Source organism: Petromyzon marinus, unplaced genomic scaffold, assembly GCF_048934315.1.
Source record: "Petromyzon marinus isolate PM22_M1 ecotype Great Lakes invasive population unplaced genomic scaffold, UKy_Petmar_22M1.pri1.0 PM_G_Scaffold_43, whole genome shotgun sequence".
In the NCBI taxonomy this organism is placed as follows: domain Eukaryota; kingdom Metazoa; phylum Chordata; class Hyperoartia; order Petromyzontiformes; family Petromyzontidae; genus Petromyzon; species Petromyzon marinus.
The window spans coordinates 332,998-477,176 of NW_027422995.1; positions in this window are offsets into that span (position 1 = coordinate 332,998).

Here is a 144,179-nt window from a genome sequence, read left to right on the forward strand (position 1 = left end):
TAGACTTATTAAATAGGTCTATTAAATAGGCTTATTAAATAGACTGATTAAATAGGCTCATTAAATACTTATTAAATAGGCTTATTAAATAGGCTTATTAAATAGGCTTATTAAATAGGCTTATTAAATAGGCTTATTAAATAGACTTATTAAATAGGCATATTAAATAGGCTTAATAAATAGGCTTATTAAATAGGCTCAATAAATAGGCTTAATAAATAGGCTCATTGAATACTCTTTAAATAGGCTTATTAAATAGACGTATTAAATAGACTTATTAAATAGGCTTATTAAATAGGCTTATTAAATAAGCTTATTAAATAGACTTATTAAATAGCCTCATTAAATTTTAGCAACTTAGGCTTATTAAATAGGCTTATTTCAGCAACTTAGACTTATTAAATAGGCTCATTTCAGCAACTTAGACTTATTAAATTAGTTTATTCAGCAACTTAGGCTTATTAAATAGGCTTATTTCAGCAACTTAGACTTATTAAATAGGCCTATTATATAGGCTTATTAAATAGACTTATTAAATAGGCTTATTAAAAAGGCTTATTAAATAGACTTAATAAATAGGCTCATTAAATACTTATTAAATAGGTTTATTAAATAGGCGTATTAAATAGGCTTATTAAATAGGCGTATTAAATAGGCTTATTAAATAGGCTTATTAAATGGACATTAAATAGCCTCATTAAATAGGCTTATTTTAGCAACTTAGGCTTATTAAATAGGTTTATTTCAGCAACTTAGACTTATTAAATAGCCTTATTAAATAGGCTTATTTCAGCAACCTAGGCTTATTAAATAGGCTTATTTCAGCAACTTACGCTTATTAAATAGCCTTATTAATCAGGTTTATTTCAGCAACTTGGGCGTATTAAATAGCATTTTTAAATAGGTTTATTTCAGCAACTTAGACTTATTAAATAGACCTTTTTAAATAGGCTTAGTTCAGAAACTTAGGCTTATTAAATCGGCTTATTTCAGCAACTTAGGCTCATTAAATAGCCTCATTAAATAGGCTTATTTCAGCAACTTAGGCTTATTAAATAGCCTTATTAAATAGGCTTATTTTTGCAACTTTGACTTATTAAATTGACTTATTAAATAGACATTTCAGCAACTTAGGCTCATTAAATAGGCTTATGAAATATGCTTATTTCTGCAACTTAGACTTATTAGATAGGCCTATTAAATAGGCTTATTTCAGCAACTTAGGCGTATTAAATAGGCTTATTTCAGCAACTTAGGCTTATTAAATAGGCTTATTTCAGCAACTTAGACTTATTAAATAGCCTTATTTCAGCAACTTACGCTTATTAAATAGGCTTCTTTCAGCAACTTAGGCTCATTAAATAGCCTTATTAAATAGGCTTATTTCAGCAACTTGGGCTTATTAAATAGGCTTATTTCAGCAACTTACGCTGATTAAATAGGCTTATTTCAGCAACTTACGCTTATTAAATAGCCTTATTAATCAGGTTTATTTCAGCAACTTGGGCGTATTAAATAGCATTTTTAAATAGGTTTATTTCAGCAACTTAGACTTATTAAATACACCTTTTTAAATACGCTTAGTTCAGAAACTTAGGCTTATTAAATCGGCTTATTTCAGCAACTTAGGCTCATTAAATAGCCTCCTTAAATAGGCTTATTTCAGCAACTTAGGCTTATTAAATAGCCTTATTAATTAGGCTTATTTTAGCAACTTTGACTTATTAAATCGACTTATTAAATAGACATTTCAGCAACTTAGGCTCATTAAATAGGCTTATGAAATATGCTTATTTCTGCAACTTAGACTTATTAGATAGGCCTATTAAATAGGCTTATTTCAGCAACTTAGGCTTATTAAATAGGCTTATTTCAGCAACTTAGGCTTATTAAATAGGCTTATTTCAGCAACTTAGACTTATTAAATAGCCTTATTTCAGCAACTTACGCTTATTAAATAGGCTTCTTTCAGCAACTTACGCTTATTAAATAGCCTTATTAAATAGGCTTATTTCAGCAACTTGGGCTTATTAAATAGGCTTATTTCAGCAACTTACGCTGATTAAATAGGCTTATTTCAGCAACTTACGCTTATTAAATAGCCTTATTAATCAGGTTTATTTCAGCAACTTGGGCGTATTAAATAGCATTTTTAAATAGGTTTATTTCAGCAACTTAGACTTATTAAATAGACCTTTTTAAATAGGCTTAGTTCAGAAACTTAGGCTTATTAAATCGGCTTATTTCAGCAACTTAGGCTCATTAAATAGCCTCATTAAATAGGCTTATTTCAGAAACTTAGGCTTATTAAATAGCCTTATTAAATAGGCTTATTTTAGCAACTTTGACTTATTAAATCGACTTATTAAATAGACATTTCAGCAACTTAGGCTCATTAAATAGGCTTATGAAATATGCTTATTTCTGCAACTTAGACTTATTAGATAGGCCTATTAAATAGGCTTATTTCAGCAACTTAGGCTTATTAAATAGGCTTATTTCAGCAACTTAGGCTTATTAAATAGGCTTATTTCAGCAACTTAGACTTATTAAATAGCCTTATTTCAGCAACTTACGCTTATTAAATAGGCTTCTTTCAGCAACTTAGGCTTATTAAATAACCTTATTAAATAGGCTTATTTCAGCAACTTGGGCTTATTAAATAGGCTTATTTCAGCAACTTACGCTGATTAAATAGGCTTATTTCAGCAACTTACGCTTATTAAATAGGCTTATTTCAGCAACTTAGACTTATTAAATAGGCTTAGTTCAGAAACTTAGGCTTATTAAATCGGCTTATTTCAGCAACTTAGACTCATTAAATAGCCTCCTTAAATACGCTTATTTCAGCAACTTAGGCTTATTAAATAGCCTTATTAAATAGGCTTATTTTAGCAACGTTGACTTATTAAATCTACTTATTAAATAGACATTTCAGCAACTTAGGCTCATTAAATAGGCTTATGAAATATGCTTATTTCTGCAACTTAGACTTATTAAATAGGCCTATTAAATAGGCTTATTTCAGCAACTTATGCTTATTAAATAGGCTTATTTCAGCAACTTACGCTGATTAAATAGGCTTATTTCAGCAATTTAGACTTATTAAATAGCCTTATTTCAGCAACTTACGCTTATTAAATAGGCTTCTTTCAGCAACTTAGGCTTATTAAATAGCCTTATTAAATAGGCTTATTTCAGCAACTTGGGCTTATTAAATAGGCTTATTTCAGCAACTTACGCTGATTAAATAGGCTTATTTCAGCAACTTAGACTTATTAAATAGGCTTATTTCAGCAACTTAGACTTATTAAATAGCCTTATTTCAGCAACTTAGGCTTATTAAATAGGCTTATTTCAGCAACTTGGGCTTATTAAATAGCCTTATTTCAGCAACTTAGACTTATTAAATAGGCTTATTTCAGCAACTTAGGCTTATTAAATAGGCTTATTCAGCAACTTAGGCTTATTAAATAGGCTTATTAAATAGGCTTATTCAGCAACTTAGGCTTATTAAATAGGCTCATTAAATACTTATTAAATAGGCTTATTAAATAGGCGTATTAAATAGGCTTATAAAATAGACTCATTACATAGGCTTATTAAATAGGATAATTAAATAGGCTTATTAAATAGGTTTATTAAATAGACTTATTAAATAGCCTCATTAAATAGGCTTATTTTAGCAACTTAGGTTAATTAAATAGGCTTATTTCAGCAACTTATACTCATTGAATAGCCTTATTTCAGCAACTTAGGCTTATTAAATAGGCTCATTTCAGCAATTTAGGCTTATTAAATAGCCTTATTTCAGCAACTTAGACTTATTAAATTGGTTTATTCAGCAACTTAGGCTTATTAAATAGGCTTATTTAAGCAACTTAGACTTATTAAATAGGCCTATTAAATAGGCTTATTAAATAGACTTATTAAATAGGCTTATTAAAAAGGCTTATTAAATAGACTTAATAAATAGGCTCATTAAATACTTATTAAATAGGTTTATTAAATAGGCGTATTAAATACGCTTATTAAATAGGCGTATTAAATAGGCTTATTAAATAGGCTTATTTCAGCAACTTGGGCTTATTAAATAGGCTTATTAAATAGGCTTATTTCAGCAACTTGGGCTTATTAAATAGGCTTATTTAAGCAACTTACGCTGATTAAATAGGCTTATTTCAGCAACTTATATTTATTAAATAGCCTTATTTCAGCAACTTAGACTTATTAAATAGGCTTATTTCAGCAACTTAGACTTATTAAATAGCCTTATTTCAGCAACTTAGGCTTATTAAATAGGCTTATTTCAGCAACTTAGGCTTATTAAATAGCCTTATTTCAGCAACTTAGACTTATTAAATAGGCTTATTTCAGCAACTTAGGCTTATTAAATAGGCTTATTCAGCAACTTAGGCTTATTAAATAGGCTTATTAAATAGGCTTATTTCAGCAACTTAGGCTTATTAAATAGGCTTATTCAGCAACTTGGGCTTATTAAATAGGCTCATTAAATACTTATTAAATAGGCTTATTAAACAGGCTTATTAAATAGACTTATTAAATAGGTTCAATAAATAGGCTTATTAAATAGGCTCATTAAATAGGCTTAATTAATAGGCTTATTAAATAGGCTTATTAAATAGGCTTATTAAATAGGCTCAATAAATAGGCTTATTAAATAGGCTCGTTAAATACTTATTAAATAGGCGTATTAAATAGACTTATTAAATAGACTTATTAAATAGGCTTTTTAAATAGGCTCATTAAATAGGCTTATTAAGTAGGCTTATTAAATAGACTTATTAAACAGCCTCATTAAATAGGCTTATTTTATCAACTTAGGCTTATTAAATAGGCTTATTTCAGCAACTTAGACTTATTAAAAAGGCTTGTTTCAGCAACTTAGGCCTATGAAATAGGCTTTTCAGCAACTTAGGCGTATTAAATAGGCTTATTTCAGCAACTTAGACTCATTAAATACGCCTATTAAAAAGGCTTATTAAATAGACTGATTAAATAGCCTCATTAAATACTTATTAAATAGGCTTATTAAATAGGCTTATTAAATAGACTTATTAAATAGGCTCAATAAATAGGCTTATTAAATAGGCTTATTAAATAGGCTTATTAAATAGGCTTATTAAATAGGCGTATTAAATAGGCTTAATAAATAGGCTTATTAAATAGGCTCAATAAATAGGCTTAATAAATAGGCTTATTAAATAGGCTTAATAAATAGGCTCATTGAATACTCTTTAAATAGGCTTATTAAATAGACTTATTAAATAGACTTATTAAATAGGCTTATTAAATAGGCTTATGAAATATGCTTATTTCTGCAACTTAGACTTATTAAATAGGCCTATTAAATAGGCTTATTTCAGCAACTTATGCTCATTAAATAGGCTTATTTCAGAAACTTAGGCTTATTAAATAGGCTTATTTCAGCAACTTAGACTTATTAAATAGCCTTATTTCAGCAACTTACGCTTATTAAATAGGCTTCTTTCAGCAACTTAGGCTTATTAAATAGCCTTATTAAATAGGCTTATTTCAGCAACTTGGGCTTATTAAATAGGCTTATTTCAGCAACTTGCGCTGATTAAATAGGCTTATTTCAGCAACTTAGACTTATTAAATAGCCTTATTTCAGCAACTTAGACTTATTAAATAGGCTTATTTCAGAAACTTAGGCTTATTAAATAGCCTTATTAAATAGGCTTATTTTAGCAACTTTGACTTATTAAATCGACTTATTAAATAGACATTTCAGCAACTTAGGCTCATTAAATAGGCTTATGAAATATGCTTATTTCTGCAACTTAGACTTATTAGATAGGCCTATTAAATAGGCTTATTTCAGCAACTTAGGCTTATTAAATAGGCTTATTTCAGCAACTTAGGCTTATTAAATAGGCTTATTTCAGCAACTTAGACTTATTAAATAGCCTTATTTCAGCAACTTACGCTTATTAAATAGGCTTCTTTCAGCAACTTAGGCTTATTAAATAACCTTATTAAATAGGCTTATTTCAGCAACTTAGGCTTATTAAATAGCCTTATTTCAGCAACTTAGACTTATAAAATAGGCTTATTTCAGCAACTTAGGCTTATTAAATAGGCTTATTCAGCAACTTAGGCTTATTAAATAGGCTTATTAAATAGGCTTATTTCAGCAACTTAGGCTTATTAAATAGGCTTATTCAGCAACTTAGGCTTATTAAATAGGCTCATTAAATACTTATTAAATAGGCTTATTAAATAGGCGTATTAAATAGGCTTATAAAATAGACTCATTACATAGGCTTATTAAATAGGATAATTAAATAGGCTTATTAAATAGGTTTATTAAATAGACTTATTAAATAGCCTCATTAAATAGGCTTATTTTAGCAACTTAGGTTAATTAAATAGGCTTATTTCAGCAACTTATACTTATTGAATAGCCTTATTTCAGCAACTTAGGCTTATTAAATAGGCTCATTTCAGCAATTTAGGCTTATTAAATAGCCTTATTTCAGCAACTTAGACTTATTAAATTGGTTTATTCAGCAACTTAGGCTTATTAAATAGGCTTATTTAAGCAACTTAGACTTATTAAATAGGCCTATTAAATAGGCTTATTAAATAGACTTATTAAATAGGCTTATTAAAAAGGCTTATTAAATAGACTTAATAAATAGGCTCATTAAATACTTATTAAATAGGTTTATTAAATAGGCGTATTAAATACGCTTATTAAATAGGCGTATTAAATAGGCTTATTAAATAGGCTTATTAAATGGACTTATTAAATAGCCTCATTAAATAGGCTTATTTTAGCAACTTAGGCTTATTAAATAGGTTTATTTCAGCAACTTAGACTTATTAAATAGCCTTATTAAATAGGCTTATTTCAGCAACTTAGGCTTATTAAATAGGCTTATTTCAGCAACTTACGCTTATTAAATAGCCTTATTAATCAGGTTTATTTCAGCAACTTGGGCGTATTAAATAGCATTTTTAAATAGGTTTATTTCAGCAACTTAGACTTATTAAATAGACCTTTTAAATAGGCTTAGTTCAGAAACTTAGGCTTATTAAATCGGCTTATTTCAGCAACTTAGGCTCATTAAATAGCCTCATTAAATAGGCTTATTTCATCAACTTAGGTTTATTAAATAGCCTTATTAAATAGGCTGATTTTAGCAACTTAGGCTTATTAAATAGGCTTATTTCAGCAACTTAGACTTATTAAATAGCCTTATTTCAGCAACTTACGCTTATTTAATAGGCTTCTTTCAGCAACTTAGGCTTATTAAATAGCCTTATTAAATAGGCTTATTTCAGCAACTTGGGCTTATTAAATAGGCTTATTTAAGCAACTTACGCTGATTAAATAGGCTTATTTCAGCAACTTATATTTATTAAATAGCCTTATTTCAGCAACTTAGGCTTATTAAATAGGCTTATTTCAGCAACTTAGGCTTATTAAATAGGCTTATTTCAGCAACTTAGACTTATTAAATAGCCTTATTTCAGCAACTTACGCTTATTTAATAGGCTTCTTTCAGCAACTTAGGCTTATTAAATAGCCTTATTAAATAGGCTTATTTCAGCAACTTGGGCTTATTAAATAGGCTTATTTAAGCAACTTACGCTGATTAAATAGGCTTATTTCAGCAACTTATATTTATTAAATAGCCTTATTTCAGCAACTTAGACTTATTAAATAGGCTTATTTCAGCAACTTAGACTTATTAAATAGCCTTATTTCAGCAACTTAGGCTTATTAAATAGGCTTATTTCAGCAACTTAGGCTTATTAAATAGCCTTATTTCAGCAACTTAGACTTATTAAATAGGCTTATTTCAGCAACTTAGGCTTATTAAATAGGCTTATTCAGCAACTTAGGCTTATTAAATAGGCTTATTAAATAGGCTTATTTCAGCAACTTAGGCTTATTAAATAGGCTTATTCAGCAACTTGGGCTTATTAAATAGGCTCATTAAATACTTATTAAATAGGCTTATTAAACAGGCTTATTAAATAGACTTATTAAATAGGTTCAATAAATAGGCTTATTAAATAGGCTCATTAAATAGGCTTAATTAATAGGCTTATTAAATAGGCTTATTAAATAGGCTTATTAAATAGGCTCAATAAATAGGCTTATTAAATAGGCTCGGTAAATACTTATTAAATAGGCGTATTAAATAGACTTATTAAATAGACTTATTAAATAGGCTTTTTAAATAGGCTCATTAAATAGGCTTATTAAGTAGGCTTATTAAATAGACTTATTAAACAGCCTCATTAAATAGGCTTATTTTATCAACTTAGGCTTATTAAATAGGCTTATTTCAGCAACTTAGACTTATTAAAAAGGCTTATTTCAGCAACTTAGGCCTATGAAATAGGCTTTTCAGCAACTTAGGCTTATTAAATAGGCTTATTTCAGCAACTTAGACTCATTAAATAGGCCTATTAAATAGGCTTATTAAATAGACTGATTAAATAGCCTCATTAAATACTTATTAAATAGGCTTATTAAATAGGCTTATTAAATAGACTTATTAAATAGGCTCAATAAATAGGCTTATTAAATAGGCTTATTAAATAGGCTTATTAAATAGGCTTATTAAATAGGCTTATTAAATAGGCGTATTAAATAGGCTTAATAAATAGGCTTATTAAATAGGCTCAATAAATAGGCTTAATAAATAGGCTTAATAAATAGGCTTATTAAATAGGCTTAATAAATAGGCTCATTGAATACTCTTTAAATAGGCTTATTAAATAGACTTATTAAATAGACTTATTAAATAGGCTTATTAAATAGGCTTATTAAATAGGCTTATTAAATAGGCTTATTAAATAGACTTATTAAATAGCCTCATTAAATAGGCTTATTTTAGCAACTTAGGCTTATTAAATAGGCTTATTTCAGCAACTTAGACTTATTGAATAGCCTTATTTCAGCAACTTAGGCTTATTAAATAGGCTCATTTCAGCAACTTAGGCTTATTAAATAGCCTTATTTCAGCAACTTAGACTTATTAAATTGGTTTATTCAGCAACTTAGGCTTATTAAATAGGCTTATTTCAGCAACTTAGACTTATTAAATAGGCCTATTATATAGGCTTATTAAATAGACTTATTAAATAGGCTTATTAAAAAGGCTTATTAAAAAGACTTAATAAATAGGCTCATTAAATGCTTATTAAATAGGTTTATTAAATAGGCATATTAAATAGGCTTATTAAATAGGCGTATTAAATAGGCGTATTAAATAGGCTTATTAAATGGACTTATTAAATAGCCTCATTAAATAGGCTTATTTTAGCAACTTAGGCTTATTAAATAGGTTTATTTCAGCAACTTAGACTTATTAAATAGCCTTATTAAATAGGCTTATTTCAGCAACTTAGGCTTATTAAATAGGCTTATTTCAGCAACTTACGCTTATTAAATAGCCTTATTAATCAGGTTTATTTCAGCAACTTGGGCGTATTAAATAGCATTTTTAAATAGGTTTATTTCAGCAACTTAGACTTATTAAATAGACCTTTTTAAATAGGCTTAGTTCAGAAACTTAGGATTATTAAATCGGCTTATTTCAGCAACTTAGGCTCATTAAATTGCCTCCTTAGATAGGCTTATTTCAGCAACTTAGGCTTATTAAATAGCCTTATTAAATAGGCTTATTTTAGCAACTTTGACTTATTAAATCGACTTATTAAATAGACATTTCAGCAACTTAGGCTCATTAAATAGGCTTATGAAATATGCTTATTTCTGCAACTTAGACTTATTAGATAGGCCTATTAAATAGGCTTTTTTCAGCAACTTAGGCTTATTAAATAGGCTTATTTCAGCAACTTAGGCTTATTAAATAGGCTTATTTCAGCAACTTAGACTTATTAAATAGCCTTATTTCAGCAACTTACGCTTATTAAATAGGCTTCTTTCAGCAACTTAGGCTTATTAAATAGCCTTATTAAATAGGCTTATTTCAGCAACTTGGGCTTATTAATTAGGCTTATTTCAGCAACTTACGCTGATTAAATAGGCTTATTTCAGCAACTTAGACTTATTAAATAGCCTTATTTCAGCAACTTAGACTTATTAAATAGGCTTATTTCAGCAACTTAGACTTATTAAATAGGCTTATTTCAGCAACTTACACTTATTAAATATCCTTATTTCAGCAACTTAGGCTTATTAAATAGCCTTATTTCAGCAACTTAGACTTATTAAATAGGCTTATTTCAGCAACTTAGGCTTATTAAATAGGCTTATTCAGCAACTTAGGCTTATTAAATAGGCTTATTAAATAGGCTTCTTTCAGCAACTTAGGCTTATTAAATAGGCTTATTCAGCAACTTAGGCTTATTAAATAGGCTCATTAAATACTTATTAAATAGGCTCATTAAATACTTATTAAATAGGCTTATTAAATAGGCGTATTAAATAGGCTTATAAAATAGACTCATTACATAGGCTTATTAAATAGGATAATTAAATAGGCTCAATAAATTGGCTTATTAAATAGGCTCATTAAATACTTATTAAATAGGCTTATTAAATAGACTTATTAAATAGACTTACTAAATAAACTTATTAAATAGGCTTATTAAATAGGCTTATTAAATAGGTTTATTAAATAGACTTATTAAATAGCCTCATTAAATAGGCTTATTTTAGCAACTTAGGTTTATTAAATAGGCTTATTTCAGCAACTTAGACTTATTGAATTGCCTTATTTCAGCAACTTAGGCTTATTAAATAGGCTCATTTCAGCAACTTAGGCGTATTAAATAGCCTTATTTCAGCAACTTAGACTTATTAAATTGGTTCATTCAGCAACTTAGGCTTATTAAATAGGCTTATTTAAGCAACTTAGACTTATTAAATAGGCCTATTAAATAGGCTTATTAAATAGACTTATTAAATAGGCTTATTAAAAAGGCTTATTAAATAGACTTAATAAATAGGCTCATTAAATACTTATTAAATAGGTTTATTAAATAGGCGTATTAAATAGGCTTATTAAATAGGCGTATTAAATAGGCTTATTTAATAGGCTTATTAAATGGACTTATTAAATAGCCTCATTATATAGGCTTATTTTAGCAACTTAGGCTTATTAAATAGGTTTATTTCAGCAACTTAGACTTATTAAATAGCCTTATTAAATAGGCTTATTTCAGCAACTTAGGCTTATTAAATAGGCTTATTTCAGCAACTTACGCTTATTAAATAGCCTTATTAATCAGGTTTATTTCTGCAACTTGGGCGTATTGAATAGCATTTTTAAATAGGTTTATTTCAGCAACTTAGACTTATTAAATAGACCTTTTTAAATAGGCTTAGTTCAGAAACTTAGGCTTATTAAATCGGCTTATTTCATCAACTTAGGCTCATTAAATAGCCTCATTAAATAGGCTTATTTCAGCAACTTAGGTTTATTGAATAGCCTTATTAAATAGGCTTATTTTAGCAACTTTGACTTATTAAATCGACTTATTAAATAGACATTTCAGCAACTTAGGCTCATTAAATAGGCTTATGAAATATGCTTATTTCTGCAACTTAGACTTATTAGATAGGCCTATTAAATAGGCTTATTTCAGCAACTTAGGCTTATTAAATATGCTTATTTCAGCAACTTAGGCTTATTAAATAGGCTTATTTCAGCAACTTAGACTTATTAAATAGCCTTATTTCAGCAACTTACGCTTATTAAATAGGCTTCTTTCAGCAACTTAGGCTTATTAAATAGCCTTATTAAATAGGCTTATTTCAGCAACTTGGGCTTATTAAATAGGCTTATTTCAGCAACTTACGCTGATTAAATAGGCTTATTTCAGCAACTTAGATTTATTAAATAGCCTTATTTCAGCAACTTAGACTTATTAAATAGGCTTATTTCAGCAACTTAGATTTATTAAATAGCCTTATTTCAGCAACTTAGACTTATTAAATAGCCTTATTTCAGCAACTTAGGCTTATTAAATAGGCTTATTTCAGCAACTTAGGCTTATTAAATAGCCTTATTTCAGCAACTTAGACTTATTAAATAGGCTTATTTCAGCAACTTAGGCTTATTAAATAGGCTTATTCAGCAACTTAGGCTTATTAAATAGGCTTATTTCAGCAACTTAGGCTGATTTAATAGGCTTATTCAGCAACTGGGGTTTATTAAATAGGCTCATTAAATACTTATTAAATAGGCTTATTAAACAGGCTTATTAAATAGACTTATTAAATAGGTTCAATAAATAGGCTTATTAAATAGGCTCATTAAATAGGCTTAATTAATAGGCTTAATTAAATAGGCTTATTAAATAGGCTTATTAAATAGGCTCAATAAATAGGCTTATTAAATAGGCTCGTTAAATACTTATTAAATAGGTGTATTAAATAGACTTATTAAATAGACTTATTAAATAGGCTTTTTAAATAGGCTCATTAAATAGGCTTATTAAGTAGGCTTATTAAATAGACTTATTAAACAGCCTCATTAAATAGGCTTATTTTAGCAACTTGGGCTTATTAAATAGGCTTATTTCAGCAACTTAGACTTATTAAATAGGCCTATTAAATAGGCTTATTAAATAGACTGATTAAATAGGCTCATTAAATACTTATTAAATAGGCTTATTAAATAGGCTTATTAAATAGACTTATTAAATAGGCTCAATAAATAGGCTTATTAAATTGGCTTATTAAATAGGCGTATTAAATAGGCTTATTAAATAGACTTATTAAATAGGCGTATTAAATAGGCTTAATAAATAGGCTTATTAAATAGGCTCAATAAATAGGCTTAATAAATAGGCTTAATAAATAGGCTTATTAAATAGGCTCAATAAATAGGCTTAATAAATAGGCTCATTGAATACTCTTTAAATAGGCTTATTAAATAGACGTATTAAATAGACTTATTAAATAGGCTTATTAAATAGGCTTATTAAATAGGCTTATTAAATAGGCTTATTAAATAGACTTATTAAATAGCCTCATTAAATAGGCTTATTTTAGCAACTTAGGCTTATTAAATAGGCTTATTTCAGCAACTTAGACTTATTGAATAGCCTTATTTCAGCAACTTAGGCTTATTAAATAGGCTCATTTCAGCAACTTAGGCTTATTAAATAGCCTTATTTCAGCAACTTAGACTTATTAAATTAGTTTATTCAGCAACTTAGGCTTATTAAATAGGCTTATTTCAGCAACTTAGACTTATTAAATAGGCCTATTATATAGGCTTATTAAATAGACTTATTAAATAGGCTTATTAAAAAGGCTTATTAAATAGACTTAATAAATAGGCTCATTAAATACTTATTAAATAGGTTTATTAAAAAGGCGTATTGAATAGGCTTATTAAATAGGCGTATTAAATAGGCTTATTAAATAGGCTTATTAAATGGACTTATTAAATAGCCTCATTAAATAGGCATATTTTAGCAACTTAGGCTTATTAAATAGGTTTATTTCAGCAACTTAGACTTATTAAATAGCCTTATTAAATAGGCTTATTTCAGCAACTTAGGCTTATTAAATAGGCTTATTTCAGCAACTTACGCTTATTAAATAGCCTTATTAATCAGGTTTATTTCACCAACTTGGGCGTATTAAATAGCATTTTTAAATAGGTTTATTTCAGCAACTTAGACTTATTAAATAGACCTTTTTAAATAGGCTTAGTTCAGAAACTTAGGCTCATTAAATAGCCTCATTAAATATGCTTATTTCAGAAACTTAGGCTTATTAAATAGCCTTATTAAATAGGCTTATTTTATCAACTTTGACTTATTAAATCGACTTATTAAATAGACATTTCAGCAACTTAGGCTCATTAAATAGGCTTATGAAATATGCTTATTTCTGCAACTTAGACTTATTAGATAGGCCTATTAAATAGGCTTATTTCAGCAACTTAGGCTTATTAAATAGGCTTATTTCAGCAACTTAGGCTTATTAAATAGGCTTATTTCAGCAACTTAGACTTATTAAATAGCCTTATTTCAGCAACTTACGCTTATTAAATAGGCTTCTTTCAGCAACTTAGGCTTATTAAATAACCTTATTAAATAGGCTTATTTCAGCAACTTGGGCTTATTAAATAGGCTTATTTCAGCAACTTACGCTGATTAAATAGGCTTATTTCAGCAACTTACGCTTATTAAATAGCCTTATTAATCAGGTTTATTTCAGCAACTTGGGCGTATTAAATAGCATTTTTAAATAGGTTTATTTCAGCAACTTAGACTTATTAAATAGACCTTTTTAAATAGGCTTAGTTCAGAAACTTAGGCTTATTAAATCGGCTTATTTCAGCAACTTAGACTCATTAAATAGCCTCCTTAAATACGCTTATTTCAGCAACTTAGGCTTATTAAATAGCCTTATTAAATAGGCTTATTTCAGCAACTTGGGCTTATTAAATAGGCTTATTTCAGCAACTTACGCTGATTAAATATGCTTATTTCAGCAACTTAGATTTATTAAATAGCCTAATTTCAGCAACTTAGACTTATTAAATAGGCTTATTTCAGCAACTTAGACTTATTAAATAGGCTTATTTCAGCAACTTAGACTTATTAAATAGCCTTATTTCAGCAACTTAGACTTATTAAATAGGCTTATTTCAGCAACTTAGGCTTATTAAATAGCCTTATTTCAGCAACTTAGACTTATTAAATAGGCTTATTTCAGCAACTTAGGCTTATTAAATAGGCTTATTAAATACTTATTAAATAGGCTTATTAAACAGGCTTATTAAATAGACTTATTAAATAGGTTCAATAAATAGGCTTATTAAATTGGCTCATTAAATAGGCTTAATTAATAGGCTTAATTAAATAGGCTTATTAAATAGGCTTATTAAATAGGCTTATTAAATAGGCTCAATAAATAGGCTTATTAAATAGGCTCGTTAAATACTTATTAAATAGGTGTATTAAATAGACTTATTAAATAGACTTATTAAATAGGCTTTTTAAATAGGCTCATTAAATAGGCTTATTAAGTAGGCTTATTAAATAGACTTATTAAACAGCCTCATTAAATAGGCTTATTTTAGCAACTTAGGCTTATTAAATAGGCTTATTTCAGCAACTTAGACTTATTAAATAGGCCTATTAAATAGGCTTATTAAATAGACTGATTAAATAGGCTCATTAAATACTTATTAAATAGGCTTATTAAATAAGCTTATTAAATAGACTTATTAAATAGGCTCAATAAATAGGCTTATTAAATAGGCTTATTAAATAGGCTTATTAAATAGGCTTATTAAATAGACTTATTAAATAGGCGTATTAAATAGGCTTAATAAATAGGCTTATTAAATAGGCTCAATAAATAGGCTTAATAAATAGGCTTAATAAATAGGCTTATTAAATAGGCTCAATAAATAGGCTTAATAAATAGGCTTAATAAATAGGCTTATTAAATAGGCTCAATAAATAGGCTTAATAAATAGGCTCATTGAATACTCTTTAAATAGGCTTATTAAATAGACTTATTAAATAGACTTATTAAATAGGCTTATTAAATAGGCTTATTAAATAGGCTTATTAAATAGGCTTATTAAATAGACTTATTAAATAGCCTCATTAAATAGGCTTATTTTAGCAACTTAGGCTTATTAAATAGGCTTATTTCAGCAACTTAGACTTATTGAATAGCCTTATTTCAGCAACTTAGGCTTATTAAATAGGCTCATTTCAGCAACTTAGGCTTATTAAATAGCCTTATTTCAGCAACTTAGACTTATTAAATTAGTTTATTCAGCAACTTAGGCTTATTAAATAGGCTTATTTCAGCAACTTAGACTTATTAAATAGGCCTATTATATAGGCTTATTAAATAGACTTATTAAATAGGCTTATTAAAAAGGCTTATTAAATAGACTTAATAAATAGGCTCATTAAATACTTATTAAATAGGTTTATTAAATAGGCGTATTAAATAGGCTTATTAAATAGGCGTATTAAATAGGCTTATTAAATAGGCTTATTAAATGGACTTATTAAATAGCCTCATTAAATAGGCATATTTTAGCAACTTAGGCTTATTAAATAGGTTTATTTCAGCAACTAGGCTTATTTCAGCAACTTACGCTTATTAAATAGCCTTATTAATCAGGTTTTTTTCAGCAACTTGGGCGTATTAAATAGCATTTTTAAATAGGTTTATTTCAGCAACTTAGACTTATTAAATAGACCTTTTTAAATAGGCTTAGTTCAGAAACTTAGGCTTATTAAATCGGCTTATTTCAGCAACTTAGGCTCATTAAATAGCCTAATTAAATAGGCTTATTTCAGAAACTTAGGCTTATTAAATAGCCTTATTAAATAGGCTTATTTTAGCAACTTTGACTTATTAAATCGACTTATTAAATAGACATTTCAGCAACTTAGGCTCATTAAATAGGCTTATGAAATATGCTTATTTCTGCAACTTAGACTTATTAGATAGGCCTATTAAATAGGCTTATTTCAGCAACTTAGGCTTATTAAATAGGCTTATTTCAGCAACTTAGGCTTATTAAATAGGCTTATTTCAGCAACTTAGACTTATTAAATAGCCTTATTTCAGCAACTTACGCTTATTAAATAGGCTTCTTTCAGCAACTTAGGCTTATTAAATAACCTTATTAAATAGGCTTATTTCAGCAACTTGGGCTTATTAAATAGGCTTATTTCAGCAACTTACGCTGATTAAATAGGCTTATTTCAGCAACTTACGCTTATTAAATAGGCTTATTTCAGCAACTTAGACTTATTAAATAGGCTTAGTTCAGAAACTTAGGCTTATTAAATCGGCTTATTTCAGCAACTTAGACTCATTGAATAGCCTCCTTAAATACGCTTATTTCAGCAACTTAGGCTTATTAAATAGCCTTATTAAATAGGCTTATTTTAGCAACGTTGACTTATTAAATCTACTTATTAAATAGACATTTCAGCAACTTAGGCTCATTAAATAGGCTTATGAAATATGCTTATTTCTGCAACTTAGACTTATTAAATAGGCCTATTAAATAGGCTTATTTCAGCAACTTATGCTTATTAAATAGGCTTATTTCAGCAACTTACGCTGATTAAATAGGCTTATTTCAGCAACTTAGACTTATTAAATAGGCTTATTTCAGCAACTTAGACTTATTAAATAGGCTTAGTTCAGAAACTTAGGCTTATTAAATCGGCTTATTTCAGCAACTTAGACTCATTAAATAGCCTCCTTAAATACGCTTATTTCAGCAACTTAGGCTTATTAAATAGCCTTATTAAATAGGCTTATTTTAGCAACTTTGACTTATTAAATCTACTTATTAAATAGACATTTCAGCAACTTAGGCTCATTAAATAGGCTTATGAAATATGCTTATTTCTGCAACTTAGACTTATTTAATAGGCCTATTAAATAGGCTTATTTCAGCAACTTATGCTTATTAAATAGGCTTATTTCAGAAACTTAGGCTTATTAAATAGGCTTATTTCAGCAACTTAGACTTATTAAATAGCCTTATTTCAGCAACTTACGCTTATTAAATAGGCTTCTTTCAGCAACTTAGGCTTATTAAATAGCCTTATTAAATAGGCTTATTTCAGCAACTTGGGCTTATTAAATAGGCTTATTTCAGCAACTTACGCTGATTAAATAGGCTTATTTCAGCAACTTAGACTTATTAAATAGCCTTATTTCAGCAACTTAGACTTATTAAATAGGCTTATTTCAGCAACTTAGACTTATTAAATAGGCTTATTTCAGCAACTTAGACTTATTAAATAGCCTTATTTCAGCAACTTAGGCTTATTAAATAGGCTTATTTCAGCAACTTGGGCTTATTAAATAGCCTTATTTCAGCAACTTAGACATTAAATAGGCTTATTTCAGCAACTTAGGCTTATTAAATAGGCTTATTCAGCAACTTAGGCTTATTAAATAGGCTTATTAAATAGGCTTATTTCAGCAACTTAGGCTTATTAAATAGGCTTATTCAGCAACTTAGGCTTATTAAATAGGCTCATTAAATACTTATTAAATAGGCTTATTAAATAGGCGTATTAAATAGGCTTATAAAATAGACTCATTACATAGGCTTATTAAATAGGATAATTAAATAGGCTTATTAAATAGGTTTATTAAATAGACTTATTAAATAGCCTCATTAAATAGGCTTATTTTAGCAACTTAGGTTAATTAAATAGGCTTATTTCAGCAACTTATACTTATTGAATAGCCTTATTTCAGCAACTTAGGCTTATTAAATAGGCTCATTTCAGCAATTTAGGCTTATTAAATAGCCTTATTTCAGCAACTTAGACTTATTAAATTGGTTTATTCAGCAACTTAGGCTTATTAAATAGGCTTATTTAAGCAACTTAGACTTATTAAATAGGCCTATTAAATAGGCTTATTAAATAGACTTATTAAATAGGCTTATTAAAAAGGCTTATTAAATAGACTTAATAAATAGGCTCATTAAATACTTATTAAATAGGTTTATTAAAAAGGCGTATTGAATAGGCTTATTAAATAGGCGTATTAAATAAGCTTATTAAATAGGCTTATTAAATGGACTTATTAAATAGCCTCATTAAATAGGCATATTTTAGCAACTTAGGCTTATTAAATAGGTTTATTTCAGCAACTTAGACTTATTAAATATCCTTATTAAATAGGCTTATTTCAGCAACTTAGGCTTATTAAATAGGCTTATTTCAGCAACTTACGCTTATTAAATAGCCTTATTAATCAGGTTTATTTCACCAACTTGGGCGTATTAAATAGCATTTTTAAATAGGTTTATTTCAGCAACTTAGACTTATTAAATAGACCTTTTTAAATAGGCTTAGTTCAGAAACTTAGGCTTATTAAATCGGCTTATTTCAGCAACTTAGGCTCATTAAATAGCCTCATTAAATATGCTTATTTCAGAAACTTAGGCTTATTAAATAGCCTTATTAAATAGGCTTATTTTATCAACTTTGACTTATTAAATCGACTTATTAAATAGACATTTCAGCAACTTAGGCTCATTAAATAGGCTTATGAAATATGCTTATTTCTGCAACTTAGACTTATTAGATAGGCCTATTACATAGGCTTATTTCAGCAACTTAGGCTTATTAAATAGGCTTATTTCAGCAACTTAGGCTTATTAAATAGGCTTATTTCAGCAACTTAGACTTATTAAATAGCCTTATTTCAGCAACTTACGCTTATTAAATAGGCTTCTTTCAGCAACTTAGGCTTATTAAATAACCTTATTAAATAGGCTTATTTCAGCAACTTGGGCTTATTAAATAGGCTTATTTCAGCAACTTGGGCTTATTAAATAGGCTTATTTCAGCAACTTACGCTGATTAAATAGGCTTATTTCAGCAACTTAGACTTATTAAATAGCCTTATTTCAGCAACTTAGACTTATTAAATAGGCTTATTTCAGCAACTTAGACTTATTAAATAGGCTTATTTCAGCAACTTAGACTTATTAAATAGCCTTATTTCAGCAACTTAGGCTTATTAAATAGGCTTATTTCAGCAACTTGGGCTTATTAAATAGCCTTATTTCAGCAACTTAGACATTAAATAGGCTTATTTCAGCAACTTAGGCTTATTAAATAGGCTTATTCAGCAACTTAGGCTTATTAAATAGGCTTATTAAATAGGCTTATTTCAGCAACTTAGGCTTATTAAATAGGCTTATTCAGCAACTTAGGCTTATTAAATAGGCTCATTAAATACTTATTAAATAGGCTTATTAAATAGGCGTATTAAATAGGCTTATAAAATAGACTCATTACATAGGCTTATTAAATAGGATAATTAAATAGGCTTATTAAATAGGTTTATTAAATAGACTTATTAAATAGCCTCATTAAATAGGCTTATTTTAGCAACTTAGGTTAATTAAATAGGCTTATTTCAGCAACTTATACTTATTGAATAGCCTTATTTCAGCAACTTAGGCTTATTAAATAGGCTCATTTCAGCAATTTAGGCTTATTAAATAGCCTTATTTCAGCAACTTAGACTTATTAAATTGGTTTATTCAGCAACTTAGGCTTATTAAATAGGCTTATTTAAGCAACTTAGACTTATTAAATAGGCCTATTAAATAGGCTTATTAAATAGACTTATTAAATAGGCTTATTAAAAAGGCTTATTAAATAGACTTAATAAATAGGCTCATTAAATACTTATTAAATAGGTTTATTAAAAAGGCGTATTGAATAGGCTTATTAAATAGGCGTATTAAATAAGCTTATTAAATAGGCTTATTAAATGGACTTATTAAATAGCCTCATTAAATAGGCATATTTTAGCAACTTAGGCTTATTAAATAGGTTTATTTCAGCAACTTAGACTTATTAAATATCCTTATTAAATAGGCTTATTTCAGCAACTTAGGCTTATTAAATAGGCTTATTTCAGCAACTTACGCTTATTAAATAGCCTTATTAATCAGGTTTATTTCACCAACTTGGGCGTATTAAATAGCATTTTTAAATAGGTTTATTTCAGCAACTTAGACTTATTAAATAGACCTTTTTAAATAGGCTTAGTTCAGAAACTTAGGCTTATTAAATCGGCTTATTTCAGCAACTTAGGCTCATTAAATAGCCTCATTAAATATGCTTATTTCAGAAACTTAGGCTTATTAAATAGCCTTATTAAATAGGCTTATTTTATCAACTTTGACTTATTAAATCGACTTATTAAATAGACATTTCAGCAACTTAGGCTCATTAAATAGGCTTATGAAATATGCTTATTTCTGCAACTTAGACTTATTAGATAGGCCTATTACATAGGCTTATTTCAGCAACTTAGGCTTATTAAATAGGCTTATTTCAGCAACTTAGGCTTATTAAATAGGCTTATTTCAGCAACTTAGACTTATTAAATAGCCTTATTTCAGCAACTTACGCTTATTAAATAGGCTTCTTTCAGCAACTTAGGCTTATTAAATAACCTTATTAAATAGGCTTATTTCAGCAACTTGGGCTTATTAAATAGGCTTATTTCAGCAACTTACGCTGATTAAATAGGCTTATTTCAGCAACTTACGCTTATTAAATAGCCTTATTAATCAGGTTTATTTCAGCAACTTGGGCGTATTAAATAGCATTTTTAAATAGGTTTATTTCAGCAACTTAGACTTATTAAATAGACCTTTTTAAATAGGCTTAGTTCAGAAACTTAGGCTTATTAAATCGGCTTATTTCAGCAACTTAGACTCATTAAATAGCCTCCTTAAATACGCTTATTTCAGCAACTTAGGCTTATTAAATAGCCTTATTAAATAGGCTTATTTCAGCAACTTGGGCTTATTAAATAGGCTTATTTCAGCAACTTACGCTGATTAAATATGCTTATTTCAGCAACTTAGATTTATTAAATAGCCTAATTTCAGCAACTTAGACTTATTAAATAGGCTTATTTCAGCAACTTAGACTTATTAAATAGGCTTATTTCAGCAACTTAGACTTATTAAATAGCCTTATTTCAGCAACTTAGGCTTATTAAATAGGCTTATTTCAGCAACTTAGGCTTATTAAATAGCCTTATTTCAGCAACTTAGACTTATTAAATAGGCTTATTTCAGCAACTTAGGCTTATTAAATAGGCTTATTCAGCAACTTAGGCTTATTAAATAGGCTTATTAAATAGGCTTATTTCAGCAACTTAGGCTGATTTAATAGGCTTATTCAGCAACTTGGGTTTATTAAATAGGCTCATTAAATACTTATTAAATAGGCTTATTAAACAGGCTTATTAAATAGACTTATTAAATAGGTTCAATAAATAGGCTTATTAAATAGGCTCATTAAATAGGCTTAATTAATAGGCTTAATTAAATAGGCTTATTAAATAGGCTTATTAAATAGGCTTATTAAATAGGCTCAATAAATAGGCTTATTAAATAGGCTCGTTAAATACTTATTAAATAGGTGTATTAAATAGACTTATTAAATAGACTTATTAAATAGGCTTTTTAAATAGGCTCATTAAATAGGCTTATTAAGTAGGCTTATTAAATAGACTTATTAAACAGCCTCATTAAATAGGCTTATTTTAGCAACTTAGGCTTATTAAATAGGCTTATTTCAGCAACTTAGACTTATTAAATAGGCCTATTAAATAGGCTTATTAAATAGACTGATTAAATAGGCTCATTAAATACTTATTAAATAGGCTTATTAAATAGGCTTATTAAATAGACTTATTAAATAGGCTCAATAAATAGGCTTATTAAATAGGCTTATTAAATAGGCTTATTAAATAGGCTTATTAAATAGACTTATTAAATAGGCGTATTAAATAGGCTTAATAAATAGGCTTATTAAATAGGCTCAATAAATAGGCTTAATAAATAGGCTTAATAAATAGGCTTATTAAATAGGCTCAATAAATAGGCTTAATAAATAGGCTTAATAAATAGGCTTATTAAATAGGCTCAATAAATAGGCTTAATAAATAGGCTCATTGAATACTCTTTAAATAGGCTTATTAAATAGACTTATTAAATAGACTTATTAAATAGGCTTATTAAATAGGCTTATTAAATAGGCTTATTAAATAGGCTTATTAAATAGACTTATTAAATAGCCTCATTAAATAGGCTTATTTTAGCAACTTAGGCTTATTAAATAGGCTTATTTCAGCAACTTAGACTTATTGAATAGCCTTATTTCAGCAACTTAGGCTTATTAAATAGGCTCATTTCAGCAACTTAGGCTTATTAAATAGCCTTATTTCAGCAACTTAGACTTATTAAATTAGTTTATTCAGCAACTTAGGCTTATTAAATAGGCTTATTTCAGCAACTTAGACTTATTAAATAGGCCTATTATATAGGCTTATTAAATAGACTTATTAAATAGGCTTATTAAAAAGGCTTATTAAATAGACTTAATAAATAGGCTCATTAAATACTTATTAAATAGGTTTATTAAAAAGGCGTATTGAATAGGCTTATTAAATAGGCGTATTAAATAAGCTTATTAAATAGGCTTATTAAATGGACTTATTAAATAGCCTCATTAAATAGGCATATTTTAGCAACTTAGGCTTATTAAATAGGTTTATTTCAGCAACTTAGACTTATTAAATATCCTTATTAAATAGGCTTATTTCAGCAACTTAGGCTTATTAAATAGGCTTATTTCAGCAACTTACGCTTATTAAATAGCCTTATTAATCAGGTTTATTTCACCAACTTGGGCGTATTAAATAGCATTTTTAAATAGGTTTATTTCAGCAACTTAGACTTATTAAATAGACCTTTTTAAATAGGCTTAGTTCAGAAACTTAGGCTTATTAAATCGGCTTATTTCAGCAACTTAGGCTCATTAAATAGCCTCATTAAATATGCTTATTTCAGAAACTTAGGCTTATTAAATAGCCTTATTAAATAGGCTTATTTTATCAACTTTGACTTATTAAATCGACTTATTAAATAGACATTTCAGCAACTTAGGCTCATTAAATAGGCTTATGAAATATGCTTATTTCTGCAACTTAGACTTATTAGATAGGCCTATTACATAGGCTTATTTCAGCAACTTACGCTTATTAAATAGGCTTATTTCAGCAACTTAGGCTTATTAAATAGGCTTATTTCAGCAACTTAGACTTATTAAATAGCCTTATTTCAGCAACTTACGCTTATTAAATAGGCTTCTTTCAGCAACTTAGGCTTATTAAATAACCTTATTAAATAGGCTTATTTCAGCAACTTGGGCTTATTAAATAGGCTTATTTCAGCAACTTACGCTGATTAAATAGGCTTATTTCAGCAACTTACGCTTATTAAATAGCCTTATTAATCAGGTTTATTTCAGCAACTTGGGCGTATTAAATAGCATTTTTAAATAGGTTTATTTCAGCAACTTAGACTTATTAAATAGACCTTTTTAAATAGGCTTAGTTCAGAAACTTAGGCTTATTAAATCGGCTTATTTCAGCAACTTAGACTCATTAAATAGCCTCCTTAAATACGCTTATTTCAGCAACTTAGGCTTATTAAATAGCCTTATTAAATAGGCTTATTTCAGCAACTTGGGCTTATTAAATAGGCTTATTTCAGCAACTTACGCTGATTAAATATGCTTATTTCAGCAACTTAGATTTATTAAATAGCCTAATTTCAGCAACTTAGACTTATTAAATAGGCTTATTTCAGCAACTTAGACTTATTAAATAGGCTTATTTCAGCAACTTAGACTTATTAAATAGCCTTATTTCAGCAACTTAGGCTTATTAAATAGGCTTATTTCAGCAACTTAGGCTTATTAAATAGCCTTATTTCAGCAACTTAGACTTATTAAATAGGCTTATTTCAGCAACTTAGGCTTATTAAATAGGCTTATTCAGCAACTTAGGCTTATTAAATAGGCTTATTAAATAGGCTTATTTCAGCAACTTAGGCTGATTTAATAGGCTTATTCAGCAACTTGGGTTTATTAAATAGGCTCATTAAATACTTATTAAATAGGCTTATTAAACAGGCTTATTAAATAGACTTATTAAATAGGTTCAATAAATAGGCTTATTAAATAGGCTCATTAAATAGGCTTAATTAATAGGCTTAATTAAATAGGCTTATTAAATAGGCTTATTAAATAGGCTTATTAAATAGGCTCAATAAATAGGCTTATTAAATAGGCTCGTTAAATACTTATTAAATAGGTGTATTAAATAGACTTATTAAATAGACTTATTAAATAGGCTTTTTAAATAGGCTCATTAAATAGGCTTATTAAGTAGGCTTATTAAATAGACTTATTAAACAGCCTCATTAAATAGGCTTATTTTAGCAACTTAGGCTTATTAAATAGGCTTATTTCAGCAACTTAGACTTATTAAATAGGCCTATTAAATAGGCTTATTAAATAGACTGATTAAATAGGCTCATTAAATACTTATTAAATAGGCTTATTAAATAGGCTTATTAAATAGACTTATTAAATAGGCTCAATAAATAGGCTTATTAAATAGGCTTATTAAATAGGCTTATTAAATAGGCTTATTAAATAGACTTATTAAATAGGCGTATTAAATAGGCTTAATAAATAGGCTTATTAAATAGGCTCAATAAATAGGCTTAATAAATAGGCTTAATAAATAGGCTTATTAAATAGGCTCAATAAATAGGCTTAATAAATAGGCTTAATAAATAGGCTTATTAAATAGGCTCAATAAATAGGCTTAATAAATAGGCTCATTGAATACTCTTTAAATAGGCTTATTAAATAGACTTATTAAATAGACTTATTAAATAGGCTTATTAAATAGGCTTATTAAATAGGCTTATTAAATAGGCTTATTAAATAGACTTATTAAATAGCCTCATTAAATAGGCTTATTTTAGCAACTTAGGCTTATTAAATAGGCTTATTTCAGCAACTTAGACTTATTGAATAGCCTTATTTCAGCAACTTAGGCTTATTAAATAGGCTCATTTCAGCAACTTAGGCTTATTAAATAGCCTTATTTCAGCAACTTAGACTTATTAAATTAGTTTATTCAGCAACTTAGGCTTATTAAATAGGCTTATTTCAGCAACTTAGACTTATTAAATAGGCCTATTATATAGGCTTATTAAATAGACTTATTAAATAGGCTTATTAAAAAGGCTTATTAAATAGACTTAATAAATAGGCTCATTAAATACTTATTAAATAGGTTTATTAAATAGGCGTATTAAATAGGCTTATTAAATAGGCGTATTAAATAGGCTTATTAAATAGGCTTATTAAATGGACTTATTAAATAGCCTCATTAAATAGGCATATTTTAGCAACTTAGGCTTATTAAATAGGTTTATTTCAGCAACTAGGCTTATTTCAGCAACTTACGCTTATTAAATAGCCTTATTAATCAGGTTTTTTTCAGCAACTTGGGCGTATTAAATAGCATTTTAAAATAGGTTTATTTCAGCAACTTAGACTTATTAAATAGACCTTTTTAAATAGGCTTATTTTAGCAACTTTGACTTATTAAATCGACTTATTAAATAGCCTTATTTCAGCAACTTACGCTTATTAAATAGGCTTCTTTCAGCAACTTAGGCTTATTAAATAACCTTATTAAATAGGCTTATTTCAGCAACTTGGGCTTATTAAATAGGCTTATTTCAGCAACTTACGCTGATTAAATAGGCTTATTTCAGCAACTTACGCTTATTAAATAGGCTTATTTCAGCAACTTAGACTTATTAAATAGGCTTAGTTCAGAAACTTAGGCTTATTAAATCGGCTTATTTCAGCAACTTAGACTCATTAAATAGCCTCCTTAAATACGCTTATTTCAGCAACTTAGGCTTATTAAATAGCCTTATTAAATAGGCTTATTTTAGCAACGTTGACTTATTAAATCTACTTATTAAATAGACATTTCAGCAACTTAGGCTCATTAAATAGGCTTATGAAATATGCTTATTTCTGCAACTTAGACTTATTAAATAGGCCTATTAAATAGGCTTATTTCAGCAACTTATGCTTATTAAATAGGCTTATTTCAGCAACTTACGCTGATTAAATAGGCTTATTTCAGCAACTTAGACTTATTAAATAGGCTTATTTCAGCAACTTAGACTTATTAAATAGGCTTAGTTCAGAAACTTAGGCTTATTAAATCGGCTTATTTCAGCAACTTAGACTCATTAAATAGCCTCCTTAAATACGCTTATTTCAGCAACTTAGGCTTATTAAATAGCCTTATTAAATAGGCGTATTTTAGCAACTTTGACTTATTAAATCTACTTATTAAATAGACATTTCAGCAACTTAGGCTCATTAAATAGGCTTATGAAATATGCTTATTTCTGCAACTTAGACTTATTAAATAGGCCTATTAAATAGGCTTATTTCAGCAACTTATGCTTATTAAATAGGCTTATTTCAGAAACTTAGGCTTATTAAATAGGCTTATTTCAGCAACTTAGACTTATTAAATAGCCTTATTTCAGCAACTTACGCTTATTAAATAGGCTTCTTTCAGCAACTTAGGCTTATTAAATAGCCTTATTAAATAGGCTTATTTCAGCAACTTGGGCTTATTAAATAGGCTTATTTCAGCAACTTACGCTGATTAAATAGGCTTATTTCAGCAACTTAGACTTATTAAATAGGCTTATTTCAGCAACTTAGACTTATTAAATAGCCTTATTTCAGCAACTTAGGCTTATTAAATAGGTTTATTTCAGCAACTTGGGCTTATTAAATAGCCTTATTTCAGCAACTTAGACTTATTAAATAGGCTTATTTCAGCAACTTAGGCTTATTAAATAGGCTTATTCAGCAACTTAGGCTTATTAAATAGGCTTATTAAATAGGCTTATTTCAGCAACTTAGGCTTATTAAATAGGCTTATTCAGCAACTTAGGCTTATTAAATAGGCTCATTAAATACTTATTAAATAGGCTTATTAAATAGGCGTATTAAATAGGCTTATAAAATAGACTCATTACATAGGCTTATTAAATAGGATAATTAAATAGGCTTATTAAATAGGTTTATTAAATAGACTTATTAAATAGCCTCATTAAATAGGCTTATTTTAGCAACTTAGGTTAATTAAATAGGCTTATTTCAGCAACTTATACTTATTGAATAGCCTTATTTCAGCAACTTAGGCTTATTAAATAGGCTCATTTCAGCAATTTAGGCTTATTAAATAGCCTTATTTCAGCAACTTAGACTTATTAAATTGGTTTATTCAGCAACTTAGGCTTATTAAATAGGCTTATTTAAGCAACTTAGACTTATTAAATAGGCCTATTAAAAAGGCTTATTAAATAGACTTATTAAATAGGCTTATTAAAAAGGCTTATTAAATAGACTTAATAAATAGGCTCATTAAATACTTATTAAATAGGTTTATTAAATAGGCGTATTAAATACGCTTATTAAATAGGCGTATTAAATAGGCTTATTAAATAGGCTTATTTCAGCAACTTGGGCTTATTAAATAGGCTTATTAAATAGGCTTATTTCAGCAACTTGGGCTTATTAAATAGGCTTATTTAAGCAACTTACGCTGATTAAATAGGCTTATTTCAGCAACTTATATTTATTAAATAGCCTTATTTCAGCAACTTAGACTTATTAAATAGGCTTATTTTAGCAACTTAGACTTATTAAATAGCCTTATTTCAGCAACTTAGGCTTATTAAATAGGCTTATTTCAGCAACTTAGGCTTATTAAATAGCCTTATTTCAGCAACTTAGACTTATTAAATAGGCTTATTTCAGCAACTTAGGCTTATTAAATAGGCTTATTCAGCAACTTAGGCTTATTAAATAGGCTTATTAAATAGGCTTATTTCAGCAACTTAGGCTTATTAAATAGGCTTATTCAGCAACTTGGGCTTATTAAATAGGCTCATTAAATACTTATTAAATAGGCTTATTAAACAGGCTTATTAAATAGACTTATTAAATAGGTTCAATAAATAGGCTTATTAAATAGGCTCATTAAATAGGCTTAATTAATAGGCTTATTAAATAGGCTTATTAAATAGGCTTATTAAATAGGCTCAATAAATAGGCTTATTAAATAGGCTCGTTAAATACTTATTAAATAGGCGTATTAAATAGACTTATTAAATAGACTTATTAAATAGGCTTTTTAAATAGGCTCATTAAATAGGCTTATTAAGTAGGCTTATTAAATAGACTTATTAAACAGCCTCATTAAATAGGCTTATTTTATCAACTTAGGCTTATTAAATAGGCTTATTTCAGCAACTTAGACTTATTAAAAAGGCTTGTTTCAGCAACTTAGGCCTATGAAATAGGCTTTTCAGCAACTTAGGCGTATTAAATAGGCTTATTTCAGCAACTTAGACTCATTAAATACGCCTATTAAAAAGGCTTATTAAATAGACTGATTAAATAGCCTCATTAAATACTTATTAAATAGGCTTATTAAATAGGCTTATTAAATAGACTTATTAAATAGGCTCAATAAATAGGCTTATTAAATAGGCTTATTAAATAGGCTTATTAAATAGGCTTATTAAATAGGCGTATTAAATAGGCTTAATAAATAGGCTTATTAAATAGGCTCAATAAATAGGCTTAATAAATAGGCTTATTAAATAGGCTTAATAAATAGGCTCATTGAATACTCTTTAAATAGGCTTATTAAATAGACTTATTAAATAGACTTATTAAATAGGCTTATTAAATAGGCTTATGAAATATGCTTATTTCTGCAACTTAGACTTATTAAATAGGCCTATTAAATAGGCTTATTTCAGCAACTTATGCTCATTAAATAGGCTTATTTCAGAAACTTAGGCTTATTAAATAGGCTTATTTCAGCAACTTAGACTTATTAAATAGCCTTATTTCAGCAACTTACGCTTATTAAATAGGCTTCTTTCAGCAACTTAGGCTTATTAAATAGCCTTATTAAATAGGCTTATTTCAGCAACTTGGGCTTATTAAATAGGCTTATTTCAGCAACTTGCGCTGATTAAATAGGCTTATTTCAGCAACTTAGACTTATTAAATAGCCTTATTTCAGCAACTTAGACTTATTAAATAGGCTTATTTCAGAAACTTAGGCTTATTAAATAGCCTTATTAAATAGGCTTATTTTAGCAACTTTGACTTATTAAATCGACTTATTAAATAGACATTTCAGCAACTTAGGCTCATTAAATAGGCTTATGAAATATGCTTATTTCTGCAACTTAGACTTATTAGATAGGCCTATTAAATAGGCTTATTTCAGCAACTTAGGCTTATTAAATAGGCTTATTTCAGCAACTTAGGCTTATTAAATAGGCTTATTTCAGCAACTTAGACTTATTAAATAGCCTTATTTCAGCAACTTACGCTTATTAAATAGGCTTCTTTCAGCAACTTAGGCTTATTAAATAACCTTATTAAATAGGCTTATTTCAGCAACTTAGGCTTATTAAATAGCCTTATTTCAGCAACTTAGACTTATTAAATAGGCTTATTTCAGCAACTTAGGCTTATTAAATAGGCTTATTCAGCAACTTAGGCTTATTAAATAGGCTTATTAAATAGGCTTATTTCAGCAACTTAGGCTTATTAAATAGGCTTATTCAGCAACTTAGGCTTATTAAATAGGCTCATTAAATACTTATTAAATAGGCTTATTAAATAGGCGTATTAAATAGGCTTATAAAATAGACTCATTACATAGGCTTATTAAATAGGATAATTAAATAGGCTTATTAAATAGGTTTATTAAATAGACTTATTAAATAGCCTCATTAAATAGGCTTATTTTAGCAACTTAGGTTAATTAAATAGGCTCATTTCAGCAACTTATACTTATTGAATAGCCTTATTTCAGCAACTTAGGCTTATTAAATAGGCTCATTTCAGCAATTTAGGCTTATTAAATAGCCTTATTTCAGCAACTTAGACTTATTAAATTGGTTTATTCAGCAACTTAGGCTTATTAAATAGGCTTATTTAAGCAACTTAGACTTATTAAATAGGCCTATTAAATAGGCTTATTAAATAGACTTATTAAATAGGCTTATTAAAAAGGCTTATTAAATAGACTTAATAAATAGGCTCATTAAATACTTATTAAATAGGTTTATTAAATAGGCGTATTAAATACGCTTATTAAATAGGCGTATTAAATAGGCTTATTAAATAGGCTTATTAAATGGACTTATTAAATAGCCTCATTAAATAGGCTTATTTTAGCAACTTAGGCTTATTAAATAGGTTTATTTCAGCAACTTAGACTTATTAAATAGCCTTATTAAATAGGCTTATTTCAGCAACTTAGGCTTATTAAATAGGCTTATTTCAGCAACTTACGCTTATTAAATAGCCTTATTAATCAGGTTTATTTCAGCAACTTGGGCGTATTAAATAGCATTTTTAAATAGGTTTATTTCAGCAACTTAGACTTATTAAATAGACCTTTTAAATAGGCTTAGTTCAGAAACTTAGGCTTATTAAATCGGCTTATTTCAGCAACTTAGGCTCATTAAATAGCCTCATTAAATAGGCTTATTTCATCAACTTAGGTTTATTAAATAGCCTTATTAAATAGGCTTATTTTAGCAACTTAGGCTTATTAAATAGGCTTATTTCAGCAACTTAGACTTATTAAATAGCCTTATTTCAGCAACTTACGCTTATTTAATAGGCTTCTTTCAGCAACTTAGGCTTATTAAATAGCCTTATTAAATAGGCTTATTTCAGCAACTTGGGCTTATTAAATAGGCTTATTTAAGCAACTTACGCTGATTAAATAGGCTTATTTCAGCAACTTATATTTATTAAATAGCCTTATTTCAGCAACTTAGGCTTATTAAATAGGCTTATTTCAGCAACTTAGGCTTATTAAATAGGCTTATTTCAGCAACTTAGACTTATTAAATAGCCTTATTTCAGCAACTTACGCTTATTTAATAGGCTTCTTTCAGCAACTTAGGCTTATTAAATAGCCTTATTAAATAGGCTTATTTCAGCAACTTGGGCTTATTAAATAGGCTTATTTAAGCAACTTACGCTGATTAAATAGGCTTATTTCAGCAACTTATATTTATTAAATAGCCTTATTTCAGCAACTTAGACTTATTAAATAGGCTTATTTCAGCAACTTAGACTTATTAAATAGCCTTATTTCAGCAACTTAGGCTTATTAAATAGGCTTATTTCAGCAACTTAGGCTTATTAAATAGCCTTATTTCAGCAACTTAGACTTATTAAATAGGCTTATTTCAGCAACTTAGGCTTATTAAATAGGCTTATTCAGCAACTTAGGCTTATTAAATAGGCTTATTAAATAGGCTTATTTCAGCAACTTAGGCTTATTAAATAGGCTTATTCAGCAACTTGGGCTTATTAAATAGGCTCATTAAATACTTATTAAATAGGCTTATTAAACAGGCTTATTAAATAGACTTATTAAATAGGTTCAATAAATAGGCTTATTAAATAGGCTCATTAAATAGGCTTAATTAATAGGCTTATTAAATAGGCTTATTAAATAGGCTTATTAAATAGGCTCAATAAATAGGCTTATTAAATAGGCTCGGTAAATACTTATTAAATAGGCGTATTAAATAGACTTATTAAATAGACTTATTAAATAGGCTTTTTAAATAGGCTCATTAAATAGGCTTATTAAGTAGGCTTATTAAATAGACTTATTAAACAGCCTCATTAAATAGGCTTATTTTATCAACTTAGGCTTATTAAATAGGCTTATTTCAGCAACTTAGACTTATTAAAAAGGCTTATTTCAGCAACTTAGGCCTATGAAATAGGCTTTTCAGCAACTTAGGCTTATTAAATAGGCTTATTTCAGCAACTTAGACTCATTAAATAGGCCTATTAAATAGGCTTATTAAATAGACTGATTAAATAGCCTCATTAAATACTTATTAAATAGGCTTATTAAATAGGCTTATTAAATAGACTTATTAAATAGGCTCAATAAATAGGCTTATTAAATAGGCTTATTAAATAGGCTTATTAAATAGGCTTATTAAATAGGCTTATTAAATAGGCGTATTAAATAGGCTTAATAAATAGGCTTATTAAATAGGCTCAATAAATAGGCTTAATAAATAGGCTTAATAAATAGGCTTATTAAATAGGCTTAATAAATAGGCTCATTGAATACTCTTTAAATAGGCTTATTAAATAGACTTATTAAATAGACTTATTAAATAGGCTTATTAAATAGGCTTATTAAATAGGCTTATTAAATAGGCTTATTAAATAGACTTATTAAATAGCCTCATTAAATAGGCTTATTTTAGCAACTTAGGCTTATTAAATAGGCTTATTTCAGCAACTTAGACTTATTGAATAGCCTTATTTCAGCAACTTAGGCTTATTAAATAGGCTCATTTCAGCAACTTAGGCTTATTAAATAGCCTTATTTCAGCAACTTAGACTTATTAAATTGGTTTATTCAGCAACTTAGGCTTATTAAATAGGCTTCTTTCAGCAACTTAGACTTATTAAATAGGCCTATTATATAGGCTTATTAAATAGACTTATTAAATAGGCTTATTAAAAAGGCTTATTAAAAAGACTTAATAAATAGGCTCATTAAATGCTTATTAAATAGGTTTATTAAATAGGCGTATTAAATAGGCTTATTAAATAGGCGTATTAAATAGGCGTATTAAATAGGCTTATTAAATGGACTTATTAAATAGCCTCATTAAATAGGCTTATTTTAGCAACTTAGGCTTATTAAATAGGTTTATTTCAGCAACTTAGACTTATTAAATAGCCTTATTAAATAGGCTTATTTCAGCAACTTAGGCTTATTAAATAGGCTTATTTCAGCAACTTACGCTTATTAAATAGCCTTATTAATCAGGTTTATTTCAGCAACTTGGGCGTATTAAATAGCATTTTTAAATAGGTTTATTTCAGCAACTTAGACTTATTAAATAGACCTTTTTAAATAGGCTTAGTTCAGAAACTTAGGATTATTAAATCGGCTTATTTCAGCAACTTAGGCTCATTAAATAGCCTCCTTAGATAGGCTTATTTCAGCAACTTAGGCTTATTAAATAGCCTTATTAAATAGGCTTATTTTAGCAACTTTGACTTATTAAATCGACTTATTAAATAGACATTTCAGCAACTTAGGCTCATTAAATAGGCTTATGAAATATGCTTATTTCTGCAACTTAGACTTATTAGATAGGCCTATTAAATAGGCTTTTTTCAGCAACTTAGGCTTATTAAATAGGCTTATTTCAGCAACTTAGGCTTATTAAATAGGCTTATTTCAGCAACTTAGACTTATTAAATAGCCTTATTTCAGCAACTTACGCTTATTAAATAGGCTTCTTTCAGCAACTTAGGCTTATTAAATAGCCTTATTAAATAGGCTTATTTCAGCAACTTGGGCTTATTAATTAGGCTTATTTCAGCAACTTACGCTGATTAAATAGGCTTATTTCAGCAACTTAGACTTATTAAATAGCCTTATTTCAGCAACTTAGACTTATTAAATAGGCTTATTTCAGCAACTTAGACTTATTAAATAGGCTTATTTCAGCAACTTACACTTATTAAATATCCTTATTTCAGCAACTTAGGCTTATTAAATAGCCTTATTTCAGCAACTTAGACTTATTAAATAGGCTTATTTCAGCAACTTAGGCTTATTAAATAGGCTTATTCAGCAACTTAGGCTTATTAAATAGGCTTATTAAATAGGCTTCTTTCAGCAACTTAGGCTTATTAAATAGGCTTATTCAGCAACTTAGGCTTATTAAATAGGCTCATTAAATACTTATTAAATAGGCTTATTAAATAGGCGTATTAAATAGGCTTATAAAATAGACTCATTACATAGGCTTATTAAATAGGATAATTAAATAGGCTCAATAAATTGGCTTATTAAATAGGCTCAATAAATTGGCTTATTAAATAGGCTCATTAAATACTTATTAAATAGGCTTATTAAATAGACTTATTAAATAGACTTACTAAATAAACTTATTAAATAGGCTTATTAAATAGGCTTATTAAATAGGTTTATTAAATAGACTTATTAAATAGCCTCATTAAATAGGCTTATTTTAGCAACTTAGGTTTATTAAATAGGCTTATTTCAGCAACTTAGACTTATTGAATTGCCTTATTTCAGCAACTTAGGCTTATTAAATAGGCTCATTTCAGCAACTTAGGCGTATTAAATAGCCTTATTTCAGCAACTTAGACTTATTAAATTGGTTCATTCAGCAACTTAGGCTTATTAAATAGGCTTATTTAAGCAACTTAGACTTATTAAATAGGCCTATTGAATAGGCTTATTAAATAGACTTATTAAATAGGCTTATTAAAAAGGCTTATTAAATAGACTTAATAAATAGGCTCATTAAATACTTATTAAATAGGTTTATTAAATAGGCGTATTAAATAGGCTTATTAAATAGGCGTATTAAATAGGCTTATTTAATAGGCTTATTAAATGGACTTATTAAATAGCCTCATTATATAGGCTTATTTTAGCAACTTAGGCTTATTAAATAGGTTTATTTCAGCAACTTAGACTTATTAAATAGCCTTATTAAATAGGCTTATTTCAGCAACTTAGGCTTATTAAATAGGCTTATTTCAGCAACTTACGCTTATTAAATAGCCTTATTAATCAGGTTTATTTCTGCAACTTGGGCGTATTGAATAGCATTTTTAAATAGGTTTATTTCAGCAACTTAGACTTATTAAATAGACCTTTTTAAATAGGCTTAGTTCAGAAACTTAGGCTTATTAAATCGGCTTATTTCATCAACTTAGGCTCATTAAATAGCCTCATTAAATAGGCTTATTTCAGCAACTTAGGTTTATTGAATAGCCTTATTAAATAGGCTTATTTTAGCAACTTTGACTTATTAAATCGACTTATTAAATAGACATTTCAGCAACTTAGGCTCATTAAATAGGCTTATGAAATATGCTTATTTCTGCAACTTAGACTTATTAGATAGGCCTATTAAATAGGCTTATTTCAGCAACTTAGGCTTATTAAATATGCTTATTTCAGCAACTTAGGCTTATTAAATAGGCTTATTTCAGCAACTTAGACTTATTAAATAGCCTTATTTCAGCAACTTACGCTTATTAAATAGGCTTCTTTCAGCAACTTAGGCTTATTAAATAGCCTTATTAAATAGGCTTATTTCAGCAACTTGGGCTTATTAAATAGGCTTATTTCAGCAACTTACGCTGATTAAATAGGCTTATTTCAGCAACTTAGATTTATTAAATAGCCTTATTTCAGCAACTTAGACTTATTAAATAGGCTTATTTCAGCAACTTATACTTATTAAATATCCTTATTTCAGCAACTTAGGCTTATTAAATAGCCTTATTTCAGCAACTTAGACTTATTAAATAGGCTTATTTCAGCAACTTAGGCTTATTAAATAGGCTTATTCAGCAACTTAGGCTTATTAAATAGGCTTATTAAATAGGCTTATTTCAGCAACTTAGGCTTATTAAATAGGCTTATTCAGCAACTTAGGCTTATTAAATAGGCTCATTAAATACTTATTAAATAGGCTTATTAAATAGGCGTATTAAATAGGCTTATAAAATAGACTCATTACATAGGCTTATTAAATAGGATAATTAAATAGGCTCAATAAATTGGCTTATTAAATAGGCTCAATAAATTGGCTTATTAAATAGGCTCATTAAATACTTATTAAATAGGCTTATTAAATAGACTTATTAAATAGACTTATTAAATAAACTTATTAAATAGGCTTATTAAATAGGCTTATTAAATAGGTTTATTAAATAGACTTATTAAATAGCCTCATTAAATAGGCTTATTTTAGCAACTTAGGTTTATTAAATAGGCTTATTTAAGCAACTTATGCTGATTAAATAGGCTTATTTCAGCAACTTATATTTATTAAATAGCCTTATTTCAGCAACTTAGGCTTATTAAATAGGCTTATTTCAGCAACTTAGGCTTATTAAATAGGCTTATTTCAGCAACTTAGACTTATTAAATAGCCTTATTTCAGCAACTTACGCTTATTTAATAGGCTTCTTTCAGCAACTTAGGCTTATTAAATAGCCTTATTAAATAGGCTTATTTCAGCAACTTGGGCTTATTAAATAGGCTTATTTAAGCAACTTACGCTGATTAAATAGGCTTATTTCAGCAACTTATATTTATTAAATAGCCTTATTTCAGCAACTTAGACTTATTAAATAGGCTTATTTCAGCAACTTAGACTTATTAAATAGGCTTATTTCAGCAACTTAGACTTATTAAATAGCCTTATTTCAGCAACTTAGGCTTATTAAATAGGCTTATTTCAGCAACTTAGGCTTATTAAATAGCCTTATTTCAGCAACTTAGACTTATTAAATAGGCTTATTTCAGCAACTTAGGCTTATTAAATAGGCTTATTCAGCAACTTAGGCTTATTAAATATTTCTGCAACTTAGACTTATTAGATAGGCCTATTAAATAGGCTTAGTTCAGCAACTTAGGCTTATTAAATAGGCTTATTTCAGCAACGTAGGCTTATTAAATAGGCTTATTTCAGCAACTTAGACTTATTAAATAGCCTTATTTCAGCAACTTACGATTATTAAATAGGCTACTTTCAGCAACTTAGGCTTATTAAATAGCCTTATTAAATAGGCTTATTTCAGCAACTTGGGCTTATTAAATAGGCTTATTTCAGCAACTTAGACTTATTAAATAGGCTTATTTCAGCAACTTAGAGTTATTAAATAGCCTTATTTCAGCAACTTAGGCTTATTAAATAGGCTTATTTAAGCAACTTAGGCTTATTAAATAGCCTTATTTCAGCAACTTAGACTTATTAAATAGGCTTATTTCAGCAACTTAGGCTTATTAAATAGGCCTATTCAGCAACTTAGGCTTATTAAATAGGCTTATTAAATAGGCTTATTTCAGCAACTTAGGCTTATTAAATAGGCTTATTCAGCAACTTAGGCTTATTAAATAGGCTCATTAAATACTTATTAAATAAGCTTATTAAACAGGCTTATTAAATAGACTTATTAAATAGGTTCAATAAATAGGCTTATTAAATAGGCTCATTAAATAGGCATAATTAATAGGCTTATTAAATAGGCTTATTAAATAGTCTTATTAAATAGACTTATTAAATAGGCTTATTAAATAGGCTTATTTAATTGGCTTAATAAATAGGCTTATTAAATAGGCTCAATAAATAGGCTTATTAAATAGGCTCGTTAAATACTTATTAAATAGGCTTATTAAATAGACTTATTAAATAGGCTTTTTAAATAGGCTCATTAAATAGGCTTATTAAATAGGCTTATTAAATAGACTTATTAAACAGCCTCATTAAATAGGCTTATTTTAGCAACTTAGGCTTATTAAATAGGCTTATTTCAGCAACTTAGACTTATTAAAAAGGCTTATTTCAGCAACTTAGGCTTATGAAATAGGCTTTTCAGCAACTTAGGCTTATTAAATAGGCTTATTTCAGCAACTTTAACTTATTAAATCGACTTATTAAATAGACATTTCAGCAACTTAGGTTCATTAAATAGGCTTATGAAATATGCTTATTTCTGCAACTTAGACTTATTAGATAGGCCTATTAAATAGGCTTATTTCAGCAACTTAGGATTATTAAATAGGCTTATTCAGCAACTTAGGCTTATTAAATAGGCTCATTAAATACTTATTAAATAGGCTTATTAAACAGGCTTATTAAATAGACTTATTAAATAGGTTAAATAAATAGGCTTATTAAATAGGCTCATTAAATAGGCTTAATTAATAGGCTTATTAAATAGGCTTATTAAATAGGCTTATTAAATAGACTTATTAAATAGGCTTTTTAAATAGGCTCATTAAATAGGCTTATTAAATAGGCTTATTAAATAGACTTATTAAACAGCCTCATTAAATAGGCTTATTTTAGCAACTTAGGCTTATTAAATAGGCTTATTTCAGCAACTTAGACTTATTAAAAAGGCTTATTTCAGCAACTTAGGCTTATGAAATAGGCTTTTCAGCAACTTAGGCTTATTAAATAGGCTTATTTCAGCAACTTAGACTTATTAAATAGGCCTATTAAATAGGCTTATTAAATAGACTGATTAAATAGGCTCATTAAATACTTATTAAATAGGCTTATTAAATAGGCTTATTAAATAGACTTATTAAATAGGCTCAATAAATAGGCGTATTAAATACGCTTATTAAATAGGCTTATTAAATAGGCTTATTAAATAGACTTATTAAATAGGCGTATTAAATAGGCTTAATAAATAGGCTTATTAAATAGGCTCAATAAATAGGCTTAATAAATAGGCTTAATAAATAGGCTTATTAAATAGGCTCAATGAATAGGCTTAATAAATAGGCTCATTGAATACTCTTTAAATAGGCTTATTAAATAGACTTATTAAATAGACTTATTAAATAGGCTTATTAAATAGGCTTATTAAAAAGGCTTATTAAATAGGCTTATTAAATAGTCTTATTAAATAGCCTCATTAAATAGGCTTATTTTAGCAACTTAGGCTTATTAAATAGGCTTATTTCAGCGACTTAGACTTATTAAATAGCCTTATTTCAGCAACTTAGGCTTATTAAATAGGCTCATTTCAGCAACTTAAGCTTATTAAATAGCCTTATTTCAGCAACTTAGACTTATTAAATGGGCTTATTTCAGCAACTTAGGCTTATTAAATAGGCTTATTTCAGCAACTTAGGCTTATTACATAGGCTTATTTCAGCAACTTAGGCTTATTAAATAGCCTTATTAAATAGGCTTATTTCAGCAACTAGGCTTATTAAATAGGCTTATTTCAGCAAATTACGCTGATTAAATAGGCACATTTCAGCAACTTAGACTTATTAAATAGCCTTATTTCAGTAACTTAGACTTATTAAATAGGCTTATTTCAGCAACTTATGCTTATTAAATATACTTATTTCAGCAACATAGGCTTATTAAATAGGCTTATTTCAGCAACTTAGACTTATTAAATAGCCTTATTTCAGCAACTTAGGCTTATTAAATAGGCTTATTTTATCAACTTAGGCTTATTAAATAGGCTTATTCAGCAACTTAGGCTTATTAAATAGGCTCATTAAATACTTATTAAATAGGCTTATTATACAGGCTTATTAAATAGACTTATTAAATAGGTTCAATAAATAGGCTTATTAAATAGGCTCATTAAATAGGCTTAATTAATAGGCTTATTAAATAGGCTTATTAAATAGGCTTATTAAATAGACTTATTAAATAGGCTTATTAAATAGGCTTATTTAATTGGTTTAATAAATAGGCTCATTAAATAGGCTCAATAAATAGGCTTATTAAATAGGCTCGTTAAATACTTATTAAATAGGCTTATTAAATAGACTTAATAAATAGACTTATTAAATAGGCTTTTTAAATAGGCTCATTAAATAGGCCTATTAAATAGGCTTATTAAATAGACTTATTAAACAGCCTCATTAAATAGGCTTATTTTAGCAACTTGGGCTTATGAAATATGCTTATTTCTGCAACTGAGACTTATTAGATAGGCCTATTAAATAGGCTTATTTCAGCAACTTAGGCTTATTAAATAGGCTTATTTCAGCAACTTAGGCTTATTAAATAGGCTTATTTCAGCAACTTAGACTTATTAAAAGCCTTATTTCAGCAACTTACGATTATTAAATAGGCTTCTTTCAGCAACTTACGCTTATTAAATAGCCTTATTAAATAGGCTTATTTAAGCAACTTGGGCTTATTAAATAGGCTTATTTCAGCAACTTACGCTGATTAAATAGGCTTATTTCATCAACTTAGACTTATTAAATAGGCTTATTTCAGCAACTTAGGCTTATTAAATAGCCTTATTTCAGCAACTTAGACTTATTAAATAGGCTTATTTCAGCAACTTAGGCTTATTAAATAGGCCTATTCAGCAACTTAGGCTTATTAAATAGGCTTATTAAATAGGCTTATTTCAGCAACTTAGGCTTATTAAATAGGCTTATTCAGCAACTTAGGCTTATTAAATAGGCTCATTAAATACTTATTAAATAGGCTTATTAAACAGGCTTATTAAATAGACTTATTAAATAGGTTCAATAAACAGGCTTATTAAATAGGCTCATTAAATAGGCTTAATTAATAGGCTTATTAAATAGGCTTATTAAATAGGGTTATTAAATAGACTTATTAAATAGGCTTATTAAATAGGCTTATTTAATTGGCTTAATAAATAGGCTTATTAAATATGCTCAATAAATAGGCTTATTAAATAGGCTCGTTAAATACTTATTAAACAGCCTCATTAAATAGGCTTATTTTAGCAACTTAGGCTTATTAAATAGGCTTGTTTCAGCAACTTAGACTTATTAAAAAGGCTTATTTCAGCAACTTAGGCTTATGAAATAGGCTTTTCAGCAACTTAGGCTTATTAAATAGGCTTATTTCAGCAACTTAGACTTATTAAATAGGCCTATTAAATAGGCTTATTAAATAGACTGATTAAATAGGCTCATTAAATACTTATTAAATAGGCTTATTAAATAGGCTTATTAAATAGACTTATTAAATAGGCTCAATAAATAGGCGTATTAAATAGGCTTATTAAATAGGCTTATTAAATAGGCTTATTAAATAGACTTATTAAATAGGCGTATTAAAAAGGCTTAATAAATAGGCTCATTAAATAGGCTCAATAAATAGGCTTATTAAATAGGCTTATTAAATAGGCTTATTAAATAGGCTTATTAAATAGACTTATTAAATAGCCTCATTAAATAGGCTTATTTTAGCAACTTAGGCTTATTAAATAGTCTTATTTCAGCGACTTAGACTTATTAAATATCCTTATTTCAGCAACTTAGGCTTATTAAATAGGCTCATTTCAGCAACTTAAGCTTATTAAATAGTCTTATTTCAGCAACTTAGACTTATTAAATAGGCTTATTTCAGCAACTTAGGCTTATTAAATAGGCTTATTTCAGCAACTTAGACTTATTAAATAGGCTTATTTCAGCAACTTAGGCTTATTAAATAGCCTTATTAAATAGGCTTATTTCAGCAACTAGGGCTTATTAAATAGGCTTATTTCAGCAACTTACGCTGATTAAATAGGCTCATTTCAGGAACTTAGACTTATTAAATAGCCTTATTTCAGCAACTTAGACTTATTAAATAGGCTTATTTCAGCAACTTATGCTTATTAAATATACTTATTTCAGCAACATAGGCTTATTAAATAGGCTTATTTCAGCAACTTAGACTTATTAAATAGCCTTATTTCAGCAACTTAGGCTTATTAAATAGGCTTATTTCAGCAACTTAGGCTTATTAAATAGGCTTATTAAATAGGCTTATTCAGCAACTTAGGCTTATTAAATAGGCTCATTAAATACTTATTAAATAGGCTTATTAAACAGGCTTATTAAATAGACTTATTAAATAGGTTAAATAAATAGGCTTATTAAATAGGCTCATTAAATAGGCTTAATTAATAGGCTTATTAAATAGGCTTATTAAATAGGCTTATTAAATAGACTTATTAAATAGGCTTATTAAATAGGCTTATTTAATTGGCTTAATAAATAGGCTTATTAAATAGGCTCAATAAATAGGCTTATTAAATAGGCTGGTTAAATACTTATTAAATAGGCTTATTAAATAGACTTTTTAAATTTACTTATTAAATAGGCTTTTTAAATAGGCTCATTAAATAGGCTTATTAAATAGGCTTATTAAATAGACTTATTAAACAGCCTCATTAAATAGGCTTATTTTAGCAACTTAGGCTTATTAAATAGGCTTATTTCAGCAACTTAGACTTATTAAAAAGGCTTATTTCAGCAACTTAGGCTTATGAAATAGGCTTTTCAGCAACTTAGGTTTATTAAATAGGCTTATTTCAGCAACTTAGACTTATTAAATAGGCTTATTAAATAGGCTTATTAAATAGACTGATTAAATAGGCTCATTAAATACTTATTAAATAGGCTTATTAAATAGGCTTATTAAATAGGCTCAATAAATAGGCTTATTAAATAGACTTATCAAATAGGCGTATTAAATAGGCTAAATAAATAGGCTTATTAAATAGGCTCAATAAATAGGCTTAATAAATAGGCTTAATAAATAGGCTTATTAAATAGACTTATTAAATAGACTTATTAAATAGGCTTATTAAATAGGCTTATTAAATAGGCTTATTAAATAGGCTTATTAAATAGACTTATTAAATAGCCTCATTAAATAGGCTTATTTTAGCAACTTAGGCTTATTAAATAGGCTTATTTCAGCGACTTAGACTTATTAAATAGCCTTATTTCAGCAACTTAGGCTTATTAAATAGGCTCATTTCAGCAACTTAAGCTTATTAAATCGCCTTATTTCAGCAACTTAGACTTATTATATAGGCTTATTTCAGCAACTTAGGCTTATTAAATAGGCTTATTTCAGCAACTTAGACTTATTAAATAGGCTTATTTCAGCAACTAGGGCTTATTAAATAGGCTTATTTCAGCAACTTACGCTGAATAAATAGGCTCATTTCAGCAACTTAGACTTATTAAATAGCCTTATTTCAGCAACTTAGACTTATTAAATAGGCTTATTTAAGCAACTTATGCTTATTAAATATACTTATTTCAGCAACATAGGCTTATTAAATAGGCTTATTTCAGCAACTAAGACTTATTAAATAGCCTTATTTCAGCAACTTAGGCTTATTAAATAGGCTTATTTCAGCAACTTAGGCTTATTAAATAGGCTTATTAAATAGGCTTATTTCAGCAACTTAGGCTTATTAAATAGGCTTATTCAGCAACTTAGGCTTATTAAATAGGCTCATTAAATACTTATTAAATAGGCTTATTAAACAGGCTTATTAAATGGACTTATTAAATAGGTTCAATAAATAGGCCTATTAAATAAGCTCATTAAATAGGCTTAATTAATAGGCTTATTAAATAGGCTTATTAAATAGGCTTATTAAATAGACTTATTAAATAGGCTTATTAAATAGGCTTATTTAATAGGCGTATTAAATAGGCTCAATATATAGGCTTATTAAATAGGCTCGTTAAATACTTATTAAATAGGCTTATTAAATAGACTTATTAAATAGCCTCATTAAATAGACTTATTAAATAGCCTCATTAAATAGGCTTATTTTAGCAACTTAGGCTTATTAAATAGGCTTATTTCAGCAACTTAGACTTATTAAATAGGCCTATTAAATAGGCTTATTAAATAGACTTATTAAATAGGCTCATTAAATACTTATTAAATATGCTTATTAAATAGGCTTATTAAATAGACTTATTAAATAGGCTCAATAAATAGGCGTATTAAATAGGCTTATTAAATAGGCTTATAAAATAGGCTTATTAAATAGGCTTATTAAATAGGCGTATTAAATAGGCTTATTAAATATGCTCAATAAATAGGCTTACTAAATAGGCTCAATAAATAGGCTTATTAAATAGGCTCAATAAATAGGCTTATTAAATAGGCTCAATGAATAGGCTTATTAAATAGGCTCATTAAATACTTATTAATTAGGATTATTAAATAGACTTATTAAATAGACGTATTAAATAGGCTTATTAAATAGACTTTATTAAATAGGCTTATTAAAAAGGCGTATTAAATAGACTTAATAAATAGGCTCATTAAATACTTATTAAATAGGTTTATTAAATAGGCGTATTAAATAGGCTTATTAAATAGGCGTATTAAATAGGCTTATTAAATAGGCTTATTAAATGTACTTATTAAATAGGCTTATTAAATGGACTTATTAAATAGCCTCATTAAATAGGCTTTTTTTAGCAACTTAGGCTTATTAAATAGGTTTATTTCAGCAACGTAGACTTATTAAATAGCCTTATTAAATAGGCTTATTTCAGCAACTTATGCTTATTAAATAAGCTTATTTCGGCAACTTACGCTTATTAAATATCCTTATTAAACAGGTTTATTTCAGCAACTTAGGCTTATTAAATAGCATTTTTAAATAGGTTTATTTCAGCAACTTAGACTTATTAAATATACCTTTTTAAATAGGCTTAGTTCAGAAACTTAGGCTTTTTAAATAGGCTTATTTCAGCAACTTAGGCTCATTAAATAGCCTTATTAAATAGGCTTATTTGGGCAACTTAGGCTTATTAAATAGCCTTATTAAATAGGCTTATTTTAGCAACTTAGACTTATTAAATCGACTTATTAATTAGACATTTCATCAACTTAGGCTCATTAAATATGCTTATGAAATATGCTTATTTCTGCAACTTAGACTTATTAGATAGGCCTATTAAATAGGCTTATTTTTACAACTTAGGCTTATTAAATATGCTTATTTCAGCAACTTAGGCTTATTAAATAGCATTATTAAATAGGTTTATTTCTGCAACTTAGACTTATTAAATAGCCTTATTAAATAGGCTTATTTCAGCAACTTAGGATTATTAAATAGGCTTATTTCAGCAACTTATGCTTATTAAATAGCCTTATTAAACAGGTTTATTTCAGCAATTTAGGCTTATTAAATAGCATTTTTAAATAGGTTTATTTCAGCAACTTAGACTTATTAAATAGACCTTTTTATATAGGCTTATTTCAGCAACTTAGGCTTATTAAATAAGCTTATTTCAGCAACTTAGACTTATTAAATAGGCCTATTAAATAGGCTTATTAAATAGATTTATTAAATAGGCTCATTAAATACTTATTAAATAGGCTTATTAAATAGGCTTATTAAATAGACTTAATAAATAGGCTCAATAAATAGGCTTATTAAATAGGCTTATTAAATAGGCTTATAAAATAGGCTTATTAATTAGGCTTATTAAATAGGCTTATTAAATAGGCTTATTAAATAGGCTCAATAAATAGGCTTACTAAATAGGCTCAATAAATAGGCTTATTAAATAGGCTCAATAAATAGGCTTATTAAATAGGCTCATTAAATACTTATTAAATAGGCTTATTAAATAGACTTATTAAATAGACTTATTAAATAGGCTTATAAAATTGCCTTTATTAAATAGGCTTATTTAAAAGGCGTATTAAATAGACTTAATAAATAGGCTCATTAAAAACTTATTAAATAGGTTTATTAAGTAGGCGTATTAAATAGGCTTATTAAATAGGCTTATTAAATGAACTTATTAAATAGCCTCATTAAATAGGCTTTTTTAGCAACTTAGGCTTATTAAATAGGTTTATTTCAGCAACTTAGACTTATTAAATAGCCTTATTAAATAGGCATATTTCAGCAACTTAGGCTTATTAAATAAGCTTATTTCAGCAACTTACACTTATTAAATAGCCTTATTAAACAGGTTTATTTCAGCAACTTAGGCTTATTAAATAGCATTTTTAAATAGGTTTATTTCAGCAACTTAGACTTATTAAATATACCTTTTTAAATAGGCTTAGTTCAGAAACTTAGGCTTTTTAAATAGGCTTATTTCAGCAACTTAGGCTCATTAAATAGCCTTAATAAATAGGCTTATTTCAGCAACTTAGGCTTATTAAATAGCCTTATTAAATAGGCTTATTTTAGCAACTTAGACTTATTAAATCGACTTATTAAATAGACATTTCAGCAACTTAGGCTCATTAAATATGCTTATGAAATATGCTCATTTCTGAAACTTAGACTTATTAGATAGGCCTATTAAATAGGCTTATTTTTTACAACTTAGGCTTATTAAATATGCTTATTTCAGCAACTTAGGCGTATTAAATAGCATTATTAAATAGGTTTATTTCTGCAACTTAGACTTATTAAATAGCCTTATTAAACAGGTTTATTTCAGCAACTTAGACTTATTAAATAGACCTTTTTAGATAGGCTTAGTTCAGCAACGTAGGCTTATTAAATAGGCTTATTTCAGCAACTTAGGACTATTAAATAGGCTTATTTCAGCAACTTATGCTTATTAAATAGCCTTATTAAACAGGTTTATTTCAGCAACTTAGACTTATTAAATAGACCTTTTTAGATAGGCTTAGTTCAGCAACGTAGGCTTATTAAATAGGCTTATTTCAGCAAATTATGCTTATTAAATAGCCTTATTAATCAGGTTTATTTCAGCAACTTAGGCGTTTTAAATAGCATTTTTAAATAGGTTTATTTCAGCAACTTAGACTTATTAAATAGACCTTTTTAAATAGGCTTATTCAGCAACTTAGGCTTATTAAATAGGCTTATTAAATAGGCTTATTTCAGCAACTCAGGCTTATTAAATAGGCTTATTCAGCAACTTAGGCTTATTAAATAGGCTCATTAAATACTTATTAAAAAGGCTTATTAAACAGGCTTATTAAATAGACTTATTAAATAGGCTCATTAAATACTTATTAAATAGGTTTATTAAATAGGCGTATTAAATAGTCTCATTAAATAGGCTTATTAAATAGACTTATTAAATAGCCTCATTAAATAGACTTATTAAATAGCCTCATTAAATAGGCTTATTTTAGCAACTTAGGCTTATTAAATAGGCTTAATTCAGCAACTTATGCATATTAAATAGCCTTATTATATAGGCTTATTTCAGCAACTTAGGCTTATTAAATAAGCTTATTTCAGCAACTTAGACTTATTAAATAGGCCTATTAAATAGGCTTATTAAATAGACTTATTAAATAGGCTCATTAAATACTTATTAAATAGGCTTATTAAATAGGCTTATTAAATAGACTTATTAAATAGGCTCAATAAATAGGCGTATTAAGTAGGCTTATTAAATAGGCTTATAAAATAGGCTTATTAATTAGGCTTATTAAATAGGCTTATTAAATAGGCTTATTAAATAGGCTCAATAAATAGGCTTACTAAATAGGCTCAATAAATAGGCTTATTAAATAGGCTCAATAAATAGGCTTATTAAATAGGCTCATTAAATACTTATTAAATAGGCTTATTAAATAGACTTATTAAATAGACTTATTAAATAGGCTTATAAAATTGCCTTTATTAAATAGGCTTATTTAAAAGGCGTATTAAATAGACTTAATAAATAGGCTCATTAAAAACTTATTAAATAGGTTTATTAAGTAGGCGTATTAAATAGGCTTATTAAATAGGCTTATTAAATGAACTTATTAAATAGCCTCATTAAATAGGCTTTTTTAGCAACTTAGGCTTATTAAATAGGTTTATTTCAGCAACTTAGACTTATTAAATAGCCTTATTAAATAGGCATATTTCAGCAACTTAGGCTTATTAAATAAGCTTATTTCAGCAACTTACACTTATTAAATAGCCTTATTAAACAGGTTTATTTCAGCAACTTAGGCTTATTAAATAGCATTTTTAAATAGGTTTATTTCAGCAACTTAGACTTATTAAATATACCTTTTTAAATAGGCTTAGTTCAGAAACTTAGGCTTTTTAAATAGGCTTATTTCAGCAACTTAGGCTCATTAAATAGCCTTAATAAATAGGCTTATTTCAGCAACTTAGGCTTATTAAATAGCCTTATTAAATAGGCTTATTTTAGCAACTTAGACTTATTAAATCGACTTATTAAATAGACATTTCAGCAACTTAGGCTCATTAAATATGCTTATGAAATATGCTCATTTCTGAAACTTAGACTTATTAGATAGGCCTATTAAATAGGCTTATTTTTTACAACTTAGGCTTATTAAATATGCTTATTTCAGCAACTTAGGCGTATTAAATAGCATTATTAAATAGGTTTATTTCTGCAACTTAGACTTATTAAATAGCCTTATTAAACAGGTTTATTTCAGCAACTTAGACTTATTAAATAGACCTTTTTAGATAGGCTTAGTTCAGCAACGTAGGCTTATTAAATAGGCTTATTTCAGCAACTTAGGACTATTAAATAGGCTTATTTCAGCAACTTATGCTTATTAAATAGCCTTATTAAACAGGTTTATTTCAGCAACTTAGACTTATTAAATAGACCTTTTTAGATAGGCTTAGTTCAGCAACGTAGGCTTATTAAATAGGCTTATTTCAGCAACTTATGCTTATTAAATAGCCTTATTAATCAGGTTTATTTCAGCAACTTAGGCGTTTTAAATAGCATTTTTAAATAGGTTTATTTCAGCAACTTAGACTTATTAAATAGACCTTTTTAAATAGGCTTAGTTCAGAAACTTAGGCTTATTAAATAGGCTTATTCAGCAACTTAGGCTTATTAAATAGGCTTATTTCAGCAACTAGGGCTTATTAAATAGGCTTATTTCAGCAACTTACGCTGAATAAATAGGCTCATTTCAGCAACTTAGACTTATTAAATAGCCTTATTTCAGCAACTTAGACTTATTAAATAGGCTTATTTCAGCAACTTATGCTTATTAAATATACTTATTTCAGCAACATAGGCTTATTAAATAGGCTTATTTCAGCAACTTAGACTTATTAAATAGCCTTATTTCAGCAACTTAGGCTTATTAAATAGGCTTATTTCAGCAACTTACGCTTATTAAATAGGCTTATTAAATAGGCTTATTTCAGCAACTTAGGCTTATTAAATAGGCTTATTCAGCAACTTAGGCTTATTAAATAGGCTCATTAAATACTTATTAAATAGGCTTATTAAACAGGCTTATTAAATGGACTTATTAAATAGGTTCAATAAATAGGCCTATTAAATAGGCTCATTAAATAGGCTTAATTAATATGCTTATTAAATAGGCTTATTAAATAGGCTTATTAAATAGACTTATTAAATAGGCTTATTAAATAGGCTTATTTAATAGGCTTATTAAATAGGCTCAATAAATAGGCTTATTAAATAGGCTCGTTAAATACTTATTAAATAGGCTTATTAAATAGACTTATTAAATAGCCTCATTAAATAGACTTATTAAATAGCCTCATTAAATAGGCTTATTTTAGCAACTTAGGCTTATTAAATAGGCTTATTTCAGCAACTTAGACTTATTAAATAGGCCTATTAAATAGGCTTATTAAATAAACTTATTAAATAGGCTCATTAAATACTTATTAAATAGGCTTATTAAATAGGCTTATTAAATAGACTTATTAAATAGGCTCAATAAATAGGCGTATTAAATAGGCTTATTAAATAGGCTTATTAAATAGGCTTATTAAATAGGCTTATTAAATAGGCTTATTAAATATGCTCAATAAATAGGCTTACTAAATAGGTTCAATAAATAGGCTTATTAAATAGGCTCAATAAATAGGCTTATTAAATAGGCTCAATAAATAGGCTTATTAAATAGGCTCATTAAATACTTATTAATTAGGATTATTAAATAGACTTATTAAATAGACTTATTAAATAGGCTTATTAAATAGACTTTATTAAATAGGCTTATTAAAAAGGCGTATTAAATAGACTTAATAAATAGGCTCATTAAATACTTATTAAATAGGTTTATTAAATAGGCGTATTAAATAGGCTTATTAAATAGGCGTATTAAATAGGCTTATTAAATAGGCTTATTAAATTGACTTATTAAATAGGCTTATTAAATGGACTTATTAAATAGCCTCATTAAATAGGCTTTTTTTTAGCAACTTAGGCTTATTAAATAGGTTTATTTCAGCAACGTAGACTTATTAAATAGCCTTATTAAATAGGCTTATTTCAGCAACTTATGCTTATTAAATAAGCTTATTTCAGCGACTTACGCTTATTAAATATCCTTATTAAACAGGTTTATTTCAGCAACTTAGGCTTATTAAATAGCATTTTTAAATAGGTTTATTTCAGCAACTTAGACTTATTAAATATACCTTTTAAATAGGATTAGTTCAGAAACTTAGGCTTTTTAAATAGGCTTATTTCAGCAACTTAGGCTCATTAAATAGCCTTATTAAATAGGCTTATTTGGGCAACTTAGGCTTATTAAATAGCCTTATTAAATAGGCTTATTTTAGCAACTTAGACTTATTAAATCGACTTATTAATTAGACATTTCATCAACTTAGGCTCATTAAATATGCTTATGAAATATGCTTATTTCTGCAACTTAGACTTATTAGATAGGCCTATTAAATAGGCTTATTTTTACAACTTAGGCTTATTAAATATGCTTATTTCAGCAACTTAGGCTTATTAAATAGCATTATTAAATAGGTTTATTTCTGCAACTTAGACTTATTAAATAGCCTTATTAAATAGGCTTATTTCAGCAACTTAGGATTATTAAATAGGCTTATTTCAGCAACTTATGCTTATTAAATAGCCTTATTAAACAGGTTTATTTCAGCAATTTAGGCTTATTAAATAGCATTTTTAAATAGGTTTATTTCAGCAACTTAGACTTATTAAATAGACCTTTTTATATAGGCTTAGTTCAGCAACGTAGGCTTATTAAATAGGCTTATTTCAGCAACTTATGCTTATTAAATAGCCTTATTAATCAGGTTTATTTCAGCAACTTAGGCGTATTAAATAGCATTTTTAAATAGGTTTATTTCAGCAACTTAGACTTATTAAATAGACCTTTTTAAATAGGCTTAGTTCAGAAACTTAGGCTTATTAAATAGGCTTATTCAGCAACTTAGGCTTATTAAATAGGCTTATTAAATAGGCTTATTTCAGCAACTCAGGCTTATTAAATAGGCTTATTCAGCAACTTAGGCTTATTAAATAGGCTCATTAAATACTTATTAAAAAGGCTTATTAAATAGACTTATTAAATAGGCTCATTAAATACTTATTAAATAGGTTTATTAAATAGGCGTATTAAATAGTCTCATTAAATAGGCTTATTAAATAGACTTATTAAATAGCCTCATTAAATAGACTTATTAAATAGCCTCATTAAATAGGCTTATTTTATCAACTTAGGCTTATTAAATAGGTTTAATTCAGCAACTTATGCATATTAAATAGCCTTATTATATAGGCTTATTTCAGCAACTTAGGCTTATTAAATAAGCTTATTTCAGCAACTTAGACTTATTAAATAGGCCTATTAAATAGGCTTATTAAATAGACTTATTAAATAGGCTCATTAAATACTTATTAAATAGGCTTATTAAATAGACTTATTAAATAGATTTATTAAATAGGCTTATTAAATTGACTTTATTAAATAGGCTTATTAAATAGACTTATTAAATAGGCTCAATAAATAGGCTTATTAAATAGGCTTATTAAATAGGCTTATAAAAAAGGCTTATTAATTAGGCTTATTAAATAGGCTTATTAAATAGGCTTATTAAATAGGCTCAATAAATAGGCTTACTAAATAGGCTCAATAAATAGGCTTATTAAATAGGCTCAATAAATAGGCTTATTAAATAGGCTCAATAAATAGGCTTATTAAATAGGCTCATTAAATACTTATTAAATAGGCTTATTAAATAGACTTATTAAATAGATTTATTAAATAGGCTTATTAAATTGACTTTATTAAATAGGCTTATTTAAAAGGCGTATTAAATAGACTTAATAAATAGGCTCATTAAAAACTTATTAAATAGGTTTATTAAGTAGGCGTATTAAATAGGCTTATTAAATAGGCTTATTAAATGAACTTATTAAATACCCTCATTAAATAGGCTTTTTTAGCAACTTAGGCTTATTAAATAGGTTTATTTCAGCAACTTAGACTTATTAAATAGCCTTATTAAATAGGCATATTTCAGCAACTTAGGCTTATTAAATAAGCTTATTTCAGCAACTTACACTTATTAAATAGCCTTATTAAACAGGTTTATTTCAGCAACTTAGGCTTATTAAATAGCATTTTTAAATAGGTTTATTTCAGCAACCAAGACTTATTAAATATACCTTTTTAAATAGGCTTAGTTCAGAAACTTAGGCTTTTTAAATAGGCTTATTTCAGCAACTTAGGCTCATTAAATAGCCTTAATAAATAGGCTTATTTCAGCAACTTAGGCTTATTAAATAGCCTTATTAAATAGGCTTATTTTAGCAACTTAGACTTATTAAATCGACTTATTAAATAGACATTTCAGCAACTTAGGCTCATTAAATATGCTTATGAAATATGCTCATTTCTGAAACTTAGACTTATTAGATAGGCCTATTAAATAGGCTTATTTTTTACAACTTAGGCTTATTAAATATGCTTATTTCAGCAACTTAGGCGTATTAAATAGCATTATTAAATAGGTTTATTTCTGCAACTTAGACTTATTAAATAGCCTTATTAAATAGGCTTATTTCAGCAACTTAGGACTATTAAATAGGCTTATTTCAGCAACTTATGCTTATTAAATAGCCTTATTAAACAGGTTTATTTCAGCAACTTAGACTTATTAAATAGACCTTTTTAGATAGGCTTAGTTCAGCAACGTAGGCTTATTAAATAGGCTTATTTCAGCAACTTATGCTTATTAAATAGCCTTATTAATCAGGTTTATTTCAGCAACTTAGGCGTATTAAATAGCATTTTTAAATAGGTTTATTTCAGCAACTTAGACTTATTAAATAGACCTTTTTAAATAGGCTTAGTTCAGAAACTTAGGCTTATTAAATAGGCTTATTCAGCAACTTAGGCTTATTAAATAGGCTTATTAAATAGGCTTATTTCAGCAACTCAGGCTTATTAAATAGGCTTATTCAGCAACTTAGGCTTATTAAATAGGCTCATTAAATACTTATTAAAAAGGCTTATTAAACAGGCTTACTAAATAGACTTATTAAATAGGCTCATTAAATACTTATTAAATAGGTTTATTAAATAGGCGTATTAAATAGTCTCATTAAATAGGCTTATTAAATAGACTTATTAAATAGCCTCATTAAATAGACTTATTAAATAGCCTCATTAAATAGGTTTATTTTAGCAACTTAGGCTTATTAAATAGGCTTAATTCAGCAACTTATGCATATTAAATAGCCTTATTATATAGGCTTATTTCAGCAACTTAGGCTTATTAAATAAGCTTATTTCAGCAACTTAGACTTATTAAATAGGCCTATTAAATAGGCTTATTAAATAGACTTATTAAATAGGCTCATTAAATGCTTATTAAATAGGCTTATTAAATAGGCTTATTAAATAGACTTATTAAATAGGCTCAATAAATAGGTTTATTAAATAGGCTTATTAAATAGGCTTATAAAATAGGCTTATTAAATAGGCTTATTAAATAGGCTTATTAAATAGGCTTATTAAATAGGCTCAATAAATAGGCTTATTAAATAGGCTCATTGAATACTTATTAAATAGGCTTATTAAATAGACTTATTAAATAGACTTATTAAATAGGCTTATTAAATAGACTTTATTAAATAGGCGTATTTAAAAGGCGTATTAAATAGACTTAATAAATAGGCTCATTAAATACTTATTAAATAGGTTTATTAAATAGGCGTATTAAATAGGCTTATTAAATAGGCGTATTAAATAGGCTTATTAAATAGGCTTATTAAATGAACTTATTAAATAGCCTCATTAAATAGGCTTTTTTAGCAACTTAGGCTTATTAAATAGGTTTATTTCAGCAACTTAGACTTATTAAATCGACTTATTAAATAGACATTTCAGCAACTTAGGCTCATTAAATATGCTTATGAAATATGCTTATTTCTGCAACTTAGTCTTATGAGATAGGCCTATTAAATAGGCTTATTTTTTACAACTTAGGCTTATTAAATATGCTTATTTCAGCAACTTAGGCGTATTAAATAGCATTAATAAATAGGTTTTATTTCTGCAACTTAGACTTATTAAATAGCCTTATTAAATAGGCTTATTTCAGCAACTTAGGCTTATTAAATAGGCTTATTTCAGCAACTTATGCTTATTAAATAGCCTTATTAAACAGGTTTATTTCAGCAATTTAGGCTTATTAAATAGTATTTTTAAATAGGTTTATTTCAGCAACTTAGACTTATTAAATAGACCTTTTTATATAGGCTTAGTTCAGCAACGTAGGCTTATTAAATAGGCTTATTTCAGCAACTTATGCTTATTAAATACCTTATTAATCAGGTTTATTTCAGCAACTTAGGCGTATTAAATAGCATTTTTAAATAAGTTTATTTCAGCAACTTAGACGTATTAAATAGACCTTTTTAAATAGGCTTAGTTCAGAAACTTAGGCTTATTAAATAGGCTTATTCAGCAACTTAGGCTTATTAAATAGGCTTATTAAATAGGCTTATTTCAGCAACTCAGGCTTATTAAATAGGCTTATTCAGCAACTTAGGCTTATTAAATAGGCTCATTAAATACTTATTAAAAAGGCTTATTAAACAGGCTTATTAAATAGACTTATTAAATAGGCTCAATAAATAGGCTTATTAAATAGGCTCATTAAATATGCTTAATAAATAGGCTTATTAAATAGGCTTATTAAATAGGCTTATTAAATAGGCTTATTAAATACGTATTAAATAGGCGTATTAAATAGACTTATTAAATAGACTTATTAAATAGGCATATTAAATAGGCTTATTAAATAGGCTCAATAAATAGGCTTATTAAATACTTATTAAATAGGCGTATTAAATAGACTTATTAAATAGACTTATTAAATAGGCATATTAAATAGGCTTATTAAATAGGCTTATTAAATAGGCTTATTAAATAGACTTATTAAATAGCCTCATTAAATAGGCTTATTTTAGCAACTTAGGCTTATTAAATAGGCTTATTTCAGCAACTTAGACTTATTAAATAGCCTTATTTCAGCAACTTAGGCTTATGAAATAGGCTCATTTCAGCAACTTAGGCTTACTAAACAGCCTTATTAAATAGGCTTATTTCAGCAACTTAGACTTATTAAATAGCCTTATTTCAGCAACTTAGGCTTATGAAATAGGCTCATTTCAGCAACTTAGGCTTACTAAACAGCCTTATTAAATAGGCTTATTTCAGCAACCTGGGCTTATTAAATAGGCTTATTTCAGCAACTTAGACTTATTAAATAGGCTTATTAAATAGACTTATTAAATAGGCGTATGAAATGGGCTCAATAAATAGGCTTATTAAATAGGCTCAATAAATAGGCTCATTAAATAGGCTCAATAAATAGGCTCATTAAATAGGCTCAATAAATAGGCTTATTAAATAGGCTCATTAAATACTTATTAAATAGGCTTATTAATTAGACTTATTAAATATACTTATTAAATAGGCTTATTAAATAGACTTATTAAATAGGCTTATTAAAAAGGCTTATTAAATAGACTTATTAAATAGGCTCATTAAATACTTATTAAATAGGTTTATTAAATAGGCGAATTAAATAGTCTCATTAAATAGGCTTATTAAATAGACTTATTAAATAGCCTCATTAAATAGACTTATTAAATAGCCTCATTAAATAGGCTTATTTTAGCAACTTAGGCTTATTAAATAGGCTGAATTCAGCAACTTATGCTTATTAAATAGCCTTATTATAAAGGCTTATTTCAGCAACTTAGGCTTATTAAATAAGCTTATTTCAGCAACTTAGACTTATTAAATAGGCCTATTAAATAGGCTTATTAAATAGACTTATTAAATAGGCTCATTAAATACTTATTAAATAGGCTCATTGAATAGGCTTATCAAATAGACTTATTAAATAGGCTCAATAAATAGGCTTATTATATAGGCTTATTAAATAGGCTTATAAAATAGGCTTATTAAATAGGCTTATTAAATAGGCTTACTAAATAGGCTTATAAAATAGGCTCAATAAATAGGCTTACTAAATAGGCTCAATAAATAGGCTTATTAAATAGGCTCAATAAATAGGCTTATTAAATAGGCTCAATAAATAGGCTTATTAAATAGGCTCATTAAATACTTATTAAATAGGCTTATTAAATAGACTTATTAAATAGACTTATTAAATAGGCTTATTAAATAGACTTTATTAAACAGGCTTATTAAAAAGGCGTATTAAATAGACTTAATAAATAGGCTCATTAAATACTTATTAAATAGGTTTATTAAATAGGCGTATTAAATAGGCTTATTAAATAGGCGTATTAAATAGGCGTATTAAATAGGCTTATTAAATGGACTTATTAAATAGCCTCATTAAATAGGCTTTTTTAGCAACTTAGGCTTATTAAATAGGTTTATTTCAGCAACTTAGACTTATTAAATAGCCTTATTAAATAGGCTTATTTCAGCAACTTAGGCTTATTAAATAAGCTTATTTCAGCAACTTACGCTTATTAAATAGCCTTATTAAACAGGTTTATTTCAGCAACTTAGGCTTATTAAATAGCATTTTTAAATTGGTTTATTTCAGCAACTTAGACTTATTAAATATACCTTTTTAAATAGGCTTAGTTCAGAAACTTAGGTTTTTAAAATAGGCTTATTTCAGCAACTTAGGCTCATTAAATAGCCTTATTAAATAGGCTTATTTCAGCAACTTAGGCTTATTAAATAGCCTTATTAAATAGGCTTATTTGAGCAACTTAGACTTATTAAATCGACTTATTAAATAGACATTCCAGCAACTTAGGCTCATTAAATAGGCTTATGAAATATGCTTATTTCTGCAACTTAGACTTATTAGATAGGCCTATTAAATAGGCTTATTTTAGCAACGTAGGCTTATTAAATATGCTTATTTCAGCAACTTAGGCTATTAAATAGCATTATTAAATAGGTTTATTTCTGCAACTTAGACTTATTAAATAGCCTTATTAAATAGGCTTATTTCAGCAACTTAGTCTTATTAAATAGGCTTATTTCATCAACTTATGCTTATTAAATAGCCTTATTAAACAGGTTTATTTCAGCAATTTAGGCTTATTAAATAGCATTTTTAAATAGGTTTATTTCAGCAACTTAGACTTATTAAATAGCCTTATTAAATAGGCTTATTTCAGCAACTTGGGCTTATTAAATAGGCTTATTTCAGCAAATTATGCTGATTAAATAGGCTCATTTCAGCAACTTAGACTTATTAAATAGCCTTATTTCAGCAACTTAGACTTATTAAATAGGCTTATATCAGCAACTTATGCTCATTAAATGTACTTATTTCAGCAACTTAGGCATATTAAATAGGCTTATTTCAGCAACTTAAACTTATTAAATAGCCTTATTTCAGCAACTTAGGCTTATTAAATAGGCTTATGTCAGTAACTTAGGCTTATTAAATAGCCTTATTTCAGCAACTTAGACTTATTAAATAGGCTTATTTCAGCAACTTAGGCTTATTATATAGGCTTATTCAGCAACTTAGGCTTATTGAATAGGCTTATTAAATAGGCTTATTTCAGCAACTTAGGCTTATTAAATAGGCTTATTCAGCAACTTAGACTTATTAAATAGGCTCATTAAATAGACTTATTAAATAGGCTCATTAAATAGGCTTAATAAATAGGCATATTAAATAGGCTTATTAAATAGGCTTATTAAATAGGCTTATTAAATAGACTTATTAAATAGGCTTATTAAAAAGGCTTAATAAATAGGCTTATTAAAAAGGCTCAATAAATAGGCTTATTAAATAGGCTCATTAAATACTTATTAAATAGGCTTATTAAATAGACTTATTAAATAGACTTATTAAATAGGCTTATTAAAAAGGCTTATTAAATAGGCTTATTAAATAGGCTTCTTAAATAGACTTATTAAATAGCCTCATTAAATAGGCTCATTTCAGCAACTTAGGCTTATTAAATAGCCTTATTTCAGCAACTTAGACTTATTAAATATGCTTATTCAGCAACTTAGGCTTATTAAATAGCCTTATTAAATAGGCTTATTTCAGCAACTTAGCCTTATTAAATAGGCTTATTTCAGCAACTTAGACTTATTAAATAGGCCTATTAAATAGACGTATTAAATAGACTGATTAAATAGGCTCAATAAATACTTATTAAATAGGCTTATTAAATAGGCTTATTAAATAGGCTTATTAAATAGGCTTATTAAATAGGCTCAATAAATAGGCTTACTAAATAGGCTCAATAAATAGGCTTATTAAATAGGCTCAATAAATAGGCTTGTTAAATAGGCTCAATAAATAGGTTTATTAAATAGGCTCATTAAATAATTATTAAATAGGCTTATTTAATAGACTTTATTAAATAGGCTTATTAAAAAGGCTTATTAAATAGACTTAATAAATAGGCTCATTAAATACTTATTAAATAGGTTGATTAAATAGGCGTATTAAATAGGCTTATTAAATAGGCGTATTAAATGGGCTTATTAAATAGGCTTATTAAATAGACTTATTAAATAGCCTCATTAAATAGGCTTATTTTAGCAACTTAGGCTTTTTAAATAGGTTTATTTCAGCAACTTAGACTTATTAAATAGCCTTATTAAATAGGCTTATTTCAGCAACTTAGGCTTATTAAATAGGCTTATTTCAGCAACTTACGCTTATTAAATAGCCTTATTAAACAGGTTTATTTCAGCAACTTAGGCTTATTAAATAGCATTTTTAAATAGGTTTATTTCAGCAACTTAGACTTATTAAATATACCTTTTTAAATAGGCTTAGTTCAGAAACTTCGGCTTATTAAATAGGCTTTTTTCAGCAACTTAGGCTCATTAAATAGCCTTATTAAATAGGCTTATTTCAGCAACTTAGGCTTATTAAATAGCCTTAATAAACAAGCTTATTTTAGCAACTTAGACTTATTAAATCGACTTATTAAATAGACATTTCAGCAACTTAGGCTCATTAAATAGTCTTATTAAATATGCTTATTTCTGCAACTTAGACTTATTAGATATGCCTATTAAATAGGCTTATTTTAGCAACTTAGGCTTATTAAATATGCTTATTTCGGCAACTTAGGCGTATTAAATAGCATTATAAAATAGGTTTATTTCTGCAACTTAGACTTATTAAATGGCCTTATTAAATAGGCTTATTTCAGCAACTTAGGCTTATTAAATAGGCTTATTTCAGCAAATTATGCTTATTAAATAGCCTTATTAAACAGGTTTATTTCAGCAATTTAGGCTTATTAAATGGCATTTTTAATTAGGTTTATTTCAGCAACTTAGACTTATTAAATAGACCTTTTTATATAGGCTTAGTTCAGCAACGTAGGCTTATTAAATAGGCTTATTTCAGCAACTTATGCTTATTAAATAGCCTTATTAATCAGGTTTATTTCAGGAACTTAGGCGTATTAAATAGCATTTTTAAATAGGTTTATTTCAGCAACTTAGACTAATTAAATAGACCTTTTTAAATAGGCTTAGTTCAGAAACTTAGGATTATTAAATAGGCTTATTTCAGTAACTTAGGCTTATTAAATAGCCTCATTAAATAGGCTTATTTCAGCAACTTAGGCTTATTAAATAGCCTGATTAAATAGGCTTATTTTAGCAAGTTAGACTTATTAAATCGACTTATTAAATAGACATTTCAGCAACTTAGGCTCATTAAATAGGCTTATGAAATATGCTTATTTCTGCAACTTAGACTTATTAGATAGGCCTATTAAATAGGCTTATTTCAGCAACTTAGGCTTATTAAATAGGCTTATTTCAGCAACTTAGGCTTATTAAATAGGCTTACTTCAGCAAATTAGACTTATTAAATAGCCTTATTTCAGCAACTTACGCTTATTAAATAGACTTATTTCAGCAACTTAGGCTTATTAAATAGCCTTATTAAATAGGCTTATTTCGGCAACTTGGGCTTATTAAATAGGCTTATTTCAGCAACTTACGCTGATTAAATAGGCTTATTTCAGCAACTTAGACTTATTAAATAGCCTTATTTCAGCAACTTAGACTTATTAAATAGGCTTATTTCAGCAACTTATGCTTATTAAATATACTTATTTCAGCAACTTAGGCTTATTAAATAGGCTTATTTCAGCAACTTAGACTTATTAAATAGCCTTATTTCAGTAACTTAGGCTTATAAAATAGGCTTATTTCAGCAAATTAGGCTTATTAAATCGCCTTATTTCAGCAACTTAGACTTATGAAATTGTCTTATTCAGCAACTTAGACTTATTAAATAGGCCTATTAAATAGGCTTATTAAATAGACTTATTAAATAGGCTCATTAAATACTTATTAAATAGGCTTATTAAATAGACTTATTAAATAGGCTCAATAAATAGGCTTATTAAATAGTCTTATTAAATAGGCTTATTAAATAGACTTATTAAATAGGCATATTAAATAGATTTATTAAATAGGCTTATTAAATAGGCTCAATAAATAGGCTTATTAAATAGGCTTATTAAATAGACTTATTAAATAGGCTCAATAAATAGGCTCATTAAATAGGCTCATTAAATAGCCTTATTAATCAGGTTTATTTCAGCAACTTAGGCGTAATAAATAGCATTTTTAAATAGGTTTATTTCAGCAACTTAGACTTATTAAATAGACCTTTTTAAATAGGCTTAGTTCAGAAACTTAGGATTATTAAATAGGCTTATTTCAGTAACTTAGGCTTATTAAATAGCCTCATTAAATAGGCTTATTTCACCAACTTAGGCTTATTAAATAGCCTTATTAAATAGGCTTATTTTAGCAAGTTAGACTTATTAAATCGACTTATTAAATAGACATTTCAGCAGCTTAGGCTCATTAAATAGGCTTATGAAATATGCTTATTTCTGCAACTTAGACTTATTAGATAGGCCTATTAAATAGGCTTATTTCAGCAACTTAGGCTTATTAAATAGGCTTATTTCAGCAACTTAGGCTTATAAAATAGGCTTACTTCAGCAAATTAGACTTATTAAATAGCCTTATTAAATAGGCTTATTTCAGCAACTTGGGCTTATTAAATAGGCTTATTTCAGCAACTTACGCTGATTAAATAGGCTTATTTCAGCAACTTAGACTTATTAAATAGCCTTATTTCAGCAACTTAGACTTATTAAATAGGCTTATTTCAGCAACTTATGCTTATTAAATATACTTATTTCAGCAACTTAGGCTTATTAAATAGGCTTATTTCAGCAACTTAGACTTATTAAATAGCCTTATTTCAGTAACTTGGGCTTATTAAATAGGCTTATTTCAGCAAATTAGGCTTATTAAATAGCCTTATTTCAGCAACTTAGACTTATGAAATTGGCTTATTCAGCAACTTAGACTTATTAAATAGGCCTATTAAATAGGCTTATTAAATAGACTTATTAAATAGGCTCATTAAATACTTATTAAACAGGCTTATTAAATAGACTTATTAAATAGGCTCAATAAATAGGCTTATTAAATAGGCTTATTAAATAGGCTTATTAAATAGGCTCATTAAATAGCTTATTAAATAGACATATTAAATAGGCGTATGAAATAGGCTCAATAAATAGGCTTATTAAATAGGCTCAATAAATAGGCTTATTAAATAGGCTCAATAAATAGGCTTATTAAATAGGATCAATAAATAGGCGTATTAAATAGGCTCATTAAATACTTATTAAATAGGCTTATTAAATAGACTTATTAAATAGACTTATTAAATATGCTTATTAAATAGACTTATTAAATAGGCATATTAAATAGGCTTAATAAATAGGCTTATTAAATAGGCTTATTAAATAGACATATTAAACAGCCTCACTAAATAGGCTTATTTTAGCAACTTAGGCTTATTAAATAGGCTTATTTAAGCAACTTATGCTTATTAAAATAGCCTTATTAAATAGGCTTATTTCAGCAACTTAGGCTTATTAAATAGGCTTATTTCAGCAACTTAGACTTATTAACTAGGCTTATTAACTAGGCTTATTAAATAGACATTTTAAATAGACTTATTAAATAGGCTCAATAAATAGGGTTATTAAATAGGCTTATTAAATAGGCTTATTAAATAGGCTTATTAAATAGGCTTATTAAATAGGCTTATTAAATAGGCTTATTAAATAGGCTTATTCAATAGACTTATTAAATAGGCTCATTAAATAGGCTCAATAAATAGGCTCATTAAATAGGCTCAATAAATAGGCTTATTAAATAGGCTCAATAAATAGGCTTATTAAATAGGCTCAATAAATAGGCTTATTAAATAGGCTCATTAAATAGGCTTATTAAATAGGCTTATTAAATAGGCTTATTCAATAGACTTATTAAATAGGCTCATTAAATAGGCTCAATAAATAGGCTCATTAAATAGGCTCAATAAATAGGCTTTTTAAATAGACTTATTAAATATACTTATTAAATAGGCTTATTAAATAGACTTATTAAATAGGCTTTTTAAAAAGGCTTATTAAATAGACTTATTAAATAGGCTCATTAAATACTGATTAAATAGGTTTATTAAATAGGCGTATTAAATAGGCTTATTAAATAGGCTTATTAAATAGGCTTATTAAATAGGCTTATTAAATAGACTTATTAAATAGCCTCATTAAATAGGCTTATTTCAGCAACTTAGGCTTATTAAATAGGCTTATTTCAGCAACTTACGCTTATTAAATAGCCTTATTAAACAGGTTTATTTCAGCAACTTAGGCTTATTAAATAGCATTTTTAAATAGGTTTATTTCAGCAACTTAGAATTATTACATATACCTTTTTAAATAGGCTTAGTTCAGAAACTTCGGCTTATTAAATAGGCTTATTTCAGCAACTTAGGCTCATTAAATAGCCTTATTAAATAGGCTTATTTCAGCAACTTAGGCTTATTAAATAGCCTTATTAAATAAGCTTATTTTAGCAACTTAGACTTATTAAATCGACTTATTAAATAGACATTTCAGCAACTTAGGCTCATTAAATAGTCTTATTAAATATGCTTATTTCTGCAACTTAGACTTATTAGATATGCCTATTAAATAGGCTTATTTTAGCAACTTAGGCTTATTAAATATGCTTATTTCGGCAACTTAGGCGTATTAAATAGCATTATAAAATAGGTTTATTTCTGCAACTTAGACTTATTAAATGGCCTTATTAAATAGACTTATTTCAGCAACTTAGGCTTATTAAATAGGCTTATTTCAGCAAATTATGCTTATTAAATAGCCTTATTAAATAGGTTTATTTCAGAAATTTAGGCTTATTAAATAGCATTTTTAAATAGGTTTATTTCAGCAACTTAGACTTATTAAATAGACCTTTTTATATAGGCTTAGTTCAGCAACGTAGGCTTATTAAATAGGCTTATTTCAGCAACTTATGCTTATTAAATAGCCTTATTAATCAGGTTTATTTCAGCAACTTAGGCGTATTAAATAGCATTTTTAAATAGGTTTATTTCAGCAACTTAGACTTATTAAATAGACCTTTTTAAATAGGCTTAGTTCAGAAACTTAGGATTATTAAATAGGCTTATTTCATTAACTTAGGCTTATTAAATAGCCTCATTAAATAGGCTTATTTCAGCAACTTAGGCTTATTAAATAGCCTTATTAAATAGGCTTATTTTAGCAAGTTAGACTTATTAAATCGACTTATTAAATAGACATTTCAGCAACTTAGGCTCATTAAATATACTTATTTCAGCAACTTAGGCTTATTAAATAGGCTTATTTCAGCAACTTAGACTTATTAAATAGCCTTATTTCAGTAACTTAGGATTATTAAATAGGCTTATTTCAGCAACTTAGGCTTATTAAATAGCCTTATTTCAGCAACTTAGACTTATGAAATTGGCTTATTCAGCAACTTAGACTTATTAAATAGGCCTATTAAATAGGCTTATTAAATAGACTTATTAAATAGGCTCATTAAATACTTATTAAACAGGCTTATTAAATAGACTTATTAAATAGGCTCAATAAATAGGCTTATTAAATAGGCTTATTAAATAGGCTTATTAAATAGGCATATTAAATAGATTTATTAAATAGGCTTATTAAATAGGCTCAATAAATAGGCTTATTAAATAGGCTTATTAAATAGACTTATTAAATAGGCTCAATAAATAGGCTTATTAAATAGGCTTATTAAATAGGCTCATTAAATAGGCTCATTAAATAGCTTATTAAATAGACATATTAAATAGGCGTATGAAATAGGCTCAATAAATAGGCTTATTAAATATGCTCAATAAATAGGCTTATTAAATAGGCTCAATAAATAGGCGTATTAAATAGGCTCATTAAATACTTATTAAATAGGCGTATTAAATAGACTTATTAAATAGACTTATTAAATAGGCTTATTAAATAGACTTATTAAATAGGCTTATTAAAAAGGCTTATTAAATAGACTTATTAAATAGGCTCTTTAAATACTTATTAAATAGGTTTATTAAATAGGTGTATTAAATAGGCTTAATAAATAGGCTTATTAAATAGGTTTATTAAATAGACATATTAAACAGCCTCACTAAATAGGCTTATTTTAGCAACTTAGGCTTATTAAATAGGCTTATTTAAGCAACTTATGCTTATTAAAATAGCCTTATTAAATAGGCTTATTTCAGCAACTTAGGCTTATTAAATAGGCTTATTTCAGCAACTTAGACTTATTAACTAGGCTTATTAAATAGCTTATTAAATAGACTTATTAAATAGGCTCATTAAATACTTTTTAAATAGGCTAATTAAATAGGCTTATTAAATAGACTTATTAAATAGGCTCAATAAATAGGGTTATTAAATAGGCTTATTAAATAGGCTTATTAAATAGGCTTATTAAATAGGCTTATTAAATAGGCTTATTGAATAGGCTTATTCAATAGACTTATTAAATAGGCTCATTAAATAGGCTCAATAAATAGGCTCATTAAATAGGCTCAATAAATAGGCTTATTAAATAGGCTCAATAAATAGGCTTATTAAATAGGCTCAATAAATAGGCTTATTAAATAGGCTCATTAAATACTTATTAAATAGGCTTATTAAATAGACTTATTAAATATACTTATTAAATAGGCTTATTAAATAGACTTATTAAATAGGCTTTTTAAAAAGGCTTATTAAATAGACTTATTAAATAGGCTCATTAAATACTGATTAAATAGGTTTATTAAATAGGCGTATTAAATAGGCTTATTAAATAGGCTTATTAAATAGGCTTATTAAATAGGCTTATTAAATAGACTTATTAAATAGCCTCATTAAATAGGCTTATTTCAGCAACTTAGGCTTATTAAATAGGCTTATTTCAGCAACTTACGCTTATTAAATAGCCTTATTAAACAGGTTTATTTCAGCAACTTAGGCTTATTAAATATCTTTCGATTTAAAGCTTTCGTGACTGCAATGATTCATCTTCTTTGGTTCTTTCGGTAAAGTCACGTAAAATAATAAATTGATAAAATAAAATAACACAATAATATTATTGTGTTATTTTAAAATAACACAATAATATTATTGTGTTATTTTATTTTATCAATTTAAAATAACACAATAATATTATTGTGTTATTTTATTTTATCAATTTATTATTTTATTCTCATTCTACGTGACTTTATTAAATATCATTTTTAAATAGGTTTATTTCAGCAACTTAGACTTATTAAATATACCTTTTTAAATAGGCTTAGTTCAGAAACTTCGGCTTATTAAATAGGCTTATTTCAGCAACTTAGGCTCATTAAATAGCCTTATTAAATAGGCTTATTTCAGCAACTTAGGCTTATTAAATAGCCTTATTAAATAAGCTTATTTTAGCAACTTAGACTTATTAAATCGACTTATTAAATAGACATTTCAGCAACTTAGGCTCATTAAATAGTCTTATTAAATATGCTTATTTCTGCAACTTAGACTTATTAGATATGCCTATTAAATAGGCTTATTTTAGCAACTTAGGCTTATTAAATATGCTTATTTCGGCAACTTAGGCGTATTAAATAGCATTATAAAATAGGTTTATTTCTGCAACTTAGACTTATTAAATGGCCTTATTAAATAGGCTTATTTCAGCAACTTAGGCTTATTAAATAGGCTTATTTCAGCAAATTATGTTTATTAAATAGACTTATTAAACAGGTTTATTTCAGCAATTTAGGCTTATTAAATAGCATTTTTAAATAGGTTTATTTCAGCAACTTAACTTATTAAATAGCATTTTTAAATAGGCTTAGTTCAGAAACTTAGGATTATTAAATAGGCCTATTTCAGTAACTTAGGCTTATTAAATAGCCTCATTAAATAGGCTTATTTCAGCAACTTAGGCTTATTAAATAGCCTTATTAAATAGGCTTATTTTAGCAAGTTAGACTTATTAAATCGGCTTATTAAATAGACATTTCAGCAACTTAGGCTCATTAAATAGGCTTATGAAATATGCTTATTTCTGCAACTTAGACTTATTAGATAGGCCTATTAAATAGGCTTATTTCAGCAACTTAGGCTTATTAAATAGGCTTATTTCAGCAACTTAGGCTTATTAAATAGGCTTACTTCAGCAAATTAGACGTATTAAATAGCCTTATTTCAGCAACTTACGCTTATTAAATAGACTTATTTCAGCAACTTAGGCTTATTAAATAGCCTTATTAAATAGGCTTATTTCAGCAACTTGGGCTCATTAAATAGGCTTATTTCAGCAACTTACGCTGATTAAATAGGCTTATTTCAGCAACTTAGACTTATTAAATAGCCTTATTTCAGCAACTTAGACTTATTAAATAGGCTTATTTCAGCAACTTATGCTTATTAAATATACTTATTTCAGCAACTTAGGCTTATTAAATAGGCTTATTTCAGCAACTTAGACTCATTAAATAGCCTTATTTCAGTAACTTAGGCTTATTAAATAGGCTTATTTCAGCAAATTAGGCTTATTAAATAGCCTTATTTCAGCAACTTAGACTTATGAAATTGGCTTATTCAGCAACTTAGACTTATTAAATAGGCCTATTAAATAGGCTTATTAAATAGACTTATTAAATAGGCTCATTAAATACTTATTAAACAGGCTTATTAAATAGACTTATTAAATAGGCTCAATAAATAGGCTTATTAAATAGGCTTATTAAATAGGCTTATTAAATAGGCATATTAAATAGGCTTATTAAATAGGCTCATTAAATAGCTTATTAAATAGACATATTAAATAGGTGTATGAAATAGGCTCAATAAATAGGCTTATTAAATAGGCTCAATAAATAGGCTTATTAAATAGGCTCAATAAATAGGCTTATTAAATAGGCTCATTAAATAGCTTATTAAATAGACATATTAAATAGGCGTATGAAATAGGCTCAATAAATAGGCTTATTAAATAGGCTCAATAAATAGGCTTATTAAATAGGCTCAATAAATAGGCTTATTAAATAGGCTCAATAAATAGGCGTATTAAATAGGCTCATTAAATACTTATTAAATAGGCTTATTAAATAGACTTATTAAATAGACTTATTAAATAGGCTTATTAAATAGACTTATTAAATAGGCTTATTAAAAAGGCTTATTAAATAGACTTATTAAATAGGCTCTTTAAATACTTATTAAATAGGTTTATTAAATAGGCGTATTAAATAGGCTTAATAAATAGGCTTATTAAATAGGCTTATTAAATAGACATATTAAACAGCCTCACTAAATAGGCTTATTTTAGCAACTTAGGCTTATTAAATAGGCTTATTTAAGCAACTTATGCATATTAAAATAGCCTTATTAAATAGGCTTATTTCAGCAACTTAGGCTTATTAATTAGGCTTATTTCAGCAACTTAGACTTATTAACTAGGCTTATTAAATAGGCTTATTAAATAGACTTATTAAATAGGCTCATTAAATACTTATTAAATAGGCTTATTAAATAGGCTTATTAAATAGACTTATTAAATAGGCTCAATAAATAGGGTTATTAAATAGGCTTATTAAATAGGCTTATTAAATAGGCTTATTAAATAGGCTTATTAAATAGGCTTATTAAATAGGCTTATTCCATAGACTTATTAAATATGCTCATTAAATAGGCTCAATAAATAGGCTCATTAAATAGGCTCAATAAATAGGCTTATTAAATAGGCTCAATAAATAGGCTCATTAAATAGGCTCAATAAATAGGCTTATTAAATAGGCTCATTAAATACTTATTAAATAGGCTTATTAAATAGACTTATTAAATAGACTTATTAAATAGGCTTATTAAATAGACTTATTAAATAGGCTTTTTAAAAAGGTTTATTAAATAGACTTATTAAATAGGCTCATTAAATACTGATTAAATAGGTTTATTAAATAGGCGTATTAAATAGGCTTATTTAATAGGCTTATTAAATAGGCTTATTAAATAGGCTTATTAAATAGACTTATTAAATAGCCTCATTAAATAGGCTTATTTTAGCAACTTAGGCTTATTAAATAGGTTTATTTCAGCAACTTAGACTTATTAAATAGCCTTATTAAATAGGCTTATTTCAGCAACTTAGGCTTATTTCAGCAACTTATGCTTATTAAATAGCCTTATTAAACAGGTTTATTTCAGCAACTTAGGCTTATTAAATAGCATTTTTAAATAGGTTTATTTCAGCAACTTAGACTTATTAAATATACCTTTTTAAATAGGCTTAGTTCAGAAACTTAGGCTTTTTAAATAGGCTTATTTCAGCAACTTAGGCTCATTAAATAGCCTTATTAAATAGGCTTATTTCAGCAACTTAGGCTTATTAAATAGCCTTATTAAATAGACATTTCAGAAACTTAGGCTCAATAAATATGCTTATGAAATATGCTTTTTTCTGCAACTTAGACTTATTAGATAGGCCTATTAAATAGGCTTATTTTAGCAACTTATGCTTATTAAATATGCTTATTTCAGCAACTTAGGCGTATTAAATAGCATTATTAAATAGGTTTATTTCTGCAACTTAGACGAATTAAATAGCCTTATTAAATAGGCTTATTTCAGCAACTTAGGCTTATTAAATAGGCTTATTTCAGCAACTTATGCTTATTAAATAGCCTTATTAAACAGGTTTATTTCAGCAATTTAGGCTTATTAAATAGCATTATTAAATAGGTTTATTTCAGCAACTTAGACTTATTAAATAGACCTTTTTATATAGGCTTAGTTCAGCAACGTAGGCTTATTAAATAGGCTTATTTCAGCAACTTATGCTTATTAAATAGCCTTATTAAACAGGTTTATTTCAGCAACTTAGGCGTATTAAATAGCATTTTTAAATAGGTTTATTTCAGCAACTTAGACTTATTAAATAGACCTTTTTAAATAGGCTTATTAAATAGGCTTATTAAATAGACTTATCAAATAGCCTCATTAAATAGGCCTATTTTAGCAACTTTGGCTTATTAGATAGGCTTATTTCAGCAACTTAGACTTATTAAATAGGCTTATTTCAGCAACTTAGGCTTATTAAATAAGTTTATTTCAGCAACTTAGGCTTATTAAATAGCCTTATTTCAGCAACTTAGACTTATTAAATAGGCTTATTTCAGCAACTTAGGCTTATTAAATAGGCTTATTAAATAGGCGTATTAAATAGACGTATTAAATAGCCTCATTAAATAGCCTTATTTTAGCAACTCAGGCTTATTAAATAGGCTTATTTCAGCAAGTTAGGCTTATAAAATAGGCTTATTTCAGCAACTTAGACTTATTAAATAGCCCTATTAAATAGGCTTATCAAATAGACTTATTAAATAGGCGCATTAAATAGGCTTATTTAATAGGCTTATTAAATAGACTTATTAAATAGGCTCAATAAATAGGCTTATTAAATAGGCGTATTAAATAGGCTTATTAAATAGGCTTATTAAATAGGGTTATTAAATAGGCTTACTAAATAGGCTTATTAAATAGCCTTATTAAATAGACTTATTAAATAGGCTCATTAAATAGGCACAATAAATAGGCTTATTAAATAGGCTCAATAAATAGGCTTATTAAATAGGCTCAATAAATAGGCTTATTAAATAGGCTCAATAAATAGGCTTATTAAATAGGCGCATTAAATACTTATTAAATAGGCTTATTTAATAGGCTTATTAAATAGACTTATTAAATAGGCTCAATATATAGGCTTATTAAATAGGCCTATTAAATAGGCTTATCAAATAGACTTATTAAATAGGCGCATTAAATACTTATTAAATAGGCTTATTTAATAGGCTTATTAAATAGACTTATCAAATAGGCTCAATAAATAGGCTTATTAAATAGGCTTATTAAATAGACTTATTAAAGAGACTTATTAAAAAGGCTTATTAAATAGACTTATCAAATAGGCTCATTAAATACTGATTAAATAGGTTTATTAAATAGGCGTATTAAATAGGCTTATTAAATAGGCTTATTTCAGCAACTTAGACTTATTAACTAGGCTTATTAAATAGGCTTATTAAATAGACTTATTAAATAGGCTCATTAAATACTTATTAAATAGGCTTATTAAATAGGCTTATTAAATAGACTTATTAAATAGGCTCAATAAATAGGGTTATTAAATAGGCTTATTAAATAGGCTCAATAAATAGGCTTATTAAATAGGCTTATTAAATAGGCTTATTAAATAGACGTATTAAATAGCCTCATTAAATAGCCTTATTTTAGCAACTCAGGCTTATTAAATAGGCTTATTTCAGCAAGTTAGGCTTATTAAATAGGCTTATTTCAGCAACGTAGATTTATTAAATAGGCCTATTAAATAGGCTTATCAAATAGACTTATTAAATAGGCGCATTAAATAGGCTTATTTAATAGGCTTATTAAATAGACTTATTAAATAGGCTCAATAAATAGGCTTATTAAATAGGCGTATTAAATAGGCTTATTAAATGGGCTTATTAAATAGGGTTATTAAATAGGCTTACTAAATAGGCTTATTAAATAGGCTTATTAAATAGACTTATTAAATAGGCTCATTAAATAGGCACAATAAATAGGCTTATTAAATAGGCTCAATAAATAGGCTTATTAAATAGGCTCAATAAATATGCTTATTAAATAGGCTCAATAAATAGGCGTATTAAATAGGCGCATTAAATACTTATTAAATAGGCTTATTTAATAGGCTTATTAAATAGACTTATTAAAAAGGCTCAATATATAGGCTTATTAAATAGGCCTATTAAATAGGCTTATCAAATAGACTTATTAAATAGGCGCATTAAATACTTATCAAATAGGCTCAATAAATAGGCTTATTAAATAGGCTTATTAAATAGACTTATTAAAGAGACTTATTAAATAGGCTTATTAAATAGACTTATTAAATAGGCTTTTTAAAAAGGCTTATTAAATAGACTTATCAAATAGGCTCATTAAATACTGATTAAATAGTTTTATTAAATAGGCGTATTAAATAGGCTTAATAAATAGGCTTATTAAATAGGCTTATTAAATAGACATATTAAACAGCCTCACTAAATAGGCTTATTTTAGCAACTTAGGCTTATTAAATAGGCTTATTTAAGCAACTTATGCATATTAAAATAGCCTTATTAAATAGGCTTATTTCAGCAACTTAGGCTTATTAAATAGACTTTTTAAATAGGCTCATTAAATACTTATTAAATAGGCTTATTAAATAGGCTTATTAAATAGACTTATTAAATAGGCTCAATAAATAGGGTTATTAAATAGGCTTATTAAATAGGCTTATTAAATAGGCTTATTAAATAGGCTTATTAAATAGGCTTATTAAATAGGCTTATTCCATAGACTTATTAAATATGCTCATTAAATAGGCTCAATAAATAGGCTCATTAAATAGGCTCGATAAATAGGCTTATTAAATAGGCTCAATAAATAGGCTTATTAAATAGGCTCAATAAATAGGCTTATTAAATAGGTTCATTAAATACTTATTAAATAGGCTTATTAAATAGGCTTATTTCAGCAACTTAGATTTATTAAATAGGCCTATTAAATAGGCTTATCAAATAGACTTATTAAATAGGCGCATTAAATAGGCTTATTTAATAGGCTTATTAAATAGACTTATTAAATAGGCTCAATAAATAGGCTTATTAAATAGGCGTATTAAATAGGCTTATTAAATAGGCTTATTAAATAGGGTTATTAAATAGGCTTACTAAATAGGCTTATTAAATAGGCTTATTAAATAGACTTATTAAATAGGCTCATTAAATAGGCACAATAAATAGGCTTATTAAATAGGGTCAATAAATAGGCTTATTAAATAGGCTCAATAAATAGGCTTATTAAATAGGCTCAATAAATAGGCGTATTAAATAGGCGCATTAAATACTTATTAAATAGGCTTATTTAATAGGCTTATTAAATAGACTTATTAAAAAGGTTCAATATATAGGCTTATTAAATAGGCCTATTAAATAGGCTTATCAAATAGACTTATTAAATAGGCGCATTAAATACTTATTAAATAGGCTTATTTAATAGGCTTATTAAATAGACTTATCAAATAGGCTCAATAAATAGGCTTATTAAATAGGCTTATTAAATAGACTTATTAAAGAGACTTATTAAATAGGCTTATTAAATAGACTTATTAAATAGGCTTTTTAAAAAGGCTTATTAAATAGACTTATCAAATAGGCTCATTAAATACTGATTAAATAGGTTTATTAAATAGGCGTATTAAATAGACATATTAAACAGCCTCACTAAATAGGCTTATTTTAGCAACTTAGGCTTATTAAATAGGCTTATTTAAGCAACTTATGCATATTAAAATAGCCTTATTAAATAGGCTTATTTCAGCAACTTAGGCTCATTAAATAGGCTTATTTCAGCAACTTAGACTTATTAACTAGGCTTATTAAATAGGCTTATTAAATAGACTTATTAAATAGGCTCATTAAATACTTATTAAATAGGCTTATTAAATAGGCTTATTAAATAGACTTATTAAATAGGCTCAATAAATAGGGTTATTAAATAGGCTTATTAAATAGGCTTATTAAATAGGCTTATTAAATAGGCTTATTAAATAGGCTTATTAAATAGGCTTATTAAATAGGCTTATTCCATAGACTTATTAAATATGCTCATTAAATAGGCTCAATAAATAGGCTCATTAAATAGGCTCAATAAATAGGCTTATTAAATAGGCTCAATAAATAGGCTTATTAAATAGGCTCAATAAATAAGCTTATTAAATAGGTTCATTAAATACTTATTAAATAGGCTTATTAAATAAACTTATTAAATAGACTTATTAAATAGGCTTATTAAATAGACTTATTAAATAGGCTTTTTAAAAAGGTTTATTAAATAGACTTATTAAATAGGCTCATTAAATACTGATTAAATAGGTTTATTAAATAGGCGTATTAAATAGGCTTATTAAATAGGCTTATTAAATAGGCTTATTAAATAGGCTTATTAAATAGACTTATTAAATAGCCTCATTAAATAGGCTTATTTTAGCAACTTAGGCTTATTAAATAGGTTTATTTCAGCAACTTAGACTTATTAAATAGCCTTATTAAATAGGCTTATTTCAGCAACTTAGGCTTATTTCAGCAACTTATGCTTATTAAATAGCCTTATTAAACAGGTTTATTTCAGCAACTTAGGCTTATTAAATAGCATTTTTAAATAGGTTTATTTCAGCAACTTAGACTTATTAAATATACCTTTTTAAATAGGCTTAGTTCAGAAACTTAGGCTTTTTAAATAGGCTTATTTCAGCAACTTAGGCTCATTAAATAGCCTTATTAAATAGGCTTATTTCAACAACTTAGGCTTATTAAATAGCCTTATTAAATAGACATTTCAGAAACTTAGGCTCAATAAATATGCTTATGAAATATGCTTTTTTCTGCAACTTAGACTTATTAGATAGGCCTATTAAATAGGCTTATTTTAGCAACTTATGCTTATTAAATATGCTTATTTCAGCAACTTAGGCGTATTAAATAGCATTATTAAATAGGTTTATTTCTGCAACTTAGACGTATTAAATAGCCTTATTAAATAGGCTTATTTCAGCAACTTAGGCTTATTAAATAGGCTTATTTCAGCAACTTATGCTTATTAAATAGCCTTATTAAACAGGTTTATTTCAGCAACTTAGGCGTATTAAATAGCATTTTTAAATAGGTTTATTTCAGCAACTTAGACTTATTAAATAGACCTTTTTAAATAGGCTTATTAAATAGGCTTATTAAATAGACTTATCAAATAGCCTCATTAAATAGGCCTATTTTAGCAACTTTGGCTTATTAGATAGGCTTATTTCAGCAACTTAGACTTATTAAATAGGCTTATTTCAGCAACTTAGGCTTATTAAATAGGCTTATTTCAGCAACTTAAGCTTATTAAATAGCCTTATTTCAGCAACTTAGACTTATTAAATAGGCTTATTTCAGCAACTTAGGCTTATTAAATAGGCTTATTAAATAGGCTTATTAAATAGACGTATTAAATAGCCTCATTAAATAGCCTTATTTTAGCAACTCAGGCTTATTAAATAGGCTTATTTCAGCAAGTTAGGCTTATTAAATAGGCTTATTTCAGCAACTTAGACTTATTAAATAGCCCTATTAAATAGGCTTATCAAATAGACTTATTAAATAGGCGCATTAAATAGGCTTATTTAATAGGCTTATTAAATAGACTTATTAAATAGGCTCAATAAATAGGCTTATTAAATAGGCGTATTAAATAGGCTTATTAAATAGGCTTATTAAATAGGGTTATTAAATAGGCTTACTAAATAGGCTTATTAAATAGGCTTATTAAATAGACTTATTAAATAGGCTCATTAAATAGGCACAATAAATAGGCTTATTAAATAGGCTCAATAAATAGGCTTATTAAATTGGCTCAATAAATAGGCTTATTAAATAGGCTCAATAAATAGGCGTATTAAATAGGCGCATTAAATACTTATTAAATAGGCTTATTTAATAGGCTTATTAAATAGACTTATTAAAAAGGCTCAATATATAGGCTTATTAAATAGGCCTATTAAATAGGCTTATCAAATAGACTTATTAAATAGGCGCATTAAATACTTATTAAATAGGCTTATTTAATAGGCTTATTAAATAGACTTATCAAATAGGCTCAATAAATAGGCTTATTAAATAGGCTTATTAAATAGACTTATTAAAGAGACTTATTAAATAGGCTTATTAAATAGACTTATTAAATAGGCTTTTTAAAAAGGCTTATTAAATAGACTTATCAAATAGGCTCATTAAATACTGATTAAATAGGTTTATTAAATAGGCGTATTAAATAGGCTTATTAAATAGGCTTATTTCAGCAACTTAGACTTATTAACTAGGCTTATTAAATAGGCTTATTAAATAGACTTATTAAATAGGCTCATTAAATACTTATTAAATAGGCTTATTAAATAGGCTTATTAAATAGACTTATTAAATAGGCTCAATAAATAGGGTTATTAAATAGGCATATTAAATAGGCTTATTAAATAGGCTTATTAAATAGGCTTATTAAATAGGCTTATTAAATAGGCTTATTAAATAGACGTATTAAATAGCCTCATTAAATAGCCTTATTTTAGCAACTCAGGCTTATTAAATAGGCTTATTTCAGCAAGTTAGGCTTATTAAATAGGCTTATTTCAGCAACTTAGATTTATTAAATAGGCCTATTAAATAGGCTTATCAAATAGACTTATTAAATAGGCGCATTAAATAGGCTTATTTAATAGGCTTATTAAATAGACTTATTAAATAGGCTCAATAAATAGGCTTATTAAATAGGCATATTAAATAGGCTTATTAAATAGGCTTATTAAATAGGGTTATTAAATAGGCTTACTAAATAGGCTTATTAAATAGGCTTATTAAATAGACTTATTAAATAGGCTCATTAAATAGGCACAATAAATAGGCTTATTAAATAGGCTCAATAAATAGGCTTATTAAATAGGCTCAATAAATAGGCTTATTAAATAGGCTCAATAAATAGGCGTATTAAATAGGTGCATTAAATACTTATTAAATAGGCTTATTTAATAGGCTTATTAAATAGACTTATTAAAAAGGCTCAATATATAGGCTTATTAAATAGGCCTATTAATTAGGCTTATCAAATAGACTTATTAAATAGGCGCATTAAATACTTATTAAATAGGCTTATTTAATAGGCTTATTAAATAGACTTATCAAATAGGCTCAATAAATAGGCTTATTAAATAGGCTTATTAAATAGACTTATTAAAGAGACTTATTAAATAGGCTTATTAAATAGACTTATTAAATAGGCTTTTTAAAAAGGCTTATTAAATAGACTTATCAAATAGGCTCATTAAATACTGATTAAATAGGTTTATTAAATAGGCGTATTAAATAGGCTTATTAAATAGGCTTATTTCAGCAACTTAGACTTATTAACTAGGCTTATTAAATAGGCTTATTAAATAGACTTATTAAATAGGCTCATTAAATACTTATTAAATAGGCTTATTAAATAGGCTTATTAAATAGACTTATTAAATAGGCTCAATAAATAGGGTTATTAAATAGGCTTATTAAATAGGCTTATTAAATAGGCTTATTAAATAGGCTTATTAAATAGGCTTATTAAATAGGCTTATTCAATAGACTTATTAAATATGCTCATTAAATAGGCTCAATAAATAGGCTCATTAAATAGGCTCAATAAATAGGCTTATTAAATAGGCTCAATAAATAGGCTTATTAAATAGGCTCAATAAATAGGCTTATTAAATAGGCTCATTAAATACTTATTAAATAGGCTTATTAAATAGACTTATTAAATAGACTTATTAAATAGGCTTATTAAATAGACTTATTAAATAGGCTTTTTAAAAAGGCTTATTAAATAGTCGTATTAAATAGGCTGATTAAATACCGATTAAATAGGTTTATTAAATAGGCGTATTAAATAGGCTTATTAAATAGGCTTATTAAATAGGCTTATTAAATAGGCTTATTAAATAGACTTATTAAATAGCCTCATTAAATAGGCTTATTTTAGCAACTTAGGCTTATTAAATAGGTTTATTTCAGCAACTTAGGCTTATTAAATAGCATTTTTAAATAGGTTTATTTCAGCAACTTAGACTTATTAAATATACCTTTTTAAATAGGCTTATTTCAGCAACTTAGGCTTATTAAATAGCCTTATTAAATAGGCTTATTTTAGCAACTTAGGCTTATTAAATAGCCTTATTAAATAGACATTTCAGAAACTTAGGCTCAATAAATATGCTTATGAAATATGCTTTTTTCTGCAACTTAGACTTATTAGATAGGCCTATTAAATAGGCTTATTTTAGCAACTTATGCTTATTAAATATGCTTATTTCAGCAACTTAGGCGTATTAAATAGCATTATTAAATAGGTTTATTTCTGCAACTTAGACGTATTAAATAGCCTTATTAAATAGGCTTATTTCAGCAACTTAGGCTTATTAAATAGGCTTATTAAACAGGTTTATTTCAGCAACTTATGCTTATTAAATAGCCTTATTAAACAGGTTTATTTCAGCAACTTAGGCGTATTAAATAGCATTTTTAAATAGGTTTATTTCAGCAACTTAGACTTATTAAATAGACCTTTTTAAATAGGCTTATTAAATAGGCTTATTAAATAGACTTATCAAATAGCCTCATTAAATAGGCCTATTTTAGCAACTTTGGCTTATTAGATAGGCTTATTTCAGCAACTTAGACTTATTAAATAGGCTTATTTCAGCAACTTAGGCTTATTAAATAGGCTTATTAAATAGGCTTATTAAATAGACTTATTAAATAGGCTTATTAAATAGGCTTATTAAATATGCTTAATAAATAGGCTTATTAAATAGGCTCAATAAATAGGCTTATTAAATAGGCTCATTAAATACTTATTAAATAGGCTTATTAAATAGACTTATTAAATAGACTTATTAAATAGGCTTATTAAATAGGTTTATTAAGTAGGCTTATTAAATAGGCTTATTAAATAGGCTTATTAAAGAGACGTATTAAATAGCCTCATTAAATAGCCTTATTTTAGCAACTCAGGCTTATTAAATAGGCTTATTTCAGCAACTTAGGTGTATTAAATAGGCTTATTAAATAGGCTTATTAAATAGGCTTATTAAATAGACTTATTAAATAGGCTCATTAAATAGGCTCAATAATTAGCTTATTAAATAGGCTCAATAAATAGGCTTATTAAATAGGCTCAATAAATAGGCTTATTAAATAGGCTCAATAAATAGGCTTATTAAATAGGCTCATTAAATACTTATTAAGTAGGCTTATTAAATAGACTTATTAAATAGACTTATTAAATAGGCTTATTAAATAGACTTATTAAATAGGCTTTTTAAAAAGGCTTATTAAATAACCTTATTAAATAGGCTCATTAAATACTGATTAAATAGGTTTATTAAATAGGCGTATTAAATAGGCTTATTAAATAGGCTTATTAAATAGGCTTATTCAATAGGCTTATTAAATAAACTTATTAAATAGCCTCATTAAATAGGCTTATTTTAGCAACTTAGGCTTATTAAATAGGTTTATTTCAGCAACTTAGACTTATTAAATAGCCTTATTAAATAGGCTTATTTCAGCAACTTAGGCTTATTTCAGCAACTTACGCTTATTAAATAGCCTTATTAAACAGGTTTATTTCAGCAACTTAGGCTTATTAAATAGCATTTTTAAATAGGTTTATTTCAGCAACTTAGACTTATTAAATATACCGTTTTAAATAGGCTTAGTTCAGAAACTTCGGCTTAATAAATAGGCTTATTTCAGCAACTTAGGCTTATTAAATAGCCTTATGAAATAGGCTTATTTTAGCAACTTTGACTTATTAAATCGACTTATTAAATAGACATTTCAGCAACTTAGGCTCATTAAATAGCCTTATTAAATAGGCTTATTTCAGCAACTTAGGCTTATTAAATAGCCTTATTAAATAGGCTTATTTTAGCAACTTAGACTTATTAAATATGCTTATTTCAGCAACTTAGGCGTATTAAATAGCATTATAAAATAGGTTTATTTCTGCAACTTAGACTTATTAAATAGCCTTATTAAATAGGCTTATTTCAGCAACTTAGGCTTATTAAATAGGCTTATTTCAGCAACTTATGCTTATTAAATAGCCTTATTAAACAGGTTTATTTCAGCAATTTAGGCATATTAACTAGCATTTTTAAATAGGTTTATTTCAGCAACTTAGACTTATTAAATAGACCTTTTTATATAGGCTTAGTTCAGCAACGTAGGCTTATTAAATAGGCTTATTTCAGCAACTTATGCTTATTAAATAGCCTCATTAAATAGGCTTATTTCAGCAACTTAGGCTTATTAAATCGACTTATTAAATAGACATTTCAGCAACTTAGGCTCATTAAATAGGCTTATGAAATATGCTTATTTCTGCAACTTAGACTTATTAGATAGGCCTATTAAATAGGCTTATTTCAGCAACTTAGGCTTATTAAATAGGCTTATTTCAGCAACTTAGGCTTATTAAATAGGCTTATTTCAGCAACTTAAACTTATTAAATAGCCTTATTTCAGCAACTTAGGCTTATTAAATAGGCTTATTTCAGCAACTTAGGCTTATTAAATAGCCTTATTTCAGCAACTTAGACTTATTAAATAGGCTTATTCAGCAACTTAGGCTTATTAAATAGCCGTATTAAATAGGCTTATTTCAGCAACTTAGGCTTATTAAATAGGCTTATTAAATAGACATATTAAATAGGCTTATTAAATAGGCTTATTAAATAGGCTTAATAAATAGGCTTATTAAATAGGCTCAATAAATAGGCTTATTAAATACGCTCATTAAATACTTATTAAATAGGCTTATTAAATAGACTTATTAAATAGGCTTTTTAAAAAGGCTTATTAAATAGACTTATTAAATAGGCTCATTAAATAGGCTTATTAAATAGGCTTATTAAATAGGCTTATTAAATAGACTTATTAAATAGCCTCATTAAATAGGCTTATTTTAGCAACTTAGGCTTATTAAATAGGCTTATTTCAGCAACTTAGACTTAATAAATAGCCTTATTTCAGCAACTTAGGCTTATTAAATAGCCTTATTTCAGCAACTTAGACTTATTAAATAGGCTTATTCAGCAACTTAGGCTTATTAAATAGCCTTATTAAATAGGCTTATTTCAGCAACTTAGGCTTATTAAATCGGCTTATTTCAGCAACTTAGACTTATTAAAAAGGTTTCTTTCAGCAACTTAGGCTTATGAAATAGGCTTTTCAGCAACTTAGGCTTATTAAATAGGCTTATTTTAGCAACTTAGACTTATTAAATAGGCCTATTAAATAGGTTTATTAAATAGACTGATTAAATAGGCTCATTAAATACTTATTAATTGGGCTCATTAAATAGGCTTATTAAATACACCTATTAAATAGGCTCAATAAATAGGCTTATTAAATAGGCTTATTAAATAGGCTCAATAAATAGGCTTATTAAATAGGCTTATTAAATAGGCTTATTAATAGGCTTATTAAATAGACTTATTAAATAGGCGTATTAAATAGGCTTATTAAATAGACTTATTAAATAGCCTCATTAAATAGGCTTATTTTAGCAACTTAGGCTTTTTAAATAGGTTTATTTCAGCAACTTAGACTTATTAAATAGCCTTATTAAATAGGCTTATTTCAGCAACTTAGGCTTATTAAATAGGCTTATTACAGCAACTTACGCTTATTAAATAGCCTTATTAAACAGGTTTATTTCAGCAACTTAGGCTTATTAAATAGCATTTTAAATAGGTTTATTTCAGCAACTTAGACTTATTAAATATACCTTTTTAAATAGGCTTAGTTCAGAAACTTCGGCTTATTAAATAAGCTTATTTCAGCAACTTAGGCTCATTAAATAGCCTTATTAAATAGGCTTATTTCAGCAACTTAGGCTTATTAAATAGCCTTATTAAATAGGCTTATTTTAGCAACTTAGACTTATTAAATCGACTTATTAAATAGACATTTCAGCAACTTAGGCTCATTAAATAGGCTTATGAAATATGCTTATTTCTGCAACTTAGACTTATTAGATAGGCCTATTAAATAGGCTTATTTTAGCAACTTAGGCTTATAAAATATGCTTATTTCAGCAACTTAGGCGTATTAAATAGCATTATAAAATAGGTTTATTTCTGCAACTTAGACTTATTAAATAGCCTTATTAAATAGGCTTATTTCAGCAACTTAGGCTTATTAAATAGGCTTATTTCAGCAACTTATGCTTATTAAATAGCCTTATTAAACAGGTTTATTTCAGCAATTTAGGCTTATTAAATAGCATTTTTAAATGGGTTTATTTCATCAACTTAGACTTATTAAATAGACCTTTTTATATAGGCTTAGTTCAGCAACGTAGGCTTATTAAATAGGCTTATTTCAGCAACTTATGCTTATTAAATAGCCTTATTAATCAGGTTTATTTCAGCAACTTAGGCGTATTAAATAGCATTTTTAAATAGGTTTATTTCAGCAACTTAGACTTATTAAATAGACCTTTTTAAATAGGCTTAGTTCAGAAACTTCGGATTATTAAATAGGCTTATTTCAGTAAATTAGGCTTATTAAATAGCCTCATTAAATAGGCTTATTTCAGCAACTTAGGCTTATTAAATCGACTTATTAAATAGACATTTCAGCACCTTAGGCTCATTAAATAGGCTTATGAAATATGCTTATTTCTGCAACTTAGGCTTATTAAATAGGTTTATTTCAGCAACTTAGACATTAAATAGCCTTATTTCAGCAACTTACGCTTATTAAATAGACTTATTTCAGCAACTTAGGCTTATTAAATAGCCTTATTAAATAGGCTTATTTCAGCAACTTGGGCCTATTAAATAGGCTTATTTCAGCAACTTACGCTGATTAAATAGGCTTATTTCAGCAACTTAGACTTATTAAATAGCCTTATTTCAGCAACTTAGACTTATTAAATAGGCTTATTTCAGCAACTTATGCTTATTAAATATACTTATTTCAGCAACTTAGGCTTATTAAGTAGGCTTATTTCAGCAACTTAGACTTATTAAATAGCCTTATTTCAGCAACTTAGGCTTATTAAATAGGCTTATTTCAGCAAATTAGGCTTATTTAAATAGCCTTATTTCAGCAACTTAGACTTATTAAATTGGCTTATTCAGCAACTTAGACTTATTAAATAGGCCTATTAAATAGGCTTATTAAATATACTTATTAAATAGGCTCATTAAATACTTATTAAATAGGCTTATTAAATAGACTTATTAAATAGGCTTAATAAATAGGCTTATTAAATAGGCTTATTAAATAGGCTTATTAAATAGGCATACTAAATAGGCATACTAAATAGTTTATTAAATAGGCTTATTAAATAGGCTCAATAAATAGGCTTATTAAATAGGCTTATTAAATAGGCTTATTAAATAGGCTCATTAAATAGCTTATTAAATAGACATATTACATAGGCATATGAAATAGGCTCAATAAATAGGCTTATTAAATAGGCTCAATAAATAGGCTTATTAAATAGGCTCAATAAATAGGCTTATTAAATAGGCTTATTAAATAGGCTTATTAAATAGGCTCAATAAATAGGCTTATTAAATAGGCTTATTAAATAGGCTTATTAAATAGGCTTATTAAATAGACTTATTAAATAGGCGTATTAAATAGGCTTATTAAATAGACTTATTAAATAGCCTCATTAAATAGGCTTATTTTAGCAACTTAGGCTTTTTAAATAGGTTTATTTCAGCAACTTAGACTTATTAAATAGCCTTATTAAATAGGCTTATTTCAACAACTTAGGCTTATTAAATAGGCTTATTTCAGCAACTTACGCTTATTAAATAGCCTTATTAAACAGGTTTATTTCAGCAACTTAGGCTTATTAAATAGCATTTTTAAATAGGTTTATTTCAGCAACTTAGACTTATTAAATATACCTTTTTAAATAGGCTTAGTTCAGAAACTTCGGCTTATTAAATAGGCTTATTTCAGCAACTTAGGCTCATTAAATAGCCTTATTAAATAGGTTTATTTCAGCAACTTAGGCTTATTAAATAGCCTTATTAAATAGGCTTATTTTAGCAACTTAGACTTATTAAATCGACTTATTAAATAGACATTTCAGCAACTTAGGCTCATTAAATAGGCTTATGAAATATGCTTATTTCTGCAACTTAGACTTATTAGATAGGCCTATTAAATAGGCTTATTTTAGCAACTTAGGCTTATTAAATATGCTTATTTCAGCAACTTAGGCGTATTAAATAGCATTATAAAATAGGTTTATTTCTGCAACTTAGACTTATTAAATAGCCTTATTAAATAGGCTTATTTCAGCAACTTAGGCTTATTAAATAGGCTTATTTCAGCAACTTATGCTTATTAAATAGCCTCATTAAATAGGCTTATTTCAGCAACTTAGGCTTATTAAATCGACTTATTAAATAGACATTTCAGCAACTTAGGCTCATTAAATAGGCTTATGAAATATGCTTATTTCTGCAACTTAGACTTATTAGATAGGCCTATTAAATAGGCTTATTTCAGCAACTTAGGCTTATTAAATAGGCTTATTTCAGCAACTTAGGCTTATTTCAGCAACTTACGCTTATTAAATAGCCTTATTAAACAGGTTTATTTCAGCAACTTAGGCTTATTAAATAGCATTTTTAAATAGGTTTATTTCAGCAACTTAGACTTATTAAATATACCGTTTTAAATAGGCTTAGTTCAGAAACTTCGGCTTAATAAATAGGCTTATTTCAGCAACTTAGGCTCATTAAATAGCCTTATTAAATAGGCTTATTTCAGCAACTTAGGCTTATTAAATAGCCTTATTAAATAGGCTTATTTTAGCAACTTAGACTTATTAAATATGCTTATTTCAGCAACTTAGGCGTATTAAATAGCATTATAAAATAGGTTTATTTCTGCAACTTAGACTTATTAAATAGCCTTATTAAATAGGCTTATTTGAGCAACTTAGGCTTATTAAATAGGCTTATTTCAGCAACTTATGCTTATTAAATAGCCTTATTAAACAGGTTTATTTCAGCAATTTAGGCATATTAACTAGCATTTTTAAATAGGTTTATTTCAGCAACTTAGACTTATTAAATAGACCTTTTTATATAGGCTTAGTTCAGCAACGTAGGCTTATTAAATAGGCTTATTTCAGCAACTTATGCTTATTAAATAGCCTCATTAAATAGGCTTATTTCAGCAACTTAGGCTTATTAAATCGACTTATTAAATAGACATTTCAGCAACTTAGGCTCATTAAATAGGCTTATGAAATATGCTTATTTCTGCAACTTAGACTTATTAGATAGGCCTATTAAATAGGCTTATTTCAGCAACTTAGGCTTATTAAATAGGCTTATTTCAGCAACTTAGGCTTATTAAATAGGCTTATTTCAGCAAATTAAACTTATTAAATAGCCTTATTTCAGCAACTTAGGCTTATTAAATAGGCTTATTTCAGCAACTTAGGCTTATTAAATAGCCTTATTTCAGCAACTTAGACTTATTAAATAGGCTTATTCAGCAACTTAGGCTTATTAAATAGCCGTATTAAATAGGCTTATTTCAGCAACTTAGGCTTATTAAATAGGCTTATTAAATAGACATATTAAATAGGCTTATTAAATAGGCTTATTAAATAGGCTTAATAAATAGGCTTATTAAATAGGCTCAATAAATAGGCGTATTAAATACGCTCATTAAATACTTATTAAATAGGCTTATTAAATAGACTTATTAAATAGGCTTTTTAAAAAGGCTTATTAAATAGACTTATTAAATAGGCTCATTAAATAGGCTTATTAAATAGGCTTATTAAATAGGCTTATTAAATAGACTTATTAAATAGCCTCATTAAATAGGCTTATTTTAGCAACTTAGGCTTATTAAATAGGCTTATTTCAGCAACTTAGACTTAATAAATAGCCTTATTTCAGCAACTTAGGCTTATTAAATAGCCTTATTTCAGCAACTTAGACTTATTAAATAGGCTTATTCAGCAACTTAGGCTTATTAAATAGCCTTATTAAATAGGCTTATTTCAGCAACTTAGGCTTATTAAATCGGCTTATTTCAGCAACTTAGACTTATTAAAAAGGTTTCTTTCAGCAACTTAGGCTTATGAAATAGGCTTTTCAGCAACTTAGGCTTATTAAATAGGCTTATTTTAGCAACTTAGACTTATTAAATAGGCCTATTAAATAGGTTTATTAAATAGACTGATTAAATAGGCTCATTAAATACTTATTAATTGGGCTCATTAAATAGGCTTATTAAATACACCTATTAAATAGGCTCAATAAATAGGCTTATTAAATAGGCTTATTAAATAGGCTCAATAAATAGGCTTATTAAATAGGCTTATTAAATAGGCTTATTAATAGGCTTATTAAATAGACTTATTAAATAGGCGTATTAAATAGGCTTATTAAATAGACTTATTAAATAGCCTCATTAAATAGGCTTATTTTAGCAACTTAGGCTTTTTAAATAGGTTTATTTCAGCAACTTAGACTTATTAAATAGCCTTATTAAATAGGCTTATTTCAGCAACTTAGGCTTATTAAATAGGCTTATTACAGCAACTTACGCTTATTAAATAGCCTTATTAAACAGGTTTATTTCAGCAACTTAGGCTTATTAAATAGCATTTTAAATAGGTTTATTTCAGCAACTTAGACTTATTAAATATACCTTTTTAAATAGGCTTAGTTCAGAAACTTCGGCTTATTAAATAAGCTTATTTCAGCAACTTAGGCTCATTAAATAGCCTTATTAAATAGGCTTATTTCAGCAACTTAGGCTTATTAAATAGCCTTATTAAATAGGCTTATTTTAGCAACTTAGACTTATTAAATCGACTTATTAAATAGACATTTCAGCAACTTAGGCTCATTAAATAGGCTTATGAAATATGCTTATTTCTGCAACTTAGACTTATTAGATAGGCCTATTAAATAGGCTTATTTTAGCAACTTAGGCTTATAAAATATGCTTATTTCAGCAACTTAGGCGTATTAAATAGCATTATAAAATAGGTTTATTTCTGCAACTTAGACTTATTAAATAGCCTTATTAAATAGGCTTATTTCAGCAACTTAGGCTTATTAAATAGGCTTATTTCAGCAACTTATGCTTATTAAATAGCCTTATTAAACAGGTTTATTTCAGCAATTTAGGCTTATTAAATAGCATTTTAAATGGGTTTATTTCATCAACTTAGACTTATTAAATAGACCTTTTTATATAGGCTTAGTTCAGCAACGTAGGCTTATTAAATAGGCTTATTTCAGCAACTTATGCTTATTAAATAGCCTTATTAATCAGGTTTATTTCAGCAACTTAGGCGTATTAAATAGCATTTTTAAATAGGTTTATTTCAGCAACTTAGACTTATTAAATAGACCTTTTTAAATAGGCTTAGTTCAGAAACTTCGGATTATTAAATAGGCTTATTTCAGTAAATTAGGCTTATTAAATAGCCTCATTAAATAGGCTTATTTCAGCAACTTAGGCTTATTAAATCGACTTATTAAATAGACATTTCAGCACCTTAGGCTCATTAAATAGGCTTATGAAATATGCTTATTTCTGCAACTTAGGCTTATTAAATAGGTTTATTTCAGCAACTTAGACATTAAATAGCCTTATTTCAGCAACTTACGCTTATTAAATAGACTTATTTCAGCAACTTAGGCTTATTAAATAGCCTTATTAAATAGGCTTATTTCAGCAACTTGGGCCTATTAAATAGGCTTATTTCAGCAACTTACGCTGATTAAATAGGCTTATTTCAGCAACTTAGACTTATTAAATAGCCTTATTTCAGCAACTTAGACTTATTAAATAGGCTTATTTCAGCAACTTATGCTTATTAAATATACTTATTTCAGCAACTTAGGCTTATTAAGTAGGCTTATTTCAGCAACTTAGACTTATTAAATAGCCTTATTTCAGCAACTTAGGCTTATTAAATAGGCTTATTTCAGCAAATTAGGCTTATTTAAATAGCCTTATTTCAGCAACTTAGACTTATTAAATTGGCTTATTCAGCAACTTAGACTTATTAAATAGGCCTATTAAATAGGCTTATTAAATATACTTATTAAATAGGCTCATTAAATACTTATTAAATAGGCTTATTAAATAGACTTATTAAATAGGCTCAATAAATAGGCTTATTAAATAGGCTTATTAAATAGGCTTATTAAATAGGCATACTAAATAGGCATACTAAATAGTTTATTAAATAGGCTTATTAAATAGGCTCAATAAATAGGCTTATTAAATAGGCTTATTAAATAGGCTTATTAAATAGGCTTATTAAATAGACTTATTAAATAGGCGTATTAAATAGGCTTATTAAATAGACTTATTAAATAGCCTCATTAAATAGGCTTATTTTAGCAACTTAGGCTTTTTAAATAGGTTTATTTCAGCAACTTAGACTTATTAAATAGCCTTATTAAATAGGCTTATTTCAACAACTTAGGCTTATTAAATAGGCTTATTTCAGCAACTTACGCTTATTAAATAGCCTTATTAAACAGGTTTATTTCAGCAACTTAGGCTTATTAAATAGCATTTTTAAATAGGTTTATTTCAGCAACTTAGACTTATTAAATATACCTTTTTAAATAGGCTTAGTTCAGAAACTTCGGCTTATTAAATAGGCTTATTTCAGCAACTTAGGCTCATTAAATAGCCTTATTAAATAGGTTTATTTCAGCAACTTAGGCTTATTAAATAGCCTTATTAAATAGGCTTATTTTAGCAACTTAGACTTATTAAATCGACTTATTAAATAGACATTTCAGCAACTTAGGCTCATTAAATAGGCTTATGAAATATGCTTATTTCTGCAACTTAGACTTATTAGATAGGCCTATTAAATAGGCTTATTTTAGCAACTTAGGCTTATTAAATATGCTTATTTCAGCAACTTAGGCGTATTAAATAGCATTATAAAATAGGTTTATTTCTGCAACTTAGACTTATTAAATAGCCTTATTAAATAGGCTTATTTCAGCAACTTAGGCTTATTAAATAGGCTTATTTCAGCAACTTATGCTTATTAAATAGCCTCATTAAATAGGCTTATTTCAGCAACTTAGGCTTATTAAATCGACTTATTAAATAGACATTTCAGCAACTTAGGCTCATTAAATAGGCTTATGAAATATGCTTATTTCTGCAACTTAGACTTATTAGATAGGCCTATTAAATAGGCTTATTTCAGCAACTTAGGCTTATTAAATAGGCTTATTTCAGCAACTTAGGCTTATTAGATAGGCTTATTTCAGCAACTTAAACTTATTAAATAGCCTTATTTCAGCAACTTAGGCTTATTAAATAGGCTTATTTCAGCAACTTAGGCTTATTAAATAGCCTTATTTCAGCAACTTAGACTTATTAAATAGGCTTATTCAGCAACTTAGGCTTATTAAATAGCCGTATTAAATAGGCTTATTTCAGCAACTTAGGCTTATTAAATAGGCTTATTAAATAGACATATTAAATAGGCTTATTAAATAGGCTTATTAAATAGGCTTAATAAATAGGCTTATTAAATAGGCTCAATAAATAGGCTTATTAAATACGCTCATTAAATACTTATTAAATTGGCTTATTAAATAGACTTATTAAATAGGCTTTTTAAAAAGGCTTATTAAATAGACTTATTAAATAGGCTCATTAAATACTGATTAAATAGGTTTATTAAATAGGCGTATTAAATAGGCTTGTTAAATAGGCTTATTAAATAGGCTTATTAAATAGGCTTATTAAATAGACTTATTAAATAGCATTAATAAATAGGCTTATTATATAGGCTCAATAAATAGGCTTATTAAATAGGCTCATTAAATAGGCTTAATTAATAGGCTTATTAAATAGGCTTATTAAATAGACTTATTAAATAGACTTATTAAATAGACTTATTAAATAGGCTAATTAAATAGGCTTATTAAATTTGCTTAATAAATAGGCTTATTAAATAGGATCAATAAATAGGCTTATTAAATAGGCTCATTAAATATTTATTAAATAGGCTTATTAAATAGACTTATTAAATAGACATATTAATAAGGCTTATTAAATAGGCTTATAAAATAGGCTTATTAAATTGGCTTATTAAATAGACTTATTAAATAGCCTCATTAAATAGGCTTATTTTAGCAACTTAGGCTTATTAAATAGGCTTATTTCAGCAACTTAGACTTAATAAATAGCCTTATTTCAGCAACTTAGGCTTATTAAATAGCCTTATTTCAGCAACTTAGACTTATTAAATAGGCTTATTCAGCAACTTAGGCTTATTAAATAGCCTTATTAAATAGGCTTATTTCAGCAACTTAGGCTTATTAAATCGGCTTATTTCAGCAACTTAGACTTATTAAAAAGGTTTCTTTCAGCAACTTAGGCTTATGAAATAGGCTTTTCAGCAACTTAGGCTTATTAAATAGGCTTATTTTAGCAACTTAGACTTATTAAATAGGCCTATTAAATAGGTTTATTAAATAGACTGATTAAATAGGCTCATTAAATATTTATTAATTGGGCTCATTAAATAGGCTTATTAAATACACCTATTAAATAGGCTCAATAAATAGGCTTATTAAATAGGCTTATTAAATAGGCTCAATAAATAGGCTTATTAAATAGGCTTATTAAATAGGCTTATTAATAGGCTTATTAAATAGACTTATTAAATAGCCTCATTAAATAGGCTTATTAAATAGACTTATTAAATAGCCTCATTAAATAGGCTTATTTTAGCAACTTAGGCTTTTTAAATAGGTTTATTTCAGCAACTTAGACTTATTAAATAGCCTTATTAAATAGGCTTATTTCAGCAACTTAGGCTTATTAAATAGGCTTATTACAGCAACTTACGCTTATTAAATAGCCTTATTAAACAGGTTTATTTCAGCAACTTAGGCTTATTAAATAGCATTTTAAATAGGTTTATTTCAGCAACTTAGACTTATTAAATATACCTTTTTAAATAGGCTTAGTTCAGAAACTTCGGCTTATTAAATAGGCTTATTTCAGCAACTTAGGCTCATTAAATAGCCTTATTAAATAGGCTTATTTCAGCAACTTAGGCTTATTAAATAGCCTTATTAAATAGGCTTATTTTAGCAACTTAGACTTATTAAATCGACTTATTAAATAGACATTTCAGCAACTTAGGCTCATTAAATAGGCTTATGAAATATGCTTATTTCTGCAACTTAGACTTATTAGATAGGCCTATTAAATAGGCTTATTTTAGCAACTTAGGCTTATAAAATATGCTTATTTCAGCAACTTAGGCGTATTAAATAGCATTATAAAATAGGTTTATTTCTGCAACTTAGACTTATTAAATAGCCTTATTAAATAGGCTTATTTCAGCAACTTAGGCTTATTAAATAGGCTTATTTCAGCAACTTATGCTTATTAAATAGCCTTATTAAACAGGTTTATTTCAGCAATTTAGGCTTATTAAATAGCATTTTTAAATGGGTTTATTTCATCAACTTAGACTTATTAAATAGACCTTTTTATATAGGCTTAGTTCAGCAACGTAGGCTTATTAAATAGGCTTATTTCAGCAACTTATGCTTATTAAATAGCCTTATTAATCAGGTTTATTTCAGCAACTTAGGCGTATTAAATAGCATTTTTAAATAGGTTTATTTCAGCAACTTAGACTTATTAAATAGACCTTTTTAAATAGGCTTAGTTCAGAAACTTCGGATTATTAAATAGGCTTATTTCAGTAAATTAGGCTTATTAAATAGCCTCATTAAATAGGCTTATTTCAGCAACTTAGGCTTATTAAATCGACTTATTAAATAGACATTTCAGCACCTTAGGCTCATTAAATAGGCTTATGAAATATGCTTATTTCTGCAACTTACGCTGATTAAATAGGCTTATTTCAGCAACTTAGACTTATTAAATAGCCTTATTTCAGCAACTTAGACTTATTAAATAGGCTTATTTCAGCAACTTATGCTTATTAAATATACTTATTTCAGCAACTTAGGCTTATTAAGTAGGCTTATTTCAGCAACTTAGACTTATTAAATAGCCTTATTTCAGCAACTTAGGCTTATTAAATAGGCTTATTTCAGCAAATTAGGCTTATTAAATAGCCTTATTTCAGCAACTTAGACTTATTAAATTGGCTTATTCAGCAACTTAGACTTATTAAATAGGCCTATTAAATAGGCTTATTAAATAGACTTATTAAATAGGCTCATTAAATACTTATTAAATAGGCTTATTAAATAGACTTATTAAATAGGCTCAATAAATAGGCTTATTAAATAGGCTTATTAAATAGGCTTATTAAATAGGCATAGTAAATAGGCATACTAAATAGTTTATTAAAGAGGCTTATTAAATAGGCTCAATAAATAGGCTTATTAAATAGGCTTATTAAATAGACTTATTAAATAGGCTCAATAAATAGGCTTATTAAATAGGCTTATTAAATAGGCTTATTAAATAGGCTCATTAAATAGCTTATTAAATAGACATATTACATAGGCATATGAAATAGGCTCAATAAATAGGCTTATTAAATAGGCTCAATAAATAGGCTTATTAAATAGGCTCAATAAATAGGCTTATTAAATAGGCTTATTAAATAGGCTTATTAAATAGGCTCAATAAATAGGCTTATTAAATAGGCTTATTAAATAGGCGTATTAAATAGGCTTATTAAATAGACTTATTAAATAGCCTCATTAAATAGGCTTATTTTAGCAACTTAGGCTTTTTAAATAGGTTTATTTCAGCAACTTAGACTTATTAAATAGCCTTATTAAATAGGCTTATTTCAGCAACTTAGGCTTATTAAATAGGCTTATTTCAGCAACTTACGCTTATTAAATAGCCTTATTAAACAGGTTTATTTCAGCAACTTAGGCTTATTAAATAGCATTTTTAAATAGGTTTATTTCAGCAACTTAGACTTATTAAATATACCTTTTTAAATAGGCTTAGTTCAGAAACTTCGGCTTATTAAATAGGCTTATTTCAGCAACTTAGGCTCATTAAATAGCCTTATTAAATTGGCTTATTTCAGCAACTTAGGCTTATTAAATAGCCTTATTAAATAGGCTTATTTTAGCAACTTAGACTTATTAAATCGACTTATTAAATAGACATTTCAGCAACTTAGGCTCATTAAATAGGCTTATGAAATATGCTTATTTCTGCAACTTAGACTTATTAGATAGGCCTATTAAATAGGCTTATTTTAGCAACTTAGGCTTATTAAATATGCTTATTTCAGCAACTTAGGCGTATTAAATAGCATTATAAAATAGGTTTATTTCTGCAACTTAGACTTATTAAATAGCCTTATTAAATAGGCTTATTAAATAGGCTCAATAAATAGGCTTATTAAATATGCTCGTTAAATACTTATTAAATAGGTGTATTAAATAGACTTATTAAATAGACTTATTAAATAGGCTTTTTAAATAGGCTCATTAAATAGGCTTATTAAGTAGGCTTATTAAATAGGCTTATTAAATAGACTTATTAAATAGGCATATTAAATAGGCTTAATAAATAGGCTTATTAAATAGGCTCAATAAATAGGCTTAATAAATAGGCTTAATAAATAGGCTTATTAAATAGGCTCAATAAATAGGCTTAATAAATAGGCTCATTGAATACTCTTTAAATAGGCTTATTAAATAGACGTATTAAATAGACTTATTAAATAGGCTTATTAAATAGGCTTATTAAATAGGCTTATTAAATAGGCTTATTAAATAGGCTTATTAAATAGACTTATTAAATAGGCATATTAAATAGGCTTAATAAATAGGCTTATTAAATAGGCTCAATAAATAGGCTTAATAAATAGGCTTAATAAATAGGCTTATTAAATAGGCTCAATAAATAGGCTTAATAAATAGGCTCATTGAATACTCTTTAAATAGGCTTATTAAATAGACGTATTAAATAGACTTATTAAATAGGCTTATTAAATAGGCTTATTAAATAGGCTTATTAAATAGACTTATTAAATAGCCTCATTAAATTTTAGCAACTTAGGCTTATTAAATAGGCTTATTTCAGCAACTTAGACTTATTGAGTAGCCTTATTTCAGCAACTTAGGCTTATTAAATAGGCTCATTTCAGCAACTTAGGCTTATTAAATAGCCTTATTTCAGCAACTTAGACTTATTAAATTAGTTTATTCAGCAACTTAGGCTTAATAAATAGGCTTATTTCAGCAACTTAGACTTATTAAATAGGCCTATTATATAGGCTTATTAAATAGACTTATTAAATAGGCTTATTAAAAAGGCTTATTAAATAGACTTAATAAATAGGCTCATTAAATATTTATTAAATAGGTTTATTAAATAGGCGTATTAAATAGGCTTATTAAATAGGCGTATTAAATAGGCTTATTAAATAGGCTTATTAAATGGACTTATTAAATAGCCTCATTAAATAGGCTTATTTTAGCAACTTAGGCTTATTAAATAGGTTTATTTCAGCAACTTAGACTAATTAAATAGCCTTATTAAATAGGCTTATTTCAGCAACTTAGGCTTATTAAATAGGCTTATTTCAGCAACTTACGCTTATTAAATAGCCTTATTAATCAGGTTTATTTCAGCAACTTGGGCGTATTAAATAGCATTTTTAAATAGGTTTATTTCAGCAACTTAGACTTATTAAATAGACCTTTTTAAATAGGCTTAGTTCAGAAACTTAGGCTTATTAAATCGGCTTATTTCAGCAACTTAGGCTCATTAAATAGCCTCATTAAATAGGCTTATTTCAGCAAATTAGGCTTATTAAATAGCCTTATTAAATAGGCTTATTTTAGCAACTTTGACTTATTAAATCGACTTATTAAATAGACATTTCAGCAACTTAGGCTCATTAAATAGGATTATGAAATATGCTTATTTCTGCAACTTAGACTTATTAGATAGGCCTATTAAATAGGCTTATTTCAGCAACTTAGGCTTATTAAATAGGCTTATTTCAGCAACTTAGGCTTATTAAATAGGCTTATTACAGCAACTTAGACTTATTAATTAGCCTTATTTCAGCAACTTACGCTTATTAAATAGGCTTCTTTCAGCAACTTAGGCTTATTAAATAGCCTTATTAAATAGGCTTATTTCAGCAACTTGGGCTTATTAAAGAGGCTTATTTCAGCAACTTACGCTGATTAAATAGGCTTATTTCAGCAACTTAGATTTATTAAATAGCCTTATTTCAGCAACTTAGACTTATTAAATAGGCTTATTTCAGCAACTTAGACTTATTAAATATGCTTATTTCAGCAACTTAGACTTATTAAATAGCCTTATTTTAGCAACTTAGGCTTATTAAATAGGCTTATTTCAGCAACTTAGGCTCATTAAATAGCCTTATTTCAGCAACTTAGACTTATTAAATAGGCTTATTTCAGCAACTTAGGCTTATTAAATAGGCTTATTCAGCAACTTAGGCTTATTAAATAGGCTTATTAAATAGGCTTATTTCAGCAACTTAGGCTTATTAAATAGGCTTATTGAGCAACTTGGGCTTATTAAATAGGCTCATTAAATACTTATTAAATAGGCTCATTAAACAGGCTTATTAAATAGACTTATTAAATAGGTTCGATAAATAGGCTTATTAAATAGTCTCATTAAATAGGCTTAATTAATAGGCTTATTAAATAGGCTTATTAAATAGGCTTATTAAATAGGCTCAATAAATAGGCTTATTAAATATGCTCGTTAAATACTTATTAAATAGGTGTATTAAATAGACTTATTAAATAGACTTATTAAATAGGCTTTTTAAATAGGCTCATTAAATAGGCTTATTAAGTAGGCTTATTAAATAGACTTTTTAAACAGCCTCATTAAATAGGCTTATTTTAGCAACTTAGGCTTATTAAATAGGCTTATTTCAGCAAATTAGACTTATTAAATAGGTCTATTAAATAGGCTTATTAAATAGACTGATTAAATAGGCTCATTAAATACTTATTAAATAGGCTTATTAAATAGGCTTATTAAATAGGCTTATTAAATAGGCTTATTAAATAGGCTTATTAAATAGACTTATTAAATAGGCATATTAAATAGGCTTAATAAATAGGCTTATTAAATAGGCTCAATAAATAGGCTTAATAAATAGGCTTAATAAATAGGCTTATTAAATAGGCTCAATAAATAGGCTTAATAAATAGGCTCATTGAATACTCTTTAAATAGGCTTATTAAATAGACGTATTAAATAGACTTATTAAATAGGCTTATTAAATAGGCTTATTAAATAGGCTTATTAAATAGACTTATTAAATAGCCTCATTAAATTTTAGCAACTTAGGCTTATTAAATAGGCTTATTTCAGCAACTTAGACTTATTGAATAGCCTTATTTCAGCAACTTAGGCTTATTAAATAGGCTCATTTCAGCAACTTAGGCTTATTAAATAGCCTTATTTCAGCAACTTAGACTAATTAAATTAGTTTATTCAGCAACTTAGGCTTAATAAATAGGCTTATTTCAGCAACTTAGACTTATTAAATAGGCCTATTATATAGGCTTATTAAATAGACTTATTAAATAGGCTTATTAAAAAGGCTTATTAAATAGACTTAATAAATAGGCTCATTAAATATTTATTAAATAGGTTTATTAAATAGGCGTATTAAATAGGCTTATTAAATAGGCGTATTAAATAGGCTTATTAAATAGGCTTATTAAATGGACTTATTAAATAGCCTCATTAAATAGGCTTATTTTAGCAACTTAGGCTTATTAAATAGGTTTATTTCAGCAACTTAGACTAATTAAATAGCCTTATTAAATAGGCTTATTTCAGCAACTTAGGCTTATTAAATAGGCTTATTTCAGCAACTTACGCTTATTAAATAGCCTTATTAATCAGGTTTATTTCAGCAACTTGGGCGTATTAAATAGCATTTTTAAATAGGTTTATTTCAGCAACTTAGACTTATTAAATAGACCTTTTTAAATAGGCTTAGTTCAGAAACTTAGGCTTATTAAATCGGCTTATTTCAGCAACTTAGGCTCATTAAATAGCCTCATTAAATAGGCTTATTTCAGCAAATTAGGCTTATTAAATAGCCTTATTAAATAGGCTTATTTTAGCAACTTTGACTTATTAAATCGACTTATTAAATAGACATTTCAGCAACTTAGGCTCATTAAATAGGCTTATGAAATATGCTTATTTCTGCAACTTAGACTTATTAGATAGGCCTATTAAATAGGCTTATTTCAGCAACTTAGGCGTATTAAATAGGCTTATTTCAGCAACTTAGGCTTATTAAATAGGCTTATTTCAGCAACTTAGACTTATTAAATAGCCTTATTTCAGCAACTTAGGCTTATTAAATAGGCTTATTCAGCAACTTAGGCTTATTAAATAGGCTTATTAAATAGGCTTATTTCAGCAACTTAGGCTTATTAAATAGGCTTATTGAGCAACTTGGGCTTATTAAATAGGCTCATTAAATACTTATTAAATAGGCTCATTAAACAGGCTTATTAAATAGACTTATTAAATAGGTTCAATAAATAGGCTTATTAAATAGTCTCATTAAATAGGCTTAATTAATAGGCTTATTAAATAGGCTTATTAAATAGGCTTATTAAATAGGCTCAATAAATAGGCTTATTAAATATGCTCGTTAAATACTTATTAAATAGGTGTATTAAATAGACTTATTAAATAGACTTATTAAATAGGCTTTTTAAATAGGCTCATTAAATAGGCTTATTAAGTAGGCTTATTAAATAGACTTTTTAAACAGCCTCATTAAATAGGCTTATTTTAGCAACTTAGGCTTATTAAATAGGCTTATTTCAGCAAATTAGACTTATTAAATAGGTCTATTAAATAGGCTTATTAAATAGACTGATTAAATAGGCTCATTAAATACTTATTAAATAGGCTTATTAAATAGGCTTATTAAATAGGCTTATTAAATAGGCTTATTAAATAGGCTTATTAAATAGACTTATTAAATAGGCATATTAAATAGCTTAATAAATAGGCTTATTAAATAGGCTCAATAAATAGGCTTAATAAATAGGCTTAATAAATAGGCTTATTAAATAGGCTCAATAAATAGGCTTAATAAATAGGCTCATTGAATACTCTTTAAATAGGCTTATTAAATAGACGTATTAAATAGACTTATTAAATAGGCTTATTAAATAGGCTTATTAAATAGGCTTATTAAATAGACTTATTAAATAGCCTCATTAAATTTTAGCAACTTAGGCTTATTAAATAGGCTTATTTCAGCAACTTAGACTTATTGAGTAGCCTTATTTCAGCAACTTAGGCTTATTAAATAGGCTCATTTCAGCAACTTAGGCTTATTAAATAGCCTTATTTCAGCAACTTAGACTTATTAAATTAGTTTATTCAGCAACTTAGGCTTAATAAATAGGCTTATTTCAGCAACTTAGACTTATTAAATAGGCCTATTATATAGGCTTATTAAATAGACTTATTAAATAGGCTTATTAAAAAGGCTTATTAAATAGACTTAATAAATAGGCTCATTAAATATTTATTAAATAGGTTTATTAAATAGGCGTATTAAATAGGCTTATTAAATAGGCGTATTAAATAGGCTTATTAAATAGGCTTATTAAATGGACTTATTAAATAGCCTCATTAAATAGGCTTATTTTAGCAACTTAGGCTTATTAAATAGGTTTATTTCAGCAACTTAGACTAATTAAATAGCCTTATTAAATAGGCTTATTTCAGCAACTTAGGCTTATTAAATAGGCTTATTTCAGCAACTTACGCTTATTAAATAGCCTTATTAATCAGGTTTATTTCAGCAACTTGGGCGTATTAAATAGCATTTTTAAATAGGTTTATTTCAGCAACTTAGACTTATTAAATAGACCTTTTTAAATAGGCTTAGTTCAGAAACTTAGGCTTATTAAATCGGCTTATTTCAGCAACTTAGGCTCATTTAATAGCCTCATTAAATAGGCTTATTTCAGCAAATTAGGCTTATTAAATAGCCTTATTAAATAGGCTTATTTTAGCAACTTTGACTTATTAAATCGACTTATTAAATAGACATTTCAGCAACTTAGGCTCATTAAATAGGCTTATGAAATATGCTTATTTCTGCAACTTAGACTTATTAGATAGGCCTATTAAATAGGCTTATTTCAGCAACTTAGGCGTATTAAATAGGCTTATTTCAGCAACTTAGGCTTATTAAATAGGCTTATTTCAGCAACTTAGACTTATTAAATAGCCTTATTTCAGCAACTTACGCTTATTAGATAGGCTTCTTTCAGCAACTTAGGCTTATTAAATAGCCTTATTAAATAGGCTTATTTCAGCAACTTGGGCTTATTAAATAGGCTTATTTCAGCAACTTACGCTGATTAAATAGGCTTATTTCAGCAACTTACGCTTATTAAATAGCCTTATTAATCAGGTTTATTTCAGCAACTTGGGCGTATTAAATAGCATTTTTAAATAGGTTTATTTCAGCAACTTAGACTTATTAAGTAGACCTTTTTAAATAGGCTTAGTTCAGAAACTTAGGCTTATTAAATCGGCTTATTTCAGCAACTTAGGCTCATTAAATAGCCTCCTTAAATAGGCTTATTTCAGCAACTTAGGCTTATTAAATAGCCTTATTAAATAGGCTTATTTTAACAACTTTGACTTATTAAATCGACTTATTAAATAGACATTTCAGCAACTTAGGCTCATTAAATAGGCTTATGAAATATGCTTATTTCTGCAACTTAGACTTATTAGATAGGCCTATTAAATAGGCTTATTTCAGCAACTTAGGCTTATTAAATAGGCTTATTTCAGCAACTTAGGCTTATTAAATAGGCTTATTTCAGCAACTTAGACTTATTAAATAGCCTTATTTCAGCAACTTACGCTTATTAAATAGGCTTCTTTCAGCAACTTAGGCTTATTAAATAGCCTTATTAAATAGGCTTATTTCAGCAACTTGGGCTGATTAAATAGGCTTATTTCAGCAACTTAGACTTATTAAATAGCCTTATTTCAGCAACTTAGACTTATTAAATAGGCTTATTTCAGCAACTTAGACTTATTAAATAGGCTTATTTCAGCAACTTAGACTTATTAAATAGCCTTATTTCAGCAACTTAGGCTTATTAAATAGGCTTATTTCAGCAACTTAGGCTTATTAAATAGCCTTATTTCAGCAACTTAGACTTATTAAATAGGCTTATTTCAGCAACTTAGGCTTATTAAATAGGCTTATTCAGCAACTTAGGCTTATTAAATAGGCTAATTTCAGCAACTTAGGCTTATTAAATAGGCTTATTCAGCAACTTAGGCTTATTAAATAGGCTCATTAAATACTAATTAAATAGGTTTATTAAAAAGGCGTATTAAATAGGCTTATAAAATAGACTCATTACATAGGCTTATTAAATAGGATAATTAAATAGGCTCAATAAATTGGCTTATTAAATAGGCTCAATAAATTTGCTTATTAAATAGGCTCATTGAATTCTTATTAAATAGGCTTATTAAATAGACTTATTAAATAGACTTATTAAATAGGCTTATTAAATAGGCTTATTAAATAGGCTTATTAAATAGGTTTATTAAATAGACTTATTAAATAGCCTCATTAAATAGGCTTATTTTAGCAACTTAGGTTTATTAAATAGGCTTATTTCAGCAACTTAGACTTATTGAATAGCCTTATTTCAGCAACTTAGGCTTATTAAATAGGCTCATTTCAGCAACTTAGGCTTATTAAATAGCCTTATTTCAGCAACTTAGACTTATTAAATTGGTTTATTCAGCAACTTAGGCTTATTAAATAGGCTTATTTAAGCAACTTAGACTTATTAAATAGGCCTATTAAATAGGCTTATTAAATAGACTTATTAAATAGGCTTATTAAAAAGGCTTATTAAATAGATTTAATAAATAGGCTCATTAAATACTTATTAAATAGGTTTATTAAATAGGCGTATTAAATAGGCTTATTAAATAGGCGTATTAAATAGGCTTATTAAATAGGCTTATTAAATGGACTTATTAAATAGCCTCATTAAATAGGCTTATTTTAGCAACTAAGGCTTATTAAATAGGTTTATTTCAGCAACTTCGACTTATTAAATAGCCTTATTAAATAGGCTTATTTCAGCAACTTAGGCTTATTAAATAGGCTTATTTCAGCAACTTACACTTATTAAATAGCCTTATTAATCAGGTTTATTTCAGCAACTTGGGCGTATTAAATAGCATTTTTAAATAGGTTTATTTCAGCAACTTAGACTTATTAAATATACCTTTTTAAATAGGCTTAGTTCAGAAACTTAGGCTTATTAAATCGGCTTATTTCAGCAACTTAGGCTCATTAAATAGCCTCATTAAATAGGCTTATTTCAGCAACTTAGGTTTATTAAATAGCCTTATTAAATAGGCTTATTTTAGCAACTTTGACTTATTAAATCGACTTATTAAATAGACATTTCAGCAACTTAGGCTCATTAAATAGGATTATGAAATATGCTTATTTCTGCAACTTAGACTTATTAGATAGGCCTATTAAATAGGCTTATTTCAGCAACTTAGGCTTATTAAATAGGCTTATTTCAGCAACTTAGGCTTATTAAATAGGCTTATTACAGCAACTTAGACTTATTAATTAGCCTTATTTCAGCAACTTACGCTTATTAAATAGGCTTCTTTCAGCAACTTAGGCTTATTAAATAGCCTTATTAAATAGGCTTATTTCAGCAACTTGGGCTTATTAAAGAGGCTTATTTCAGCAACTTACGCTGATTAAATAGGCTTATTTCAGCAACTTAGATTTATTAAATAGCCTTATTTCAGCAACTTAGACTTATTAAATAGGCTTATTTCAGCAACTTAGACTTATTAAATATGCTTATTTCAGCAACTTAGACTTATTAAATAGCCTTATTTTAGCAACTTAGGCTTATTAAATAGGCTTATTTCAGCAACTTAGGCTCATTAAATAGCCTTATTTCAGCAACTTAGACTTATTAAATAGGCTTATTTCAGCAACTTAGGCTTATTAAATAGGCTTATTCAGCAACTTAGGCTTATTAAATAGGCTTATTAAATAGGCTTATTTCAGCAACTTAGGCTTATTAAATAGGCTTATTCAGCAACTTGGGCTTATTAAATAGGCTCATTAAATACTTATTAAATAGGCTTATTAAACAGGCTTATTAAATCGACTTATTAAATAGGTTCAATAAATAGGCTTATTAAATAGGCTCATTAAATAGGCTTAATTAATAGGCTTATTAAATAGGCTTATTAAATAGGCTTATTAAATAGGCTCAATAAATAGGCTTATTAAATAGGCTCGTTAAATACTTATTAAATAGGCGTATTAAATAGACTTATTAAATAGACTTATTAAATAGGCTTTTTAAATAGGCTCATTAAATAGGCTTATTAAGTAGGCTTATTAAATAGACTTATTAAACAGCTTCATTAAATAGGCTTATTTTAGCAACTTAGGCGTATTAAATAGGCTTATTTCAGCAACTTAGACTTACTAAATAGGCCTATTAAATAGGCTTATTAAATAGACTGATTAAATAGGCTCATTAAATAGGCTTATTAAATAGGCTTATTAAATAGGCTTATTAAATAGACTTATTAAATAGGCGTATTAAATAGGCTTAATAAATAGGCTTATTAAATAGGCTCAATAAATAGGCTTAATAAATAGGCTTAATAAATAGGCTTATTAAATAGACTCAATAAATAGGCTTAATAAATAGGCTCATTGAATACTCTTTAAATAGGCTTATTAAATAGACTTATTAAATAGACTTATTAAATAGGCTTATTAAATAGGCTTATTAAATAGGCTTATTAAATAGGCTTATTAAATAGACTTATTAAATAGCCTCATTAAATAGGCTTATTTTAGCAACTTAGGCTTATTAAATAGGCTTATTTCAGCAACTTAGACTTATTGAATAGCCTTATTTCAGCAACTTAGGCTTATTAAATAGGCTCATTTCAGCAACTTAGGCTTATTAAATAGCCTTATTTCAGCAACTTAGACTTATTAAATTGGTTTATTCAGCAACTTAGGCTTATTAAATAGGCTTATTTCAGCAACTTAGACTTATTAAATAGGCCTATTATATAGGCTTATTAAATAGACTTATTAAATAGGCTTATTAAAAAGGCTTATTAAATAGACTTAATAAATAGGCTCATTAAGTACTTATTAAATAGGTTTATTAAATAGGCATATTAAATAGGCTTATTAAATAGGCATATTAAATAGGCTTATTAAATAGGCTTATTAAATGGACTTATTAAATAGCCTCATTAAATAGCCTTATTTTAGCAACTTAGGCTTATTAAATAGGTTTATTTCAGCAACTTAGACTTATTAAATAGCCTTATTAAATAGGCTTATTTCAGCAACTTAGGCTTATTAAATAGCCTTATTAATCAGGTTTATTTCAGCAACTTGGGCGTATTAAATACCATTTTTAAATAGGTTTATTTCAGCAACTTAGACTTATTAAATAGACCTTTTTAAATAGGCTTAGTTCAGAAACTTAGGCTTATTAAATCGGCTTATTTCAGCAACTTAGGCTCATTAAATAGCCTCATTAAATAGGTTTATTTCAGCAACTTAGGCTTATTAAATAGCCTTATTAAATAGGCTTATTTTAGCAACTTTGACTTATTAAATCGACTTATTAAATAGACATTTCAGCAACTTAGGCTCATTAAATAGGCTTATGAAATATGCTTAATTCTGCAACTTAGACTTATTAGATAGGCCTATTAAATAGGCTTATTTCAGCAACTTAGGCTTATTAAATAGGCTTATTTCAGCAACTTAGGCTTATTAAATAGGCTTATTTCAGCAACTTAGACTTATTAAATAGCCTTATTTCAGCAACTTACGCTTATTAAATAGGCTTCTTTCAGCAACTTACGCTTATTAAATAGCCTTATTAAATAGGCTTATTTCAGCTACTTGGGCTTATTAAATAGGCTTATTTCAGCAACTTACGCTGATTAAATAGGCTTATTTCAGCAACTTACGCTTATTAAATAGCCTTATTAATCAGGTTTATTTCAGCAACTTGGGCCTATTAAATAGCATTTTTAAATAGGTTTATTTCAGCAACTTAGACTTATTAAATAGACCTTTTTAAATAGGCTTAGTTCAGAAACTTAGGCTTATTAAATCCGCTTATTTCAGCAACTTAGGATCATTAAATAGCCTCCTTAAATAGGCATATTTCTGCAACTTAGGCTTATTAAATAGCCTTATTAAATAGGCTTATTAAATAGGCTTATTAAATAGGCTTAATTAATAGGCTCATTAAATAGGCTTATTAAATAGGCTTATTAAATAGGCTTATTAAATAGGCTTATTAAATAGACTTATTAAATAGGCATATTAAATAGGCTTAATAAATAGGCTTATTAAATAGGCTCAATAAAAAGGCTTAATAAATAGGCTTAATAAATAGGCTTATTAAATAGGCTCAATAAATAGGCTTAATAAATAGGCTCATTGAATACTCTTTAAATAGGCTTATTAAATAGACTTATTAAATAGACTTATTAAATAGGCTTATTAAATAGGCTTATTAAATAGGCTTATTAAATAGACTTATTAAATAGCCTCATTAAATAGGCTTATTTTAGCAACTTAGGCTTATTAAATAGGCTTATTTCAGCAACTTAGACTTATTGAATAGCCTTATTTCAGCAACTTAGGCTTATTAAATAGGCTCATTTCAGCAACTTAGGCTTATTAAATAGCCTTATTTCAGCAACTTAGACTTATTATATTGGTTTATTCAGCAACTTAGGCTTATTAAATAGGCTTATTTCAGCAACTTAGACTTATTAAATAGGCCTATTATATAGGCTTATTAAATAGTCTTATTTCAGCAACTTACGCTTATTAAATAGGCTTCTTTCAGCAACTTAGGCTTATTAAATAGCCTTATTAAATAGGCTTATTTCAGGAACTTGGGCTTATTAAATAGGCTTATTTCAGCAACTTACGCTGATTAAATAGGCTTATTTCAGCAACTTAGATTTATTAAATAGCCTTATTTCAGCAACTTAGACTTATTAAATAGGCTTATTTCAGCAACTTAGACTTATTAAATAGGCTTATTTCAGCAACTTAGACTTATTAAATAGCCTTATTTCAGCAACATAGGCTTATTAAATAGGCTTATTTCAGCAACTTAGGCTTATTAAATGGCCTTATTTCAGCAACTTAGACTTATTAAATAGGCTTATTTCAGCAACTTAGGCTTATTAAATAGGCTTATTCACCAACTTAGGCTTATTAAATAGGCTTATTAAATAGGCTTATTTCAGCAACTTAGGCTTATTTAATAGGCTTATTCAGCAACTTGGGCTTATTAAATAGGCTCATTAAATACTTATTAAATAGGCTTATTAAACAGGCTTATTAAATAGACTTATTAAATAGGTTCAATAAATAGGCTTATTAAATAGGCTCATTACATAGGTGTAATTAATAGGCTTATTAAATAGGCTTATTAAATAGGCTTATTAAATAGGCTTATTAAATAGGCTTATTAAATAGATTTATTAAATAGGCGTATTAAATAGGCTTAATAAATAGGCTTATTAAATAGGCTCAATAAATAGGCTTAATAAATAGGCTTAATAAATAGGCTTATTAAATAGGCTCAATAAATAGGCTTAATAAATAGGCTCATTGAATACTCTTTAAATAGGCTTATTAAATAGACTTATTAAATAGGCTTATTAAATAAGCTTATTAAATAGGCTTATTAAATAGGCTCATTTCAGCAACTTAGACTTATTAAATTGGTTTATTCAGCAACTTAGGCTTATTAAATAGGCTTATTTCAGCAACTTAGACTTATTAAATAGGCCTATTAAATAGGCTTATTAAATAGACTTATTAAATAGGCTTATTAAAAAGGCTTATTAAATAGACTTAATAAATAGGCTCATTAAATACTTATTAAATAGGTTTATTAAATAGGCATATTAAATAGGCTTATTAAATAGGCGTATTAAATAGGCTTATTAAATAGGCTTATTAAATGGACTTATTAAATAGCCTCATTAAATAGGCTTATTTTAGCAACTTAGGCTTATTAAATAGGTTTATTTCAGCAACTTAGACTTATTAAATAGCCTTATTAAATAGGCTTATTTCAGCAACTTAGGCTTATTAAATAGGCTTATTTCAGCAACTTACGCTTATTAAATAGCCTTATTAATCAGGTTTATTTCAGCAACTTGGGCGTATTAAATACCATTTTTAAATAGGTTTATTTCAGCAACTTAGACTTATTAAGTAGACCTTTTTAAATAGGCTTAGTTCAGAAACTTAGGCTTATTAAATCGGCTTATTTCAGCAACTTAGGCTCATTAAATAGCCTCCTTAAATAGGCTTATTTCAGCAACTTAGGCTTATTAAATAGCCTTATTAAATAGGCTTATTTGAGCAACTTTGACTTATTAAATCGACTTATTAAATAGACATTTCAGCAACTTAGGCTCATTAAATAGGCTTATGAAATATGCTTATTTCTGCAACTTAGACTTATTAGATAGGCCTATTAAATAGGCTTATTTCAGCAACTTAGGCTTATTAAATAGGCTTATTTCAGCAACTTAGGCTTATTAAATAGGCTTATTTCAGCAACTTAGACTTATTAAATAGCCTTATTTCAGCAACTTACGCTTATTAAATAGGCTTCTTTCAGCAACTTAGGCTTATTAAATAGCCTTATTAAATAGGCTTATTTCAGCAACTTGGGCTTATTAAATAGGCTTATTTCAACAACTTACGCTGATTAAATAGGCTTATTTCAGCAACTTAGGCTTATTAAATAGGCTTATTTCAGCAACTTACGCTTATTAAATAGCCTTATTAAATAGGCTTATTTTAGCAACTTTGACTTATTAAATCGACTTATTAAATAGACATTTCAGCAACTTAGGCTCATTAAATAGGTTTATGAAATATGCTTATTTCTGCAACTTAGACTTATTAGATAGGCCTATTAAATAGGCTTATTTCAGCAACTTAGGCTTATTAAATAGGCTTATTTCAGCAACTTAGGCTTATTAAATAGGCTTATTTCAGCAACTTAGACTTATTAAATAGCCTTATTTCAGCAACTTATGCTTATTAAATAGGCTTCTTTCAGAAACTTAGGCTTATTAAATAGGCTCATTCAGCAACTTGGGCTTATTAAATAGGCTTATTTCAGCAACTTAAGCTGATTAAATAGGCTTATTTCAGCAACTTAGGCTTATTAAATAGCCTTATTTCAGCAGCTTAGACTTATTAAATAGGCTTATTTCAGCAACTTAGGCTTATTAAATAGGCTTATTCAGCAACTTAGGCTTATTAAATAGGCTTATTTCAGCAACTTAGGCTTATTAAATAGGCTTATTCAGCAACTTAGGCTTATTAAATAGGCTCATTAAATACTTATTAAATAGGCTTATTAAATAGGCGTATTAAATAGGCTTATAAAATAGACTCATTACATAGGCTTATTAAATAGGATAATTAAATAGGCTCAATAAATTGGCTTATTAAATAGGCTCAATAAATTGGCTTATTAAATAGGCTCATTGAATTCTTATTAAATAGACTTATTAAATAGGCTTATTAAATAGGCTTATTAAATAGGCTTATTAAATAGGTTTATTAAATAGACTTATTAAATAGCCTCATTAAATAGGCTTATTTTAGCAACTTAGGTTTATTAAATAGGCTTATTTCAGCAACTTAGACTTATTGAATAGCCTTATTTCAGCAACTTAGGCTTATTAAATAGGCTCATTTCAGCAACTTAGGCTTATTAAATAGCCTTATTTCAGCAACTTAGACTTATTAAATTGGTTTATTCAGCAACTTAGGCTTATTAAATAGGCTTATTTAAGCAACTTAGACTTATTAAATAGGTCTATTAAATAGGCTTATTAAATAGACTTATTAAATAGGCTTATTAAAAAGGCTTATTAAATAGATTTAATAAATAGGCTCATTAAATACTTATTAAATAGGTTTATTAAATAGGCGTATTAAATAGGCTTATTAAATAGGCGTATTAAATAGGCTTATTAAATAGGCTTATTAAATGGACTTATTAAATAGCCTCATTAAATAGGCTTATTTTATCAACTAAGGCTTATTAAATAGGTTTATTTCAGCAACTTCGACTTATTAAATAGCCTTATTAAATAGGCTTATTTCAGTAACTTAGGCTTATTAAATAGGCTTATTTCAGCAACTTACGCTTATTAAATAGCCTTATTAATCAGGTTTATTTCAGCAACTTGGGCGTATTAAATAGCATTTTTAAATAGGTTTATTTCACCAACTTAGACTTATTAAATATACCTTTTTAAATAGGCTTAGTTCAAAAACTTAGGCTTATTAAATCGGCTTATTTCAGCAACTTAGGCTCATTAAATAGCCTCATTAAATAGGCTTATTTCAGCAACTTAGGTTTATTAAATAGCCGTATTAAATAGGCGTATTTTAGCAACTTTGACTTATTAAATCGACTTATTAAATAGACATTTCAGCAACTTAGGCTCATTAAATAGGCTTATGAAATATGCTTATTTCTGCAACTTAGACTTATTAGATAGGCCTATTAAATAGGCTTATTTCAGCAACTTAGGCTTATTAAATAGGCTTATTTCAGCAACTTAGGCTTATTAAATAGGCTTATTACAGCAACTTAGACTTATTAAATAGCCTTATTTTAGCAACTTACGCTTATTAAATAGGCTTCTTTCAGCAACTTAGGCTTATTAAATAGCCTTATTAAATAGGCTTATTTCAGCAACTTGGGCTTATTAAAGAGGCTTATTTCAGCAACTTACGCTGATTAAATAGGCTTATTTCAGCAACTTAGATTTATTAAATAGCCTTATTTCAGCAACTTAGACTTATTAAATAGGCTTATTTCAGCAACTTAGACTTATTAAATAGGCTTATTTCAGCAACTTAGACTTATTAAATAGCCTTATTTCAGCAACTTAGGCTTATTAAATAGGCTTATTTCAGCAACTTAGGCTCATTAAATAGCCTTATTTCAGCAACCTAGACTTGTTAAATAGGCTTATTTCAGCAACTTAGGCTTATTAAATAGGCTTATTCAGCAACTTAGGCTTATTAAATAGGCTTATTAAATAGGCTTATTTCAGCAACTTAGGCTTATTAAATAGGCTTATTCAGCAACTTGGGCTTATTAAATAGGCTCATTAAATACTTATTAAATAGGCTTATTAAACAGGCTTATTAAATAGACTTATTAAATAGGTTCAATAAATAGGCTTATTAAATAGGCTCATTAAATAGCCTTAATAGGCTTATTAAATAGGCGTATTAAATAGACTTATTAAATAGACTTATTAAATAGGCTTTTTAAATAGGCTCATTAAATAGGCTTATTAAGTAGGCTTATTAAATAGACTTATTAAACAGCTTCATTAAATAGGATTATTTTAGCAACTTATGCGTATTAAATAGGCCTATTTCAGCAACTTAGACTTACTAAATAGGCCTATTAAATAGGCTTATTAAATAGACTGATTAAATAGGCTCATTAAATAGGCTTATTAAATAGGCTTATTAAATAGGCTTATTAAATAGACTTATTAAATAGGCGTATTAAATAGGCTTAATAAATAGGCGTATTAAATAGGCTCAATAAATAGGCTTAATAAATAGGCTTAATAAATAGGCTTATTAAATATGCTCAATAAATAGGCTTAATAAATAGGCTCATTGAATACTCTTTAAATAGGCTTATTAAATAGACTTATTAAATAGACTTATTAAATAGGCTCATTAAATAGGCTTAATTAATAGGCTTATTAAATAGGCTTATTAAATAGGCTTATTAAATAGGCTCAATAATAGGCTTATTAAATAGGCTCGTTAAATACTTATTAAATAGGCGTATTAAATAGACTTATTAAATAGACTTATTAAATAGGCTTTTTAAATAGGCTCATTAAATAGGCTTATTAAGTAGGCTTATTAAATAGACTTATTAAACAGCCTCATTAAATAGGCTTATTTTAGCAACTTAGGCTTATTTAATAGGCTTATTTCAGCAACTTAGACGTATTAAATAGGCCTATTAAATAGGCTTATTAAATAGACTGATTAAATAGGCTCATTAAATACTTATTAAATAGGCTTATTAAATAGGCTTATTAAATAGACTTATTAAATAGGCTCAATAAATAGGCTTATTAAATAGGCTTATTAAATAGGCTTATTAAATAGGCTTATTAAATAGACTTATTAAATAGGCGTATTAAATAGGCTTAATAAATAGGCTTATTAAATAGGCTCAATAAATAGGCTTAATAAATAGGCTTAATAAATAGGCTTATTAAATAGGCTCAATAAATAGGCTTAATAAATAGGCTCATTGAATACCCTTTAAATAGGCTTATTAAATAGACGTATTAAATAGACTTATTAAATAGGCTTATTAAATAGGCTTATTAAATAGGCTTATTAAATAGGCTTATTAAATAGACTTATTAAATAGCCTCATTAAATAGGCTTATTTTAGCAACTTAGGCTTATTAAATAGGCTTATTTCAGCAACTTAGACTTATTGAATAGCCTTATTTCAGCAACTTAGGCTTATTAAATAGGCGCATTTCAGCAACTTAGGCTTATTAAATAGCCTTATTTCAGCAACTTAGACTTATTAAATTAGTTTATTCAGCAACTTAGGCTTATTAAATAGGCTTTTTTCAGCAACTTAGACTTATTAAATAGGCCAATTATATAGGCTTATTAAATAGACTTATTAAATAGGCTTATTAAATAGGCGTATTAAATAGGCTTATTAAATAGGCTTATTAAATGGACTTATTAAATAGCCTCATTAAATAGGCTTATTTTAGCAACTTAGGCTTATTAAATAGGTTTATTTCAGCAACTTAGACTTATTAAATAGCCTTATTAAATAGGCTTATTTCAGCAACTTAGGCTTATTAAATAGGCTTATTTCAGCAACTTACGCTTGTTAAATAGCCTTATTAATCAGGTTTATTTCAGCAACTTGGGCGTATTAAATAGCATTTTTAAATAGGTTTATTTCAGTAACTTAGACTTATTAAATAGCCTTATTAAATAGGCTTATTTTAGCAACTTTGACTTATTAAATCGACTTATTAAATAGACATTTCAGCAACTTAGGCTCATTAAATAGGCTTATTTCAGCAACTTAGGCTTATTAAATAGGCTTATTTCAGCAACTTAGACTTATTAAATAGCCTTATTTCAGCAACTTACGCTTATTAAATAGGCTTCTTTCAGCAACTTAGGCTTATTAAATAGCCTTATTAAATAGGCTTATTTCAGCAACTTGGGCTTATTAAATAGGCTTATTTCAGCAACTTACGCTGATTAAATAGGCTTATTTCAGCAACTTACGCTTATTAAATAGCCTTATTAATCAGGTTTATTTCAGCAACTTGGGCGTATTAAATAGCATTTTTAAATAGGTTTATTTCAGCAACTTAGACTTATTAAATAGACCTTTTTAAATAGGCTTAGTTCAGAAACTTAGGCTTATTAAATCGGCTTATTTCAGCAACTTAGGCTCATTAAATAGCCTCCTTAAATAGGCTTATTTCAGCAACTTAGGCTTATTAAATAGCCTTATTAAATAGGCTTATTTTAGCAACTTTGACTTATTAAATCGACTTATTAAATAGACATTTCAGCAACTTAGGCTCAATAAATAGGCTTATGAAATATGCTTATTTCTGCCACTTAGACTTATTAGATAGGCCTATTAATTAGGCTTATTTCAGCAACTTAGGCTTATTAAATAGGCTTATTTCAGAAACTTAGGCTTATTAAATAGGCTTATTTCAGCAACTTAGACTTATTAAATAGCCTTATTTCAGCAACTTACGCTTATTAAATAGGCTTCTTTCAGCAACTTAGGCTTATTAAATAGCCTTATTAAATAGGCTTATTTCAGTAACTTGGGCTTATTAAATAGGCTTATTTCAGCAACTTAAGCTGATTAAATAGGCTTATTTCAGCAACTTAGACTTATTAAATAGGCTTATTTCAGCAACTTAGACTTATTAAATAGGCTTATTTCAGCAACTTAGACTTATTAAATAGCCTTATTTCAGCAACTTAGGCTTATTAAATAGGCTTATTTCAGAAACTTAGGCTTATTAAATAGCCTTATTTCAGCAACTTAGACTTATTAAATAGGCTTATTTCAGCAACTTAGGCTTATTAAATAGGCTTATTCAGCAACTTAGGCTTATTAAATAGGCTTATTTCAGCAACTTAGGCTTATTAAATAAGCTTATTCAGCAACTTAGGCTTATTAAATAGGCTCATTAAATACTTATTAAATAGGCTTATTAAATAGGCGTATTAAATAGGCTTATAAAATAGACTCATTACATAGGCTTATTAAATAGGATAATTAAATAGGCTCAATAAATTGGCTTATTAAATAGGCTCAATAAATTGGCTTATTAAATAGGCTCATTGAATTCTTATTAAATAGGCTTATTAAATAGACTTATTAAATAGACTTATTAAATAGGCTTATTAAATAGGCTTATTAAATAGGCTTATTAAATAGGTTTATTAAATAGACTTATTAAATAGCCTCTTTAAATAGGCTTATTTTAGCAACTTAGGTTTATTAAATAGGCTTATTTCAGCAACTTAGACTTATTGAATAGCCTTATTTCAGCAACTTAGGCTTATTAAATAGGCTCATTTCAGCAACTTAGGCTTATTAAATAGCCTTATTTCAGCAACTTAGACTTATTAAATTGGTTTATTCAGCAACTTAGGCTTATTAAATAGGCTTATTTAAGCAACTTAGACTTATTAAATAGGCCTATTAAATAGGCTTATTAAATAGACTTATTAAATAGGCTTATTAAAAAGGCTTATTAAATAGATTTAATAAATAGGCTCATTAAATACTTATTAAATAGGTTTATTAAATAGGCGTATTAAATAGGCTTATTAAATAGGCGTATAAAATAGGCTTATTAAATAGGCTTAATAAATGGACTTATTAAATAGCCTCATTAAATAGGCTTATTTTAGCAACTAAGGCTTATTAAATAGGTTTATTTCAGCAACTTCGACTTATTAAATAGCCTTATTAAATAGGCTTATTTCAGCAACTTAGGCTTATTAAATAGGCTTATTTCAGCAACTTAGGCTTATTAAATAGGCTTATTTCAGCAACTTAGACTTATTAAATAGCCTTATTTCAGCAATTTACGCTTATTAAATAGGCTTCTTTCAGCAACTTAGGCTTATTAAATAGCCTTATTAAATAGGCTTATTTCAGCAACTTGGGCTTATTAAATAGGCTTATTTCAGCAACTTACGCTGATTAAATAGGCTTATTTCAGCAACTTACGCTTATTAAATAGCCTTATTAATCAGGTTTATTTCAGCAACTTGGGCGTATTAAATAGCATTTTTAAATAGGTTTATTTCAGCAACTTAGACTTATTAAATATACCTTTTTAAATAGGCTTAGTTCAGAAACTTAGGCTTATTAAATCGGCTTATTTCAGCAACTTAGGCTCATTAAATAGCCTCCTTAAATAGGCTTATTTCAGCAACTTAGGCTTATTAAATAGCCTTATTAAATAGGCTTATTTTAGCAACTTTGACTTATTAAATCGACTTATTAAATAGACATTTCAGCAACTTAGGCTCAATAAATAGGCTTATGAAATATGCTTATTTCTGCAACTTAGACTTATTAGATAGGCCTATTAAATAGGCTTATTTCAGCAACTTAGGCTTATTAAATAGGCTTATTTCAGAAACTTAGGCTTATTAAATAGGCTTATTTCAGCAACTTAGACTTATTAAATAGCCTTATTTCAGCAACTTACGCTTGTTAAATAGCCTTATTAATCAGGTTTATTTCAGCAACTTGGGCGTATTAAATAGCATTTTTAAATAGGTTTATTTCAGCAACTTAGACTTATTAAATAGCCTTATTAAATAGGCTTATTTTAGCAACTTTGACTTATTAAATCGACTTATTAAATAGACATTTCAGCAACTTAGGCTCATTAAATAGGCTTATGAAATATGCTTATTTCTGCAACTTAGACTTATTAGATAGGCCTATTAAATAGGCTTATTTCAGCAACTTAGGCTTATTAACTAGGTTTATTTCAGCAACTTAAGCTTATTAAATAGGCTTATTTCAGCAACTTAGACTTATTAAATAGCCTTATTTCAGCAACTTACGCTTATTAAATAGGCTTCTTTCAGCAACTTAGGCTTATTAAATAGCCTTATTAAATAGGCTTATTTCAGCAACTTGGGCTTATTAAATAGGCTTATTTCAGCAACTTACGCTTATTAAATAGCCTTATTAATCAGGTTTATTTCAGCAACTTGGGCGTATTAAATAGCATTTTTAAATAGGTTTATTTCAGCAACTTAGACTTATTAAATAGACCTTTTTAAATAGGCTTAGTTCAGAAACTTAGGCTTATTAAATCGGCTTATTTCAGCAACTTAGGCTCATTAAATAGCCTCATTAAATAGGCTTATTTCAGCAACTTAGGCTTATTAAATAGCCTTATTAAATAGGCTTATTTTAGCAACTTTGACTTATTAAATCGACTTATTAAATAGACATTTCAGCAACTTAGGCTCATTAAATAGGCTTATGAAATATGCTTATTTCTGCAACTTAGACTTATTAGATAGGCCTATTAAATAGGCTTATTTCAGCAGCTTAAGCTTATTAAATAGGCTTATTTCAGCAACTTAGGCTTATTAAATAGGCTTATTTCAGCAACTTAGACTTATTAAATAGCCTTATTTCAGCAACTTACGCTTATTAAATAGGCTTCTTTCAGCAACTTAGGCTTATTAAATAGGCTCATTCAGCAACTTGGGCTTATTAAATAGGCTTATTTCAGCAACTTAGACTTATTAAATAGGCTTATTTCAGCAACTTAGACTTATTAAATAGCCTTATTTCAGCAACTTAGGCTTATTAAATAGGCTTATTTCAGCAACTTAGGCTTATTAAATAGCCTTATTTCAGCAGCTTAGACTTATTAAATAGGCTTATTTCAGCAACTTAGGCTTATTAAATAGGCTTATTCAGCAACTTAGGCTTATTAAATAGGCTTATTTCAGCAACTTAGGCTTATTAAATAGGCTTATTCAGCAACTTAGGCTTATTAAATAGGCTCATTAAATACTTATTAAATAGGCTTATTAAATAGGCGTATTAAATAGGCTTATAAAATAGACTCATTACATAGGCTTATTAAATAGGATAATTAAATAGGCTCAATAAATTGGCTTATTAAATAGGCTCAATAAATTGGCTTATTAAATAGGCTCATTGAATTCTTATTAAATAGGCTTATTAAATAGACTTATTAAATAGACTTATTAAATAGGCTTATTAAATAGGCTTATTGAATAGGCTTATTAAATAGGTTTATTAAATAGACTTATTAAATAGCCTCATTAAATAGGCTTATTTTAGCAACTTAGGTTTATTAAATAGGCTTATTTCAGCAACTTAGACTTATTGAATAGCCTTATTTCAGCAACTTAGGCTTATTAAATAGGCTCATTTCAGCAACTTAGGCTTATTAAATAGCCTTATTTCAGCAACTTAGACTTATTAAATTGGTTTATTCAGCAACTTAGGCTTATTAAATAGGCTTATTTAAGCAACTTAGACTTATTAAATAGGCCTATTAAATAGGCTTATTAAATAGACTTATTAAATAGGCTTATTAAAAAGGCTTATTAAATAGATTTAATAAATAGGCTCATTAAATACTTATTAAATAGGTTTATTAAATAGGCGTATTAAATAGGCTTATTAAATAGGCGTATTAAATAGGCTTATTAAATAGGCTTATTAAATGGACTTATTAAATAGCCTCATTAAATAGGCTTATTTTATCAACTAAGGCTTATTAAATAGGTTTATTTCAGCAACTTCGACTTATTAAATAGCCTTATTAAATAGGCTTATTTCAGTAACTTAGGCTTATTAAATAGGCTTATTTCAGCAACTTACGCTTATTAAATAGCCTTATTAATCAGGTTTATTTCAGCAACTTGGGCGTATTAAATAGCATTTTTAAATAGGTTTATTTCACCAACTTAGACTTATTAAATATACCTTTTTAAATAGGCTTAGTTCAGAAACTTAGGCTTATTAAATCGGCTTATTTCAGCAACTTAGGCTCATTAAATAGCCTCATTAAATAGGCTTATTTCAGCAACTTAGGTTTATTAAATAGCCGTATTAAATAGGCGTATTTTAGCAACTTTGACTTATTAAATCGACTTATTAAATAGACATTTCAGCAACTTAGGCTCATTAAATAGGCTTATGAAATATGCTTATTTCTGCAACTTAGACTTATTAGATAGGCCTATTAAATAGGCTTATTTCAGCAACTTAGGCTTATTAAATAGGCTTATTTCAGCAACTTAGGCTTATTAAATAGGCTTATTACAGCAACTTAGACTTATTAAATAGCCTTATTTCAGCAACTTACGCTTATTAAATAGGCTTCTTTCAGCAACTTAGGCGTATTAAATAGCCTTATTAAATAGGCTTATTTCAGCAACTTGGGCTTATTAAAGAGGCTTATTTCAGCAACTTACGCTGATTAAATAGGCTTATTTCAGCAACTTAGATTTATTAAATAGCCTTATTTCAGCAACTTAGACTTATTAAATAGGCTTATTTCAGCAACTTAGACTTATTAAATAGGCTTATTTCAGCAACTTAGACTTATTAAATAGCCTTATTTCAGCAACTTAGGCTTATTAAATAGGCTTATTTCAGCAACTTAGGCTCATTAAATAGCCTTATTTCAGCAACCTAGACTTGTTAAATAGGCTTATTTCAGCAACTTAGGCTTATTAAATAGGCTTATTCAGCAACTTAGGCTTATTAAATAGGCTTATTAAATAGGCTTATTTCAGCAACTTAGGCTTATTAAATAGGCTTATTCAGCAACTTGGGCTTATTAAATAGGCTCATTAAATACTTATTAAATAGGCTTATTAAACAGGCTTATTAAATAGACTTATTAAATAGGTTCAATAAATAGGCTTATTAAATAGGCTCATTAAATAGGCTTAATTAATAGGCTTATTAAATAGGCGTATTAAATAGACTTATTAAATAGACTTATTAAATAGGCTTTTTAAATAGGCTCATTAAATAGGCTTATTAAGTAGGCTTATTAAATAGACTTATTAAACAGCTTCATTAAATAGGCTTATTTTAGCAACTTAGGCGTATTAAATAGGCTTATTTCAGCAACTTAGACTTACTAAATAGGCCTATTAAATAGGCTTATTAAATAGACTGATTAAATAGGCTCATTAAATAGGCTTATTAAATAGGCTTATTAAATAGGCTTATTAAATAGACTTATTAAATAGGCGTATTAAATAGGCTTAATAAATAGGCGTATTAAATAGGCTAAATAAATAGGCTTAATAAATAGGCTTAATAAATAGGCTTATTAAATAGGCTCAATAAATAGGCTTAATAAATAGGCTCATTGAATACTCTTTAAATAGGCTTATTAAATAGACTTATTAAATAGACTTATTAAATAGGCTCATTAAATAGGCTTAATTAATAGGCTTATTAAATAGGCTTATTAAATAGGCTTATTAAATAGGCTCAATAATAGGCTTATTAAATAGGCTCGTTAAATACTTATTAAATAGGCGTATTAAATAGACTTATTAAATAGACTTATTAAATAGGCTTTTTAAATAGGCTCATTAAATAGGCTTATTAAGTAGGCTTATTAAATAGACTTATTAAACAGCCTCATTAAATAGGCTTATTTTAGCAACTTAGGCTTATTTAATAGGCTTATTTCAGCAACTTAGACGTATTAAATAGGCCTATTAAATAGGCTTATTAAATAGGCTCAATAAATAGGCTTATTAAATAGGCTTATTAAATAGGCTTATTAAATAGGCTTATTAAATAGACTTATTAAATAGGCGTATTAAATAGGCTTAATAAATAGGCTTATTAAATAGGCTTTTTAAATAGGCTCATTAAATAGGCTTATTAAGTAGGCTTATTAAATAGACTTATTAAACAGCTTCATTAAATAGGCTTATTTTAGCAACTTAGGCGTATTAAATAGGCTTATTTCAGCAACTTAGACTTACTAAATAGGCCTATTAAATAGGCTTATTAAATAGACTGATTAAATAGGCTCATTAAATAGGCTTATTAAATAGGCTTATTAAATAGGCTTATTAAATAGACTTATTAAATAGGCGTATTAAATAGGCTTAATAAATAGGCGTATTAAATAGGCTCAATAAATAGGCTTAATAAATAGGCTTAATAAATAGGCTTATTAAATAGGCTCAATAAATAGGCTTAATAAATAGGCTCATTGAATACTCTTTAAATAGGCTTATTAAATAGACTTATTAAATAGACTTATTAAATAGGCTCATTAAATAGGCTTAATTAATAGGCTTATTAAATAGGCTTATTAAATAGGCTTATTAAATAGGCTCAATAATAGGCTTATTAAATAGGCTCGTTAAATACTTATTAAATAGGCGTATTAAATAGACTTATTAAATAGACTTATTAAATAGGCTTTTTAAATAGGCTCATTAAATAGGCTTATTAAGTAGGCTTATTAAATAGACTTATTAAACAGCCTCATTAAATAGGCTTATTTTAGCAACTTAGACGTATTAAATAGGCCTATTAAATAGGCTTATTAAATAGACTGATTAAATAGGCTCATTAAATACTTATTAAATAGGCTTATTAAATAGGCTTATTAAATAGACTTATTAAATAGGCTCAATAAATAGGCTTATTAAATAGGCTTATTAAATAGGCTTATTAAATAGGCTTATTAAATAGACTTATTAAATAGGCGTATTAAATAGGCTTAATAAATAGGCTTATTAAATAGGCTCAATAAATAGGCTTAATAAATAGGCTTAATAAATAGGCTTATTAAATAGGCTCAATAAATAGGCTTAATAAATAGGCTCATTGAATACCCTTTAAATAGGCTTATTAAATAGACGTATTAAATAGACTTATTAAATAGGCTTATTAAATAGGCTTATTAAATAGGCTTATTAAATAGGCTTATTAAATAGACTTATTAAATAGCCTCATTAAATAGGCTTATTTTAGCAACTTAGGCTTATTAAATAGGCTTATTTCAGCAACTTAGACTTATTGAATAGCCTTATTTCAGCAACTTAGGCTTATTAAATAGGCTCATTTCAGCAACTTAGGCTTATTAAATAGCCTTATTTCAGCAACTTAGACTTATTAAATTAGTTTATTCAGCAACTTAGGCTTATTAAATAGGCTTTTTCAGCAACTTAGACTTATTAAATAGGCCAATTATATAGGCTTATTAAATAGACTTATTAAATAGGCTTATTAAATAGGCGTATTAAATAGGCTTATTAAATAGGCTTATTAAATGGACTTATTAAATAACCTCATTAAATAGGCTTATTTTAGCAACTTAGGCTTATTAAATAGGTTTATTTCAGCAACTTAGACTTATTAAATAGCCTTATTAAATAGGCTTATTTCAGCAACTTAGGCTTATTAAATAGGCTTATTTCAGCAACTTACGCTTGTTAAATAGCCTTATTAATCAGGTTTATTTCAGCAACTTGGGCGTATTAAATAGCATTTTTAAATAGGTTTATTTCAGCAACTTAGACTTATTAAATAGCCTTATTAAATAGGCTTATTTTAGCAACTTTGACTTATTAAATCGACTTATTAAATAGACATTTCAGCAACTTAGGCTCATTAAATAGGCTTATGAAATATGCTTATTTCTGCAACTTAGACTTATTAGATAGGCCTATTAAATAGGCTTATTTCAGCAACTTAGGCTTATTAAATAGGCTTATTTCAGCAACTTAGGCTTATTAAATAGGCTTATTTCAGCAACTTAGACTTATTAAATAGCCTTATTTCAGCAACTTACGCTTATTAAATAGGCTTCTTTCAGCAACTTAGGCTTATTAAATAGCCTTATTAAAAAGGCTTATTTCAGCAACTTGGGCTTATTAAATAGGCTTATTTCAGCAACTTACGCTGATTAAATAGGCTTATTTCAGCAACTTACGCTTATTAAATAGCCTTATTAATCAGGTTTATTTCAGCAACTTGGGCGTATTAAATAGCATTTTTAAATAGGTTTATTTCAGCAACTTAGACTTATTAAATAGATCTTTTTAAATAGGCTTAGTTCAGAAACTTAGGCTTATTAAATCGGCTTATTTCAGCAACTTAGGCTCATTAAATAGCCTCCTTAAATAGGCTTATTTCAGCAACTTAGGCTTATTAAATAGCCTTATTAAATAGGCTTATTTTAGCAACTTTGACTTATTAAATCGACTTATTAAATAGACATTTCAGCAACTTAGGCTCAACAAATAGGCTTATGAAATATGCTTATTTCTGCAACTTAGACTTATTAGATAGGCCTATTAAATAGGCTTATTTCAGCAACTTAGGCTTATTAAATAGGCTTATTTCAGAAACTTAGGCTTATTAAATAGGCTTATTTCAGCAACTTAGACTTATTAAATAGCCTTATTTCAGCAACTTACGCTTATTAAATAGGCTTCTTTCAGCAACTTAGGCTTATTAAATAGCCTTATTAAATAGGCTTATTTCAGTAACTTGGGCTTATTAAATAGGCTTATTTCAGCAACTTAAGCTGATTAAATAGGCTTATTTCAACAACTTAGACTTATTAAATAGCCTTATTTCAGCAACTTAGACTTATTAAATAGGCTTATTTCAGCAACTTAGACTTATTAAATAGCCTTATTTCAGCAACTTAGACTTATTAAATAGGCTTATTTCAGCAACTTAGACTTATTAAATAGGCTTATTTCAGCAACTTAGACTTATTAAATAGCCTTATTTCAGCAACTTAGGCTTATTAAATAGGCTTATTTCAGCAACTTAGGCTTATTAAATAGCCTTATTTCAGCAACTTAGACTTATTAAATAGGCTTATTTCAGCAACTTAGGCTTATTAAATAGGCTTATTCAGCAACTTAGGCTTATTAAATAGGCTTATTTCAGCAACTTAGGCTTATTAAATAGGCTTATTCAGCAACTTAGGCTTATTAAATAGGCTCATTAAATACTTATTAAATAGGCTTATTAAATAGGCGTATTAAATAGGCTTATAAAATAGACTCATTACATAGGCTTATTAAATAGGATAATTAAATAGGCTCAATAAATTGGCTTATTAAATAGGCTCAATAAATTGGCTTATTAAATAGGCTCATTGAATTCTTATTAAATAGGCTTATTAAATAGACTTATTAAATAGACTTATTAAATAGGCTTATTAAATAGGCTTATTAAATAGGCTTATTAAATAGGTTTATTAAATAGACTTATTAAATAGCCTCATTAAATAGGCTTATTTTAGCAACTTAGGTTTATTAAATAGGCTTATTTCAGCAACTTAGACTTATTGAATAGCCTTATTTCAGCAACTTAGGCTTATTAAATAGGCTCATTTCAGCAACTTAGGCTTATTAAATAGCCTTATTTCAGCAACTTAGACTTATTAAATTGGTTTATTCAGCAACTTAGGCTTATTAAATAGGCTTATTTAAGCAACTTAGACTTATTAAATAGGCCTATTAAATAGGCTTATTAAATAGACTTATTAAATAGGCTTATTAAAAAGGCTTATTAAATAGATTTAATAAATAGGCTCATTAAATACTTATTAAATAGGTTTATTAAATAGGCGTATTAAATAGGCTTATTAAATAGGCGTATTAAATAGGCTTATTAAATAGGCTTATTAAATGGACTTATTAAATAGCCTCATTAAATAGGCTTATTTTAGCAACTAAGGCTTATTAAATAGGTTAATTTCAGCAACTTCGACTTATTAAATAGCCTTATTAAATAGGCTTATTTCAGCAACTTAGGCTTATTAAATAGGCTTATTTCAGCAACTTAGGCTTATTAAATAGGCTTATTTCAGCAACGTAGACTTATTAAATAGCCTTATTTCAGCAATTTACGCTTATTAAATAGGCTTCTTTCAGCAACTTAGGCTTATTAAATAGCCTTATTAAATAGGCTTATTTCAGCAACTTGGGCTTATTAAATAGGCTTATTTCAGCAACTTACGCTGATTAAATAGGCTTATTTCAGCAACTTACGCTTATTAAATAGCCTTATTAATCAGGTTTATTTCAGCAACTTGGGCGTATTAAATAGCATTTTTAAATAGGTTTATTTCAGCAACTTAGACTTATTAAATAGACCTTTTTAAATAGGCTTAGTTCAGAAACTTAGGCTTATTAAATCGGCTTATTTCAGCAACTTAGGCTCATTAAATAGCCTCCTTAAATAGGCTTATTTCAGCAACTTAGGCTTATTAAATAGCCTTATTAAATAGGCTTATTTTAGCAACTTTGACTTATTAAATCGACTTATTAAATAGACATTTCAGCAACTTAGGCTCAATAAATAGGCTTATGAAATATGCTTATTTCTGCAACTTAGACTTATTAGATAGGCCTATTAAATAGGCGTATTTCAGCAACTTAGGCTTATTAAATAGGCTTATTTCAGAAACTTAGGCTTATTAAATAGGCTTCTTTCAGCAACTTAGGCTTATTAAATAGCCTTATTAAATAGGCTTATTTCAGTAACTTGGGCTTATTAAATAGGCTTATTTCAGCAACTTAAGCTGATTAAATAGGCTTATTTCAGCAACTTAGACTTATTAAATAGCCTTATTTCAGCAACTTAGACTTATTAAATAGGCTTATTTCAGCAACTTAGACTTATTAAATAGGCTTATTTCAGCAACTTAGACTTATTAAATAGCCTTATTTCAGCAACTTAGGCTTATTAAATAGGCTTATTTCAGCAACTTAGGCTTATTAAATAGCCTTATTTCAGCAACTTAGACTTATTAAATAGGCTTATTTCAGCAACTTAGGCTTATTAAATAGGCTTATTCAGCAACTTAGGCTTATTAAATAGGCTTATTTCAGCAACTTAGGCTTATTAAATAGGCTTATTCAGCAACTTAGGCTTATTAAATAGGCTCATTAAATACTTATTAAATAGGCTTATTAAATAGGCGTATTAAATAGGCTTATAAAATAGACTCATTACATAGGCTTATTAAATAGGATAATTAAATAGGCTCAATAAATTGGCTTATTAAATAGGCTCAATAAATTGGCTTATTAAATAGGCTCATTGAATTCTTATTAAATAGGCTTATTAAATAGACTTATTAAATAGACTTATTAAATAGGCTTATTAAATAGGCTTATTAAATAGGCTTATTAAATAGGTTTATTAAATAGACTTATTAAATAGCCTCATTAAATAGGCTTATTTTAGCAACTTAGGTTTATTAAATAGGCTTATTTCAGCAACTTAGACTTATTGAATAGCCTTATTTCAGCAACTTAGGCTTATTAAATAGGCTCATTTCAGCAACTTAGGCCTATTAAATAGCCTTATTTCAGCAACTTAGACTTATTAAATTGGTTTATTCAGCAACTTAGGCTTATTAAATAGGCTTATTTAAGCAACTTAGACTTATTAAATAGGCCTATTAAATAGGCTTATTAAATAGACTTATTAAATAGGCTTATTAAAAAGGCTTATTAAATAGATTTATTAAATAGGCTCATTAAATACTTATTAAATAGGTTTATTAAATAGGCGTATTAAATAGGCTTATTAAATAGGCGTATTAAATAGGCTTATTAAATAGGCTTATTAAATGGACTTATTAAATAGCCTCATTAAATAGGCTTATTTTAGCAACTAAGGCTTATTAAATAGGTTTATTTCAGCAACTTCGACTTATTAAATAGCCTTATTAAATAGGCTTATTTCAGTAACTTGGGCTTATTAAATAGGCTTATTTCAGCAACTTACGCTTATTAAATAGCCTTATTAATCAGGTTTATTTCAGCAACTTGGGCGTATTAAATAGCATTTTTAAATAGGTTTATTTCACCAACTTAGACTTATTAAATATACCTTTTTAAATAGGCTTAGTTCAGAAACTTAGGCTTATTAAATCGGCTTATTTCAGCAACTTAGGCTCATTAAATAGCCTCATTAAATAGGCTTATTTCAGCAACTTAGGTTTATTAAATAGCCGTATTAAATAGGCGTATTTTAGCAACTTTGACTTATTAAATCGACTTATTAAATAGACATTTCAGCAACTTAGGCTCATTAAATAGGCTTATGAAATATGCTTATTTCTGCAACTTAGACTTATTAGATAGGCCTATTAAATAGGCTTATTTCAGCAACTTAGGCTTATTAAATAGGCTTATTTCAGCAACTTAGGCTTATTAAATAGGCTTATTACAGCAACTTAGACTTATTAAATAGCCTTATTTCAGCAACTTACGCTTATTAAATAGGCTTCTTTCAGCAACTTAGGCTTATTAAATAGCCTTATTAAATAGGCTTATTTCAGCAACTTGGGCTTATTAAAGAGGCTTATTTCAGCAACTTACGCTGATTAAATAGGCTTATTTCAGCAACTTAGATTTATTAAATAGCCTTATTTCAGCAACTTAGGCTTATTAAATAGGCTTATTTCAGCAACTTAGACTTATTAAATAGGCTTATTTCAGCAACTTAGACTTATTAAATAGCCTTATTTCAGCAACTTAGGCTTATTAAATAGGCTTATTTCAGCAACTTAGGCTCATTAAATAGCCTTATTTCAGCAACTTACACTTATTAAATAGGCTTATTTCAGCAACTTAGGCTTATTAAATAGGCTTATTCAGCAACTTAGGTTTATTAAATAGGCTTATTAAATAGGCTTATTTCAGCAACTTAGGCTTATTAAATAGGCTTATTCAGCAACTTGGGCTTATTAAATAGGCTCATTAAATACTTATTAAATAGGCTTATTAAACAGGCTTATTAAATAGACTTATTAAATAGGTTCAATAAATAGGCTTATTAAATAGGCTCATTAAATAGGCTTAATTAATAGGCTTATTAAATAGGCGTATTAAATAGACTTATTAAATAGACTTATTAAATAGGCTTTTTAAATAGGCTCATTAAATAGGCTCATTAAATAGGCTTATTAAATAGGCTTATTAAATAGGCTTATTAAATAGACTTATTAAATAGGCGTATTAAATAGGCTTAATAAATAGGCGTATTAAATAGGCTCAATAAATAGGCTTAATAAATAGGCTTAATAAATAGGCTTATTAAATAGGCTCAATAAATAGGCTTAATAAATAGGCTCATTGAATACTCTTTAAATAGGCTTATTAAATAGACTTATTAAATAGACTTATCAAATAAGCTCATTAAATAGGCTTAATTAATAGGCTTATTAAATAGGCTTATTAAATAGGCTTATTAAATAGGCTCAATAAATAGGCTTATTAAATAGGCTCGTTAAATACTTATTAAATAGGCGTATTAAATAGACTTATTAAATAGACTTATTAAATAGGCTTTTTAAATAGGCTCATTAAATAGGCTTATTAAGTAGGCTTATTAAATAGACTTATTAAACAGCCTCATTAAATAGGCTTATTTTAGCAACTTAGGCTTATTTAATAGGCTTATTTCAGCAACTTAGACGTATTAAATAGGCCTATTAAATAGGCTTATTAAATAGACTGATTAAATAGGCTCATTAAATACTTATTAAATAGGCTTATTAAATAGGCTTATTAAATAGACTTATTAAATAGGCTCAATAAATAGGCTTATTAAATAGGCTTATTAAATAGGCTTATTAAATAGGCTTATTAAATAGACTTATTAAATAGGCGTATTAAATAGGCTTAATAAATAGGCTTATTAAATAGGCTCAATAAATAGGCTTAATAAATAGTCTTAATAAATAGGCTTATTAAATAGGCTCAATAAATAGGCTTAATAAATAGGCTCATTGAATACCCTTTAAATAGGCTTATTAAATAGACGTATTAAATAGACTTATTAAATAGGCTTATTAAATAGGCTTATTAAATAGGCTTATTAAATAGGCTTATTAAATAGACTTATTAAATAGTCTCATTAAATAGGCTTATTTTAGCAACTTAGGCTTATTAAATAGGCTTATTTCAGCAACTTAGACTTATTGAATAGCCTTATTTCAGCAACTTAGGCTTATTAAATAGGCTCATTTCAGCAACTTAGGCTTATTAAATAGCCTTATTTCAGCAACTTAGACTTATTAAATTAGTTTATTCAGCAACTTAGGCTTATTAAATAGGCTTTTTTCAGCAACTTAGACTTATTAAATAGGCCAATTATATAGGCTTATTAAATAGACTTATTAAATAGGCTTATTAAATAGGCGTATTAAATAGGCTTATTAAATAGGCTTATTAAATGGACTTATTAAATAGCCTCATTAAATAGGCTTATTTTAGCAACTTAGGCTTATTAAATAGGTTTATTTCAGCAACTTAGACTTATTAAATAGCCTTATTAAATAGGCTTATTTCAGCAACTTAGGCTTATTAAATAGGCTTATTTCAGCAACTTACGCTTATTAAATAGCCTTATTAATGAGGTTTATTTCAGCAACTTGGGCGTATTAAATAGCATTTTTAAATAGGTTTATTTCAGCAACTTAGACTTATTAAATAGCCTTATTAAATAGGCTTATTTTAGCAACTTTGACTTATTAAATCGACTTATTAAATAGACATTTCAGCAACTTAGGCTCATTATATAGGCTTATGAAATATGCTTATTTCTGCAACTTAGACTTATTAGATAGGCCTATTAAATAGGCTTATTTCAGCAACTTAGGCTTATTAAATAGGCTTATTTCAGCAACTTAGGCTTATTAAATAGGCTTATTTCAGCAACTTAGACTTATTAAATAGCCTTATTTCAGCAACTTACGCTTATTAAATAGGCTTCTTTCAGCAACTTAGGCTTATTAAATAGCCTTATTAAATAGGCTTATTTCAGCAACTTGGGCTTATTAAATAGGCTTATTTCAGCAACTTACGCCGAATAAATAGGCTTATTTCAGCAACTTACGCTTATTAAATAGCCTTATTAATCAGGTTTATTTCAGCAACTTGGGCGTATTAAATAGCATTTTTAAATAGGTTTATTTCAGCAACTTAGACTTATTACATAGACCTTTTTAAATAGGCTTAGTTCAGAAACTTAGGCTTATTAAATCGGCTTATTTCAGCAACTTAGGCTCATTAAATAGCCTCCTTAAATAGGCTTATTTCAGCAACTTAGGCTTATTAAATAGCCTTATTAAATAGGCTTATTTTAGCAACTTTGACTTATTAAATCGACTTATTAAATAGACATTTCAGCAACTTAGGCTCATTAAATAGGCTTATGAAATATGCTTATTTCTGCAACTTAGACTTATTAGATAGGCCTATTAAATAGGCTTATTTCAGCAACTTAGGCGTATTAAATAGGCTTATTTCAGCAACTTAGGCTTATTAAATAGGCTTATTTCAGCAACTTAGACTTATTAAATAGCCTTATTTCAGCAACTTACGCTTATTAAATAGGCTTCTTTCAGCAACTTAGGCTTATTAAATAGCCTTATTAAATAGGCTTATTTCAGCAACTTGGGCTTATTAAATAGGCTTATTTCAGCAACTTACGCTGATTAAATAGGCTTATTTCAGCAACTTACGCTTATTAAATAGCCTTATTAATCAGGTTTATTTCAGCAACTTGGGCGTATTAAATAGCATTTTTAAATAGGTTTATTTCAGCAACTTAGACTTATTAAATAGACCTTTTTAAATAGGCTTAGTTCAGAAACTTAGGCTTATTAAATCGGCTTATTTCAGCAACTTAGGCTCATTAAATAGCCTCCTTAAATAGGCTTATTTCAGCAACTTAGGCTTATTAAATAGCCTTATTAAATAGGCTTATTTTAGCAACTTTGACTTATTAAATCGACTTATTAAATAGACATTTCAGCAACTTAGGCTCATTAAATAGGCTTATGAAATATGCTTATTTCTGCAACTTAGACTTATTAGATAGGCCTATTAAATAGGCTTATTTCAGCAACTTAGGCTTATTAAATAGGCTTATTTCAGCAACTTAGACTTATTAAATAGCCTTATTTCAGCAACTTACGCTTATTAAATAGGCTTCTTTCAGCAACTTAGGCTTATTAAATAGCCTTATTAAATAGGCTTATTTCAGCAACTTGGGCTTATTAAATAGGCTTATTTCAGCAACTTACACTGATTAAATAGGCTTATTTCAGCAACTTAGGCTTATTAAATAGGCTTATTTCAGAAACTTAGGCTTATTAAATAGGCTTATTTCAGCAACTTAGACTTATTAAATAGCCTCATTTCAGCAACTTACGCTTATTAAATAGGCTTCTTTCAGCAACTTAGGCTTATTAAATAGCCTTATTAAATAGGCTTATTTCAGTAACTTGGGCTTATTAAATAGGCTTATTTCAGCAACTTAAGCTGATTAAATAGGCTTATTTCAGCAACTTAGACTTATTAAATAGCCTTATTTCAGTAACTTAGACTTATTAAATAGGCTTATTTCAGCAACTTAGACTTATTAAATAGGCTTATTTCAGCAACTTAGACTTATTAAATAGCCTTATTTCAGCAACTTAGGCTTATTTCAGCAACTTAGGCTTATTAAATAGCCTTCGTTCAGCAACTTAGACTTATTAAATAGGCTTATTTCAGCAACTTAGGCTTATTAAATAGGCTTATTCAGCAACTTAGGCTTATTAAATAGGTTTATTAAATAGGCTTATTTCAGCAACTTAGGTTTATTAAATAGGCTTATTCAGCAACTTAGGCTTATTAAATAGGTTCATTAAATACTTATTAAATAGGCTTATTAAATAGGCGTATTAAATAGGCTTATAAAATAGACTCATTACATAGGCTTATTAAATAGGATAATTAAATAGGCTCAATAAATTGGCTTATTAAATAGGCTCAATAAATTGGCTTATTAAATAGGCTCATTAAATACTTATTAAATAGGCTTATTAAATAGACTTATTAAATAGGCTCAATAAATAGGCTTATTAAATAGGCTCGTTAAATACTTATTAAATAGGCGTATTAAATAGACTTATTAAATAGACTTATTAAATAGGCTTTTTAAATAGGCTCATTAAATAGGCTTATTAAGTAGGCTTATTAAATAGACTTATTAAACAGCTTCATTAAATAGGCTTATTTTAGCAACTTAGGCGTATTAAATAGGCTTATTTCAGCAACTTAGACTTATTAAATAGGCCTATTAAATAGGCTTATTAAATAGACTGATTAAATAGGCTCATTAAATAGGCTTATTAAATAGGCTTATTAAATAGGCTTATTAAATAGGCTTATTAAATAGGCTTATTAAATAGGCTTATTAAATAGACTTATTAAATAGGCGTATTAAATAGGCTTAATAAATAGGCTTATTAAATAGGCTCAATAAATAGGCTTAATAAATAGGCTTAATAAATAGCCTCATTAAATAGGCTTATTTTAGCAACTTAGGCTTATTAAATTGGTTTATTCAGCAACTTAGGCTTATTAAATAGGCTTATTTCAGCAACTTAGACTTATTAAATAGGCTTATTATATAGGCTTATTAAATAGACTTATTAAATAGGCTTATTAAAAAGGCTTATTAAATAGACTTAATAAATAGGCTCATTAAATACTTATTAAATAGGTTTATTAAATAGGTGTATTAAATAGGCTTATTAAATAGGCGTATTTAATAGGCTTATTAAATAGGCTTATTAAATGGACTTATTAAATAGCCTCATTAAATAGGCTTATTTTAGCAACTTAGGCTTATTAAATAGGTTTATTTCAGCAACTTAGACTTATTAAAAAGCCTTATTAAATACGCTTATTTCAGCAACTTAGGCTTATTAAATAGGCTTATTTCAGCAACTTACGCTTATTAAATAGCCTTATTAAATAGGCTTATTTTAGCAACTTTGACTTATTAAATCGACTTATTAAATAGACATTTCAGCAACTTGGGCTTTTTAAATAGGCTTATTTCAGCAACTTACGCTGATTAAATAGGCTTATTTCAGCAACTTACGCTTATTAAATAGCCTTATTAATCAGGTTTATTTCAGCAACTTGGGCATATTAAATAGCATTTTTAAATAGGTTTATTTCAGCAACTTAGACTTATTAAATAGACCTTTTTAAATAGGCTTATTACAGCAACTTAGGCTTATTAAATAGGCTTATTTCAGCAACTTAGACTTATTAAATAGGCCTATTATATAGGCTTATTAAATAGACTTATTAAATAGGCTTATTAAAAAGGCTTATTAAATAGACTTAATAAATAGGCTCATTAAATATTTATTAAATAGGTTTATTAAATAGGCGTATTAAATAGGCTTATTAAATAGGCGTATTAAATAGGCTTATTAAATAGGCTTATTAAATGGACTTATTAAATAGCCTCATTAAATAGGCTTATTTTAGCAACTTAGGCTTATTAAATAGGTTTATTTCAGCAACTTAGACTAATTAAATAGCCTTATTAAATAGGCTTATTTCAGCAACTTAGGCTTATTAAATAGGCTTATTTCAGCAACTTACGCTTATTAAATAGCCTTATTAAACAGGTTTATTTCAGCAACTTGGGCGTATTAAATAGCATTTTTAAATAGGTTTATTTCAGCAACTTAGACTTATTAAATAGACCTTTTTAAATAGGCTTAGTTCAGAAACTTAGGCTTATTAAATCGGCTTATTTCAGCAACTTAGGCTCATTAAATAGCCTCCTTAAATAGGCTTATTTCAGCAACTTATGCTTATTAAAATGCCTTATTAAATAGGCTTATTTTAGCAACTTTGACTTATTAAATCGACTTATTAAATAGACATTTCAGCAACTTAGGCTCATTAAATAGGCTTATGAAATATGCTTATTTCTGGAACTTAGACTTATTAGATAGGCCTATTAAATAGGCTTATTTCAGCAACTTAGGCGTATTAAATAGGCTTATTTCAGCAACTTAGGCTTATTAAATAGGCTTATTTCAGCAACTTAGACTTATTAAATAGCCTTATTTCAGCAACTTACGCTTATTAAATAGGCTTCTTTCAGCAACTTAGGCTTATTAAATAGCCTTATTAAATAGGCTTATTTCAGCAACTTGGGCTTATTAAATAGGCTTATTTCAGCAACTTACGCTGATTAAATAGGCTTATTTCAGCAACTTACGCTTATTAAATAGCCTTATTAATCAGGTTTATTTCAGCAACTTGGGCGTATTAAATAGCATTTTTAAATAGGTTTATTTCAGCAACTTAGACTTATTAAATAGACCTTTTTAAATAGGCTTAGTTCAGAAACTTAGGCTTATTAAATCGGCTTAATTCAGCAACTTAGGCTCATTAAATAGCCTCCTTAAATAGGCTTATTTCAGCAACTTAGGCTTATTAAATAGCCTTATTAAATAGGCTTATTTTAGCAACTTTGACTTATTAAATCGACTTATTAAATAGACATTTCAGCAACTTAGGCTCATTAAATAGGCTTATGAAATATGCTTATTTCTGCAACTTAGACTTATTAGATAGGCCTATTAAATAGGCTTATTTCAGCAACTTAGGCTTATTAAATAGGCTTATTTCAGCAACTTAGGCTTATTAAATAGGCTTATTTCAGCAACTTAGACTTATTAAATAGCCTTATTTCAGCAACTTACGCTTATTAAATAGGCTTCTTTCAGCAACTTAGGCTTATTAAATAGCCTTATTAAATAGGCTTATTTCAGCAACTTGGGCTTATTAAATAGGCTTATTTCAGCAACTTACACTGATTAAATAGGCTTATTTCAGCAACTTACGCTTATTAAATAGCCTTATTAATCAGGTTTATTTCAGCAACTTGGGCGTATTAAATAGCATTTTTAAATAGGTTTATTTCAGCAACTTAGACTTATTAAATAGACCTTTTTAAATAGGCTTAGTTCAGAAACTTAGGCTTATTAAATCGGCTTATTTCAGCAACTTAGGCTCATTAAATAGCCTCCTTAAATAGGCATATTTCTGCAACTTAGGCTTATTAAATAGCCTAATTAAATAGGCTTATTTTAGCAACTTTGACTTATTAAATCGACTTATTAAATAGACATTTCAGCAACTTAGGCTCATTAAATAGGCTTATGAAATATGCTTATTTCTGCAACTTAGACTTATTAGATAGGCCTATTAAATAGGCTTATTTCAGCAACTTAGGCTTATTAAATAGGCTTATTTCAGCAACTTAGGCTTATTAAATAGGCTTATTTCAGCAACTTAGACTTATTAAATAGCCTTATTTCAGCAACTTACGCTTATTAAATAGGCTTCTTTCAGCAACTTAGGCTTATTAAATAGCCTTATTAAATAGGCTTATTTCAGCAACGTGGGCTTATTAATTAGGCTTATTTCAGCAACTTACGCTGATTAAATAGGCTTATTTCAGCAACTTAGATTTATTAAATAGCCTTATTTCAGCAACTTAGACTTATTAAATAGGCTTATTTCAGCAACTTAGACTTATTAAATAGGCGTATTTCAGCAACTTAGACTTATTAAATAGCCTTATTTCTTCAACTTAGGCTTATTAAATAGGCTTATTTCAGCAACTTAGGCTTATTAAATAGCCTTATTTCAGCAACTTAGACTTATTAAATAGGCTTATTTCAGCAACTTAGGCTTATTAAATAGGCTTATTCAGCAACTTAGGCTTATTAAATAGCCTTATTAAATAGGCTTATTTCAGCAACGTGGGCTTATTAAATAGGCTCATTTCAGCAACTTACGCTGATTAAATAGGCTTATTTCAGCAACTTAGATTTATTAAATAGCCTTATTTCAGCAACTTAGACTTATTAAATAGGCTTATTTCAGCAACTGTAGACTTATTAAATAGGCTTATTTCAGCAACTTAGACTTATTAAATAGCCTTATTTCAGCAACTTAGGCTTATTAAATAGGCTTATTTCAGCAACTTAGGCTTATTAAATAGCCTTATTTCAGCAACTTAGACTTATTAAATAGGCTTATTTCAGCAACTTAGGCTTATTAAATAGGCTTATTCAGCAACTTAGGCTTATTAAATAGGCTTATTAAATAGGCTTATTTCAGCAACTTAGGCTTATTTAATAGGCTTATTAAGCAACTTGGGCTTATTAAATAGGCTCATTAAATACTTATTAAATAGGCTTATTAAACAGGCTTATTAAATAGACTTATTAAATAGGTTCAATAAATAGGCTTATTAAATAGGCTCAATAAATAGGCTTAATAAATAGGCTTAATAAATAGGCTTATTAAATAGGCTCAATAAATAGTCTTAATAAATAGGCTCATTGAATACTCTTTAAATAGGCTTATTAAATAGACTTATTAAATAGACTTATTAAATAGGCTTATTAAATAGGCTTATTAAATAGGCTTATTAAATAGGCTTATTAAATAGACTCATTAAATAGCCTCATTAAATAGGCTTATTTTAGCAACTTAGGCTTATTAAATAGGCTTATTTCAGCAACTTAGACTTATTGAATAGCCTTATTTCAGCAACTTAGGCTTATTAAATAGGCTCATTTCAGCAACTTAGGCTTATTAAATAGCCTTATTTCAGCAACTTAGACTTATTAAATTGGTTTATTCAGCAACTTAGGCTTATTAAATAGGCTTATTTCAGCAACTTAGACTTATTAAATAGGCCTATTATATAGGCTTATTAAATAGACTTATTAAATAGGCTTATTAAAAAGGCTTATTAAATAGACTTAATAAATAGGCTCATTAAATACTTATTAAATAGGTTTATTAAATAGGCGTATTAAATAGGCTTATTAAATAGGCGTATTAAATAGGCTTATTAAATAGGCTTATTAAATGGACTTATTAAATAGCCTCATTAAATAGGCTTATTTTAGCAACTTAGGCTTATTAAATAGGTTTATTTCAGCAACTTAGACTTATTAAATAGCACGTAGAATGAGAATAAAATAATAAATTGATAAAATAAAATAACACAATAATATTCTCACGACGTTTCGGCCACAACACAAGAGGCCTTCATCAGGTGAAGGGAGCGAGACTGTCTGGTAGGACAGCGCTGTCCTACCAGACAGTCTCGCTCCCTTCACCTGATGAAGGCCTCTTGTGTTGTGGCCGATACGTCGTGAGAATATTATTGTGTTATTTTATTTTATCAATTTATTATTTTATTCTCATTCTACGTGACTTTACCGAAAGAACCAAAGAAGATGAATCATTGCAGTCACGAAAGCTTTAAATCGAAATTATTAAATAGCCTTATTAAATACGCTTATTTCAGCAACTTAGGCTTATTAAATAGGCTTATTTCAGCAACTTACGCTTATTAAATAGCCTTATTAAATAGGCTTATTTTAGCAACTTTGACTTATTAAATCGACTTATTAAATAGACATTTCAGCAACTTAGGCTCATTAAATAGGCGTATGAAATATGCTTATTTCTGCAACTTAGACTTATTAGATAGGCCTATTAAATAGGCTTATTTCAGCAACTTAGGCTCATTAAATAGGCTTATTTCAGCAACTTAGGCTTATTAACTAGGCTTATTTCAGCAACTTAGACTTATTAAATAGCCTTATTTCAGCAACTTACGCTTATTAAATAGCCTTATTAAATAGGCTTATTTCAGCAACTTGGGCTTTTTAAATAGGCTTATTTCAGCATCTTACGCTGATTAAATAGGCTTATTTCAGCAACTTACGCTTATTAAATAGCCTTATTAATCAGGTTTATTTCAGCAACTTGGGCATATTAAATAGCATTTTTAAATAGGTTTATTTCAGCAACTTAGACTTATTAAATAGACCTTTTTAAATAGGCTTAGTTCAGAAACTTAGGCTTATTAAATCGGCTTATTTCAGCAACTAGGCTCATTAAATAGCCTCCTTAAATAGGCATATTTCTGCAACTTAGGCTTATTAAATAGCCTTATTAAATAGGCTTATTTTAGAAACTTTGACTTATTAAATCGACTTATTAAATAGACATTTCAGCAACTTAGGCTCATTAAATAGGCTTATGAAATATGCTTATTTCTGCAACTTAGACTTATTAGATAGGCCTATTAAATATGCTTATTTCAGCAACTTAGGCTTATTAAATAGGCTTATTTCAGCAACTTAGGCTTATTAAATAGGCTTATTTCAGCAACTTAGACTTATTAAATAGCCTTATTTCAGCAACTTACGCTTATTAAATACGCTTCTTTCAGCAACTTAGGCTTATTAAATAGCCTTATTAAATAGGCTTATTTCAGCAACTTGGGCTTATTAAATAGGCTTATTTCAGCAACTTACGCTGATTAAATAGGCTTATTTCAGCAACTTACGCTTATTAAATAGCCTTATTTCAGCAACTTAGACTTATTAAATAGGCTTATTTCAGCAACTTAGACTTATTAAATAGGCTTATTTCAGCAACTTAGACTTATTAAATAGCCTTATTTCAGCAACTTAGGCTTATTAAATAGGCTTATTTCAGCAACATAGGCTTATTAAATAGCCTTATTTCAGCAACTTAGACTTATTAAGTAGGCTTATTTCAGCAACTTAGGCTTATTAAATAGGCTTATTCAGCAACTTAGGCTTATTAAATAGGCTTATTAAATAGGCTTATTTCAGCAACTTAGGCTTATTAAATAGGCTTATTGAGCAACTTGGGCTTATTAAATAGGCTCATTAAATGCTTATTAAATAGGCTTATTAAATAGACTTATTAAATAGGTTCAATAAATAGGCTTATTAAATAGGCTCATTAAATAGGCTTAATTAATAGGCTTATTAAATAGGCTTATTAAATAGGCTTATTAAATAGGCTCAATAAATAGGCTTATTAAATAGGCTCGTTAAATAATTATTAAATAGGTGTATTAAATAGACTTATTAAATAGACTTATTAAATAGGCTTTTTAAATAGCCTCATTAAATAGGCTTATTAAGTAGGCTTATTAAATAGACTTATTAAACAGCCTCATTAAATAGGCTTATTTTAGCAACTTAGGCTTATTAAATAGGCTTATTTCAGCAAATTAGACTTATTAAATAGGTCTATTAAATAGGCTTATTAAATAGACTGATTAAATAGGCTCATTAAATACTTATTAAATAGGCTTATTAAATAGGCTTATTAAATAGGCTTATTAAATAGGCTTATTAAATAGGCTTATTAAATAGACTTATTAAATAGGCATATTAAATAGGCTTAATAAATAGGCTTATTAAATAGGCTCAATAAATAGGCTTAATAAATAGGCTTAATAAATAGGCTTATTAAATAGGCTCAATAAATAGGCTTAATAAATAGGCTCATTGAATACTCTTTAAATAGGCTTATTAAATAGACGTATTAAATAGACTTATTAAATAGGCTTATTAAATAGGCTTATTAAATAGGCTTATTAAATAGACTTATTAAATAGCCTCATTAAATTTTAGCAACTTAGGCTTATTAAATAGGCTTATTTCAGCAACTTAGACTTATTGAATAGCCTTATTTCAGCAACTTAGGCTTATTAAATAGGCTCATTTCAGCAACTTAGGCTTATTAAATAGCCTTATTTCAGCAACTTAGACTTATTAAATTAGTTTATTCAGCAACTTAGGCTTATTAAATAGGCTTATTTCAGCAACTTAGACTTATTAAATAGGCCTATTATATAGGCTTATTAAATAGACTTATTAAATAGGCTTATTAAAAAGGCTTATTAAATAGACTTAATAAATAGGCTCATTAAATATTTATTAAATAGGTTTATTAAATAGGCGTATTAAATAGGCTTATTAAATAGGCGTTTTAAATAGGCTTATTAAATAGGCTTATTAAATGGACTTATTAAATAGCCTCATTAAATAGGCTTATTTTAGCAACTTAGGCTTATTAAATAGGTTTATTTCAGCAACTTAGACTAATTAAATAGCCTTATTAAATAGGCTTATTTCAGCAACTTAGGCTTATTAAATAGGCTTATTTCAGCAACTTACGCTTATTAAATAGACTTATTAATCAGGTTTATTTCAGCAACTTGGGCGTATTAAATAGCATTTTAAATAGGTTTATTTCAGCAACTTAGACTTATTAAATAGACCTTTTTAAATAGGCTTAGTTCAGAAACTTAGGCTTATTAAATCGGCTTATTTCAGCAACTTAGGCTCATTAAATAGCCTCATTAAATAGGCTTATTTGAGCAAATTAGGCTTATTAAATAGCCTTATTAAATAGGCTTATTTTAGCAACTTTGACTTATTAAATCGACTTATTAAATAGACATTTCAGCAACTTAGGCTCATTAAATAGGCTTATGAAATATGCTTATTTCTGCAACTTAGACTTATTAGATAGGCCTATTAAATAGGCTTATTTCAGCAACTTAGGCGTATTAAATAGGCTTATTTCAGCAACTTAGGCTTATTAAATAGGCTTATTTCAGCAACTTAGACTTATTAAATAGCCTTATTTCAGCAACTTACGCTTATTAAATAGGCTTCTTTCAGCAACTTAGGCTTATTAAATAGCCTTATTAAATAGGCTTATTTCAGCAACTTGGGCTTATTAAATAGGCTTATTTCAGCAACTTACGCTGATTAAATAGGCTTATTTCAGCAACTTATGCTTATTAAATAGCCTTATTAATCAGGTTTATTTCAGCAACTTGGGCGTATTAAATAGCATTTTTAAATAGGTTTATTTCAGCAACTTAGACTTATTAAATAGACCTTTTTAAATAGGCTTAGTTCAGAAACTTAGGCTTATTAAATCGGCTTATTTCAGCAACTTAGGCTCATTAAATAGCCTCCTTAAATAGGCTTATTTCAGCAACTTAGGCTTATTAAATAGCCTTATTAAATAGGCTTATTTTAGCAACTTTGACTTATTAAATCGACTTATTAAATAGACATTTCAGCAACTTAGGCTCATTAAATAGGCTTATGAAATATGCTTATTTCTGCAACTTAGACTTATTAGATAGGCCTATTAAATAGGCTTATTTCAGCAACTTAAGCTTATTAAATAGGCTTATTTCAGCAACTTAGGCTTATTAAATAGGCTTATTTCAGCAACTTAGACTTATTAAATAGCCTTATTTCAGCAACTTACGCTTATTAAATAGGCTTCTTTCAGCAACTTAGGCTTATTAAATAGCCTTATTAAATAGGCTTATTTCAGCAACTTGGGCTTATTAAATAGGCTTATTTCAGCAACTTACACTGATTAAATAGGCTTATTTCAGCAACTTACGCTTATTAAATAGCCTTATTAATCAGGTTTATTTCAGCAACTTGGGCGTATTAAATAGCATTTTTAAATAGGTTTATTTCAGCAACTTAGACTTATTAAATAGACCTTTTTAAATAGGCTTAGTTCAGAAACTTAGGCTTATTAAATCGGCTTATTTCAGCAACTTAGGCTCATTAAATAGCCTCCTTAAATAGGCATATTTCTGCAACTTAGGCTTATTAAATAGCCTAATTAAATAGGCTTATTTTAGCAACTTTGACTTATTAAATCGACTTATTAAATAGACATTTCAGCAACTTAGGCTCATTAAATAGGCTTATGAAATATGCTTATTTCTGCAACTTAGACTTATTAGATAGGCCTATTAAATAGGCTTATTTCAGCAACTTAGGCTTATTAAATAGGCTTATTTCAGCAACTTAGGCTTATTAAATAGGCTTATTTCAGCAACTTAGACTTATTAAATAGCCTTATTTCAGCAACTTATGCTTATTAAATAGGCTTCTTTCAGCAACTTAGGCTTATTAAATAGCCTTATTAAATAGGCTTATTTCAGCAACGTGGGCTTATTAAATAGGCTTATTTCAGCAACTTACGCTGATTAAATAGGCTTATTTCAGCAACTTAGATTTATTAAATAGCCTTATTTCAGCAACTTAGACTTATTAAATAGGCTTATTTCAGCAACTTAGACTTATTAAATAGGCTTATTTCAGCAACTTAGACTTATTAAATAGCCTTATTTCAGCAACTTAGGCTTATTAAATAGGCTTATTTCAGCAACTTAGCCTTATTAAATAGCCTTATTTCAGCAACTTAGACTTATTAAATAGGCTTATTTCAGCAACTTAGGCTTATTAAATAGGCTTATTCAGCAACTTAGGCTTATTAAATAGCCTTATTAAATAGGCTTATTTCAGCAACGTGGGCTTATTAAATAGGCTTATTTCAGCAACTTACGCTGATTAAATAGGCTTATTTCAGCAACTTAGGCTTATTAAATAGGCTTATTTCAGCAACTTAGACTTATTAAATAGCCTTATTTCAGCAACTTACGCTTATTAAATAGGCTTCTTTCAGCAACTTAGGCTTATTAAATAGCCTTATTAAATAGGCTTATTTCAGCAACTTGGGCTTATTAAATAGGCTTATTTCAGCAACTTACGCTGATTAAATAGGCTTATTTCAGCAACTTACGCTTATTAAATAGCCTTATTAATCAGGTTTATTTCAGCAACTTGGGCGTATTAAATAGCATTTTTAAATAGGTTTATTTCAGCAACTTAGACTTATTAAATAGACCTTTTTAAATAGGCTTAGTTCAGAAACTTAGGCTTATTAAATCGGCTTATTTCAGCAACTTAGGCTCATTAAATAGCCTCCTTAAATAGGCTTATTTCAGCAACTTAGGCTTATTAAATAGCCTTATTAAATAGGCTTATTTTAGCAACTTTGACTTATTAAATCGACTTATTAAATAGACATTTCAGCAACTTAGGCTCATTAAATAGGCTTATGAAATATGCTTATTTCTGCAACTTAGACTTATTAGATAGGCCTATTAAATAGGCTTATTTCAGCAACTTAGGCTTATTAAATAGGCTTATTTCAGCAACTTAGGCTTATTAAATAGGCTTATTTCAGCAACTTAGACTTATTAAATAGCCTTATTTCAGCAACTTACGCTTATTAAATAGGCTTCTTTCAGCAACTTAGGCTTATTAAATAGCCTTATTAAATAGGCTTCTTTCAGCAACTTGGGCTCATTAAATAGGCTTATTTCAGCAACTTACACTGATTAAATTGGCTTATTTCAGCAACTTACGCTTATTAAATAGCCTTATTAATCAGGTTTATTTCAGCAACTTGGGCGTATTAAATAGCATTTTTAAATAGGTTTATTTCAGCAACTTAGACTTATTAAATAGACCTTTTTAAATAGGCTTAGTTCAGAAACTTAGGCTTATTAAATCGGCTTATTTCAGCAACTTAGGCTCATTAAATAGCCTCCTTAAATAGGCATATTTCTGCAACTTAGGCTTATTAAATAGCCTAATTAAATAGGCTTATTTTAGCAACTTTGACTTATTAAATTGACTTATTAAATAGACATTTCAGCAACTTAGGCTCATTAAATAGGCTTATGAAATATGCTTATTTCTGCAACTTAGACTTATTAGATAGGCCTATTAAATAGGCTTATTTCAGCAACTTAGACTTCTTAAATAGACCTTTTTAAATAGGCTTAGTTCAGAAACTTAGGCTTATTAAATCGGCTTATTTCAGCAACTTAGGCTCATTAAATAGCCTCCTTAAATAGGCTTATTTCAGCAACTTAGGCTTATTAAATAGCCTTATTAAATAGGCTTATTTTAGCAACTTTGACTTATTAAATCGACTTATTAAATAGACATTTCAGCAACTTAGGCTCATTAAATAGGCTTATGAAATATGCTTATTTCTGCAACTTAGACTTATTAGATAGGCCTATTAAATAGGCTTATTTCAGCAACTTAGGCTTATTAAATAGGCTTATTTCAGCAACTTAGGCTTATTAAATAGGCTTATTTCAGCAACTTAGACTTATTAAATAGCCTTATTTCAGCAACTTACGCTTATTAAATAGGCTTCTTTCAGCAACTTAGGCTTATTAAATAGCCTTATTAAATAGGCTTCTTTCAGCAACTTGGGCTCATTAAATAGGCTTATTTCAGCAACTTACACTGATTAAATTGGCTTATTTCAGCAACTTACGCTTATTAAATAGCCTTATTAATCAGGTTTATTTCAGCAACTTGGGCGTATTAAATAGCATTTTTAAATAGGTTTATTTCAGCAACTTAGACTTATTAAATAGACCTTTTTAAATAGGCTTAGTTCAGAAACTTAGGCTTATTAAATCGGCTTATTTCAGCAACTTAGGCTCATTAAATAGCCTCCTTAAATAGGCATATTTGTGCAACTTAGGCTTATTAAATAGCCTAATTAAATAGGCTTATTTTAGCAACTTTGACTTATTAAATCGACTTATTAAATAGACATTTCAGCAACTTAGGCTCATTAAATAGGCTTATGAAATATGCTTATTTCTGCAACTTAGACTTATTAGATAGGCCTATTAAATAGGCTTATTTCAGCAACTTAGACTTATTAAATAGACCTTTTTAAATAGGCTTAGTTCAGAAACTTAGGCTTATTAAATCGGCTTATTTCAGCAACTTAGGCTCATTAAATAGCCTCCTTAAATAGGCTTATTTCAGCAACTTAGGCTTATTAAATAGCCTTATTAAATAGGCTTATTTTAGCAACTTTGACTTATTAAATCGACTTATTAAATAGACATTTCAGCAACTTAGGCTCATTAAATAGGCTTATGAAATATGCTTATTTCTGCAACTTAGACTTATTAGATAGGCCTATTAAATAGGCTTATTTCAGCAACTTAAGCTTATTAAATAGCCTTATTTCAGCAACTTACGCTTATTAAATAGGCTTCTTTCAGCAACTTAGGCTTATTAAATAGCCTTATTAAATAGGCTTATTTCAGCAACTTGGGCTTATTAAATAGGCTTATTTCAGCAACTTACGCTGATTAAATAGGCTTATTTCAGCAACTTACGCTTATTAAATAGCCTTATTAATCAGGTTTATTTCAGCAACTTGGGCGTATTAAATAGCATTTTTAAATAGGTTTATTTCAGCAACTTAGACTTATTAAATAGACCTTTTTAAATAGGCTTAGTTCAGAAACTTAGGCTTATTAAATCGGCTTATTTCAGCAACTTAGGCTCATTAAATAGCCTCCTTAAATAGGCATATTTCTGCAACTTAGGCTTATTAAATAGCCTAATTAAATAGGCTTATTTTAGCAACTTTGACTTATTAAATCGACTTATTAAATAGACATTTCAGCAACTTAGGCTCATTAAATAGGCTTATGAAATATGCTTATTTCTGCAACTTAGACTTATTAGATAGGCCTATTAAATAGGCTTATTTCAGCAACTTAGGCTTATTAAATAGGCTTATTTCAGCAACTTAGGCTTATTAAATAGGCTTATTTCAGCAACTTAGACTTATTAAATAGCCTTATTTCAGCAACTTACGCTTATTAAATAGGCTTCTTTCAGCAACTTAGGCTTATTAAATAGCCTTATTAAATAGGCTTATTTCAGCAACGTGGGCTTATTAAATAGGCTTATTTCAGCAACTTACGCTGATTAAATAGGCTTATTTCAGCAACTTAGATTTATTAAATAGCCTTATTTCAGCAACTTAGACTTATTAAATAGGCTTATTTCAGCAACTTAGACTTATTAAATAGGCTTATTTCAGCAACTTAGACTTATTAAATAGCCTTATTTCAGCAACTTAGGCTTATTAAATAGGCTTATTTCAGCAACTTAGGCTTATTAAATAGCCTTATTTCAGCAACTTAGACTTATTAAATAGGCTTATTTCAGCAACTTAGGCTTATTAAATAGGCTTATTCAGCAACTTAGGCTTATTAAATAGCCTTATTAAATAGGCTTATTTCAGCAACGTGGGCTTATTAAATAGGCTTATTTCAGCAACTTACGCTGATTAAATAGGCTTATTTCAGCAACTTAGGCTTATTAAATAGGCTTATTTCAGCAACTTAGACTTATTAAATAGCCTTATTTCAGCAACTTACGCTTATTAAATAGGCTTCTTTCAGCAACTTAGGCTTATTAAATAGCCTTATTAAATAGGCTTATTTCAGCAACTTGGGCTTATTAAATAGGCTTATTTCAGCAACTTACGCTGATTAAATAGGCTTATTTCAGCAACTTACGCTTATTAAATAGCCTTATTAATCAGGTTTATTTCAGCAACTTGGGCGTATTAAATAGCATTTTTAAATAGGTTTATTTCAGCAACTTAGACTTATTAAATAGACCTTTTTAAATAGGCTTAGTTCAGAAACTTAGGCTTATTAAATCGGCTTATTTCAGCAACTTAGGCTCATTAAATAGCCTCCTTAAATAGGCTTATTTCAGCAACTTAGGCTTATTAAATAGCCTTATTAAATAGGCTTATTTTAGCAACTTTGACTTATTAAATCGACTTATTAAATAGACATTTCAGCAACTTAGGCTCATTAAATAGGCTTATGAAATATGCTTATTTCTGCAACTTAGACTTATTAGATAGGCCTATTAAATAGGCTTATTTCAGCAACTTAGGCTTATTAAATAGGCTTATTTCAGCAACTTAGGCTTATTAAATAGGCTTATTTCAGCAACTTAGACTTATTAAATAGCCTTATTTCAGCAACTTACGCTTATTAAATAGGCTTCTTTCAGCAACTTAGGCTTATTAAATAGCCTTATTAAATAGGCTTCTTTCAGCAACTTGGGCTCATTAAATAGGCTTATTTCAGCAACTTACACTGATTAAATTGGCTTATTTCAGCAACTTACGCTTATTAAATAGCCTTATTAATCAGGTTTATTTCAGCAACTTGGGCGTATTAAATAGCATTTTTAAATAGGTTTATTTCAGCAACTTAGACTTATTAAATAGACCTTTTTAAATAGGCTTAGTTCAGAAACTTAGGCTTATTAAATCGGCTTATTTCAGCAACTTAGGCTCATTAAATAGCCTCCTTAAATAGGCATATTTCTGCAACTTAGGCTTATTAAATAGCCTAATTAAATAGGCTTATTTTAGCAACTTTGACTTATTAAATCGACTTATTAAATAGACATTTCAGCAACTTAGGCTCATTAAATAGGCTTATGAAATATGCTTATTTCTGCAACTTAGACTTATTAGATAGGCCTATTAAATAGGCTTATTTCAGCAACTTAGACTTATTAAATAGACCTTTTTAAATAGGCTTAGTTCAGAAACTTAGGCTTATTAAATCGGCTTATTTCAGCAACTTAGGCTCATTAAATAGCCTCCTTAAATAGGCTTATTTCAGCAACTTAGGCTTATTAAATAGCCTTATTAAATAGGCTTATTTTAGCAACTTTGACTTATTAAATCGACTTATTAAATAGACATTTCAGCAACTTAGGCTCATTAAATAGGCTTATGAAATATGCTTATTTCTGCAACTTAGACTTATTAGATAGGCCTATTAAATAGGCTTATTTCAGCAACTTAGGCTTATTAAATAGGCTTATTTCAGCAACTTAGGCTTATTAAATAGGCTTATTTCAGCAACTTAGACTTATTAAATAGCCTTATTTCAGCAACTTACGCTTATTAAATAGGCTTCTTTCAGCAACTTAGGCTTATTAAATAGCCTTATTAAATAGGCTTCTTTCAGCAACTTGGGCTCATTAAATAGGCTTATTTCAGCAACTTACACTGATTAAATTGGCTTATTTCAGCAACTTACGCTTATTAAATAGCCTTATTAATCAGGTTTATTTCAGCAACTTGGGCGTATTAAATAGCATTTTTAAATAGGTTTATTTCAGCAACTTAGACTTATTAAATAGACCTTTTTAAATAG